Source organism: Hemiscyllium ocellatum, chromosome 25, assembly GCF_020745735.1.
Source record: "Hemiscyllium ocellatum isolate sHemOce1 chromosome 25, sHemOce1.pat.X.cur, whole genome shotgun sequence".
NCBI lineage: Eukaryota > Metazoa > Chordata > Chondrichthyes > Orectolobiformes > Hemiscylliidae > Hemiscyllium > Hemiscyllium ocellatum.
The window spans coordinates 1,716,594-1,838,489 of record NC_083425.1 but is presented as its reverse complement, the minus strand read 5'-3'; the positions used below and the strand labels follow the sequence as shown (position 1 = coordinate 1,838,489).

At 47.1% G+C, this 121,896-nt stretch overlaps 1 protein-coding gene across 3 annotated transcripts; it reads left to right on the top strand.

Moving 5' to 3' along the window:
• The first annotated feature begins 301 nt into the window (after positions 1-301).
• radil2a (Ras association and DIL domains 2a) lies at positions 302-108,929 on the top strand. Of its 3 annotated transcripts, none has more exons than XM_060844658.1 (16): positions 302-706; positions 16,801-17,115; positions 20,874-21,109; positions 24,097-24,419; positions 28,483-29,193; positions 31,385-31,422; positions 34,700-34,863; positions 37,427-37,539; positions 49,276-49,498; positions 50,041-50,213; positions 63,223-63,367; positions 68,467-68,666; positions 87,813-88,344; positions 99,326-99,426; positions 107,179-107,318; positions 108,123-108,929. In XM_060844658.1, the coding sequence occupies exons 1-16, from the start codon at positions 579-581 to the stop codon at positions 108,250-108,252; spliced, it is 3,672 nt and encodes a 1,223-aa protein (XP_060700641.1). In that variant the 5' UTR covers positions 302-578; the 3' UTR covers positions 108,253-108,929. The 3 variants fall into 3 exon arrangements, with proteins under 3 accessions (XP_060700641.1, XP_060700642.1, XP_060700643.1); XM_060844659.1 differs by lacking the exon at positions 302-706 and adding an exon at positions 13,959-14,057; XM_060844660.1 differs by lacking the exon at positions 302-706 and adding an exon at positions 14,080-14,185.
• Positions 108,930-121,896: the final 12,967 nt, after the last annotated feature.

Here is a 121,896-nt window from a genome sequence, read left to right as displayed (position 1 = left end):
CTGAGTTCCGTGTTCAATCTGTGACTTTGTCCCGGGTTCAATCCCTGAGTCTGTCCCGGGTTCAATCTGTGACTCTGTCCCAGGTTAAATCCATGACTCTGTCCTGGGTTCAATCCCTGAGTCTGTTCCATGTTCACTCTGTGACTCTGTCCCGGGTTCAATCCATCACTCCATCCCAGTTCAATCTGTGACTGTGTCCCAGTTTGATCCATCCCTCTTTCCTGGGTCTAATCCCTGTCCCGGGTTAGACCAGTCTCAGGGGCTGAGCACCCTTTTCCCAGGGTGGACCAGGATAGCCACCACATGGTGTCTCTGTTCCCTGTCCTGCTGCTGCCTCCGTCTAACGGGAAAGTTGTGGAGTTGCTGGAGTGTGAGTGAGAGTGGGACAAGCTGTGGGACAGGGCGGAAGGTGTGTCCCAGGCTGGACCGAGAGCGGCAGGAGCTGGGGGAGAGGGAGCGGGGAGGCAGTCAGCCCCAGCCCCAGCCCCAGCTCACGGTCTGCTCCCTGTTGTGCTGCAGGTCCCGGGATGAGAGCGGACGGGCAGCGGCTGCACTGAGCAGCCAGGCTGGGCCGGAGAATGCTGTCCGGGGAAGGAGCCAGCAACCTCTCCCGGCAAAGCCTCCACTTCCCCGCCGGCTTACTCATCAGCTCCCCGAAAAGGCGAGTCCCGAAGCTGGGCAGGAAACACAGCAACGGATCGGTGCTGTAAGTATCAGGAACATTTACTGTTCACATCAGGGATAGGGAGGGAGGGGAATGGGTGCGGACAATCCAGGCTAGGGGGGAGAGGGAGAGAAATACCCACACTCAACTGGCACTCAACTGTTTGGAGAAAGGAGGCAAGGAACCAGAAAGTGTTTGTTTCTAACAAAATGTGAGAGTTGCTGTTTGGAATGGGTGGATTGGGAGCATGGCAGTGGGATTGGGAATGCAGGGAACAGGATCCAGCCCCAAGTCCTGGTGATAGAGATTGATCAGATTGATGCCAGAAGCTTCCCATCAGCCACTCCATGCTCCTGCGGTGTGGATAAGACTTGGGCTATAGCTGTACATGTTTCCAACAAGGAGTAAACCACATTTCACCCATCAGTATGGTCATGGCTGACCGAATTCCTCCACATTCCCACTGACACCTGCTATCCTTCACTCCTTCGTTCATCAAGAACCTGCCCATCTCTGCCTTCAAAATATCCAATGAGTCTGCTTCCACCATCTTGTCAAGAATAGAATTCCAAAGAGTCCCACTCATCTCTGCCTTACCCAGGCAACCGTTTATCCCGAGCCAATGTCCTCCTCGTTCTCGGGGGGGTTGGAGTGGGGAGGGGTGGGGGAGTGAACCTGTTGTGTTGCCAGGTTTTGCTGCTGAAAGTGGAGCTTTGAATTTCCTTCCAGATTGGAGTAAATTGGAGCTGAGAATTTCTGCCAACTCCGATTCCAGCATCACCCTGCCCTCTGTGTTGCAGCAGTCTAGAGGCAGAGTTATGAACCAGACGAGAGGCCAAGACTGCGTCACAGACTGGCGCTCAGATCTCAGCTGGTACACGCTGACCAAAACACTCAGGCTAATGATTAACCAGCAGGCAGGCACAGCTCAGTCTCCCTCTCACTCACGATTGGTTGAGAGATTTGACAAGGGAGAGACTCAGGGGACTTTAAAGGCTACCTGTATGATTTTGTTTCTAAAGTTATTCATCATGATGTTAACTGTTGGGTGGACATTAAACTAGTTTTGTAAGGGGATGGGAACCTAACGGGAGGCTCTGAGCTAGCGAGAGTGGGTGAAGGTTTGAGGAAAAAGAGAATCAAGATAGCAATAAAAGGCAAGAAGGAGCTGAGCAGTGTCGCGCTAAGTTGAGTGGAAACCGGGTAGTGACAGAAAAAAGGGAGAATGTTTAAGAATAAAACTTCTGGTGAAAGTGTTATGAGTAATGTGTTAGCATGGATAGAGGATTGGTTAACTGACAGGAAGCAGAGTGGGGCTAAATGGGAATTTTTCTGGTTGGTAATCAGTAGTTTGTGGTGTGCCTCAGGGATCAGTGTTGGGACTGCAATTGTTTACAATTTAGATAGAGTTGGGAACCAAGTGTAGTGTGTGAAAGTTAGCAGATGTTACTAAAATGAGTGGTTGAGCAAAGTGTGCAGAGGGCACTCTGCAGAGGGATATGGATAGGTTAAGTGAGTGGGCAAGGGTCTGGCACATGGAGTACAATGTTGGCAAATGTGAGGGCATCCATTTTATTGGAATAACAGCAAAATGGGCTATTATTTAAATGGTGAAAAATTGCAGCATGCTGTTGTACAGAGGCACCTGTGTGTTCTTGTGCATGAATCACAGAAGGTCGGTTTGCAGGTGCAGCAGGTAATGAAGAAGGTACATGGAATATTGTCCTTCATTGCTGGAGGATGGAGTTTAAGAAGAGGGAGGATATGCTGCAGCTGTATAGAGGGCTGGTGAGGCTACACATGGAATACAGTGTGTACAGTGTTGGTCTCCTTACTTGAGAAGGATATACTGGCGCCAGTGGGGTGCGAAGGAGGTTCACTAGGTTGATTCTGGAGTTGAGAAAGTTGCCTTATGAGGAGAGACTGAGTAGACTGGGACTGTACTCACTGGAATTTCGAAGAATGAGGGGGGATGTTATAGAAACATATAAAATTGTGAAGGGAAGAGATAAGATGGAAGCAGGGAGGTAGTTTCCACTGGGGGGTGAAACTAGAACAAGTGGGTATAGGCTCAACGTGAGGAGGAGGAGATTTCGGACAGAGTTGTGGAGGAACTTCTTCACCCACAGGGTGGTGAATCTGTGGAATTCCCTGCCCGTGAAGCAGTTGAGGTTTTTAAGGCAAAGGTAGAATTTTGAACATTAAAGGAATTAAGCGATACGGTAAGTGGCGGGTAAGTGGAGCTGAGTCCAATAAAAGATCAACCAAGGTCTTATTGAATGGCAGAGCTGCCTCGATGGGTCAGATCATAGAATCCCTACAGTGTGGAAACAGGCCCTTTGGCCCAACAAGTCCACACTGACTCTCAGAAGAGTAACCCATCCAGACCCACTCCCCTGCCCCATTATCATATATTTACCCCTGAACAAAGCACCTAACCTACATATCCCTGAATACTATGGGCAATTTCGCATGGCCAGTTCACCTAACTTGCACATCTTTGGATCATGGGAGGAAACCGGAGAATCCAGAGGAAACCCACGCAGACGCTGGGAGAATGTGTAAACAGACAGATGGCCTACTCCTGCGCCTGTTTCTTCTGTCCTCAGGAGTGTTTGTGTTTAGGATATAGCCAAATTTAAGCATGTGATTGGATTTTATATCACTGGCTGGGCCCAGTATTTATTGCCCGTCCCTATTTGCCCCCTTGAGAAGGTGGGGGGGTGCTGCTTTCTTGAACAGCTGCAGTCCACCTGCTGTGGGTTGACCCACAACACCTTAGGGAGGGAATTCCAGGATTTTGACCCAGAAGCATTGAAGGAATGGTAATATATTTCCAAGTCAGAATGGTGTGTGGTTCACACGGGATGATGATCCCATGTGTCTGTTGCCCTTTTCCCCAAGGGAGGTAGAGATTATGGGTTTGGAAGGTTTGGTTGGCAGAGCCTTGGTGAGTCGTTGTTGTGCATTCCAGTGATAAGCCCCACAGACAATTGGCCAGAATTGCTGTTAATGTGGTGTCCATGAACCTCTGAAAGACATTTGAGATTGTGCCACACAAAAGACAGGTGAGGAAAACAGTAGCTCATGGAATAGCAGGGACAGCAGCAACATGGATAGAGAATGGGCGGAGTAAGGAGGTCAATGCAGACATTTCAAAAGGACATACCTGAGTTGAAATAGTTGGGCAGGTGGCAGGTGAAGTTCAACTCGGGGAAGCCTGACAGGGAATTCGACGTTTCGGGCATAAGCCCTTCATGATGAAGGGCTTATGCCCGAAACGTCGAATTTCCTATTCCTTGGATGCTGCCTAACCTGCGGTGCTTTAACCAGCAACACATTTTCAACTGTGATCTCCAGCATCTGCAGACCTCATTTTTTACCCGAAGCCTGACAGGGTGCAGGGAGACCTGGGTGAAAGACATCAAAGGTAGCATGAAAGTTTGGCTGAATGGTTAATAATATCCCTGAGTGTTATCAACAGGGGTGCAGAGAGTAGGAAGGTCCTGGTGAACTTGTATAAATCACGAGTTTGGGTTCAGATGGAGTACTTTGCCCCATTTCTGGGCACCACACTTTAGGAGGGATGTGAAGGTATTGGAGAGAGTGCACAAAGGGGTTTGTGAGAATGGGTCCAGGAATGAGGAGCTTCAGGTATGAAGATGGACTGGAGAATTTGGGAGGAGCCTGACAGGAGATTTGATTGAAGTATTCCTTATTGTGAGATGTGGACACAGTAAACTGAGAGTAAAAGTTCCCACTTGTGAAATATTTGAAAGCAAGAGGGTATAGATTTAAAGTAATTAGTATAAGAAGCAGAATGATCTGAGGAAAATATTTTTCCTGTGGCAAGTCATTTGGGTTTGGAATACACACACATGATGAGCACATGGAGATTGCTTCAAACGTGACATTGAGAAAGGAATGAGATGGTTGTATGGAAAGTAACAATGTGAAAGGTGCTGGGAAGAAGACTGGAAGACAGCATAAGGTGAGATACTCACTTTGGAGGATTGGCACAGGCATGATGGGTCGAATGGCCTCCCTTACATACAAAGCGGTTATTTGATCTTCCAGATGGGACACAGTGCTGTTACTGTGCATCAGTGGTGCAGGGCGTGGATATTGAAGGTTGTGGATGTGGTGCCAGTCAAGCAGACTGCATTATCCTGGACGGTGTCAAGCACCTCGAATGTTGTTGGAGCTGCACCCATCCAGGCAAGTGGGTGCCTTGTAGATAGTAGATAGGCTTTAGGGAGTCAGGAGGGGAGTTACTTGCCACAGGATTCCTAACCTCTAATCTGCCCTTCTAGCCATGGCGTTTATATGACAGGCCTTGTTGAGATTCTGGTGAATGATAACCTCCACCAACTGGATTTTTTTGATTATTTCGATTGGAATATAGGAATTATGATGACACCAAAATAGGTGATATAGTGGACAGTGAAGGAAATTATCACGAGTGCAACGGGATCTTGATCAAATGGACAAACGGGCCAAGGAGTGGCAGATGGAGTTTAATTTAGATAGATATAAGGTGCTGCATTTTGGAAAGGCAAATCAGGGCAGGGCTTATACACTTAATGTTAAGGTCCTGAGGAGTGTTACTGAACAAGGAGACCTAGGGGTGCAGGTGTATCGTTCCTTGAAAGTGGAGTCCCAGGCAGACATAGTGCAGAAGGTGTTTCACACACTTGCCTTTATTGGTCAGTGAATTGAATATAGGAGTTGGGAGGTCATGTTGTGGCTAAACAGGACATTGTTTAGGCCACTTTTGGAATGTTGTATGCAATTCTGGTCTCCCTGCTAGAGGAAGGATGTTGTCAAACTTGAAAGGATTCAGAAACAAACTTACAAGGATGTTGCCGGGATTGGAAAGGCTGTAACAGGCTGCGGCTATTTTCCCTGGAGCATCTGAGGCTGAGGGGTGTCCTTATAGAAGTTTATAAAATCATGAAGGGCATTGATAGTGTGAAGAGCCAAGGCCTTTTTTCCAGGGTAGGGATGTCCATAATCATAAGGCATAGGTTTAGGGTGAGAGGGGAAAGATTTAAAAGGGACCTAAAGGGCAACTTTTTTCACAGAGGGTTGTGCATGCATGGAACAGCTGCAAGAGGAGGTGGTGGAGACCTACAGTTGTAACATTTAAAAGGTGTCTGGATGGGTATATGAATAGGAAGGGTTTAAAGGGATATGGGGAAATGCTGGCAAATGGGACTAGATCAGTTCAAAATTAGATTAGGTTCCCTACAGTGTGGAAACAGGCCCTTTGGCCCAACAAGTCCACATCAACCTTCCGAAGAGCAACCCACCCAGATCCATTCCCTTACATTCATCCCTGACTAATACACCTAACACTACAGGCAATTTAGCATGGCCAATTCACCTAACCTGCACATCTTTGGACTGTGGGAGGAAACCCACGCAGACACGGAGAGAATGTGCAAACTCCACACAGATAGTTGCCCGAGGCAGGAATTGAACCCAGGTCCCTGACGCTGTGAGGCAGCAGTGCTAACCACTGAGCCACCCAATTTAAGATATCTGGTCAGCTGGACTGAAGGCTCTGTTTCTGAACTGTATAGTGTTATGAAGGTGTAGATGTGTACTGTACCTTTAAGAGAGTCTGGAAGCTGGTATGGACTTAGAGTTACAAAGTGTATTGAAAGAATTTAAAATGTAACATTTGACTGTGAGACCAACAGTGCACCTGAGTTGCCATGATGCACAACAAATTCAAATTTGGCTAATCAGTTTAAATTATGCCCCAAGATACCAAAATCCAATCGCATTTTAATTTAGTGTTTTGATGACATTAAACCAATGAAATGATCCGATATTTTGGGGTATAAAACCAGACATTTTGAACAATTAGGGGGAGAACAGCAAAGACAGCCAAGCCAGCACCAACAAATATAAACTGCTCACCGAATAGCTGTCTGAAAGGTACCTGCTCGGTATGGAGTCCTGTGAAGCAGAATACTGAAGAGAAGACAACCTAGAGAAAGGTCTTTCTTCAGAGAAAGGGCGACATCTGAAGACATCAACTGTGTTTGAAAGTGATTTACCATAAATTTAAGAGAGAATTTATCAGACCAGTATTGTAGAGTGAGGAGGTAGAAACAGGTTTAAGAGAAAGGAGTTAGAAATAATGGTTATTTAATTTTCTCTTTTGGACTAATTGTTAATTTTGCTAAATAGTGAGATCTGGGATAGTTCTTTGACACTCGAAATTTAACAGATTACGGCACGAGATGAACATCTTTCTGTGTGGCTTCTTTAAATTAGCAGAGGGATTTACCCCTGTGTCGTAACAATAACCCTATGACCCTATGGGGATAATGGGAGATTCAGTGATGTCAAGGGGCTATGGTTAGGTTCTCTTTTGTTGGTGATGGTCATTGCTTGGCATGTGTGTGGCATGAATGTTACTTGCCACTTGTCAGTCCAAGCCTGGATATTGACCAGATCTTGTTGCATTTGTCCCTGGACTGTTTCAGTGTCTGAGGAATTGAGAATGGTGATGAACATTGTGCAATCATCAGCGAACATCCCCACTTCTGACCTTATGGAGGGAAGGTCATTAATGCAGGGTGTTCTAGCTAGATGGATAGAGAACTGGGTGGGCAACAGGAGACAGAGAGTAGTCGTGGAAGGGAGCTTCTCAAAATGGAGACCTGTGACCAGTGATATCCCATAGGGATCCGTGCTGGGACCACTGTTGTTTGAGATTTATACAAATGATTTGGAGAAAGGTGTATGTTGCCTCATTAGAAAGTTTGCAGGTGACACTGAGATTGGGAAGTAGCAAATGGTGAAGGGGACTGTCAGACAATAAAACAGAACATAGATAGGGTAGAAAGTTGGACAGAGAAACGGCAGATAGAGTTCAATCCGGACAAATGTGAGGTGATGCATTTTGGAAGATGCAATTCAAGAGTGAACTGTACATGAAATGGAAAAGCCCTGAGGAAAGCTGATGTACAGAGAGATCTGGGTGTTCAGGTCCATTGTTCCCTGAAGGTGGCAATGCAGGTCAGTAGAGTGGTCAAGAAGGCATACGGCATGCTTTCCTTCATCGGACGGGGTATTGAGTATAAGAGTTGGCAGGTCATGTTACAGTTGTATCAGACTTTGGTTCGGCTACATTTGGAATGCTGCGTACAGTTCTGGTCACCACATTACCAAAAGGATGTGGATGTTTTGGAGAGGGTGCAGAGGCAATTCACCAGAGTGTTGCCTGGTATGGAGGGCGCTAGCTATGAAGAGAGGTTGAGTAGATTAGGATTATTTTCATTAGGAAGGAGGAGGTTGACAGGGGGACCTGATTGAGGTCTCCAAAATCATGAGAGGTATAGACCGGTTGGATAGCGAGAAGCTTTTTCCCAGAGTGGGGAACTCAATTACTAGGGATCATGAATTCAAAGTGAGAGAAGAAAAGTTTAGGGAAGATATATGTGGTAAGCTCTTCACAAAAGGGTGATGGGTTCCTGGAATGCATTGTCAACGGAGGTGGTAGGGTTGGGCATGATAGCTTCATTTAAAATGTATCTAGACATATACATGAACAGACATGGAGCAGAGGGATACAGATCCTTCGGAAATAGACAGCAGATTTAGATCGAGGATCTGGATTGGCGCAGGCTTGGAGGGCCGAGGGGCCTGTTCCTGTCTGTTATGTTCTTTGTTCTTTGATGAAGCAGCTGAAGGTGGTTGGGCCTAGGCCACTATCCTGAGGGACTCCTGCAGAGATGTCCTGCCCTGTCCCCCCAACTCCTGTTTTGTTCGGGCCCCATGAGCCAGACTCTTTCAAATCTTGCCTTGATGTCAAGGACAGTTCCTCTCACCTTATCTTTGGAATTCCTCTCTCCTGTCCATGTTTGAACCCAGGTTGTAAAGAGGTCAGAAGCCCCAAGGACCCCAATGAACTGAGCAACAATGAGCAGGTTATTGCTGAGTTTGTATGACTTACTAGCACTGTCGATGATCCCTTCCACCAGCCGACTGATGATTGCAGGTAAACTGATGGGCTGGTAATTCAGTGAGTTAGACTTTGTGTACAGGACATACCTGGGCAATTTTCCACATTGTCACGTAGATACCAGCTTTGTAACTGTACTGGAACAGCCTGGTACAGATGTGGCAGGTTCTGGAGTGTAAATCTTCAGAGTGTTGTCAGGGGCAATAGCCTTTGCAGTATCCAGCACCTCCAACCGTTTCTTCATATCATGTGAAGTGAATCAAATTGACTGAAGACTGTTATCTGTGATGTTGGGGAGCAATGGGGGAAGCCAAGATGGATCATCTACTCGGCACTTCTGGCGAAAGATTGCTGCGAAAGGTTTCAACCTTAGATATTTTGCTCTGATGAGCTGATTTCCCTCATCATTGAAGATGGGGATATCTGTGAAGCCTCCTCCAACAGTGAGTTATTTAATTGCCCACCACCATTCTTGTCTGGATGTGGCACGACTGCAGAACGTAGATCTGATTCTTTGGTTGTGGGCTCCCTTAGCTCTGTCTATTACTTGCTGCTTCAGCTGTTTGGCAGGTAGTCCTGTCTGCTGGCTTCACCAGATTAACACCTCATCTTCAGGAATCCTGGAGCTGCTCCCAGCATGCCCTCCTGCTCTTCTGTGACTTGATGGTAATGGGAGACAGTGGCATGTGCCACATCATGAGATTATAGGGTTCTAGCCAGATTCTAACAATTCTCTGAGGTTTGTATGGGTGTAAGTTAGCTCGCTGAGCTGGAAGGTTTGTTTTCAGTTGTTTTGTCACCATGACTAGGTAACATCATCAGTGAGAGTCCGCAGTGAAGCGCTGGTGGTATGTCCTGCCTTTCTATTTATAGGTCTCGGTTTCTTAAGGTGGGTGATGTCATTTCCAGTTCTTTTTTTCAAGGGAAGGTAGGTGGGGTCTAAGTTGATGTTTTTATTGATGGAGTTCTGGTTAGAATGCCAGGCCTCTAGGAATTCTCGTGTGCATCTTTGTTTCACCTGTCCTAGATGTGTGTGCTGTCCCAGTCAAAGTGGTGTCCTTCTTTAATCTGTATGGATAGAAGCGAGTGATAGTGGGTCGTGTGTTTTGGTGGCCATAGGGTTCTTATTGAAGGCTTGAACCGTTAAGAGAAATGAAAGATAACCATTTGGAAGGCAAGAAAGAAATATTAAATCAAATTGTCAAGGAACATGCAATAGAATTGTAAAATATATTGCAATTATTTTTAGGAAAAGTAAAAAGCTGAGATAGAACTGGGACTGGTAAAGGACAGACAGGACAACTCAACAGAGAGATGGTAGAAATATTAAAGAATTACCTTGCTTCAGTATTTATTAGACAGTTAGAATATAGAGAGAAATGACACTAAAAGGGATGTATTGAATGAATGGAATGGTTTGTTCTATTCTGAAAGTAATGATTGGGAGTCAAGGGGAGTTATTGGGGAGGCAGAAGGTGGGTGTGACAATTGCCAAGGATCAGTATTGGGACTACTGTTCACAATTTACACTAACAGTTTGGATTTTGGAATCAACAATATGGTTTCCACATATGTGTATATCACAAAGTTAGAAACCGAAAATAGGAGCAGGAGTAGGCCATTTGGCCCTTTTAAGCCTTCTCTGACGTTTGATTGGCTGATCATCCAGCTCAAAAGTCTGTTGCTGCTTTTCCTCCATATTCTTTGATCCCTTTAGCCCAAATACTACGTCCAAATCCTTTTTGAAATTGTACAATGTTTTGGCTTTGACCGCTCAGTAATGGGAGAACCAGTGAACATGATCTATTGGATTTGCAGAAGGCCTTTGACAAGGTGTTGAACAGGAGGCTGCTGAGTAAGATAAGAGCCGATGGTGTTAGGGCTAAGGTACTGGCATGGATAGAGGATTTGCTGACTGGCAGAAGGCAGATAGTGGTGATAAAGGGATCTTTTTCAGAATGGCATCCAGTGCTAGTGGAGTTCCGAAAGGGTCAGTGTTGGAATCATAACTATTCATGTTATAGATTAACGATCTGGATAAAGGAACTGAGGGCGTAGTTGCAAAGTTTGCAGGTGACACAAAGATAGGTGGAGGGACAGGTAGGTGTTGAGGATATGGGGAGGAGGATGAGCAAAGGATTGGCAGATGGAATACAATGGGGCAAGTGTTAGGAAAGTAGATCAGCCCCAGACATTTTGGAGCTCCTGAAAAAAAGCCAAAGACAACCTAACCTTGTTAAAGGAGCAGCATCATCACAACAAAAGTCCTGTGCAACTCAGATAAGTCTTGAAAAAGGAAAGTATCCTATTTGTCGTCTTAACTACCCTACTATGGAATATCTGCAGGGCGGAGTCTAATGATGACCATGAAACCACTGCTGATTGTCAGGAAAAACCCATCCAGTTCACTGACATCTTTCAGGGGAGGAAGCTGCCTGGTCTAGCCGACTGTGACTCCAGACCCATAGCAATGTGGTTGGCTCTTAACTATCCTATGGGAATGTTCCCAAACGTCATCCTAACTTGGAAACACTATTGACTCAAAATCCTGGAACTCCTTCCTGAATGATATTGTGATGGCAGCTCACCATCATTACCACAAGGATAGGTCAGCATGGATAACAAGTGGCAGCCTAGTGAGTGAAGCCCACATCCATGACCACATTTAAAGAAAAAGGCATGATCTCTGCAGCATAGTCCCAGCATTGAGGAGAAACGGTGTTGGTCTGCATCTTATACACCCTCTCTCAGGCCCTTATTTGATTTATCATTATCACGTGTACTGAGATAGAGTGAAAAGTATTGGTTTGTGTGCTATCTAGACAAATCTATTTTACGTAAGTACATCAGGGTGATAGAACAGAATGCCAAATATAGTGTTGAAGGTGCAGGGAAAGATGAACTCTAATCTATGGGAGGTCTGTTCAGCAGTCTGATAACAGTGGGGAAGAAGCTTAAATCTGTTGGTTCGTGTTTTCAAACTTTTGTATATTCTGCCTGATGGAAGAGAGTATAACTGTCTGGAAAGGGTCTTTGATGATGTTTGTATCTTTCCAAAGGCAGGGCACAGTATAGATGGAGTCACTGGAAGGTCTGTGTGATGGCCTGGGCTATCTTCATGACTCTCTACTTGCAGTGAAGGGAACAGTTTTCTTGACCTACATTATCTAAACTTCTACCAAATCTCTCCAAATTCTCCTTTGCTTCATGGAGAATAACTGTTTTCCATCCTAATCATATAGCTCATCCGTGGAATTGTTCTAACAAGACAGAACTGCCACAGTATTCTAGCTGTTGTTCCACATTACGGGAAGGATAACACCCTTGCCAGTCTGAATTCAGGCTTGGATTTGTTTGCAGAATGCAATAGTGCAGGTATCCACCTCCTCACACCACAGTTTCTGTAATTATCTTGTTACATGGATCAAGTGAAACTTGAATCATTTGCCCACTCCTCCACCTATGTAATTAATTACACTTGATATGCCAGTAATGTCACCTAACCAGGGCTTTATCAAGGTTAGAATAGAATGTCTTCAATGCTTCTATTAGTGAATTCCAACATCCCATATACTTTGCTAATTACCTAGTCAATATGTCCTGTCACTTTCAAGGCTCTATGCATATGAACCCTTATATTCCTTTGTCCCTCCATGCCCTATAGAATAGGCCATTACGTCTCTATTACCTCTTCCTATCCTTTCTGCCAAATTGCACCACCTCTCACTGCTCTGTATTAAATTCCATTTGCCATTTGTCTGTTGATTCTGTGGCTGCATCGCGTTCTGTTACAGCTGGTTGTTGTTAGCTTCCTGCATTGCTAAGTTTAGTATCATTGACAAATGTTGAGATTTTGCCGTGGATTCCGTTATCCAAATCACTTATATATATTGAGAGCAGTACTCCAAGCCCTGAGCTTTGGAGAGCACCACCAACTGATCTTCTCCAGTCTGAAAAACAACCCTTTCCCAGGACTCACTACTTTCTGACCTGAAGCTAATCTTTTATCCAGTCAGACAATCCTACACCATGATCCTCAATTTTATTAACCAGACAATCTTGTTAATTTTGTGTGTATCTGGTGATTGAATATTAACCCATGTAGTATTAGTCCAGTGTCATATCTGTGATGGTATAATCCCCTCATCCTATTGTGTCTGTTTCCAACAATATACCTTCCTTTCCTTAATGGATGTGACCATTCTCGTGGTGTGACCAGTGCAGACAAGGCCAGCATTTACTGTGCAGCTTTAATTAACATTACAAAGATGGTGCGAGTCCTCACTGCTGAGGTGTAGCTGCAATCACAGTACTTCTTAACTCTGGTTAGCACTGAGTGAGGCAGATGGGTTTTTATAAGAACACTGTCATTCTCACTATCATTATTATTGACACTGGTATTTTTGTTCAAAAGTTATCAATTTCCCACGGCTGTTATGGTGGGATTGAGCTTGTTTCTCTCAGGTATTAATCCAGCTGTCAGGATAGCTAATTACTTAATGTTAGACCCTGCTGCCATTCACTGTCCTGAAGGTGCTAGCTCTCGCTGGGGTTTGGGTCCAATCTCTCCTGAAGATGCAGAAACATTGGAAGTATAAGCAGGTTATTCCACCATGGAATGCACACTGGTCTACTTGAGATTGTATTGGAGCATTGGGCTCGAGACAAGGGATAAGGACTGGAAATTCTGGCCCAGCGTTTGTGACCCATGTAATGTTTTATTTTCCCTCACTGTCTTACCCCTTCCAGGGTGGCAAGGTTTCACCTGGGCTCTGTCTGTATTGTGGGCTGCCTCTACAGCCAGCAATGCACTTACTTCCTGATCCAGAGTGAAGCTAGTAGTATCACAGGGATTGTGTGTGTGTGTGTGTGTGTGTGTGTGTGTGTGTGTGTGTGTGTGTGTGTATTATGTCTGTGAGTCTGTATATGTGTGTGTATTATGTCAGTGAGTCTGTATATATGTGTGTGTGTGTGTGTGTGTGTGTGTATTATGTCAGTGAGTCTGTATATGTGTGGGAGCATGTGCATGGCTTGGGGTGTGGCCATTGTGGCTGGAGCTGTGTCTCCTGAGGGAACAGGAGAGCAGGATCTGAACATTAATGTCTGCCTTGTATCTGCTGGCCTCACTGTCTTGTTTGTTTGCTAATGTTTAACTTGTTGCATAACAAGTTCAGGTGAATGTTTGTGTTATGGTTTGCCTTGGTACGTCACTCACATGAGCCAAGTTACAGCATATTTGGGCTGTGCCCAGGAACCTGTTAAGCAGTGCTCAGCCATTCACACGCTTTCCTGTAATACTCACTCACTTCCCGATTACCTGCCTCACTGACGGCAACTAACCCAACAGGTGCAGACCTGGAGGAACATGTTTGATCTGGTCACTCACAAAACTAAACTCCACCTGGCGTCTTGGTAAGAATTGAGCTCCTTTCGTTGTACTGCTCACTCAGTGACCACTGGTCTATTGACATTCAGACTAGATCGAGCTGGTTAGTGAAGGGGCCAGAATGAAGCTGAAGAGATCGAATGCTATTACACAGGTACCATTGCTGTACAGCGAAGACGATTGTCTTGAAATGATACCCATTGTTCTTAATGTCTTGTGTCTTTCCTCCTTTTCTCCTGTGCTATTGATCAGATTTATCTGTTTTATTTTGTGCTAAATTCTTTCTCCCATCTTCCCCAACCTCATTCTATCTGTCCCTTTCCTAAACGGGATGGTTCAGTGAGACTTTGTGTGGATTGTGGGAAGGCTGTTACAAAGGCAGACTGAAACCCAATTCTATCGTTAGAAGATTGTATTGATTGGATTGGCAGTGCCTCATTCCTTTCTAAGCCTGGTTTATCGAAGGGGTACTGAAGTGTCATGGGCTAAAGAAATTCTCAGTTTTGGGTTCTGCCAATGTGCAGTGATGTTGTTTGGATGAAAGAATGCCCAGCTCCAATCCCACTGACTGCCCTGTCTCTCTCAGGTTGATTTTAACCTGGTGGCTGGGCGTTGTGTGAAAATAGTGGCTCTGCCCGTCATGGGGCCCAGCAGATTTTCACTCTCAGGCCTGCAGAGTGTCGGCACCCAGCTAGGGTCAGTGGGCATGACAGCAGGAGGTGGTGAGTGGGGCAGAAGGAACGGGCTGGAGGGAGGGGAATCGAGAATGTGTGAGGAAGGGAATCAAAAGAGTGAGTTAAAGGGAGGAAGTGAAATGTTGGGATGGGGTAAGGAGCTGTGGTTCTGGGAAGAATAAGCTGGATGGGGGAAGAAGATGGGGAGGGGAGAGGAGAAAGCCCTTGGATGGGGAAGAGAATCCTGGGCAGGGAGGGGACAGTGATGATCTGAGCTTGGGGAGAGAAGGATGGGGAGAATAGAAGTTGGGAGGTTCGGGGGTGGCGGGGATGTAGTTTGCACTATTGTCTGCACCAGCTGGAAATACATCAATTAACATCTTAACCAGTCTGGTCTCATCTCCTCCTCCTGCTGTTCGTTCGCTCCTTCAGTCGATCTTATTGCAAGTTCTGACAGGTTACACCTAGTGAGTCCCCAGTTAAATAACAGTCACTTCCTCATAATCTCATTGGAGCCCTGTCTCTTAGTAAGGAGCCAATGCTGTCTAGCAGCTACCCCTCTCGTCTACACTCAGGAACCGGTTACAAGCAGAACCTGGGAGAAAGCACCGGCTGCTCCTGGATACACTCGGGCAGAGGTTGAAGTGTCTGACATTGTGGTTTTAAATTGACCATTTCTTTCTGTACCTCACCACCACTGTATCTGTCTCCCATTTTGTCTCAGTCCCTGCCTCAGCACTGTATTACTGTGTTGGAACAATGTTTGAGTGACTAATGCTGCAGCAAGTGGTGAACTGACCGATGACGGAGATTAGAACAGATACTGAGTTCCAGGATGGTAACAGGGTGGAATTCTGATGTAATGAATTGCGAGTGTGGTGTGAGATTAGATGACCCTGTCATTTACAGTGCGTTAAGAAAATGAATGTTTTGTTATTTTTTATATAAACTTCAGAGAGGATGACTGATTTGTCTCTGAAGCCCTGACGTCTTCTGTAAAACACAAAGTGGGAATCAGACATTACAAGATAGTGGGTTAAGTATTCCATTCAGATTAGCTTTCCTGTGTCAGGCACAGAGTGTTTGGGCTGGAGCCGAGGGCACCAGTCGGTCGGACTCTGCATCGCCAGCCATGCTGGTTGGAACTGAGAGGACAAGTTGGCCTGTGCTTCAGCACCTCAGTGGGTAAATACCCTTCTTGTTCTCTCCCTGTCACCCTGTCTCCCTCTCCCATTTGTGTGTAACTGATCACCATGCTTATGATAAAGGTGTTATATCAATGCAAGTTCAGGGCGAATGAATGTACACTGAATGAATTTACCTGTTTGTGGTTATATGCTGAAGAGGAGCTCAGTGTGTGTTGGTCACACACTGGGTTTACCCAGAAGGTTAGCAAGGTGTCAGAAAGCACAAGGTGAGAGCTGGCAACACTGTTGAAGACTCTGCCTAAATACAGCCTGGGTGTAACCGGAGGGATACAGAGTGGTTTAGTTACAAGCTTTTCGGATGCACACATCTGTTCCTAAAGCTCCAGATGTGAAGGAGGTATAGGGGAGAGCTGTGTGATCGAAATGAGTGGTGTAAGTAAAGTGACGCTGACAGTGAAAGGCAGTGAAATCAGATCTGAGAATGATCCAACATTCCAATAACTGAGTGTGTGAACTGATATTTACATTAAACAGAGCCAACAGTTGAAATGGTGACTGGCAGCTCCAGCAAGCCAACTCTTCCAGCATATTGTTTGTACCAGGACAGATTGGAGATAGAAATGAGCAGGGAGTGGCTGTTCGTTGTATATGAATTGAAGGGGTGATAATAGCCGATAGTGAGCTGCAATGGTCTCACAGTTCCACACACCAGCACATGCAGCATTCCCCGTAGGAACCACTGCACAGAGAGCCGAAAGGAAGCCTGGACTCTCGGAGCTCTCCAAACCAAATGTGACACTTCAGTCAGTGCCCCAGGTGAGGATCGGTAAACTGAGCATTGTTCCTGTCTGGGATCCGTCTGTGCCATAGGACAGAGTATTGCAGCAAATGCTTCGTCTGGATCGGAGAAATGCCTGTGATAACAGGGTTTTCTTTTTCATTTCCAGGTCCAGTTCGTCAGACACCACATTTAAATCGAGTGAGAGTTTTGGTGTGAGGCAGCCAGCTCGGAACAAGATCAAGCGACACAACAGAGGCCTGGCCACGGTGTTCAGGGGTCGAAGCTTCAAGGATGAGAAGTCTGGGCTTGAAGATGGAGCTGACCCAGCCACCGATGACCCGACAGAGCTCTCCACCCAGGTCACAGCCCCTGGCATACTCAAGATCTTTGGGGATGAGATCTGTGCAGGTGCCAACTACAAGAGTGTGCTGGCAACACCTTGTTCCAGTGCCCAGGAGCTGCTCAAGGAGGCTCTGGAAAGGTTGGCACATGTTGATCCTCTCAATACTCACCTTTCAGCAAAACCCAGAGGAGAGAGAATCAGCCTGAGCAGGAGAGCAGTGACTGAACAGAAAGTTTCATTCCTAATCCCAACCCCCCCCCACCCACTGCCCTCTCTCCCTCCTCCCTCTCCCATTGACTTGTAAGTCTTTAGCTTCTGTCGTGCTTTTCAAACACAAGATGTGACTGAACCATTGAGCTGCTTTTGCAGTGTAGTCATGGGTGAAATGTCGGGAACATGGCAGCTGATTAGGCACAGCATGATCCCACAGTTAACAACATGATAGTGACTGGCTTTTGTGTTTCTTTGAGCAATGTTGGTCCAGGCACAAACGTTGCCTCAGGAACAGCAGCTTAGAACCCTAGACAATCCTCCAGAGCTCTCTCAAACACAAGTGCAAAGCTCTGGTCTTTGCTGTTTTAATCCTTTAGCGGGACCTTGCACTGACATCACTGTCCTCGCTGCGGCTGCACTGTTTCAGTGCAATTACCGGGAGCTGGAGAAGGAGAGTCCCAGCTTCTGAGTACATCCTTCTGGATTCAACATTGAGTTCATACTGTGTCCAACCAGAACCTCTGCCCCGTTTTGATTTTCATGTCTCTGGTTTCAGACAGCAGCTGTTCCCCCACCGACCATTCCCACCTGCTTGAGAGGTAACTTTTGTTTCTTGTCCCATTCCCAGGTTGACTCTGGCCCAGGTTCTCTTTTAACACTGAATCGTTCCCTTCCTACAGCCAGTCACAGAGCTTCCCATTGCTTTATTTGGCAGATCCCTTGATTTTCCTCCTTTAAACTAATTACATTATACACTTTTTCTAGTCCTATTCAAAATTCACTACAGAAATGTTAGCTTTCTATCGCCTTCAACAGATGCACCAGGCCTGCGGAGATAGATAGGTAGAAACGTACAGCACAGAACACTCCTTTTGGCCATGATATTGTGCCAAAAATTAATCCTAATGTAAAATAAAACAAAGTAACCTCCGCACCCCTCAACCCTCTGCTGTCCCTGTGCATGTCCAGCAGTCACTTAAATGTGTCTAGTTGTCCTGTTTCAGTGCCTGTTACTGCCTCCACATTCTGTGACCCATCCAGTACCCTCTCTCTGCACCCCCCCTCTCTCAGGCAGCATTCTCTCTCTCTCTGCACTCCCTCTCTCAGGCAGCACCCTCTCTCTCTCTGCACCCTCTCTCAGGCAGCACCCTCTCTCTGTGCGTCCCCTCTCTCAGGTAGCACCCTCTCTCTGTGCGTCCCTCTCTCAGGCAGCACACTCTCTCTCTCTCTCTCTGCACCCATTCTCTCAAGCAGCGCACTCTCTCTGCACCCCCTCTCCCAGGCAGCACCCTCTCTCTCTCTCTCTCTGCACCCCTCTCTCAGGCAGCACCCTCTCTCTCTCTCTCTCTCTGCACCCCCTCTGTCAGGCACCTCCGTCTCTCTGCACCTCCTCTCTCTCAGGCAGCACCCTCTCTCTCTCTCTCTCTGCATCCCCTCTGTCTGGCACCTCTGTCTCTCTGCATCTCCTCTCTCTCAGGCAGCACCCTCTCTCTCTCTCTCTGCACCCCCTCTGTCAGGCACCTCCGTCTCTCTGCACCCCATCTCTCAGGCAGCACTCTCTCTCACTCTCCAACCTCTCTCTCAAGCAGCACCATTTTTCTGCACCCCCTCTCTCAGGCAGCACCCTCTCTCTCTGCATCTGCTCTCTCAGGCAGCACCCCCTCTCTCAGGCAGCACCCTCTCTCTCTGCATCTGCTCTCTCAGGCAGCACCCTCTCTCTCTGCACCCCCTCTCTCAGGCAGCACCCCCTCTCTCAGGCAGCACCCCCTCTCTCAGGCAGCACCATCTCTCTCTGCACCCTCTCTCTCAGGCAGCACCATCCCTCCACCTTCTGTGTCTCAGGCAGCAGTATCATCAGCAGTACTAACAAGCAACAATTGCTCAGCAATAAGCTGCTCAGTGACGCCCAGTTTAGGTTCCCCCAGGGCCACTCAGCTCCTGACCTTGTTACAGCCTTGGTTCAAACATGGACAAAAGAGCTGCATTGCAGAGGGGAGGGGAGAGAGAGAGAGACAGCCCTTGACACCAAGGCTGCATTCAACCGAGTGTGGCATCAAGGAGCTCTAGCAAGACTGCAATCAGTCGGGTCCTGATGAAGGGCTTTTGCCTGAAACTTCGATTCTCCTGCTTCTCTGATGCTGTTGGACCTGCTGTGCTTTTCCAGCACCACATTCTTGACTGGTACTAATGGGTATCAGGGGGCGAACTCTCCACTGGTTGGAGTCACACCTGACACATAGGAAGCTGGTTGTGGTTGTTGGAGGTCAGTCATCTCAGCTCCAGGACATTTCTGCAGGAATTCCTCAGGATAGTGTCCGAGGCCCAACCATCTTCAGCTGCTTCATCAATGACCTTCCCTCTGTCATAAGGTCGGAATTAGGGATGTTCACTGATGATTGCACAATGTTCAGCACCGTTCACAACTCCTCAAATAATGAAGCAGTCCATGTTCAAATGTAACAAGATCTGGACAACATTCAGGTTTGGGCTGACAATTGGCAAGTAACATTCACACCACACAAATGCCAGGCTATGACATCTCCAAGAAGAGACAATCTAATCGTTGTCCCATGACATTCAACGGTGTTACCATCACTGAATCTACCACTATCAACATCCTCGGGGTTACCAGTGACCAGAAACTCAACTGGACTCACTACATAAACCCAATGACTACAAGAGCAGGTCAAAGGTCACCTCCTGACTCCCCAGAGTCTGTCCACCATATCCAAGGCACAGCTCAGGAGTGGGATGGAATACTCCCCAATTGCCTGGATGGGGGCAACTCCAACAACACTTAAGAAGGTTGACACCATGGGCGTGCAGAGAGAGTGGGTGCAGAACACTGTCGCCCACTTGATTGGCACCACATCCACAAACATTCCCCCACTGACGCCCAGTAGCAACAGTGTGTACTGTTCAAGGTGCCCTGCAGAAATTCACCAAAGATCCTCAGACAGCACTTTCCAAACCCACAACTACTTCCACCTTGCATAAGGGCAGCAGATACAAGGCAACACCATCACCTGCAAGTTTTCCTCCAAGCCATTCCCCCCATAACTTCAAAATATATCACTGTTCCTGCAGTGTTGCTGGGTAAAAATCTTGGAATTCCCTTTCCAACGGCATCATGGGTCTGCCTATAGCATATGGACTGTAGCAGTTCAAGAAGGAACCTCTCAAGGGCAACTAGGGATGGGCAGTAAATGCAGGCCCAGCAGTGATGCCCACACCCCACAAGTGAATAAAGACCAATACTGACCAGGTGCTGGCCCTCATTGCCTCAGTATGTTTTCTGAGTCTGAGCATCCAAACATTTTCTGGATCTGAAATAGGCTCATTTAGTGGTAACAGTACAGAATGTATCCAAAACCTAGGAATGTGAGATAAATGGAATCAAAAACATTGCAAACTTCCTGTCAAAACCCGACCTGGATTATGATAGTAAATTGGAGGATGCTGAAACAGTACCCGGATTGCCTGGTTAAAAAAAAACCTAAACTCAGTCCCCAAGAGGTCCTGCTGAGGACAGAGTTGTTTCAGAGGTACACCGACAGGACTGTGTAGAGGGAGCTTTCCTCTGTATCTTACCCCATGTTGTACCTGTCTGGGTGTGTTTGATGGGAACAGCGTCGAATGATCATTTTAATTGGTCAGATGGCTTATGTTTGATATTTCTCCAGATATTCCCTGGACAAGAACTCCAGCAGTGACTATGTCCTTTGTGATGTGATTGGACGGTCGGATGAGGAGCACAATTGGCATACTGAGTGTTTTCGGGTTGTGAGTGACAGTGAGAAGCCCCTTATTCTTCAGTCACTCTGGAAACCAAAGGAGGGATTTGCTCGGAGGTTTGAAATGCGCAGAAAGGTTGACGTGGAAGAAATTGCAGCAAAAGAGAAAGACACAGTGACAGCAGGTAACAAGCAGCTGAAAATAATGCCAGGTGGGGAGAGAGTGAGTGACAGAGAGAGAAAGGGAGTGTGATAGAAAGAGAGAGTATGGGAGAGAAAGAGAGTGAGTGAGTGATGGAGAGAGTGAGTGTGAGGAACACCGAGAGACAGCATGTGAGTGAGAGAGAGAGATGGGAAGAGTGATGGAGAGAGGGCATATCCTGTGTCATTGAAAAATAAACCCCTCGCGCTGTGATACACTCCCCGCGGTGTGTCACGCTGTGATACATTCCCCCGCGGTGCGTCACGCTGTGATACATTCCCCCACGGTGTGTCACGCTGTGATACATTCCCCCGCGGTGTGTCACGCTGTGATACATTCCCCCGCGGTGCGTCACGCTGTGATACATTCCCCCGCGGTGCGTCACGCTGTGATACACTCCCCGCGGTGCGTCACGCTGTGATACATTCCCCCGCGGTGCGTCACGCTGTGATACATTCCCCCCGCGGTGCGTCACGCTGTGATACACTCCCCGCGGTGCGTCACGCTGTGATACATCCCCCGCGGTGTGTCACGCTGTGATACATTCCCCCCGCGGTGCGTCACGCTGTGATACATTCCCCCCGCGGTGTGTCACGCTGTGATACATTCCCCCCGCGGTGCGTCACGCTGTGATACACTCCCCGCGGTGCGTCACGCTGTGATACATCCCCCGCGGTGTGTCACGCTGTGATACATTCCCCCCGCGGTGCGTCACGCTGTGATACATCCCCCGCGGTGTGTCACGCTGTGATACATTCCCCCCGCGGTGCGTCACGCTGTGATACATTCCCCGCGGTGTGTCACGCTGTGATACATCCCCCGCGGTGCGTCACGCTGTGATACATTCCCCCGCGGTGCGTCACGCTGTGATACATCCCCCGCGGTGTGTCACGCTGTGATACATTCCCCGCGGTGTGTCACGCTGTGATACATTCCCCCCGCGGTGCGTCACGCTGTGATACATCCCCCGCGGTGTGTCACGCTGTGATACATTCCCCCCGCGGTGCGTCACGCTGTGATACATTCCCCGCGGTGTGTCACGCTGTGATACATTCCCCCCGCGGTGCGTCACGCTGTGATACATCCCCCGCGGTGTGTCACGCTGTGATACATTCCCCCCGCGGTGCGTCACGCTGTGATACATTCCCCGCGGTGTGTCACGCTGTGATACATTCCCCCGCGGTGCGTCACGCTGTGATACATTCCCCGCGGTGTGTCACGCTGTGATACATTCCCCGCGGTGCGTCACGCTGTGATACATTCCCCGCGGTGTGTCACGCTGTGATACATTCCCCCGCGGTGTGTCACGCTGTGATACATTCCCCCGCGGTGTGTCACGCTGTGATACATTCCCCCGCGGTGTGTCACGCTGTGATACATTCCCCCGCGGTGTGTCACGCTGTGATACATTCCCCCACGGTGCGTCACGCTGTGATACATTCCCCCACGGTGCGTCACGCTGTGATACATTCCCCCATGGTGTGTCACGCTGTGATACATTCCCCGCGGTGTGTCACGCTGTGATACATTCCCCCACGGTGCGTCACGCTGTGATACATTCCCCGCGGTGTGTCACGCTGTGATACATTCCCCCGCGGTGCGTCACGCTGTGATACATTCCCCGCGGTGTGTCACGCTGTGATACATTCCCCGCGGTGCGTCACGCTGTGATACATTCCCCGCGGTGCGTCACGCTGTGATACACTCCCCGCGGTGCGTCACGCTGTGATACATTCCCCGCGGTGTGTCACGCTGTGATACATTCCCCGCGGTGTGTCACGCTGTGATACATTCCCCGCGGTGTGTCACGCTGTGATACATTCCCCGTGGTGTGTCACGCTGTGATACATTCCCCGCGGTGTGTCACGCTGTGATACACTCCCCGCGGTGTGTCACGCTGTGATACACTCCCCGCGGTGTGTCACGCTGTGATACACTCCCCGCGGTGTGTCACGCTGTGATACATTCCCCGCGGTGCGTCACGCTGTGATACATTCCCCGCGGTGTGTCACGCTGTGATACATTCCCCCACGGTGTGTCACGCTGTGATACATTCCCCCGCGGTGTGTCACGCTGTGATACATTCCCCCGCGGTGTGTCACGCTGTGATACATTCCCCCACAGTGTGTCACGCTGTGATACATTCCCCGCGGTGTGTCACGCTGTGATACATTCCCCGCGGTGTGTCACACTGTGATACATTCCCCCGTGGTGCGTCACCCTGTGATACACTCCCCGCGGTGTGTCACGCTGTGATACATTCCCCGCGGTGTGTCACGCTGTGATACATTCCCTATGGTGTGTCACACTGTGATACATTCCCCCGTGGTGCGTCACGCTGTGATACATTCCCCGCGGTGCGTCACGCTGTGATATATTCCCCGCGGTGCGTCACGCTGTGATGCATTCCCCCGCGGTGCGTCACGCTGTGATACATTCCCCCACGGTGTGTCACGCTGTGATACATTCCCCCGCGGTGTGTCACGCTGTGATACATTCCCCCACGGTGTGTCACGCTGTGATACATTCCCCGCGGTGTGTCACGCTGTGATACATTCCCCATGGTGTGTCACGCTGTGATACATTCCCCCGCGGTGTGTCACGCTGTGATACATTCCCCCGCGGTGCGTCACGCTGTGATGCATTCCCCCGCGGTGTGTCACGCTGTGATACATTCCCCCACGGTGCGTCACGCTGTGATACATTCCCTGCGGTGCGTCACGCTGTGATACATTCCCCGCGGTGTGTCACGCTGTGATACATTCCCCGCGGTGTGTCACGCTGTGATACATTCCCCCGCGGTGTGTCACGCTGTGATACACTCCCCGCGGTGTGTCACGCTGTGATACATTCCCCCGCGGTGTGTCACGCTGTGATACATTCCCCATGGTGTGTCACGCTGTGATACATTCCCCCGCGGTGCGTCACGCTGTGATACCTCTGAGTTTCCACCTGTTGTTGCCCTGGCAGGTATTAATGCCCAGGCTCGCCGACTCCAAATGAGCCGAGCCCGGGCCTCGTCGGCTCTGACAGATGAGGAGATTGAAAGCAGCTTTGCACTTTGGCGAAGTGCCAGTGAGGTGAATCTATCAGGAAAGAGCAGGGAATCAAGACGGAGAAACAGGAATCCTTGGATGGAAGCTACAGAGACTGAGGTGGACACGGAACAGCTGTGTCTCAATCTCGAGAAGGAAGAGACTGAAAGCAGTGACGACACCTCCACCCAATATTCCATCCACCCACCGTTTGAGTTCCCCTACTTTCTCCTGCTGCAGGGCTACAGTTCCAGGAAGGTAAGAACACATTGACCCACACCAACTAATCATTTTATTTGAAGGGTTTCTGCCTCCAACGCCAATCATTTATTCACAAGAGAAGACAGTCAAGAAATACAAGAAATGAGTTATTCCGTGTATCCCTCAATCCCACTTCCTACTGCTGTGAGAATTCCACATTTCTCTCTCCAGAAGTCCATCCTGTTTTTCCTCTGGTTCCTAGTCTATTCCTTTCTTGTCATTCCTCAGGAATGAAATATTCCCTGTGGCATCCCTTCTTGCTCCTCAATGTTGATGTTTCTCTAGGATTTGTGATCAGGACCAAGATTATAGATCCATTCTGAGGGCCATTCTCCCTCAGGATGCTAAAACCTGTGATAACAAACTAGCCTCCTGGAGTGAAAATGACTGCAGTCTGATTATTCCTGATACAGAGAGCAACACCTCCATTAACAAAATCCTGCTGTTCTTATCACAGCTTCAGGATGTCCCGCTGCCAAAGGCCAGCAGCAAACCTTTGAAATGTAATGGAGGAACTGCAGCAGCTAATTTGTGCACAGCTCAATCCCACAGGCACTACCAGGATAATGAGCAATTTGTTTTGTGATGTTAATTGATGAGTGAGTGAATATGAATACTGCAGCACTCCCTCAGATTGCTTTTCTCCATTAGTTGGAATTGTTAGTAACCAGAGGGCAGAGATTTAACATAGAATAGGAGTAAAACTAGAGAGCTGAAGGGACGTTTACTCACCCAGAGGATGGTGGGCATCTGGAACTATGTGCTTGAAACAGAAACCGCATAATATTTAAGCAGTATTTAGCCAACAATTTGTAATGCTATACCATCCAATGTGTTGGGCCAAGAACTCAAAGATGGGGCTAGAGTACTCAAATGCACCCTCAGCATTGAGCCTCTGACAGTGTGGCACTTCCTCAGCACTGACCCTCCGACAGTGTGGCACTCTCTCAGCATTGACCCTCCGACAGTGCGGCACTCTCTCAGCACTGACCCTCCGACAGTGCGGCACTCCCTCAGCACTGACCCTCCGACAGTGTGGCACTCTCTCAGTACTGACCCTCCGACAGTGCGGCACTCCCTCAGCACTGACCCTCTGATAGTGTGGCACTCCCTCAGCAATGACCCTCTGACAGTGCGGCACTCCCTCAGTACTGATCCTCTGACAGTGCAGCACTCCCTCAGTACTGACCCTCTGACAGTGAGGCACTCTCTCAGTGCAGCATTGGTAACACACAAACAATAATCCCTTGGTTAGGAACCAGTCAAACAATGTTATGAAGCAGTGTTCCTTTTGTTCAGAACCTATTAGCTTAATGCTGTTTGACTCAGAAACATTACCGGTGGATGCAATGTGCTGCAATCAACATGATCTTTAAAATTGCAGCCGCCTCTTTACATAGTCTCCTTTCTTAAAAGCAGCATCTTTCATCCTTTCTAAGCCAAGGGTCAAAAATGAAAGGAATTACAACTTGAAGTATTTTTAAGGGACATAAGTATCTTCACATGGAGAAGCAAAAATTAATTAAGGATGTTGACAGGGCTTTGTCAGGAGAGATCATGGCTGACAGGTCTGAGTGAGTTTGTCAAGGAGATGTCTCGGTGTGTGGGTGGCAGTGTGCAGTGGATGCCATTTACCTGGACTTCAATGAAGCTTTTAACAAAGTCTCACATGGAAGGCTGGTCAAGGCAGTATGAGCCCATTGGTTCCAGGGCAGTTTGGCAAATTATATCAAAAATTATCAGAGCCCGACAGTGATGGTCAAAGGTTGTGAATAGAAGCCTGTTTCCCAGTGCTGTACCACAGCTGCTTGTTGTGTATATTAATCATGTACATGAATATCAAGGGTTTGATAGCTAAGTTTGCAGATGACATGTACGTTGGTGATGTTATCTCAAACAGCAGGATGATATGTACGGGTTGGTCAGAGGGCAAACTGTGACAAGTGGGATTTGATGTTGAAAAGTCCGAGCATCGAGTACAGGAGTTGGGCGGTCATGTTGTGGCTGTACAGGACATTGGTTAGCCCACATTAAGAATACTGCATTCATTTCTGGTCTCCCTGCAAAAGGAAGGATGTTGTGAAACGTGAAAGAGTGCAGAAAGGATTGACAAAGATGTTGCTGGGACTGGAGGGTTTGAGCTATAGAGAGAGGCTGAACAGGCTGAGGGTTTTTCCCTGGAGCATTAGAGGCGGAGGGGTGACCTTATAGAGGTTTATGAAATCATGAAGGGCATAAATCGGATAAATAGACAATGTCTGTCCTGCATACAGTTCCGGTCACCACATTACCAAAAGGATGTGGATGTTTTGGAGAGGGTGCAGAGGAGCTTCACCAGGATGTTGCCTGGTATGGAGTGTGCGAGCTACGAAGAGAGGTTGAGTAGATTAAGATTATTTTCATTCGAAAGATGGAGGTTGAGGGGGGACCTGATTGAGATCTGCAAAATCATGAGAAATATGGACAGGGTGGATAGCAAGAAGCTTTTTCCCAGAGTGTGGGACTCAATTACTCGGGGTCATGAGTTCAGGGTGAGAGGGGTAAAGTATGAGGGAGATATGTGTGGAAAGTTCTTTATGCAGAGGGTGGTTGGTGCCTCGAATGCGTTGCCAGGTGATAGGAGCGGGCATGATAGTGTCATTGAGGATGTATCTAGACGGATACATGAATGGGCAGGGAGCAGAGGGATACAGATCCTTAGGGAATAGGCGACAGGTTTAGATCGAGGATCTGGATCAGTGCAGGCTTGGAGGGCCGAAGGGCCTGTTCCTGTGCTGTAATGTTCTTTGTTCTTTGTCTGTTCCCCGGGGTGGGGGAATCCAAAGCGAGAGGGCATAGGTTTAAGGAAATCGATTTAGAAAGGACCTTTCTAAAAGGGTAACCTTTTCACACAGAGGGTGGTATGTGTATGGAGCAAGCTGCCAGAGGAAGTGGTGGCGGCTGGTACAATTACAACATTTAAAATGTAATCTGAATGATTGTCCTCATGATTTTAGAAATCTCTATAAGGTTTCCAGTGCTCCAGGGATTAAAAATCCTGGCCTATTCAGTCTCTTCCTAAAACTCAAAATCTTCAATCCTGACAACATCCTTGTATACCTTTTCTGCTCCCTCTCAAGTTTAACAACATCCTTCCTATAGAGGGGCAACCAGAATTGTACATACTTTTTAAAAAGTGGCCTCACCAATGTCCTGTACAGCTGTAAAATATTGTCCTAACTCCTATACTCAATGATCTGACTTTTAAAGATGAAATGCCACAGTGTGCCCATTTGAGCAGCTGCTCTGTATATTGTCCGATCGTCGAAGGCTTTCTTTGCTGTTCACTACGTCATCAACTTGCCTGATAGGAAGGGTTTATAAGGATATGGGTCAAATATTGGCAGACGGGACTAGGCTGGATTGGGATGTCTGGTCAGCATGGACTAGTTGGCCCAAAGGGTGTGTTTCCATGCTGTATAACACTGACTATATAAGTATGGGGTGCATTTTGTGAGGACGAATAAGGCAAGGGAGCACGCAACCAATGGTAGGACTCCAGGAAGGCAGCAGGACAAGGGGATAAGGTGGCAAAAGACACATGAGGGATACGTGCCTTCAGTCAAGGCTTTGAATACAAAAGGAGGGTATGATGGAGCAGCATTAGTTAGACCACAGCTGGGGGGTACTGTGTGCAGTTCTTGTCACCACACTGTCGAAAAGATGCGATTCATCTCGAGAGGGAGCAGAAGAGATTCACTGAGATGGCACCTGGCCTGGAGTGAGTCAGCTCTGAAGAGACACGAAATAGGCTGGAGTTGTTATCCTTAACGTGGAGAAGGCTGGGCTGTATAACATTCCAGATTCGTAGACAGGGTTTTCACTTTGTAGCAGGGTCAGTAACAAGGGAACACGGTTTTAAAGGAAGAAGCAGGGGGTGTTGAAGGGAATTGAGGATAGAAGTTTCACCTGAGGGTTGTGACTATCTGGTAGACACAGGAACCATCCTTCCTGATCTTTAGCCTTCTTTCCTGTCTCCTTGTTTGTCTGCCCTCTCTTACGAGCTTGTCTTTAATTCCAGGATTTTGTTATTTATGTGCTGAATGGAAGCAGTCATGTGTTTGGCCGCTACTTGGATGAGCCGAAAGGTGAGGAGGAGCGGCAGAAGGTGGACATCCAGTTGTCAGCCCCAGATATCTGCTTGCAACATTGCCGGGTGCGGCGTCACGAGGCGAGCTCCAACAGAGAGAGTGCTGATGGCCCTGAGCTGGTGACACTGATCAAACCGGGCAAAGGAGCAGTGGTCACTCACAACGGTCTCCGGCTCTGCACAGAGAGCCAGCTGCAGCCAGGTGACCTCCTGGGCATGGGGGCCCACTACCTCTTCATGTACAAAGACCCGACCCTCCGCAAACTTGCTGTCAGCCAAAGCCCTGCGTGGTCCCTGTCGCCAGTGCTGAGCCTAAGCCCAGGTGGGGAGCTGATGTGTAAGATGTGTGGCTGCATCGTTCAGGAGAATCAACAACAGGCCATAACTCCTTCAGCAGAGAAACCTGGTCCCAGGCTGAAAGACTCGAAGGGCAGAGACTATGTCTTCACGTACAATCTCTCGCAGGAAGATGCACTTCTGAACTGGATTATCAACAGCCCAGCCAAAGACAGTGTGCACTCCAAACTGAGGCCAGCCTTCCTGCTCTGCCAGTGTATCCAGCACTCAGCCAGCTCCTTCAGGCCCACGCACTTCCGCAGATTGCTGCTCAGGATAGCAAGCCAGATCCAAACAGTCATGTGGGTCAGTATCGGGGGTTAATATTCTGTTCAGATTCTAAAAGATAGCCCAAACTTCACAGTAGAATTCTCTGATATACCCCACACCCCTCACTGTAACACTATGATATACCCCACACCCCTCACTGTAACACTCTGATATACTCCACACCCCTCACTGTAACACTATGATATACCCAACACACCCCTCACTGTAACACTCTGATATACCCCTCACCCCTCACTGTAACACTCTGATAAACCCCTCACCCCTCACTGTAACACTCTGATATACCCAACACATCCCTCACTGTAACACACTGATATACCCCACACCCCTCACTATAATGCTCAGAAATTACCCCACACCCCTCACTGTAACACTCTGATATACCCCACACCCCTCACTATAACGCTCTGATATACTCCACACCCCTCCCTGTGACACTCTGATATACCCCACACCCCTCACTGTAACACTCTGATATATCCCACACCCCTCACTATAACACTCTGATATACCCAACACACCCCTCACTGTAACACTCTGATATACCCCACACCTCTCACTGTAACACTGTGATATACCCCACACCCCCCACTATGACACACTGATATACCCAACACCCCTCACTGTAACACAGCGATTTATCCTACACCTCTCACTGTAACACACTGATATACCCCACAACTCTCACTATAACACTCTGATATACCCAACACACCCCTCACTGTAACACACTGATATACCCCACACCCCTCACTGTAACACAGCAATTTACCCCACACCTCTCACTGTAACACTCTGATATACCCTACACCTCTCACTGTAACACACTGATATATCCCACACCCCTCACTGTAACACTCTGATATACCCTACACCTCTCACTGTAACACTCTGATATACCCCACAACTCTCACTATAACACTCTGATATACCCTACACCACTCACTGTAACACACTGATGTACCCCACACCCCTCACTATAATACACTGATATACCCCACACCCCTCACTGTAACACTCTGATATACCCTACACCTCTCACTGTAACACACTGATGTATCCCACACCCCTCACTGTAACACTCTGATATACCCTACACCTCTCACTGTAACACACTGATATACCCTACACCTCTCACTGTAACACACTGATATACCCCACAACTCTCACTATAACACTCTGATATACCCAACACACCCCTCACTGTAACACACTGATATACCCCACACCCCTCACTGTAACACAGCAATTTACCCCACACCTCTCACTGTAACACTCTGATATACCCTACACCTCTCACTGTAACACACTGATATATCCCACACCCCTCACTGTAACACTCTGATATACCCTACACCTCTCACTGTAACACTCTGATATACCCCACACCCCTCACTGTAACACTCTGATATACCCTACACCTCTCACTGTAACACTCTGATATACCCCACAACTCTCACTATAACACTCTGATATACCCTACACCACTCACTGTAACACACTGATGTACCCCACACCCCTCACTATAATACACTGATATACCCCACACCCCTCACTGTAACACTCTGATATACCCTACACCTCTCACTGTAACACACTGATGTATCCCACACCCCTCACTGTAACACTCTGATATACCCTACACCTCTCACTGTAACACACTGATATACCCTACACCTCTCACTGTAACACACTGATATACCCCACAACTCTCACTATAACACTCTGATATACCCTACACCACTCACTGTAACACACTGATGTACCCGAAACCCCTCACTGTAACACACTGATATACCCCACACCCCTCACTGTAACACTCTGATATACCCCACACCTCTCACTGTAACACACTGATATACCCAACACCCCTCACTATAACACACTGATGTACCCCACACCCCTCACTGTAACACTCTGATATACCCAACACCCCTCACTATAACACACTGATGTACCCCACACCCCTCACTGTAACACACTGATATACCCCACACCCCTCACTGTAACACACTGATATACCCTACACCTCTCACTATAACACACTGATGTACCCCACACCCCTCACTGTAACACTCTGATATACCCCACACTCCTCATTGTGGACAATGGGTTGATGTACCTCCTCAGAGCGTTGACCATTTAAATTGTTTCTGAGAGTTCTGGCAGAGACCACCTTCTCATTAACTGTTCTTTCCTTATTTAGGAGAAATCGAAAGAGCTCGCAGCAACTCAGAGAGAAAAGTAAGTTCACAGCTGAACCCCATCAGTCTTCAAGATCCGCAGTGGAACGTGTTAGCTCGGGGCAGAAATTAATCTTTCTCAGCACTGACCCTCCGACAGTGCGGCACTCCCTCAGCGCTAACCCTCCAACAGTGCGGCACTCCCTCAGCACCGACCCTCCGACAGTGCGGCACTCCCTCAGCACCGACCCTCCGACAGTGCGGCACTCCCTCAGCACCGACCCTCCGACAGTGCGGCACTCCCTCAGCACCGACCCTCCGATAGTGTAGCACTCCCTCAGCACCGACCCTCCGACAATGCGGCACTCCCTCAGCACTGACCCTCTGACAGTGCGGCACTCCCTCAGCACCGACCCTCCGACAGTGCGGCACTCCCTCAGCACCGACCCTCCGACAATGCGGCACTCCCTCAGCACTGACCCTCTGACAGTGCGGCACTCCCTCAGCACTGACCCTCTGACAGTGCGGCACTCCCTCAGCACTGATCCTCCGACAATGCGGCACTCCCCCAGCACTGACCCTCCGACAGTGCGGCACTCCCTCAGCACTGACCCTCCGACAGTGCGGCACTCCCTCAGCACCGACCCTCCGACAGTGCAGCACCCCCTCAGCACTGACCCTCCAACAGTGCAACACTCCCTCAGTACTGACCCTCTGACAATGCAGCACTCCCTCAGCACTGACCCTCTGACAGTTCAGCACTCCCTCAGTACTGACCCTCCTACAGTGCAGCACTCCCTCAGCACTGACCCTCCGACAGTGCGGCACTCCCTCTGCATTGACCCTCCGACAGTGCGGCACTCCCTCAGTACTGACCCTCCGGCAGTGCAGCACTCCCTCAGCGCTGCTCCTCCGACAATGCAGCACTCCCTCTGCACTGACCCTCTGAAAATGTAGCACTCCCTCAGCACTGACCCTTCCACAGTGCGACACTCCCTCAGCACTGACCCTGCGACAGTGCGGCACTCCCTCAGTACTGACCCTCTGACAGTGCAGCATTCCCTCGATACTGACCCTCTGACAGTGTGGCACTCCCTCAGCACTGACCCTCTGACAGTGGGGCACTCCCTCAGCACTGACCCTCTGACAATTCGGTGTTCCCTCACCACTGACTCTCCGACAATGCGGCACTCCCTCAGCACTGACCCTGTGACAGTGCAGCGCTCCCTCAGCACTGACCCTGTGACAGTGCGGCACTCCCTCAACACTGACCCTCTGACAGTGCAGCACTCCCTCAGCACTGACCCTCCGACAGTGCGGCACTCCCTCAGCACTGACCCTCTGATGGTGGGGCACTCCCTCAGCACTGACCCTACGACAGTGCGGCTCACTCTCCTGTATTAAACTCTTTAATGTCCACTTCTTTGGCAAAGTTTTTAGTCACCTGTGATCATTTGCCGCGCGGTGATTTGCTCTGTCTTTGTGTACTCTAGTGAGACACCTAGACGTTTTGAGAAGTGAACTGTGCTGTGTAAAGTGTAAATTTCCGTTTGGCCTTGTTCTACAATATTGTGTTTCTTGTTTTACAACTGTCATTACACTTTCACAGTTCTTCATTAACTAAAAAGTACTTTGGCATTTCCTGCTGTGCTGAAAGGTGCTATTAAAATGCAGGATCTGCAGGGGCTTGAGAAGCGTGTACCTAAAGGTGAAAAGCATTCTTCAGTTCATTCCCAGGATGTAGACGTCACTGGCTGGGCCCAGCATTTATTGTCCCAGTCCTAGTTGCCCCCTTGAGAAGATGGGGGTGAGCTGCCTCCTTAAACCACTTGCTGTAGGTAGACCCACAATGCCCTTGGGGGGGATTCCAGGATTTTGACCCAGAAACGCTGAAGCAACAGCGATTTATTTCCAAGTCAGGATGGTGAGGGTGGCTGGAAGGGGAACATATAGGGGGTGGTGTTCCCATGGGTCTGCTGCCTTTGCCCTTATAAGATCATGAGGTATAGGAACTGAATTGGGCCATTCAGCCCATCGAATCTGCTCCCCTGTTCGATCATACCTGATGTGTTTCTCAACCCCATTCTCCTGCCTTATCCCGATTACTTTTGATTCCCTTATTCATCAGGAACTTAACTATCTCTTGTTGTAAATACACTCATTGACCTGGCCCCCACAGCCCTCCTGGCAATGAGTTCCATAGATTCACCATCCTCTGGCTGACGAAATCTTTCTTCATCTCAGTTTCAAAGGGTTGACCCATCACCCTGAGGCTGTGCCCTCAGATCCTAGTCTCTCCTACTAGTGGAAACATCTTCTCCATGTCAACTCTATCAAGGTCTGTCAGTATTCTGTAACTTTCAATCATCCAAATAAACTCCACTGAGTACCGACCCAGAGTCCTCAACGACTCCTCATATGACAAACTCTTCATCCCCGGGATCATTCTTGTAAACGTCCCCTGTACCCCCTGCAAGAGACTGATCATGGATGTGGGATCTTGGGCTTGGAAAGATCTTTCTGCATCTCATTTCTCATTAATTGAGAGAATATTTCCAGTTAGTAGAGTGTGGGTATTATGGTGTGGGCCAGCATTTATTGCTCGACCATGGTTTCCCTGACAAGTGGTGTTAAGGTGCTTTCTTGATGTGCTGCTGTTTGCTGTAGGTAGCATCCCCCACCCCCAACCTTCCCGACCACCACCACCACCAGTGCCGCAAGGGCAGGAATTCCAAGATTTTGGAGGATGGTGAGAAAGAACAGAACAGGTTTCCTGGAACATGCGTGGTAGTCCCAGTTTCCAGTGAATGTTGAGACTGGAGAGATTGGGATTATTCTCCTTGAAGCAGTGTGTGTTGTGGGACATCCGATAGTTACTGAACGTGATGATAACTTTGGGTTGAGGAATTAAGGTGAAACTGTTTCCAATGGCAGAACCGTGGATCCAGATTAAAGAGAATCCGGGGGAAAAAAAGGCCATGACTCAAGGGAAATGAAATGACCCAGCAGGATGTGATCTGGAACACATTGTCTGAAAGGGCAGTGGAAACCGATTCAAAGATGATAAAACAAATGAATTAAGTTCTCGATCAGGGAAAAGATGCAGTGTCATGGGCAAAGAGCAGTTGTATGGAACCACTTGGGATGAATTGTGTAGCTCTCCCAAAGAGCGAGCACAGGCATGGTTGGTCGAATGGTCTCTTTATGCTGTATCATGGCACAATTTGAATGGACTTTCCCACTTCTTGCCCCAATCTGCATGTTGGCGTCGTGGCCTTGTTTTGCCTCTGGCTTGTCTGTTGTGACTGACCTCAATCAATTGATGTTTCCCATGACAGTGAGACCGGGGACAGTGAGGAAGTCCTTCCGACCCGAATGCCAGACCTGATTCCAGGACTGCAGCCTCTCATATACTGGATGTCCAATTCCATCGAACTGCTGCACTTCATTCAACAGGAGGTTCCCAAACTCTTAACATGGGATCAGCTCACAGAGCAGTATGGTGAGTGAGTACGTGTTGGTCCTGTCACACACCTCAGTGGTTGTGTACCCACATGGGTGTACTGGCTCGTGGTTATCTACGCACATGGTAATGTTCACTCGCCATTCCGTACACACCCACAGTTACATGCACACATGCTCATGTACATGCACAGTTATGTGTACATGCATGGTTATGTACACAAGGTTAGCTTAAAGTTCATGGTGGCTCAGTGGTTAGCACTGCTGCCTCCCAGCACCAGAGAGCCAGATTCAATTCCCGCCTCAGGCGACTCTCTGTGTGGAGTTTGCACATTCTCCCCGTGTCTGCGGGGGTTTGCTCCGGTTGCTCCGGTTTCCCCTCTCAGTCCAAAGGTGCGCAGGTCAGATGAATTTGCTTTGCTAAATAGTCCATAGTGTTCAGGCATATGTAGGATAGGTGCATTAGGCAGGGGTAAATGAGTCTTTGGAAGGCTGTTTCCATGCTGTAGGGATTCTATAATTCAATGTACGTACACGGTTATTTACACACACACACACACACACACACACACACACACACACACACACACACACAGTGTTGTCTGCACGTAGGGCTGTGGGCACACACAGTTTTGTGTATTGAGTGACTGTGAGTAATGATGCTGGGTGTAGTGAGAAGATGGTAAGTGCCATTGCTGCCCTGTGTTAGCATTTGACCAAAGGAAATTGGCCAAACATTTACCCGATGCATCCAAATATGACCCCTTCTCGTTTTCTTCCTTTCCCGAACACTTCATCCAATTGTCCTCTACTCCCTCCCTATTTCCTTTCTTTAATCTGTCAGGTTTCTAGCAAGGACAGTATTTGTTGCCTGTCTCTAATTGACCCTTGAACAGAATAGTTTGTTAGACCATTTCAGAGGATTGTTGAAAGTCGACCATGTTGCTGGGGGTCTGGAGTCACGTGTGAGCCAGACCAGGTAAAGGCAGTGGATTTCCTTCCCTCGTGGAGAATTGTTGAGAGCTCTGTGGTTACTGTCTCTGAGATTAGCTTTCACTTCCCAATGTAGTAATTGAATTTAAATACCATCAGCTGTGTCATGGGATATGAACTGGTTATGTCGAGTGTTAGCCTGGATTACTCATCCAACAATATCTCCATGACACCATGGTCTCCCAGCTGCCTGCCTCCTGATCTACCTCCCCCTGCCTTTTTCCTTCTCCCCTTTTACACATGCACTCTCTCTCTCTCTCTCTTTCTGTCTCTGTCTTCCCCCATGCCCCACCCTTCCCTGTTTTCTCTCAAAACAGAATGAAGCTCTACCATCAATTGAATGAATCAGTCACTGGGCTGCTCAGACATCCCTGGAGGGAAACAGGTTGTGGGCAGGGAGAATCATTGAGTGGGCATGGGCTCGGGGTCAGGCAGCAAGGCAAGCTATTGTGTGTGACCATATTACCTCAGGGTGACGAGAGACTTTGAGAGTTTTAATTGGAATGCTTCAATGGGCTGATTCTTGGATTAGTCACAGTGTTCAAAGTGAATTGGGTGCACTGTAAATCCTCACACCACTCAGAACTCCAATCCATCTGAAACCTTCTCAAAGGAATCTTCAAACAGGAGGTGTTTAAATCAGCAGCTCTCCAGGGATCTGGGCAGCTCAGAGAGTTAGAGGACAGCTGAGTATTTCCCCATCCCATGAAGCCAGTCGGATTGGTCAGCAGGAGGGAGGGAGACAATCCTGTCACAGTGCAGTCTCTTTCCAGTGTTACACTCAGTTTTTAGAAGTGACATTATCAGGATAGGGCTTCACTTGCGTATACAAAGGAGTGATCTGATTCCAAGGTATATTTCACACAAACAGGCCATTCGGCCCAACCAGTACATGTTAGTGTTCAGTGCCTCCTTCCATCTTTCCCCATTGAAATCGATCACATTTACTCTCCTGGGCACCCTCTGCTGTCTCTCACTCATGGCGATGGGTCAGTAAGACCACCACTGAGCTAACAATCCAGGGCATCAATGACTCCCCTTCGAGTGCCAGAATACCTGGGTATTACCGGCTCTCCTTGAGAGGTTGGAGGAATGGGGCACACATTATCACGTGGCTCTCCAAAACACCTCAGGGGGACTTCACAATGAGAGTTGCTGAAACCTCCCTGTGTTCATGATCTGCTAAGTGAGGATTAATTCATTAAACAGTTGATGTGCCACAGGGTCATTTAGTGACCACAGCAAAGGAAACGTTTCCTCATCTCCCTGTCATGTTTAATGGGTACTCTCTTTCTCAGGAATGTTCAATACACACACATGCTCGTGCACACACACAAACATATACACGCATGCTCACGCTCATGCACACACATATACATACACGCACACACTCACTCACTTAAATCCCACATACTTAAATCATATACACAACATAAACTCATGTAAAATACATACAAAGCACAATACAAATCATGCAGATAGACATTTACATGATCAATTTGATTTGACTTTCCATCTGAGCACGTGATTAGAAGGTTGCCTGCATTGCTATGAAAATGTTTGCTATTTATACTTTGATCCCTAATCTCTTGTTGGTTCTATTTCCATAGATTGTTATAAGGACCAGCTCTCATCCACGAAGGCAGCGAGTGAAGAGGCCATGACAGTACTGGAGGAGGTCATCATGTTCACCTTTCAGCAGTCAGTCTATTACCTCACCAAGGTGAGTGGTCCCTCTACCAGGCCCATCCCTCCTGGGGCAATGACCCACCGGCTTGGGGGGGGGGGGGGAATGGGTTCACAGTGGTACTGTCACTGGGCAGAGGCCCAGGCTCATGTTTTGGGGACATGAGTTCAAATCCCACTGTAGGCAACCAGTGGAATTTAAATTCACTGAATAACTCTGGAATTGAAAACTACTCTCAGTGATGGTGAGCATGAAACTGGCATGGTTGTTAAAAACCCACCTGGTTCACTAATGCACTGCAGCGATGGAGGCCTGCTCTCCCTACTTGGTCTGGTCGAAATGTGACTCTAGACCTTTTACCTCGCCTCTGAAATGGTCTGAGCCACTCAGTCAAGGGCAGTTATTGATAGGCAACAAATGCTGGCCTTGCCAGCCACATTGATGGAGTTCAGTGTAGCTAAGTGTGAAGTGATTCACTTTGGTAGGAGTAACAAGAAGATGGATTACTGGGCTAATGGTAGGCTACTTGGTAGTGTGGATGAGCAGAGGGATCTTGGTGTCCATGTACACAGATCTCTGAAAGTTGCCACCCAGGTAAATAGTGCTGTGAAGAAGGCATATGGTGTACTGGGCTTTATTGGTAGAGGAATTGAGTTCCGGAGTCCTGAGGTCATGTTGCAGTTGTATAAGACTCTGGTGCGGCCTCATCTGGAGTATTGTGTGCAGTTTTGGTCGCCATACTATAGGAAGGATGTGGAGGCATTGGAACGGGTGCAGAGGAGGTTTACCAGGATGTTGCCTAGCATGGTAGGAAGATCGTATGAGGAAAGGCTGAGGCACTTGGGGCTGTTCTCATTGGAGAAAAGAAGGTTTAGGGGAGATTTGATTAGATTACTTACAGTGTGGAAACAGGCCCTTTGGCCCAACAAGTCCACACCAACCCGCCGAAGCGCAACCCACCCATACCCCTAACCTAACACTATGGGCAATTTAGCATGGCCAATTCACCTGACCCGCACATCTTTGGACTGTGGGAGGAAACCGGAGCACCCGGAGGAAACCCACGCAGACAAGGGGAGAACGTGCAAACTCCACACAGTCAGTCGCCTGAGGCAGGAATCGAACCCAGGTCCCTGGCGCTGTGAGGCAGCAGTGCTAACCACTGTGCCACCGTGCCGCCCTAAATTTGATAGAGGTGTACAAGATGATTAGGGGTTTAGATAGGGTTGACAGTGAGAACCTTTTTCCGCTAATGGAGTCAGCTGTTACTAGGGGACACAGCTTTAAATTAAGGGGTGGTAGGTATAGGACAGATGTTAGGGGTAGATTCTTTACTCAGCGGGTTGTGAGTTCATGGAATGCCCTGCCAGTAGCAGTGGTGGCCTCTCCCTCTTTATGGTCATTTAAACGGGCATTGGATAAGCATATGGAGGTTAGTGGGCTAGTGTAGGTTAGGTAGGCTTCGGTCGGCGCAACATCGAGGGCCGAAGGGCCTGTACTGCGCTGTATTTTTCTATGTTCTATGTTCTATCACTGTCCTATGAAAGGATAAATTAAAAGAATGTCTTTGATATGGTGTGCCAGGAGGGACACCTGTTGCAACAGTGTTCACACACAGAAACAAGACCTCTTTTCATGTGAAGTGGGCAGCTTTCTGTTTGAGGCATTCACAATGACATCAGGTTCAGACAAGGTTCACTGTGCCATGGTGAGTAGGTCACTCTCCTCTCAGTGACAAGTTGTGGGTTCAAGGTCCTTCCAGAGACAAGAGCACAGAGCTCTGGGCAGACAGGGGGGCTGCTGTCCCTTCAGAAGTGTCATCTTCGCTTGAGACATGAAAGTTAGGGCCAGTGTGCAGTCTCAGATGGAAGTGAAAGATGCCATGGCCACCAAGAGCAAAGGAATTATTTCAGTGTCCGCGCTCTTTTCGTGATGATATCACATCTACGTTGATGTTGGGAGTGCCAAAGACAAACTAGGGAACATCATCTTTCAATTAAAGCTTTGCTCAAGTGTTTGTATGTGTTAGTGAATATGCAAGTGTGAATGAGACCACGTGCATACGTGATTGTGTAAGTGCAGGTATTTCTGTGGTGGGGTAGTGTGTGTAAGAATAAGAAGTTCAGGTCTCCCTGCCGATGCCACTAGCTCCAGTCATCTCTGAGCAGGAGCCGTGCATTAACTACAGAAGAATGTGGGGGATGCAGTCGTTGGGAGATCACAGGAACAAGAGGCTTACAACAGACACAGTTACACCAGCCTGGAGACTGGCACAGAGAACACGGCCAGTGCTTTTCAGTGAACTGAGGGCAATGGATGTTTCTGTCCCAACATGATAAACACAGAGAGAGAGATCCTATTGACAGAAGAATGCTTTCATTAGCTTACTGCTTATTCTCAGCAGCAGCTGAGAAAGAGATCAACTGGCACCAAACATTTCTTCCCTTCTTCACACTGACACTCATTGGGATACAGTCCCACACACACACTGACTCTCACTGGGGTACACTCCCACACACACTGACTCTCACTGGGGTACACTCCCACACACACTGACTCTCACTGGGGTACACTCCCACACACGCTGACTCTCACTGGGGTACAGTCCCACACACACGGACCCTCACTGGGGTACAGTCCCACACACACGGACCCTCACTGGGGTACAGTCCCACACACACGGACCCTCACTGGGGTACAGTCCCACACACACTGACTCTCACTGGGGTACACTCCCACACACGCTGACTCTCACTGGGGTACAGTCCCACACACACTGACCCTCACTGGGTACACTCCCACACACGCTGACTCTCACTGGGGTACAGCCCCACACACACTGACCCTCACTGGGGTACAGCCCCACACACACTGACTCTCACTGGGGTACAGTCCCACACACGCTAACTCTCACTGGGGTACAGTCCCACACACACTGACCCTCACTGGGGTACAGTCCCACACACACTGACTCTCACTGCGGTACTGTCCTACACACACTGACTCTCACTGGGGTACAGTTCCACATACACTGACACTCACTGGGGTACAGTCCCGCACACACTGACACTCACTGGGGTACAGTCCCACACATACTGACTCTTGGCTGGGCACGGGGTCCCACACACATACTGACTCTAACTCCTGGAATAGGAGTTTCAGACATGAGCTACTGACTGAAGTGATGATGTATTTGTTGCTTCTGGTTTTAAGTGGATTTTCAGTTTAGTTGTGTTGAGATTCACAAACAGGGATCCAGTGCAGGTCTGGTATTACCAGAAAGTCTGGATTCTGAGTGGTGAAATGTGTTTGACAGCTCAGGAAACCAGTCTGTAGCTGAAACGCCAATACCTGACACAACGGAATCCCCCAGAGCTGGATTGATTGAGGATTTGGGACGGTGCTAATATCAGACAGATAGATGAACGGCTTGTGTGCATAAATGTAAAAGTGCTTTCATTATTGAAGCAGCTTCACATTAACTAGCCCAGCCCTGGCGTCTTCCATTCTGTTGCCAACTGGAGAAATCTTTTCCACTGGGACCACAAAGTGTGGACAAAGCCTAACAATGGCTCTATGTTGTTCTAATTGGACTCTCACACAGACTATCACTGGGTACGGGTCCAAGTCCCACACACACTGACTCTCACTCGGGTACCGTCCCCCACACGTTGACTCTCACTGGGGTGCAGTCCCCCACACACTGACTGTCACTGGGGTACAGTCCCACACATGCTGACTCTCACTGGGGTACAGTTCCACACACACTGACTCTTACTGTAGTACAGTCCCACACACAGACTGCCTGTCACTGGGGCATGGCTTCCACTCACACACTGTACACGCATACGCGCGCACATGCACACACACACCCGCACACACATATTGTCTGTTTCATATATACTTCTGTGTTCCCGCACACATACTGTGCATTGTACACGCTCTCTCAAACATGTCTGCGTCTTACATACACACTGACCTCTGCTGTACATGACTCAACATTACCTGAGACAACGAGGGGTTGTGTGTACAGCTAGCTGGTGGGTTGCTGGAGGCTTCTCTTCCTTTCTTGGCATGTTGTAAGAAACCTGAGCAGTTCTGTATGCGGTTAGTCGTAAATGGATTGAGTTTTACTGTCGTAACCACACAACTGTAGAGACAAGACTGGTTCTGTCATTGCTCTGCTGCTTCACTGGCTCCTGGCTTAAAGCTTTCCTTGTGAAGGTTTTCATCCCATTCCATTCAAAATCTCGGTCTGTTGGGGCTTTAAATGGAAAGTAACACACAAACATTTGAACATTTCCTCAATCCTGTTACAGTATGGTGCTAATCAGACAGGGCTGGGTTTGACACTCTCCCTTCTGCGTTGCTGCTGTTGTTGATGTAGATTGATGCTGACTGTTTATTCTGTGTTGTTTCAGCAAGGTTTGTAATATTTCCCAATGAATCAAAACCTGTGGTTATGTTGCAACAATCAGCCAGCCTTTCTGCTGAAAGACTGCATGGATTTCAGTTCAGTTCAAAGTGATCTCTTTGTGAAAGATTTTGCAGGGAGGGTAGAATTGATCTGCCAGAATGCACCTGGACACCAAAAGCTGACCTTCAAGCTTTCGAACGCACCAATGTTGTTTCTATTCCCTGGCATTTATAGATTAAAGGCGATGAGATTGATTTTTTTTTTCCAGCATTGTACAGGGGAACGCATGCAGTGGATAGAAACTGTTCCTTCTGCTGGGGAATCCATGACGAGTGAAAGAGTCTAACATGTGAAGGCAGATCTTTCAGAACCTCAAGTGTAACAGCTCACTGCCTGAAACACGTTTTCTCATATCACCTCTGGCTAAACACCATGTCACCAACCCTCCTTATTTTCATTTATTCACGGGAGGTGGACATTGCTGCCTGGGCCAGCATTCGTTGACTGTGCGAACTGCTCAAAACACAGACTAGGTAAAGATGCCAGATTTCCCTCCTGAAAGGACCTGAGTGAATTGGATGAGTTTTTTATGACACTGGACAATGGTTACATCTCGTGGTGGAGGTTGTGGGTGTGGAAGGTGCTGTTGAAGGAGCCTTTGTGAGTTACTGTCCTGTGTCTTGTAGATGGTACACACTGCTGCCAGTGTGCATGGATACTGGAGAGTGTGCATGTTGAAGATGATTGGCATGCCAAGTTATAGAGTCATAGAGATGTACAGCATGGAAACAAATCCTTCGGTCCAACTTATCCATGCAGACCAGATATCCCAACCCAATCTAGGCCCACCTGCCAGCACCCGGCCCATATCCCTCCAAACCCTTCCTATTCATATACTCCATCCAAATGCCTTTTAAATGTTGCAGTTGTACCAGCCTCCACCACTTCCTCTGGCAGCTCATTCCATATACATACCACCCTCTGCGTGAAAAAGTTGACCCTTAGGTCTCTTTTATATCTTGCCCCTCTCACCCTAAACCTATGCCCTCTAGTTCTTCACCCCAGGGAAAAGACTTTGTCTATTTATCCTATCCATGCCCTTTATAATTTTGTAAACCTCTACAAAGTCACCCCTCAGCCTCCAACACTCCAGGGAAAACAGCCCCAGCCTGTTCAGCCTCTCCCTGTAGCTCAGATCCTCCAACCTTGGCAACATCCTTGTAAATCTTTTCTGAACCCTTTCAAGTTTCACAACATCTTTTCGATAGGAAGGAAACCAGAATTGCACAAAATATTCCAACAGTGGTCTAACCAAAGTCATGTACAGCCGCAACATGACCTCCCAACTCCTGTACGTAATACACCCACCAATAAAGGAAAGCATTCCAAACACCTTATTCACTATCTTATCTACCTGCAACTCCAGTTTCAAGGAGCTATGAACCTGCACTCCAAGGTCTCTTTGTTCTGCAACACACCCCAGGACCTTACCATTAAGTGTATAAGATTTGCATTCCTAAAACGCAGCACCTCGCATTTATCTAAATTAAACTCCATCTGCCACTTCTCAGCCCACAGGCCCATCTGATCAAGATCCTGTTGTAATCTGAGGTAACCCACTTCGTTGTCCACTACACCTCCAATTTTGATCTCATCTGCAAACTCACTAACTGTACCTCTTATGCTCACATCGAAATCATTTATATAAATGATGAAAAGTAGTGGACCCACCACTGATCCTTGTGGCACTCCACTGGTCACAGGCCTTCAGTATGAAAACCATCTCTCCACCACCACCTTCTGTCTTCTACCCTCGAGCCAGTTCTGTATCCAAATGGCTAGTTCTCCCTGTATTCCATGAGATCTAACCTTGCTAACCAGTCTTCTATAGGGAATCTTGTCGAACGCCTTACTGAAGTCCATATAGATCACATCTACTGCTCTGCCCTCATCAATCTTCTTTGTTACTTCTTCATAAAGCTTAATCAAGTTTGTGAGACATGATTTCCCACGCACAAAGCCATGTTGACTATCCCGAATCAGTCCTTGCCTTTCCAAATACATGTACATCCTGTCCCTCAGGATTTCCTCCAACAACTTGCCCAACACCAATGTCAGGCTCACTGGTCTATAGTTCCCTGGCTTGTCCTTACCACCTTTCTTAACCAGTGGCACCACATTAGCTAATCTCCAGTCTTCCAGCTTGTTTAATCCTGTCTGTTGTTGAGCTGCTTGAACATTGATAGAGCTGCACTCATCCAGTAACATGATTCCATCCAGTAACATTGTAGTTGATGGACAGGTTCTGTAGAATCAGCAGCTTAATAATTCACCCCCGAATTCCCAGCCTCTGACATGTTCTTTTAGCCACAGTATTTATATATCTGGCGCAGTGTAGTTTCTGGTCAATGGTAACCCCTGGTTGTTGATCGTGGGGGATTCAGCAATGGTTCTGCCATAAGACCATTACATATAGGAAAAGAATTAGTCCATTCAGTCCATTAAGTCCGCCACACTATTTGATCATGGCTGATATGTTTCTCAAGGAGAAAGTGAGGACTGCAGATGCTGGAGATCAGAACTGAAAATGTGTTGCTGGAAAAGCGCAGCAGGTCAGGCATCATCCAAGGAGTAGGAGAATTGAAGTTTCGGGCATGAGCCCTTCTTCAGGAATGAGAAAAGTGTGTCCAGCAGGCTAAGATAAAAGGTAGGGAGGAGGGACTTGGGGGAGGGGCGTTGGAAATGCGATAGGTGGAAGGAGATTAAGGTGAGGGTGATAGGCCGGAGTGGGGTGGGGGCGGAGAGATCAGGAAGAAGATTGCAGGTTAGGAGGGCGGTGCTGAGTTCGAGGGTTGGGACTGAGACAAGGTGGGGGGAGGGGAAATGAGGAAACTGGAGAAATCTGAGTTCATCCCTTGTGGTTGGAGGGTTCCTAGGCGGAAGATGAGACGCTCTTCCTCCAGCCGTCGTGTTGTTATGGTCTGGCGATGGAGGAGTCCAAGGACCTGCATGTCCTTGGTGGAGTGGGAGGGGGAGTTGAAGTGTTGAGCCACGGGGTGGTTGGGTTGGTTGGTCCGGGCGTCCCTGAGGTGTTCTCTGAAACGTTCCGCAAATAGGCGGCCTATCTCACCAATATAGAGGAGGCCACATCGGGTGCAGCGGATGCAATAGATGATGTGTGTGGAGGTGCAGGTGAACTTGTGGCGGATATGGAAGGATCTCTTGGGGCCTTGGAGGGAAGTGAGGGAGGAGGTGTGGGCACAAGTTTTGCATTTCCTGCGGTTGCAGGGGAAGGTGCCGGGAGTGGAGGTTGGGTTGGTGGGGGTTGTGGACCTGACGAGGGAGTCACTGAGGGAGTGATCTTTTCAGAACGCTGATAGGGGAGGGGAGGGAAATATATCCCTGGTGGTGGGGTCCGTTTGGAGGTGGCGGAAATGACGGCGGATGATACGTTGTATATGGAGGTTGGTGGGGTAGTAGGTGAGGACCAATGGGGTTCTGTCCTGGTGGCGATTAGAGGGGCGGGGCTCAAAGAGATGCGGTGAAGAGCATCATCGACCACGTCTGGGGGGAAATTGCGGTCTTTGAAGAAAGAGGCCATCTGGGTTATTCGGTATTGGAACTGATCCCACCCTGCCCCCTGTAAAAACGCCATCCATATTCCCAATTCTTTCATTTCCACCGCATCTGCTCCCAGGAGGACCATTTCCAATACCGTATGGCCCAGATGGCCTCTTTCTTCAAAGACCTCAATTTCCCTCAGACGTGATCGACAATGCTCTCCACCGCATCTCCCCCACTTCCCACTCCTCCGCCCTTGAGCCCCACCCCTCTAATCGCCACCAGGACAGAACCCCACTGGTCCTCACCTACCACCCCACCAACCTCCGTATACAGCATATCATCCGTCGTCATTTCCGCCACCTCCAAACGGACCCCACCACCAAAGGATATATTTCCCTCCCCTCCCCTATCAGTGTTCCAAAAAGACCACTCCCTCAGTAACTCCCTCGTCAGGTCCCCACCCCCCACCAACCCAACCTCCACTCCCGGCACCTTCCCCTGCAACCGCAGGAAATGCAAAACTTGTGCCCACACCTCCCCCCTCACTTCCCTCCAAGGCCCCAAGGGATCCTTCCATATCCGCCACAAATTCACCTGCACCTCCACACACATCATTTACTGCATCCGCTGCACCCAATGTGGCCTCCTCTATTTTGGGGAGACAGGCCGCCTACTTGCGGAACGTTTCAGAGAACACCTCTGGGACACCCGGACCAACCAATCCAACCACCCCGTGGTTCAACACTTCAACTTCCCCTCCCACTCCACCAAGGACATGCAGGTCCTTGGACTCCTCCATCGCCAGACCATAGCAACACGACGGCTGGAGGAAGAGCGTCTCATCTTCCGCCTAGGAACCCTCCAACCACAAGGGATGAACTCAGATTTCTCCAGTTTCCTCATTTCCCCTCCCCCCACCTTGTCTCAGTCCCAACCCTCAAACTCAGCACCACCTTCCTAACCTGCAATCTTCTTCCTGACATCTCCGCCCTCACCCCCACTCTGGCCTATCACCCTCACCTTACCCTCCTTTCACCTATCGCATTTCCAACGCCCCTCCCCCAAGTCCCTCCTCCCTACCTTTTATCATAGCCTGCTTGGCACACTTTCCTCATTCCTGAAGAAGGGCTCATGCCCGAAACGTCGACTCTCCTGCTCCTTTGATGCTGCCTGACCTGTTGCGCTTTTCTAGCAAAACATTTTCAGCTCTGATATGTTTCTCAATCCCATTTTTCTACCTTCTCCCCGTTTCTCCACTGAACCTTTCATCCCCTCACTAGTCGAAAACCCATCAACCTCTGTCTTAAATGCACTCATTGACTTGGTGTCCACAGCCCTCTGCAGCAATGAGTCACCACCCTCTGGCTGGGGAATTTCCTCCTCATCTCAGTTCTAAAGGGTCATTGCTTTACCCTGAGGCTGTGCCCTTGGCTCCTAGTCTCTGCTTCTGGTGGGAATATCATCTTCATATCCGCTCTGTCCAGGACTCTCAGTATTCTGTACGTTTCAATCAGTCCTCCTTATTCTTCTCAACTCCATTGAGTATTGATCCAGAGACCTCAACCTCATATGACAAGCCCTTCATCCCCAGGATCATTATTGTAAACCTTCTCTGGACCCCCTCCAATGCCAGCACATCCTTCTTTCGATACAGGGCCCAAAACTGCTCACAATGCTCCAAATGCTATCTGACCAGAGCCTTTTACAGCCTCAGCAGTACATGTCTGCTCTTGTATTCCAGCCCTCTTGAAATTAATGCTAATTTGCCTCCCTAACTGTCAATTGAACCTGCATTTTAACATTAGGAGAATCCTGAACTATGTCTCCTAATTCCCTTTGTGCCTCAGATTTCCGATGGCTTTCATCATTTAGAAAATATTCTAGACCTCTGTTCTTCCTGACAAAGTGCATAACTTCACACTTTCCCACATTATATTCCATCTGCCACTTCTTTGCCTATTCTCCCAGCCTGTCCAAGATCTTCTGCAGCCTCCCATTATCCTCAACACTACCTTCACCCACCTTCCTTCATCTGCAAATTAAGCAACAATGCACGCAGTTCTTTTGTCCAGACCATTAATGTATAATGTGAATAGTGATGGTCCCAACAGTAACCCTGTGGATCTCCACTAGTCGCTGGCTGCTATCTTGAAAAGGACCCTTTTACCCCACTCTCTGCCCTCAGCCGGTCAGTCAATCCTCTATCCAAGCCAATACCTTGCCTCTAACACTATGGGCTCTTATTCAGCAGCCTCCTGTGCAGCACCTTGTCAAAGGCCTCCTGGAAATCCAAATAGATCATATCCACTGGCTCTCCTTTGTCTAACTGTTTCACTCTCTCATCAAAGAATTCTAAAATGTCAGGCATGTCTTCCCCCTTGATGAAGCTCTATTTCATTGTGCACTTTCACAATCTCATCTCTAATAATGGCCTCTAAAATCTTACTAACAACTGAGGTTAGTCTAACTGGCCTGTAATTGCCTGTCTTCTACTTATCTCCCTTCTTAAAAAGGGACATTGGCCATTTTCCAGTCCTCTGGAATCTTCCCTGACTCCAGTAATTCCTGAAAGTTCACCACCAATGCCTTTACAATCTCCTCAGCTATTTCCTTCAGAATGCTGGGGTGTAGTCCATCTGGTCCGGGTGCTTCATCCACCTTCAGACCTTTCAGCTTCCCCAGCACTTTCTTAGTGATAGCCACTACACTCACCTCTGCCCCTCACTCTCTTTGTAGTTCTAATCTGCTGTTGGTGTCTTCCACTGTGAAAACTGAAGCATAGTACTGATTCAGTTTCTCTGCTATTCTTCTGTTCCCAATTATTCCTTCTCTAGCCTCATTTTCCAGCGATCCAATGTTCATTCTTGCTCTCTCTTAACTTTTATACTTGTTAAAAACTCTTGCAATTTTCTTTTAAATGACTTGCTAGCTTACTCTCATTTCATTTTTGCTTCCCTAATTGTTACTTTCAGTTGTCCTTTGCTGGTTTTTAAAGGTTTCCCAATCCTCTGCTTCCTACCAATCTTCACTACATTGAATGCTTTTTCTTTAATGCTGTCCCTGCCTTCCCTTGTCAGCCGCAGTTGCCTCACCCTCACCTTAGTGTGTTTCTTCTTCCTTGGGTTGAATTTCTGCTGTGCCTTCCAAATGATCCCAGAAACCCCTGCCACTGCTGCTCCACTGTCTTCCCTGCTCGGCTCCCGTTCATTTGTGCTCTCAGGAAAAGAATTCTACTGTTTCTAATGTCTTTGCATGAACTGAGGCTCTCTATCCTTGGGACCATTCCAGAAAATCTCCTCCACATATTCCCTGTTAACAGTAGAGTGTCCTGACTACATTGGCCTCAATGCCTTCCTTTCCCCCTCTCTTTGAATGGGTGTGTAAAACTGGGTTACCAGATGCTGTCCAAATGGCTAAAAACCAACCAATGACCATCGATGGACTATTCATCGGTGGAATGACCTCGAAGCTGAGCAGATGTTGGTGCTGGCCAGCAAAGCTGCTCTTGGGCAGGACACCAAATGGTTAAAGTCATGGCAGTATCACTCTGATGTCATCAGTGTGGCAATAACTTAGCTTTTGGGCAGGGGAGCATTGGGAGCAACGGTGGAGAGATCTTCATTTTTTATCTGAAAGCCCATGCTGACCTACCCTGGGAATGTTTGATGGGACATTGCATGATAAATTGGGATTGGCCAATTGTCCATAACTGGCATTCTTTACTGTAATGAGCACAGAAAAGATTATAGTAATGTTAACCAGCCTGGTGTGTTTGTTATTGACCCCTGCAGACCCTGTACACTGTCCTGCCTGGGATGTTGGACAGCAATCCCTTTGCAACTGAGACAACACAGCTCAGCATCCCCCAAGGAGTTAAGGACGTCTTGGATATCTTCCAGGGAACATTGAGCCTGTTGAAAGAGTATCGAGTTCATCCTGAGCTTGCCTCTCAGCTCTTTGCTTATCTCCTCTTCTTCACCAATGCATCGCTCTTCAATGCTCTCATGGAACGAGGTGAGTGTAGCTTGTGGACCCACTGCCCAAATTTGTATAATTTTTTATGTCAGTCAGTTTGTCTGTCACTCTCGGGTATGTGTTATTCTGTAGCCCACTCCAAGGTATGAATTACTGTATTTATAATCCACTGTGAACCTCTCGATTAAATTCCAGTCTGTAACTCACACCCAGGAAACCACCCTGAGCCCCTCAATTAGATTCCAGACTGAACTAAAGTGTCAGTGTTGTGAAGATCATGCTGTGTTTGGGCTGGACTATTAGAATGGGATTCCTCACTTTCCTGCAAGGACTCCCTCTGGGTGAGCAAGCTCTCTCACTGTGATGGTGGGAGAATGTGTCTCTGTGGCCAGGATCCACACCTTAGTCTGATTGTGGACCCCCATCCCATCCTTCTGCAGCCTGGAGCCTCACTCCTTTCTGCAGGAGTCCTGGCTGGAATCCTCCATTCTCCTGATCATAACCTGCCCTCCTCAAGTGGCTGGGAATCCCCTCACTTTTCCAGTGGTTTCTTCCTCACTGTGCGTCTCTATGCCTTCCAGGATCAGGAGGAGGTTTCTACCAGTGGACGAAGGGAGTGCAGATCCGTGCCAATCTGGACTTGCTGCTTGACTGGATTCAGGGCATTGGGCTTGGAGAGCAGGCTGCTGAACTCTTCCTCAAGTTATCGACAGCTGTCAACTTGCTCGCCACTCCCAAGGAGACTCTCCTCCAGGTATTCTGCTTCCGTTTATCATGAATTAACCCTTTGTTGTACCGGGAATCCCGGATAGCAGCTGAGGCCAATTTTAGACAAAAGAGAATAGACAATAGCTGCAGGAGTAGGCCATTCTGCCCTTCGAGCCTGCACCACCATTCAATATGATCATGGCTGATCATCCTCAATCAGTATCCTGTTCCTGCCTTATCTTCATAACCCTTGATTCCACTGTCCTTGAGAGCTCTATCCAACTCTTTCTTAAACGAATCCAGAGACTGGGTCTCCACTGTCCTCTAGGGCAGAGCATTCCACACAGCCACCACTCTCTGGGTGAAGAAGTTTCTCCTCATCTCTGTCCTAAATGGCCTACCCTTATTGTCCTCTGGTTCAGCACTCACCCATCAGCAGAAACATGTCCACTCCTTTAATAATCTTGATTTGGAGATGCCGGTGTTGGACTGGGGTGTACAAAGTTAAAAATCACTCAACACCATGTTATAGCCCAACAGGTTCAATTGGAAGCACACTAGCTTTCGGAGCGACGCTCCTTCATCAGGTGATAGTGGAGGGCTCGATCGAGCCCTCCATTATCACCTGATGAAGGAGCGTCGCTCCGAAAGCTAGTATGCTTCCAATTAAACCTGTTGGACTATAACCTGGTGTTGTGTGATTTTTAACTTTAATAATCTTATATGTCTCAATCAGATCCCGTCTCAGTCTTCTAAACTCAAGGGTATACAAGCCCAGTCACTCCAGTCTTTCAGTGTAAGGTAATTCCACCATTCCAGGAATTGACCTCGTGAACCTGTGGGCGGCACGGTGGCACAGTGGTTAGCACTGCTGCCTCACAGCGCCTGAGACCCGGGTTCAATTCCCGACTCAGGCGACAGACTGTGTGGAGTTTGCACATTCTCCCCGTGTCTGCGTGGGTTTCCTCCGGGTGCTCCGGTTTCCTCCCACAGTCCAAAGATGTGCGGGTCAGGTGAATTGGCCATGCTAAATTGCCCGTAGTGTTAGGTAAGGGGTAAATGTAGGGGTATGGGTGGGTTGCGCTTCGGCGGGTCGGTGTGGACTTGTTGGGCCGAAGGGCCTGTTTCCACACTGTAAATCTAATCTAATCTTAAAAAAAACCTACGCTGCACTCCCTCAATAGCCAGAATGTCTTTCCTCAAATTTGGAGACCAGAACTGCACACAGTACTCCAGGTGTGGTCTCACCAGGGTCCTGTACAGCTGCAGAAGAACCTCTTTGCTTCTATACTCAATCTCTCTTGTTATGAAGGCCAGCATGCTATTAGCATTCTTCACTACCTGCTGTACCTGCATGCTTACCTTCATTGACTGGTGTACAAGAACACCCAGATCTCTCTGTACTGCCCCTTTACCTAAATTAATTCCATTGAGGTAGTAATCTGCTTTCCTGTTCTTGCCACCAAAGTGGATAAACATACATTTATCCACATTAAACTGCGTCTGCCATGCATCTGCCCACTCACCTAATTTGTCCAGGTCACCCTGTAATCTCCTAACATCCTCATTACATTTCACCCTGCCACCCAGCTTTGTATCATCAGCAAATTTGCTAATGTTATTACTAATACGATCTTCTATATCATTAATATATATTGTAAAAAGCTGCGGTCCCAGTACTGATTCCTGCAGTACCCCACTGGTCACTGCCTGCCATTCCGAAATGGAGCCGCTTATCACTACTCTTGTTAATTCGATTGTCAAAAGCCTGACAATGATATGAGGATTGAGAAAGCTGAAATCCTGCACAGGTGATGTACACGAGGTTTAGACCAATTGTGACTAATTTGGCTTCCTGTTTGTTTTGTGAAGATGGCCATTTTTCACTTACTCTATCAATTTCTTATTTTCTTTCCTGGATTACATTGAATTTTAATAAGAAAACAATGATGTTTTGATTTTGTGGGATGTGGATATTGCTAGCAAGGCCAGTAATTGTTACCTTTCCCTTGCTCAGCCATTTCATGGGATAGGAGTCACATATAGTCCAGACTGGTTAGGGCAACTGATTTCATTCCCAAAGGACATTAGAGATTTGGTAATCACCATGGGTCACCATAAACTAGCTCTTCATTCCAGGTTTCATTGAATTCAGATTTGTCCCAGAACATTAGCCTGGGTCTCTGCTTTACCAAGCCATTTCCACTGTACCACTGCTTTCTCCCACCACTTAATCTTGGGTCTTATTTAGAACATGAGCAGGACTTTAATCCCTTGTAACCTCTGTGTTCCTCTTCCCTTTTATGAATATATAAACCTGTGGATTAGGAGCAGGAGTGGGTCTTTTGGCCCCCTCCAGTTTGCTTCACCATTTAAAAGATGGTGGTTGATCTGATTGCGGCCTCAACTTCACCTTCCTACCTACAGCTGGAACCTTTGTTAGTCAAGACTCTATCAACCTCTGCCTTCAAAAGTTTCAATTACCCAGTATTAACCACTGTCTGGGAAAAACAACTCCAAAGACTTTCACCCAACTGAGGGAAACAACTTCTCTTCATATCTGTCTTAACTAGGAGAGGTTTATTTTTCAACAGCGTCCTCTAATTCTAGTCTCTCCCACAAGGGGAAAGATTCTTTCAGCATCCACCCTGCCCATTTCTCTCAGCATACTGTACAAACAATATATTTCTTAGCTCTTTGACTAAGACTGAAGGTAGTATCTGTTTGGTCTGTTTTATAAGGCTAATCATTCAAAAAACAATTGGGTGTATCTCAATACCAGCTTTTGTTGTTAGCCACCTATCCAACCAGTTTGTGATTGTTGACAAGAGTTCTGCTTCTTTCACTAACTTTGAGACTGAATTTGACAGCCTCACAATACTCTGTCTGAGTGAGTTGCACCTATGCTTTGTATCAAATCTTTCAGATTTATTCTTAGACAAATGTTTCCTTGTTCTAGACTTCTCAGTAACTGGAAGAATTTGTTACTTCTGGCATTATGTTTAGAGATGCCTGTGACAAATTATCATTTAATCTTGTGACGAAAACAGCTTCAGTTTTTCCAAATCTTTCTTTGTATTGCATTTCCTCATACCAGGCAACTTCCTGATGAGTCTGTGCTGTCTCCTAATGATTACTGTCTCAACATCCTTCCTGGAGTGTGGAGCCCAAACCTCCAGCTGTAGTCTTGTGAACGTATTGCATCTTTTACATCCTGAGTATTAATCCTCCAATACTTGCCATAAAATCTGTGAGCATTTTAATCAGTTTATCCAGTTGAAGTTGTGCTTTTTGTGTATTGTAAATGCTTTTTTAAATCTCTTCCACATCACCTTACTGTTCCCTATTCGCAGTATCATTATTATTTTTTGTTTAGTGAGATGTTCTATTGTGTTCATATTTAATTAAATTTAATCTGCCATTGTTTTGCCCATCCACTGTCGTCTTACCATCCTCCTGTGGCTTCTCTAGGTTACCAGATTTGATCTCTGCATTCCCTATTTCCAAATTGGTGGCAAATTAAAGAATACAATCCAGGCTCTGATATTAAACAGACTGGGATTATCTGGGCTCACTCAGTTTCCCTTTTTGAATGGGGGAGGGGCTTTTTCCAACCTCTCTTGACTTCTCCGACATGTTCTCACTCGCTGTGGGAAGGTAGAAGATAGATGTTAGGATCTCGCAAAGTTGCTGCTTGAAGCTAGGGCTAAGAAAAGCCAGGAGAGGGGACATGACAAGTTGTTGGCGGATAGGATGAAGGGAAATCCCAAGGCCTTCTTTAGGTATACCAGGAATAAAAGAATGACTAGACTAAGATTATGGCCAATCAAAGACAGTAGTGGAATCTGAGGACATGGTGAAATGCTGAATGAATACTTTTTGTCATTTCCTATTCACATTGGAAAAGGGTGATGATAGTGAGAATACGGAGATACAGGCTGCAGGATTAGATGGGATTGCGGTTGATAAAGAGGAGGCTTTAGTAATTTTGGAAGATCTGAAAATAGATAAGACCCCTGGGCCAGATGGGATTTATCCTCAGATTCTCTGGGAAGCCAGGGAGGAGATTATAGAGCCTTTGGCTATGATCTTTATGTCAGCATTGTTGACAGGAGTAGTGCCGATGGCTGGACGGTAGCAAATGTTGTTCCCTTCTTTAAGGAGGGAAGTCGGTAATTTTAGGCCAGTGAGCCTTACTTTGGTTGTGGGTAATGTGTTGGAAAAGGTTATAAGAGATAGGATTTATAACAGTCTGGAAAGGAATAATTTGATTAGGAATAGTCAACACGGTTTTGTGAAGGGTAGGTCCTGGCTCACTAACCTTATTGGGTCCTTTGAAAAGGTGACAAAACAGATGGATGAAGGTAAAGTGATTGACGTGGTGTATTTGGATTTCAGTAAGGCATTTGTAAGGTTCCGCCCGGTAGGCTATTGCACAAAATATGGAGTTAGGGATTGAAGGTGATTTAGCAGTTTGGATCAGAGATTGGCTAGCTGAAAGAAGACGGATGTTGGTGGTTGATGGGAAATGTTCATCCTGGAGCTCAGTTACCGGTGATGTGGCGCAAGGAACTGTTTTGGGGCTGCAGTTGTTTGTTATTTTTGTAAATGATCTGGATATGGGTGTAGAAGGATGTGTCAGTAAATTTGCGGATAACACTAAGGTAGGCAGAATCATGGATAATGCCGAAGGATGTTGTGGGTAACAGAGGGACATGGATAAAATGCACAGCTGAGCTAAGAAGTGGCAAATGGAGCTTATGTGGAAAAGTGTGTGGTAGTTCACTTTGGAAGGAATAACAGAAATGCAGAGTACTGGGCTAATAGTAAAATTCTTGGCAGTGTGGATGAACAGAGAGATCTCTGTCGAAGTGCATAAATCCTTGAAAGTTGCTACCCAGGTTGTTAAAAAACATATTGTGGGTGGGTGCTTATTGGTAGCGGGATTGTGTTTTGGAGCCATGAGATCATGCTTCAGTTGTACAAGACACTGGTAAGGCTGCACCTGGAGTATTGCGTTTAGTTCTGGTCACCACATTATAGGAAGGATGCGGAGTTCAGAGGAGATTTACTGGGATGTTGCCTGGTATGGAAGGAAGGTGTTACAAGGAAAGGCTGAGGGAACTGAGGCTGTTTTCCATTGGAGAGAAGAAGGTTGAGAGGTGACTTAATCGAGACGTATAAGATAATCAGAGGGTTAGATAGGGGACAGTGAGAGCCTTTTTCCTCGGATAGTGATGGCTAACACGAGGGGACATAGCTTTAAATTGAGGAGTGATTGATTTAGGACAGATATTATGGGTAGGTTCTTTACTCAGAGTGTTGCCTGTCTGCAACAGTAGTAGACTCACTGATGTTAAGGGCATTTAAATGGGCATTGGACACACATATGGATAATAATGGAACGGTGTAAGTTAGATGGGCATCAGATTAATTTCAGAGCTCAGCACAACATCGCGAGCTGAAGGGCCTGTATTGTGCTGTAATGTTCCATGTCCTGTGCTCTAAGCTAGAGTGAGTCACAACTGGTGGCCCCAGCCTGTACCAGACTTCCTGTTCCAGTCTTGGTAGGGTCCCTGGTCCCCCTGATCTCTGAGGAATGAGCTAAGGTGGGCTGCTGGGAAATTTCTGAGTTAATTAGGAAGGAGTGAAAGCTGCATAATGCTGCAGTGAGTTTACTTTGGCCAGTGAAAACCTTCCACCTTCCACTCTCATCCTCTGCAATGCCCTTTAACAATTTCTGGCTTTATAGAAGACCATAAGACATAGGAGTGGAAGTAAGGCCATTTGGCCCATCGAGTCCACTCCGCCATTCAATCATGGCTGATGGGCATTTCAACTCCACTTACCTGCATTCTCCCGGTAGCCCTTAATTCCTCGTGACATCAAGAATCTCACTTGCTTCTTGCTTTTCACTGAATTTTCATAATTAGCTCTTTCTCTGAGATAATGAGGCCTACTTGGTGACATCTCGGGTCTCAGTATCCCCTCTTCAAATCAGCATCACTGTAATTGCTTCTCTCTGCATCAAAACCTTCAAGGTCTCCAAAGGTCAGGACAGGCTCACTCGGAGTGGGATGGGGCACGGTCTAAATAGTGACATGCTTTTGTGTGAAAAGTTCAAATTTATGTCATTCCAGTGAGTTACAGTGGTAGACATTTTGATAGTGTAACGACATTTGTTGGCATGGAGTCATGGAACCACAAGGCTTCATTCAGGGATGTCTCTGTGTCTCCATTCTTGCAGTACACGGAGAGTGTCCCAGTTAGGCCTGTTTATTTTAAATATCTGAAGATTCTTTATAAGTTTGTTTATTCATTGTGCAGGAGCTTCTGCTCTGCTTCACTGGGGGTCAAAACCTCACTGAGCATTGGGAATGGGTTGGGCTTTGTGAAGGGCCACTTGGAAATCAGGAGCAGCTGTGATCGGAGGAGTGCCATTCCTATTCCTGCTTTATTCTCCATAGCCCCTTGTCTGTTCTTTATTTTTATTCACTCACAGCCCATCCCTAATTGCCTAGGGGGCAGTCAAAAGTCAGCCACATTGCTGTGGTCTGGAGTCATATGTAGGCCAGACCAGATACAGATGGCACTTTCCTTCCCTAAAGGACATTCGTACATCAGCTGGGTTTTTCCAACAATGGATTCATGGTCATCATTAGACTTTTAATCCCAGCTATTTATTGAATTCAAATTCCACCTTCTGCTGTGGTGTGATTTGAACCTGGGTCCCCAGGACATGACCTTGTTCTCTGGGTTAATACCACTAGACTGTCCCTGTGCTGCCTGTGCTCTGGCTGCTCTCAGCTAATCCATCAGCTTTATGACCAAAATAAGGAGCAGATCCCTGTATCCACTCTACTCAAACAGGTTCTTAGAGGCTTGGGCATTGAGGGGGTTTACATAAGAACCCTAAGAGCAGGAAGAAGCCATTCAGCCCATCTAGCCTGTTCCTGGAATGGCGGGACTATCTTATGTTGAAAGATTGGAGCGACTGAGCTTGTATACCCTTGAGTTTAGAAGACTGAGAGGGGATCTGATTGAGACGTATAAGATTATTAAAGGATTGGACACTCTGGAGGCAGGAAACATGTTTCCGTTTATGGGTGAGTCCCGAACCAGAGGACACAGCTTAAAAATACGGGGTAGGCCATTTAGGATAGAGATGAGGAGAAACTTCTTCACCCAGAGAGTGGTGGCTGTGTGGAATGCTCTGCCCCAGAGGGTAGTGGAGGCCCAGTCCCTGGATTCATTTAAGAAAGAGTTGGATAGAGCTCTCAAGGATTGTGGAAATAGGGGTTAAGGCAAGAACAGGATCATGATTAGCCATGATCATAATGAATGGTGGAGCAGCTCAGAGGGCAGAATGGCGTATTCCTGCACCTATTGTCTATTGTTCCATCATTTAATACAATCATGGCCGATCTCACCTCAGCCTCCATTCCTATTAACAGTTCCATTCAGGGAACTCATACTCTGAGATCCATCTGGCTGGCCTTGTTACAATCACTACAGATTGCAAATTTATCTTTCCAAATGTCCCTTTCCTACTTCCTTAATGATTTCTCAATAATTTCCCAACAACAGATGTTTATCCAAGCGGTCTACAGTTTCCTAACAATCCAAGGTCTAAACATACCTTCTAGGTGAAGCAGCGATTTACCTGCACTTCACTGTATTGACTGCTCACAATGTGGTCTCCTTAACACTGGGGGAGATGAAACACAGACTGAGCAACTACTTTGCAGAACCCCAACATTCTGTCTGCAAACATTACTGTGAGCTGCCAGTTGCCTGCCATTTGAACACACCAGTGTAGCCAATGTTTCTGTCTTGGCTCAGCTGTATTGCTTAGCACATGTTGAAGGAACAGCATCATTTTCTGCTTGAGATCTTGCAGCCTTCAAGACTCTTAAAACCTGAGCCACCACCTTCCATGTCTTTGAACCCACCCCCACAGCCCTTGGCCTGGCATGACATGGGCTGTTTTCAGCACAGCCAACCCAATTTTACCCATTTACACATTATCACTGATCTAGCTTCCCTGGCTTACAATCAACAATCCCTTTATAAGGCTGACTTCTTTCTCGAGCTAACGTTAGTTCTGAAGAAGGGTCTCTGGACTCAAAACGTCAACTCTGCTTTCTCTCTCCAGAGGGGTGGCACGGTGGCACAGTGGTTAGCACTGCTGCCTCACAGCGCCAGAGACCCAGGTTCAATTCCCGACTCAGGCGACTGACTGTGTGGAGTTTGCACATTCTCCCCGTGTCTGCGTGGGTTTCCTCCGGGTGCTCCGGTTTCCTCCCACAGTCCAAAGATGTGCGGGTCAGGTGAATTGGCCATGCTAAATTGCCCGTAGTGTTAGGTGAAGGGGTAAATGTAGGGGAATGGGTGGGTTTTGCTTCGGCGGGTCGGTGTGGACTTGTTGGGCCGAAGGGCCTGTTTCCATACTGTAAGTAATCTAATCTAATCTAAGATATTGCCGACCTGCTGAGTTTCTCTAGCAGTTGCTGTTTTTCTGAATTTCTTCAGATTTCCAGCAACTGCAGTTCTTTGTTTTATTTTACTATAATTTCCGATTTGCTGCCCCCCTTTTTGAGTAAGAATTTACATTAGCATTTCCACTTCACTGGAAACTTTCCAGAATGCAGGGAATTTTGGAATATTATGACCAAAGGGTACAGTAACTCTGCTGTCACTTCCTTTAAGAAGCTAGGATATATGTGATCAGGCCCTGGGGACTTGGCTACCTTTGACCCTAATAGTTTGCTCCGTACTATTTCATTAGCAAAAGTGATTGTCTTAAGTTCCTTTTTTTAGAGTCATAGTCATACAGCACGGAAACAGACTCTTCAGTCCAACCAGTCCACGCCAACCATGTTCCCAACCTAAACTAAACCCACTTGCTTGTGCTTGGCCCATATTCCTCCAAACTCCTCCTATTCAGGTACTTATCCTAATGTCTTTTAAACATTATAATTGTATCCGCATTCTCTACTTCTGGCAGTTCATACTATACATGAACCACTCTCTGTTTTAAAAACATTGCCCCTTCATGTCCTGTTTTAAATCTTTCTCCTCTCATCTTAAAAATATGCCCCTAGTTTTGAATTCTCCCATCCTGGGGAAAAGACCCTTATCATTCACCTCACCTATATCCCTCATGATTTTATAAACCTCGATACAGTCACCCCTCATGCTCCTATGCTCCAGTGGAAAACGTCTCAGCTGCTGCAGTCTGTTTTATAACTCAATCCTTTAATTCCTGGCGACATCCTGAAAAATCTCTTCCGAACCGTCTCTCATTTAATAATATCCTTCCTATAACAGCAATTTCTGTTTTGTTTCTCATTTCCAGCATCTGCAATTCTTTTCATTCCTATACACAAAGGCCTGAGCAATGAAGACAAACGTGCTAAATGTCTTCTTCACCACACTATCTACCATTGATGCAAATTTCAAAGAATTATGATTCTGAACCCCTAGGTAACCCTGTTTGTTTTACCAAACTGCAATACCTCACATTTATCCAAATTAAACTCCATTTGCCACTCTTTAACTCATTGGCCTAATTAATCAAGATGACTTTATAATCTTAGATAACCCCCCTCACTCTCCACTGCATCACCAACTTTGGTGTCATCTACAACTTACTAACCATGCCTCCTATATTTTCATCCAAATCATTTACATTAATGACAAACAAAAGTGGATCCAGTACTGATCCCTGTGGCACACCGCTGGTCAGGGGCCTCTAGTCTGAAAAGCAAGCCTCCACCTCCATCCTCTGTTTGTTACCTCCAAGGCAGTTTTCTATAGTCTCGGTATTACCAGTCACTGTCAGAATAGTTGCACTGTCCTTCACTGTGAAAACTGAGACAAACTATTGATTCAGAACACAATTCTGTGTTCCCCGTTATTAACCCCCCAATCTCATCTTCTAGGGCAGCAACATTCACTTTAGCTCCTCTTTTCTTTTTTATACGCTTAGAGAAGCCATTGCTATCTATTGCTATTTTGTGTTTTCCATTAGTTTGACCATTGCTCTTTTTTTTATTACTGTTTCTAGTAACCTCTTATTGACCTTTTGAATGTTCCCCAATCTTTTAACCTCCAGCTGATCTTTGCAATATGGTATATAGTTTTGGTCTTTATGATATCTTTAATCCCCTTGCTTAGCCATGAATTTTTTTTTTAACCTCTATCTGCAACCTTTCTTTCTCTTTGGAATATATTTTAGTTGGGAAGAATTGAATACCTCCTTAAATGTCTGCCACAGTTCATTAGTTGTTGTGTCTTTCTGCCTTTCATCCACTCCTACTCATACAGCATGGAAACAGGCCCTTTGGTCAAACCAGTCCATGCCGACCAGATTCCCAAACTAAACTGCTCCCCCGCCACCTGACTACGTTTGGCCCATATCCCTCATAATCTTTCCAATTCATGCACCTGTCCAAATATCTTTGAAATGTTGTAACTGTACATGCAGCCAAGTCCAGCAGGGCTCAATCCGTGCTCCTACCCACCCAGTTACCTCTGCTTAACTCCAGGACCTTAGTGTGGGACTCCAGTGTGTTGTCCTCAAGCTGAAATTCCAGCATGCCGTGACCACTTTTCCCCAGAGAATCCTTTACTATGTGATGATTAATTAATCCCACATTACTGCACAATACCAAATCCAGAATAGTCTGCTCCCTGGTAGGTTCTCCAAGCAATAATCTCTAATGTTCCCTTGTCAACTAGATTAATCCAGCCTATATACATGTTAAACTCACCCATGATTGATATTATACCTTTCTCACAAGGCCCCTGTATGTTCTGCTTCACACTGTACCTTATTGTGGGAGCTGCTGCTGGGGCGGGGGGGGGGGGGGGGGGGCGGATGTTCTCCATACAGTGATCAGCGCCAGCATGCTGATCGCAACAATGACTTTCTGTTTCAGAAGCTGATCCTCAGAGGCTCACGCCGCCACTGGGGAAATTAGATGGAATGCTGGCAAGGGGATCTATAGATTACTCCCACAGGAGGCTTCTAAACTTTGTAATTTCTTATCTCGATCTGACAGATTATATGTCTCGATCTGCAGTGCTTCTCATTAGAACACTGATCTATCGTTTACTAACACAGCTCCAGATCTCCTTTTCCCTCCTACACTAACCTTCTGAAACTCTCTGTACCTTTGGATATTCAACTCCCAAGCCTGCTGTCCCTGCAACCACATCTTATTAATTGCCACCAATCATACTTATTTGTCGCTACTTGCACTGTTAACTGATTAATTTTATTCCAACTGATTTCTGCATTGAGATATGAAACATTTAAGTCTGTCCTATTATCAAACTTCCCTGGGGTCTTGTCCAATTCCTTGGTGCAATATAATATTCACACGCTCTGTACCTTCCTTTTTTCTGGTAACAATCAATTTCATCACGAACGTGCACTCTGACTTCGGCGTACACTTTGAATTTTTTAATTTTCCATGCAACTGAACCCCACCCCCTGCTATTTGAAGCCCGTTGCACAGCCCTAGTTATGTGAGTCACCAGGACTCTAATCCCAGCATGACTCAAGTGGAGCCTGTCCCATCGGAACAGCTCCCTCCTTCTCCAGTACTGGTGCCAATATCCCATGAATTATAACCTGTTTCTCCTACACTAATCTATGAGCTACATGTTTACCTCGTTAATCTTATTGACCCTGTGGCAATTAACTCATGGTTTAGGTAGTGATCTGGAGATTATGACCTTTGTGGTTCTGTTTTTAAATTGAGCTGTGAAATGCTCATCACCCTTCAGCAAAGCCTCTTTCCTCTTTCTGCAGATATCTTTGGTATATTACTTTGACTGTGACAATTGGGTCTTTTCTCTCTCATTCCAAGTTCCTCTGCAGCCCAGATGAGAGATCCTGTACCTGAGAACCAAGCAGGCAACACAGCATTCCGGGCTGTTGATCCTGGTTACAGAGAACAGTGTCCATTCCTCTGACTATACTATCCCCAATTACAACTACATTTCTCCTTTCCTTCACGCTGTGAACGGTTCCCAGAACCACAGTGTTAGGGTCAGTTGCCTATCCTCCTTCCAGCCCTTGCCCCCATCCACACAGAGAGCCAGAGTCTCGAGTGTATTGGATTCTGGTGAGTTTGACTCGGAAGGGGAGTGAGAGGCCAGTGAGCAGGAATATGTTGACAATGGAACAACAGATTGAGCAGGAAGCCAGAGAGGCTCTCTGGAAGTGTGAGGCTGTTTGGGGGGATTTGAACGTGTTGAGAACAGAAATGGGATTTGGAGAGGAAAGCTTGTCCCATTGTTTTTGAAAGGAAGGAGAGTGCCACAGTCAGCAGGAAGCTGTCACACTGACCTCAGCACAGAACTATTCTCCCAGGGACAACCCAATCTCTCAATCCAATCAACACTGACCTTTCATCTCATTGCACACAGTGGCGGAAGCATGTTGATGCACTATTACTGAGAGAGACTGAGGCCACACGAATTGCAAACTGCTCTGAACGCACAACATGATGAGCCTGTTATATCTCAGGAAAAATCTCTGCCACTTATTGTGGCATGCCAGCAGCACCCTCCTGTGCCAACCTTACTCCTCATGCCCTCTGCCCACCCACTGCCCCAGCTTTCCCTGACCCCAAATGCCAGCCCTTCATCCACTGCCAGCTTCTCAACAGCATTTACAAAAAGACCCTAATCCCACACCTTCACCTCAGTCCTTTCTTTCCCAAATCCCCGAACTGCCCTCATTGTTCACATGCACTCACACAATTCATCCCCCCTACACTCTCTCTCTCCCTCTTTCTCTCTCTCACACACACACACACACACACACACACACTCTCTCACGCACCACACACACACACACACCCTCACTCACACACACACACGTGCGCACTGTCTCTCTCTCTCCAACACGTGACTGCTCTCGTGCTCTCTCTCTCTCTCTCCCATGCGTGCGCGCATACACACACACACACACACTCACACTCACACACACACTCACACTCAGGTCTGTAACTCTGATAAATGTTTACTTTTCTTTGCAGGCTAACTGGAGGTCTCTGCGAAGCGATTTTTTTAGTTTGAACCCATCGCAGCTCCATCACATGCTGAGGGAATATAACCCAGGCCGGCCGTGCCCGCCGGTGTGGAATCCCCTTCCAGAGGACCAACACATGGCGCTGAGAACAGGTGAGCACCTCATTGAAGGGGATCGCAACCATCAGCGAAACCCCATGCTTCAGCGTTTCCAGTTCAGGCACTTAGTGCCACATCAAACACTCCCAGGGACTGGGACAGCACAGGGTTAGATACAGAGTAAAGCTCCCTCTACACTGTCACCCCATCAAACACTCCCAGGACTGGGACAGCATTGCGTTAGATACAGAGTAAAGCTCCCTCTACACTGTTACCCCATCAAACACTCCCAAGACAGGGACACCATGGGAGGGGGTTATTGAGAGGAGTTACAGGGAGGTAGTTACATCTTGGGTACAAGAAAAATGCAGATAGGTTACTGCCGGGGGCGGAATGGGAACTGGCAGGCAGTGCAGTGTTTTCAGGATCTTTAAGTGGGAAGGGCCGCAGTCCCAAGTCGTCGTCCACATAGTCACCAATGACATAGGTTTGAAAAGGAATAGGGATTTAAGGTAGACATTCAAAGAGCTAAAATGGAAGATTAGAGCTCGAACAGAGAGTTGTTATCTCATTTGTTACCTGTGCCACTTGCTAGCAAGGCGAGGAATAGGGACAGAGAGGAGTTGAACATGTGGCTACAGGGATGGTGCAGGAGGGAGGGAATCAGATACCTGGATAATTGGGGCTTGTTCTGGGGTGTGTGGGACCTGTACAAACAGGATGGGCTTCATCTGAACCAGAGGGGTACCAATATCCTGGGGGACGGGGTAGTGGGGAATTTGCTAATGCTCTTCAGGAGGGTTTAAACTAATTCAGCAAGGGGATGGGAACCTGAATTGTAGCTCCAGTGTCCAGGAGGTTGAGAATATTGAGGTCCTAAATAAGGTTTCAAGGTCACAAGAGTGTTATGGCTGGCAGGAAGGTGGATTGAAGTGTGTGTACTTCAACACCAGGAGCATCCGGAATAAGGGCGGCACGGTGGCACAGTGGTTAGCACTGCTGCCTCACAGCGCCTGAGACCCGGGTTCAATTCCCGACTCAGGCGACTGACTGTGTGGAGTTTGCACGTTCTCCCCGTGTCTGCGTGGGTTTCCTCCGGGTGCTCCGGTTTCCTCCCACAGTCCAAAAGATGTGCGGGTCAGGTGAATTGGCCATGCTAAATTGCCCGTAGTGTTAGGTCAGGGGTAAATGTAGGGGTATGAGTGGGTTGCGCTTCGGCGGGTCGGTGTGGACTTGTTGGGCCGAAGGGTCTGTTTCCACACTGTAAGTCATCTAATCTAAGGTGGGTAAACTGGCAGTATGGTCATTTCAGAGACATGGGTAGAGCAGGGACAGGAATGGTTGTTGCAGGTTCTGGGGTTTAGATGTTTTAGTCACTGTTAGTCAAAGACAGTATTACAGTGGTATTAAGGATGCCACTTAATACCACTGTAATCTACATCCCTAGTTCCAGGGATATAGAGGAAAGGATAGCAAAGATGATTCTGGAGAGGAGCAATAGTAACAGGCTGGTTGTCATGGGAGAGTTTAATATTACAAATGTTGACTGGAAATACTTTAGAGTACTTTAGATGGGTCAGGTTTTGTCCAATGTGTGCAGGAGGGCATCCTGACACAGTATGTAGACAGGTCAACAAGGGGCGATGCCATATTGGATTTGGCACTGGGTAATGAACCCGGCCACGTGTTAAGATTTGGAGGTAGGTGGATAGGTATGTACCGCAGGTCAAGAGCTTTGGTTGGGGGAAAGGCAATTATGATGCCATTAGGAAGGATTTAAGATGCATAGGATGGGGAAGGAAACTTCAGGGGATGGGCACAATTGAAATGTGGAGTTTATTCGAGGAACTGCTACTGTGGGTCCTTGATAAATATGTACCTGTCAGGCAGGGAGTTAGTGGTCGAGCGAGGGAACTGTGATTTACTAAAGAAGTTGAATCTCTTGTCAAGAGGAAGAAGGAGGCTTCTGTAAGGATCAGACGTGAAGGCTCTGTTAGGGTGCTTGAGAGTTACAAGTTAGCCAGGAAGGACCTAACTGGAGAGCTAAGAGGAGCCAGGACATGAGAAGTCGCTGGCAGAAAGGATCAAGGAAAACCCTAAAGCTTTTGATAGGTGTATTAGGAATAAAAGAGTGACTAGAGAAAGATTAGGACCAATCAACGACAGTAGTGGGAAGTTGTGTCTAGCAAGATAAAAGAAGCACTAAATGAATATTTTTCGTCAGTATTCACGCTGGAAAAAGACATTTTTGTTGAGGAGAATACTGCGATACAGGCTACTCGATGGGATTGAGGTTCACAAGGAGGAGGTGTTAGCAATTCTGGAAAGCATGAAAATAGATAAGGCCCCGGGACTAGATGGCATTTATCCTAGGATTCTCTGGGAAGCCAGAGAAAGATTGCAGAGCCTTTGTCTTTATGTCGCTATTGTCTACAGGAAGAGTGCCAGAGACCGGAGGATAGCAAATGTTGACCCCTTGTTCAAGAAGGGGAGTAGGGACAATCCTAGTAATTATAGACCAGTGAGCCTTACTTTAGTCATGAGTAAAGTGTTGGAAAAGATTATATGAGTTAGGATTTATAATCATCTGGAGAGGAATAAGTTGATTAGGGATAGTTAACATGGTTTTATGAAGGGTAGGTCCTGCCTCACCAACCTTATTGAGTTCTTTGAGAAGGTAACCAAACAGGTGGGTGAGGGTAGAGCAGTTGATGTAGTGTATATGGATTTCAGTAAGGCATTTGATAAGGTTCCCCACGGTAGGCTATTGCAGAAAATATGAAAGCATGGGATTGAGGGGGATTTAGTGGATTGGATCAGAAATTGGCTAGCTTAAAGAAGACAGAGGGTGGTGGTTGATGGGAAATGTTCATTCTGGAGTTCAGTTGCTAGTGATGTACAGCAAGGATCTGTTTCGGGCCACTGCTGTTTGACATTTTTATAAATGCCCTGGATGAGGGAATAGAAGGATGGGTTAGTAAATTTGCGGATGATACTAAGGTCAGTGGAGTTGTGGATCGTGCGGAAGGATGTTGCATGTTGCAGAGAGACGTAGATAAGCTGCAGAGCTGCCCTGAGAAGTGGCAAATGGAGGTTAATGTGGGAAAGTGTGAGGTGATTCACTTTAGAAAGAGTAACAGAAAGTCGCCACCCAGGTTGATAGGGCTGTTATGAAGGCATACAGTATATTGTTTTTATTGATTGAGGGATTGGAACCACAAGATCATGTTACAGCTGTACAAAACTCTGGTGCGGCCGTACTTGGGAATATTGTGCGCAGTTCTAGTCACCGCATTATAGGAAGGATGTGGAAGCTTTAATAAGAGTTCAAAGGAGATTTACTATGATGTTGCCTGGTATGGAGGTAAAATCTTATGAGGAAAGATTGAGGGACTTGAGGCTGTTTTTGTTAGAGAGAAGAAGGTTGAAAGGTGACTTAATTGAGACATATAAGATAATCAGATGGTTAGATAGGGTGGACAGGGAGAGCCTTTTTCCTTGGATAGTGATGGCTAGCACGAGGGGACATAGCATTAAATTGAGGGGTGAAAGATAAGGACGGATGTCAAAGGTAGTTTCTTTACTCACAGAGTAGCAGGTGTGTGGAATGCCCTGTCTGCAACAGTAGTTTAAAATCTGATTGATTTGAACTTCCAGCTCGGCGAGCAGAACCACAACAACAGTAGTTTACTCGCCAACTTTTAAGGCATTTAAATGTTCATTGGATAAACATATGGATAAAAATGGAATAGTGTAGCTTAGATAGGCTTCAGATTGGTTCACAAGTCAGTGTAATATTGAGGGCTGAAGGGCCTGTAATGTGCTGTAATGTTCCATGTCTCCCAGTTATTCTGTACTATTAGCTCAGAAGCACCCTTTGTGTTCCCCGTTGTTATAATTTCCGATCCCCGCGCTAGTGCACTGTCTCTGCCTTGAGATTCTCATCTTCCGACTGGATTCGGGAACCACGAGTTTGGCTTCATGGAGAAACTGTATTATGTTTCTCTCCACGCTGCTTACACGTAGTGTTCAGAGACACGAACGTCTAGGCTTTCACCCCATCGAGCTGGACACTGCATTCTGCGCTTGCATCACTTCACAACCAACTTAATTCTTACTCAGTGCTCGACAATCCAGTTGGCTGAACTCTTTGACTGTTCTTCCATGGTCAGAGCAAGTGAGTGGCCATTCACGGAATGTTCTTGAATGCTATCATCCATGTTCCTCTAATGTCACCAACAGAGTACTGTATTGATGTACATCACAAGGCTCACTAATTTACAGCTCCTAAAACTCACTTCAGGTGCTCTGACAAAGGAAGCAGCTTGACGGATGGGAAGGGGCTCATCCTTCATGTCCTCCTGATATTACGCAGCCCACTTCCCCCTGATGGATTTAGTACAGGGTTCATAGAGTAATGACATCCCTACAGTACAGCTAGCGGCTATTCAGCTCATCGAGTCTGCACCAACCCTCGGAAGGGCATCTCACCCAGACACCCTCTCCTCGTAACACTACACTTCCCATGGATAACCCACCTAACCTGCACATCTTTGATTTTTCAGAAACATTTCCCATCAGGCTGAAACATTCCTCTTTGGAAAATGTCCTTTCAACAAAGTTATCAGATTTATCAAAGGCAACTCTTTTACCATGAAACTATACACTGATACTCACAACCAGTGTCAAAGCCCATACACTCCCAGGACAGGGATAGCACGGGGTTAGATACAGAGTAAAGCTGCCTCTACACTGTCCCCCATCAAACACTCTCAGGACAGGGACAGCACGGGGTTAGATACAGAGTAAAGCTCCTATATCTAATGTAGCAGGAAAATAAAATCATGATCTTTAATTGGTTTAGAACTTGGGCATTGTTGAGATTGAAAACTGTCTAATTACTTCCAGTCTCATGTTTCAGTCCTGGCCACTGTTAGAATCCCAAAGAATCCTTTGCATGATGTGCGAGCGAGGTTTACATCATGACCCACAATTGCACCAAGTGGATTATGGAGGGGAATGTGAAAGTGAGTGACTGCTTTTTACATGGAGGAAAGGATCATGCAGTTCCTGCACTGGCTCAGCTGTTATGATCCAGTCAGGAGCAGTTCAGCACACTGCACCCACTGACTGCTCTGTCTCCTTGGTTACAGCTGACATCCTGGAAAGCTTTGACAATCACCCACCCCTGATCCTGCCTTCTAGCACTTTCCACCTCGAACTTGGAAAGCCCATTGCTGAATCCCTGGGCCTCACCTCCGAGCTGGAGCATGTCAAAGAGTTTCTGCAGAGCCTGGAGGAACCAGAGTCACTGGCAACGCCTAAACCAAGCAGTGTTGACCAATCCCCACAGGTAAAAAATCACGGGCGTTCGGAGGATGCAAGCAAGCAAGGACAGTGACTTTGTGTGGAGAGAATCTTACACAGAAATTGGAGGTTCTTCATGAACAACTTATTTTGAATATTATTAAGAAGTCACAATGGGCCAAATGGCCTCACGTACTGTGTATCAGTCTGTGATGGTATCTCCCTGCTGATGATTTTCTAGCCAGAGGAAATAATCTGCCCAATGCACTCTTATCAATGTACCTTATAAAAGCCTCCCCCCACCTAGCATTCTGGCATCCAACGGAAAGTTGCATTGTTTCATGTTTCCCATTACAGGCTTACCCCATCTTGTGGATGATCGAACACTCTGATCAATACAATATCATGTGCCCCTGGCACCACTGATACTGAAGTGAATGCCCTTTCAGAAATGCTCATGGAGATTGGGAATGGGATGGTGGCACATGAGCGGCTCTTGAATTTGAGCACTTGCTGTGCAGCAAAGTGTTAGCCTGGCAAGTGCACAGTGTGTGTAGAGGTGAACAGCACTTGCTGAATTTACATCCTTAATCACAGTCACATCATTGACCCGTGAATCACTGTAGGAGCAGACAGGTTCTGTGCTGTTACAAAGAAGGCTAAAACTCAGAAACATTTGGTATCTGTGTTGATGTCATGATAATTTATATTGGCAAGACAGCAGATATAAAGGAGAACTTAACAGAGGTCATGAATTCATTGTGCAGTGTTACTACACATATGTACATTAAACTCTGCTGGGTTCTGTCACGCTGTGTATAAAGCATTCCGTATTCTTGTTACTCTGTGTATGTCCACCAATATTAAACACAGGGTATTCCTGACATTTATCAATCTTGTACTTCCTGTCTTCAAAATTGTTCAGTGTTTGATTTTCCTCGAGATCAATTTTCCAACCACTGGTGATCACTGTATGACAAATCCAAGCCAATTATCACCATACACACTGGATTTAATAAACATCAGGGAATCTAGGAAATAAGATCAAGAGCAGGCTCACAGATTCAAACAGATAATGACTAGTCATCTGTCTCAATGCCATCTTTCCCATCACCCCCATCTCCCTTCATGTCATTCATTAATCTCTGGAATCCTATTAATTTCTGCTTTGAACATGCTCAGTAATCGAGCAATCCTCTGACTAGAGAATTCCAAAGTGAAGAAATTCCTCCTCACCCCCTGGCTTGTACCTTAGTCTGAGACTGTGCCTGAAAGAATTTTGTGAGTTACAGTGAGATCATCACTTACTCTGTGAAAGACGAAGGAATGCAGATGTAGTTTCCTCTGTCTCCTCACAGGACAATCTCACCATCACAGGGAGTAGTCTGGTGAAACTCCAATGCATTCTCTTAATGGCAGGTATGTCCTTCCTTAGACAGGGGAACCAAAACTGTGCACAGCACTTATGTATGATTGTAAAAAGGTTCTGTACAACTACGCCAGAAATGTGATGAAGGCCACCATACAATTTACCTTCCTATCGCTTGATGCTTCTATATACAAAGCCTTCTTGCATCCTTCTCACAACTTACACCCTCACCTAGTTTTGTGTCAGCATTCGACGTTTCGAGCATAAGCCCTTCAGCAGGAATGAGAGAGAGTAGCCAAGCAGGCTAAGATAAAAGGTAGGGAGGAGGGACTTGGGGGAGGGGCAATGGAGGTGGGATAGGTGGAAGGAGGTCAAGGTGAGGGTGATAGGCCGGAGTGGGGTGGGGGCGGAGAGGTCAGGAAGGAGATTGCAGGTTAGGAGGGCGGTGCTGAGTTGAGGGAACCGACTGAGACAAGGCGGGGGGAGGGGAAATGAGGAAACTGGAGAAATCTGAATTCATTCCTTGTGGTTGGAGGGTTCCCAGGCGGAAGATGAGGCGCTCCTCCTCCAGCCGTCGTGTTGTTATGTTCTGCCGGTGGAGGAGTCCAAGGACCTGCATGTCCTCGGTGGAGTGGGAGGGAGAGTTAAAGTGTTGAGCCACGGGGTGGTTGGGTTGGTTGGTCCGGGCGGCCCGGAGGTGTTCTCTGAAGCGTTCCGCAAGTAAGCGGCCTGTCTCCCCAATATAGAGGAGGCCACATCGGGTTCAGCGGATGCAATAGATGATGTGTGTGGAGGTACAGGTGAACTTGTGGCGGATATGGAAGGATCCCTTGGGGCCTTGGAGGGAAGTGAGTGTGGAGGTGTGGGCGTGGCCTTGGAGTTACTGTCTGCTTTCTATCTATTAACCAATTAGTCACAGCTCAAAAACAGACTCTTCGGTTCAACTCATCTGTGCCAACCAAACATCCCAATCTGACCTAGTTCCATTTATCAGCATTTGCTTCATAATCCTCTGAACCCTTCCTATTCATATATCCATCTGAATACCTTTTAAAAGCTGGACTTATACCCACCTCTATCACTTCCTCTGGTAGCTCATTCCATGCATGTGCCACCCTTTGCATGAAATAGTTGCCCCTTGGGTCCTTTTTAAATCTTTCCCCTCTTCACCTTAAACCTGATTTTGGACTCCCCCCACCTTAGGAAAAAGATCTTGGCCATTTACTCTATTCATGTCCCTCATGATTTTATAAACTGCTATGAGGTCATCCTTCAGTCTGACTCTGTAGGGAAAACAGCCTATTCAGCCTCTTCCTTTAGCTCAAACTCTCCAATCCTGGCAGCGTCCTTGTAAATCCTTTCTGGACCTTCACAAGTTTAACGACATCTTTCTTATAGCAGGGAGACCAGAATTGTGCTCAGTATTCTAAAAGTGGCCTCACCAATATCCTGTACAGCCACAACATGACCTCTCAACCCTATACTCAATGTTATGACCAATAAAGGCAAGCTTACCAAATGCCTTCTTCACTATCCTATCTACCTGCGACTCCACTTTCAAAGAGCTATGAACCTGCACTCCAAGGTCTCTTTGTTCAGCAACACTCCCCAGGATCTTACCATCAAGCGTATAAACCCTGCCCTGGTTTGCCTGACCAAAGTGCACCACCACACATTTATTTGGCTTAAACTCCATCTGATCAAGGTCCCATTGTTGTCTGAAATAATCTTCACACCTCCTATTTTGGTGTCATCTGCAAACTTACCGACTTTACTTCCTATATTCACATCCAAATCATTTATATAAATGACAAAAAAAACAGTGGACCCAGCCCTGATCCTTGCAGCACACTGTTGGTTACAGGCCTCCAGTCCAAAAAGCAATCCTCCACTGCCACCCTCTCCTATATTGAAGCCAATTTTGCATTCACATGGCTAGCTCCCATGTGATCTAACCTTGCTAACCATTCTACCTTGTGGAACTTTGTTGAACACTTTGTTAAAGTCCTTATAGGCAACATCTACTGTTCCGCCTTCATCAATCTTCTTTGTCCATACTTCAAAAAGTTCAATCAGAGTCAGAGGTCACACAACACCGGGTTATAGTGCGACAGCCTTATTTGAAATCACAAGCTTTCAGAGTGCTGCTCCTTTATCAGGTGAAGTGACTTCATCTGACAAAGAAGAATTGTTCTGAAAGCTTGTGATTTCAAATAAACCTGTTGGACTATAACCCGGTGTTGTGTGACTTCTGACATTGTTCACCAACAGCAGCATCTCTAGGTCAAAATTCAATCAGGTTACTGAAATTTCCCCTGCACAAAGACTTATTGATGTCAGATCTAGGAGCAGGGGTAGGCCGTCTAGCCCCCCGAGACTGCTCTGCCATTCTATAAGATCATGGCTGATCGTTTCGGGGCCTTAGCTCCACTTACCTGCCCACTCAGTTTTCCCCTTAATTCCTTTACTGTTCAAACAATTATCTATCTTAACGTTGAATGCATTTACTGAGGAAGCATCAACTACTTCACTGGGCAGGGAATTCCATAGATTCCCAACCCTCTGGGTGAAGAAGTTCCTTCACAATTTAGTCCGAAATCTCCTCCCCCTAATCTTGAAGCTATACCTTCTTGTCCTAGTTTCACCTGCCAGTGGAAACATCCTCTTATTTCTATCTTATCTATTCCCTTCATGATTTTATATATTTCTATAAATTCCCCCTCGTTCTTCTAAATTCCAATGAATATAATGCCAGGCTTTCCTCATAAGCCAACCCCCTCAGCTCTGGAATTAACATAGTGAACCTCCTCTGCACCCCCTCCAGTGCTAGTACATCCCTTCTCAAGTAAGGAGACCCAAAACTGCACACAGTACTCCAGGTGTGGCCTCACCAGCACCCTGTACAGCTGCAACATAACCTCCCTGCTTTTCATCTCAATCCCTTTAGCAATGAAGGACAAAATTCCACTTGCCGCCTTGTAAAGGGATTAAGGGTTATAGTGAGATGGCGGGCAAGTGGAGTAATTACCTGTTGCACCTGCAGACCAACCTTCTGTGATTCATGCACAAGGACACCCAGGTCCCTCTGCACAGCAGCATGCTGTGATTGTTTACCATTCACATTGTAGTCCTTTTTACTGTTATTCCAGCCAAAATGGACAACGTTACAATTACTAACGTTGTACTCCATCTGGCAGACCTTTGCCCACTCACTTAAACTATCTGTGTCCCTTTGCAAAGTTTCATAGTCATCTGCACGCTTTGCTCTACCACTCATCTTAGTGTCATCTGTAAACCTTGACACACCACACATGGTCCCAACTCCAAATCATCAACATGAATTGTGAATAATTGTGGTCCCAGCACTGATCCCTGAGGTAGACGACTGGTCACTGATTGCCAACCAGAAAAGCACTCATTTATCTCCACTCTTTGCTTCCTGTTAGTCAACCAATCTCTATCCATGCTAATACTTTACTAATAACGCCTTGCATCTTTATCTTATGCAGCAGCCTTTTGTGCGGAACCTTGTCGAATGCCTTTTGGAAAACGAGGTACACCACATCTCCTGGTTCCCTGTTGTCCACTGTGTTTGTATTGTCTTCATAGAATTCTGAAAGATTTGTTAAGCGTGACCTACCCTTCATGAGCCCATGCTGCGTCTACCCAACGGGACAATGTCTATCGAGATGCCTTGCTATTTCTTCCTTGATAATTGACTCAAGCATTTTCCCCACTACAGAATTTAAGCTAACTGGTCTATAATTCCCCATCTTTTGTTTACCGCCCTTTTTAAACAGTGCCACCACATTTGCTGTTTCCCAATCAGCCGGAACTGCCCCAGAATTCAATGAATTTTGGAAAATTACCACAAGTGTATTTGCTTTTTCTCCCACCATCTTGTTTAGCATCCTGGGATGCATTCCATCAGGGCCAGGAGACTTGTCAATCCTTAGCTCCATTAGCTTGCCCAACGTTACCTTTTTTGTGATAATGACTATCCTTAATCAGTCCTTGCCTTTCCAAATGCACGTAAATCATGTCACTCAGAATCCCCTCCAACAACTTACCCGTCACTGACGTCAGGCTCATTGGTCTGGTGTTCCCTGGCTTTTCACCATATTAGCCATCCGCCAGTCTTCCGGCACCTCACCAATACACAAATATCTCAGCAAGGGGCCCATCAATCTCCCACTCTCCCTAGCTTCCCACAAACCTCTGGGAAACATCACCAGTATGTTACCTCCAAATCCCATGGGCTCAAAATTTATTTGTTAGCTATCTGGGAACTTTTCAAAAGACTCCTGAAACTCTGAGAACTCTGCATCTGGCTCTCCTTTGTCTATGCTATAAACAAAACTGTGAGAAAGGCCCAATAGGTTTGTCAAAAATGGTTTCCTGTTCATACATCCATGTTGACTCTGTCTAATTTTACCATTCCTTTCTAAATGCCCAGCCATCGTATTCTTTAGAATGGATTCCAACATTCTTCTGGTGACTGATGTTAATCTAACAGGGGTGTTATTCCCTGTTCTCCCTTTTCCGAGAGTGTGAGGTCCTCTTTGTGACCTCTCGCTCAACAGGAATCTTTCCAGAAACACATCCCTTATTATCCACCTTCCTTTTCGCCTGATTATTCTTAAATGACAAAAATCTCTAAATGTATCTTCAAATCATCAATATTGTTACAATGCTGTGTACCCTTAATTTGTCTTTTTAACATTATTCCATATTTTGATTGTATTGAATGCTTGACTTTGCTCTGTTTGCTTTCTAATTTTGCATATTACTATTCTATTTCCTGTTCTCGGTTTTGCTGCCTTCCAACCTGAACTCTGTCTGAGATTGCCACTCCCCTGCCAATCAAATTTATATCCAGCCCAGCAAAACTAGTAAACACCCCATCCATCACCGCAAACATTTCAGATTCCTGGCTATGTATCCGATTGATTCCTATCATCACACCAAAGAGGATCAACAAAGTCAGTGTAGGACAGATGCTTTCCCTTGCAGGACAAGTTACAAGAGCTCATGGTTTTCAGCTCAGGAATGGCAGATTTAAAATGAACATAGGAATGAATAACTTCTCTCAAAGGATTGTGAATCTGTGTAATTCACTAATGCAGAGTGCGGTGGATGCAGGGACTCTGAATAAATTTAAGAAAGTGATAGACAGAGTTTAAATTAGTAGCAGGTTGAAGGGTTATGGAGGGGAGGCAGGAAAGTGGGATTGAGGCTGAGATGCAATCAGTCATGACTGTATTAAATGGTGGAGTAGGCTCAAGGGGCTGAACTGCTCCTCGTTTTGATGTTCTGATGAGGCTTCATGGTCCTGTATCTGTGGATCTTAGGCCATGTACAAATATGGATGAAATGATGGTCTCTGTCTCTCACCAGATCTCAGAGAATCTAATCAATACAATTCACTGTTGAGTGCGTAAAGGTCACATTCAGGTTTCATGAAGTTTTCTCAGATTCCCAAACCCAGCCAATTTCCAGCAATTCTTCATGCTTACATCAATTTCTTGGTTTCATGGTGACCAGGAATTGAGAGGACAAAAAGCTAGTCGTAGGACACCATTAACAGCATTCTGACAGAAGGAGCAACGAATACAGAAGTTGTGCTAATAGTTTATGTAAGCCTGCAGAATGCAGGAGGGAGGCTGAGGGAAGGGGAGAGTTGCTCTGGTTTGTGGTTTTCAGGCAGACGCTGTTCCAAATGGGAAATAAGCAATGATTCTGCAATCCTGCACAGACAGAAGTGAGACAGAATTCCTTTGAGTTTACTTGTGTGTCTGGTGCTCATTTCACCCTATATTAGAGATAGGTCTGTGTGTATTCTTTGTCATAAATACAGATTTCATCCACTGACCTCTTTTGCTAACATCCTGGTTTCCATTATTCATTCCATTTCCATTACAAGATCAGCTTGAAGCATTCACTGTCATCTTCAGCCACAAGTGCTGAGGGGATGATCCATCTCAGCCTCCTCCAGTGGTCCCCAGCATCACAGATACTGGTCTCCAGCAATTTGACATGACATCAAGAAACGATTGGAAACGGTTGGAGACCCTGGATGCTGCAAAGACTATGGGTCCTGGCCTCATTCTGGCAATTATATTGAAGGCGTGTGCTCCAGAACTTGCAGCTCCCCTAGTCAAGCTCTTCCAGTACTGTTACAACGATGGCATCTACCCGACAATGTGGAAAATTGCCCAGATATGTCCTGTACACAAAAAGCAGGACAAATCCAACCCAGCCAATTCCCGTTCCATCACAATACTCTCCATCATCAGTAAAGTGATGGAGGGGGTCATCAACAGGGCTATCAAGGCACACCTGCTCAGCAATAACCTGCTCAGTGACACCCAGTTTTGCGTTTCTCCAGGGCCACTCAGCTCCTGACCTCATTACGGCCTAGGGTCAATATGGACAAAGGAGCTGAAGTCCAGAGGGGAGGGGAGTGTGACAGCCCTAGAAATCAAAGCTGCATTCGACCGAGTGTCGCATCAAGAAGCCCGGGCAAAACTGGAATGAATGGGGATTAGGGGAAAACTGTCTGATGGTTAGAATCATACCTGACACACAGGAAGCTGGTTGTGGTTGTTGGAGGTCAGTCGTCTCAGCTCCAGGACATCTCTGCAGGAGTCCCTCAGGATAATGTCCTAGGCCCAACCATCTTCAGCTGCTTCACCAACGACCTTCCCTCCATCATAAGGTCAGAAGTGGGGATGTTCACTGATGATTACACAGTGTTCACACCATACAAGATGTACTGCGTAAATTCCCCAGAGATTGTTAAAGAACACCTTCCGAACCCACAACCACTTCTATGTTGAAGGACAATGGCAGCAGGTACATGGGAACACCATGTTTTCTATGAAGCCACTCAACATCCTGACTTGAAGTATATTGTCGTTCCTTCACTGCCGCTGGGTCAGAACCCTGAATTCCCTCCTTAGGAACATTGTGGGTCAACCTATGGCCGGTGGACTGCAGTGGTTCAAGAAAGCAGCTCACCCCCACCTTCTCAAGGACCACTAGGGACGGGCAATAAATATCACCACAGCCAGCAATATCCATGTCCCAGGAGTGAATATATGATGTTATGGTGAAACAGGCTGGGCGTGTCTTTCATTTCAGTAACAACAGCAAGAAATCATTTCTTACCAGATGCTCTGCTTATTCCAAAAAAAAAAGAACCTGTATTTTCCGCAGCAGTATTTGTAACATCCCAATTAGTCCAATAATGTATTTTACTGAGGTGTAGCCACTTTGTAATGCAGCAGCTACACAGCAAGCTGGCACGGGGAAACTGGCATTGAGGGAAGATCACTGACTGGATTAGTATTCCAGAAACTTAGATGACTGAACTGGGTACAAAACCCATCGAGGCGGCTGGTGGGATTGAAATTGAAATAATGCATCTGAAATCAGAAGGTAGTCTCAGAAATAATAAGTTAATAAACAGCAAATGCTGACCTTGCCAGTGATAACATCAATGCAAAAGAATAAAGAAATACTGAGATGAGATATTGACCAGTGAATCTATTTCAGTGATGTTGGTTCACAAATAAACATCGAGTCCAGGAGAACGTAATGGAGAGTGGCGGGCGGGGGTGCTCTTCATCAGAAGAGGTTTATGTGATCTCCTACATCCACCTGATAGGGCAAGAATGGCTTTGATTTAAATACCCAGAAGGCTGACCCTCCGACAGTGCAACACTCCCTCAGCACTGACCCTCCGACAGTGCCCACTCCCTCAGCACCGACCCTCCGACAGTGCGGCACTCCCTCAGCACTGACCCTCCGACAGTGCGGCACTCTCTCAGTGCTGACCCTCCGACAGTGCGGCACTCCCTCAGTGCTGACCCTCCGACAGTGCGGCACTCTCTCAGTGCTGACCCTCCGACAGTGCGGCACTCCCTCAGTGCTGACCCTCCGACAGTGCGGCACTCCCTCAGCACTGACCCTCCGACAGTGCGGCACTCCCTCAGTGCTGACCCTCCGACAGTGCAGCACTCCCTCAGTGCTGACCCTCCGACAGTGCAGCACTCCCTCAGTGCTGACCCTCCGACACTGCGGCACTCCCTCAGCACTGACCCTCCAACAATGCAGGACTCCCTCAGCACTGACCTTCCGACAGTGCGGCACTCCCTCAGCACTGACCCTCCGACAGTGCGGCACTCCCTCAGCACTGACCCTCCGACAGTGCGGCACTCCCTCAGCACTGACCCTCTGACAGTGCGGCACTCCCTCAGCACTGACCCTCCGACAGTGCAGCACTCCATCAGCACTGACCCTCCGATAGTGTGGCGCTCCCTCAGCACTGACCCTTCGACAGTGTGGCGCTCCCTCAGCACTGACCCTTCGACAGTGTGGCACTCCCTCAGCACTGACCCTCCGACAGTGTAACACTTGCTGTTCACTGTTTTAATAATAAAGATGTAGGTTTGTGACTGAAATCAGTTGCTGCTGGGATGTATGTGAGTAGATGAGGTGAGGTTAGGTCCAATAATCCAGAATGAGAAAACCTTACAGCTCGAGGAGTCTGTTTGGTGCATTGGGTCTGCCCTGGCTGTTTGAAAGATCTCTCCAATTAGTCCCACTCTCTTCTCTTTTCCCATAGTCCTGCAAGTTTCTGTGTTGTGTATTTGCCAGTGTGCAATTTCCTTATGAATGTTGCTATTGAATCTGCTTCCTCTGCCCTCTCTTGCACACGTTCCAGCTAACAGAAGTGCGGTTTTCTCCATGTGTCACATGTCTCTCCACCTCCTTATGCTCATGATTTAATTCCATATCTGCATGTTCTCTGTCTTCATAATGATAACAATGAAATGACAATGGCTTTGTGCACTGAGATTTCCGTTCACTGCTTTGTCTTCTCTGAAATTCCATTAACATTGCATCATTTTCTCTGTCACTGGTTGGATGTGTTTGTGGCAGTGAAGTCGGTGTTTCCTCTCTCAGACTCCGTGGATCTTTGTTGAGTCATCCACAGCAGCTGCATTTAGCCTGAGATCTTACTTCAGATATGGCATTTTTGCATTTTCTTCCTCAGGATTTTGGCAACTGGATGTTGTATAAACATCCAGCAAGGTATTGGCATAGCACTTCCTGTGGCGTAACACCCTAACAAGTGGTGATTAACCCTTTAGCTGCCATAAATAAAGCTCAGTGCAACAGGACAGTCATTAACCCTTGAAGATTGAATCACAGCAAGGTTAACCTACTCAGCAATTTCTCCTCATACCCCCACTACATTGTGTCCCCCAGAGTTCCCAAAGGTACGGTGCGTAAATAAAGTTCCCACTATTTGCTCTCGCTGGGTAGATTCGTGTTTACTTAGCAAGGTCAGGGTAAGTCGCTATTATTCAAGGAAGGAGTTAACTGCAGTGAGTCACTGGGGAAGGGATGACACACCAGGCCTGATTTAGAGTAAGGGTCCTACTGTGGAGCTGAGTGTTTTTTTGATAGTGTGGGTTAGCATTAGCAGATTGGTACAAGTGTAGACAGTTGCTAGTTACTGAGTAAGATGTGTTGAACTGAATTGAGCAGGAGGTGGTGATGGGCAATGGCTCAGCAGACCTTTCTAATTGAGGAGTTTTTGAGGCCTGTTTAACTGACTGTAACAATTCAAAACACACCAAACTGTAACACAAGAGCTGTATTCAGCTTCAGTCTTCTCTTATGGTTGGCTTTCCGTCGCAGGTGAGCATGTTCGTTTCTACTACTCAAAAGTAGCTGATGATATTGACTTGTGATTTACAGATTTTCTGGCTCATGTGGGATATCTGGTTGTTTATCATCAGTGCAGCTCATGACTTGTTCTTTTCATTGCTCTTGCTTTTCCTCTTCATTTTGCAAATATTGGGTCTCAAAATGCTGCAGTCCATCCCATAGATTCTGCCTCTGTTTGGTTCAGTCCAGGGTGATAGTCTCCCAGGAGCTGATGTTAATGTAGAATTTTATCAGGTTGGTTTTCAGCACATCCTTGAAGTGCTTCTTCTGTCCTCCCCCAATGAATGTGTCCTGACTAAACCCAGCAAAGACGATTGTGGGTCATTGTCAGCTTGGAGCTTGTGTGAGCACGCTGGTGTGTCTATCTGCCCACACACAGGCTCTCCCAGTGGTGGTGTTGATGGTATGGCTGCAGTGTCTTGAGGTACATCTTGTCCTGGCAACTTTCTCCATGTTTCAGCCTCATACTGCCAATAGAGACCCTGATGTCATGGATTTGATGTCACAACCTTCAAACACACGCTTCCTCGGGTTCCAAGAAGTTGTATGTGCTGCAGAATTTCTGTCAAAGCCAACCTCCTGTGAAAAAGAACTTCCGAGCTACTGAGGATGTTCTGCATTTTCCTGGCCCTCAATGTGAATCCAAATCGATGGGCCTAGCCCGGCTGTATTTTGAGTTTGCTGGTAGGGAACTATGATCTTCCAACCATTGAGTGTGAGTCCCACCTTCTCATCTGCCTGAATAAATACATCAGCGATTCCCTGAAGATCCATTTCTAACAAAGCACTGACTGCAGCACTGTCTGTTAAAACTCAATGACTGAAACCAGGCTATCCTTAGTTTTTGATTGAAGTCGTCCAACATTAATTACTTTACTGTCCACTCAATAAATAAGCTGAATTCCAGCAGGGAACGTGTTTACTCAGACAGAGCCTGATAGCTAGGAAGCTCAGAAGAAAAGTTGATGTGTTGACACCTATTTTAACCTCAGGGCTGTGGAATGGATCCATTGTTCAAGATATCCGAGTAAAAAGTGAGGTCTGCAGATGCTGGAGATCAGAGCTGAAAATGTGTTGCTGGTTACAGCACAGCAGGTTAGGCAGCATCCAAGGAACAGGAAATTCGACGTTTCCTGATGAAGGGCTCTGGCCCGAAACGTCGAATTTCCTGTTCCTTGGATGCTGCCTAACCTGCTGTGCTTTAACCAGCAACACATTTTCAGCCATTGTTCAAGATCACCACTCACATATCATTATAGAGCAGGTACAGAATGGTGGTGAATTTTGAAGGCCATCCATACTTTAGAATTTCCTAGAGTTGACATAATCTTTGTCAAGTTAAGAAAGATGTCATGCAGAGAGCTGATGTTGTTTGTGACCTTGTTGAGCTGTGAAAAAAATCCACATTGAGATGTATGGGAACGGGAGTAGGCTATTCAACCCATCGGACCTGTCTGCTGTTCATACTGATCAAGGGCTGATCATCTCCTTCAATAATCTCTCACTTGTCTCTATGTCTGTTCATGTCATTAGTCTCTGGATTCTTGCCGATTACTGTCTTGAACATGCTCAATAACTGAGCTTCAATTAAACTTTGGGGCAGAGACTTCCAAAAAATCACTACCCTTTTCAAAACCCTGTTCATCTCAGTCCTAAATGACCTGCCCCTTATTTTGAGATTAGGCCATCTAGTTCTAAGTTTACCATCCAGGAGAAACATTCTGATCTATATCCACCCTGTCATACAGTGTAAGAATTTTGTAAGTTTTAATGAGGTCACCCCTCCGTAGAATCATTGAATAATAGAATTTTACAGGAGGCGGCCATTCGGCCCATTATGTCTATCGGCTCCAAATAGAGTGACCCAGGTAGTCCCATTCCCCAGTCCTGTCTCTGTAGCCTTCTAAATTAACCCCTTTCAAATATATATCCAGCTCTCTTTTCAAACCTCCATGGAATCCACCTCCACCACTCTCCCAATCCGTGCATTCCAAATCTGAATGACTCTCTGAGTGAAGAAGTTTCTCCTCATCTCACTCCTAGCTCCCTTGCTGCCAGTCTTGAAATAGTGACCTTTAGTTACTGACATACCATTGCTGGAACCAGAATATCCTCCTTTACCTGGTCAAAGTTGTACATTATTTAAAACACCTCAGTAAAGTCACCTCTTAATCTTCTTTGCTCCAAGGAGAATGAATCCAATCTCTCTCATCTTTCCTTGTATGCAAAATCCCTCATGCTTGGGATTATTCTTGTAAATCTCCTTTGCACTTTCTCCAGGGTTTTAACACCCTTCCTTAAATAAAGTGTCTAGAATGCAACACAATACTCCAAACGAATTGTAGAGGTGTAGCATCACTACCTTGCTTTTATACTCTGTGCCTCTAATTATAAACCCAAGAACTGTATAAGCTTCTCAAGAAATGTTTCAATTTGCCTGGCCACCTTCAGAGAATTGTGTACATGAACCCCATAGTCCCTGTGCTCCTGTTCTCCCCAGAAAGAGCATCTACCAACATTGGCTGAGTCGGCATAGACTGAGCAAATGCAATATAATGTGGATAAATGTCAGGTTATACACTTTGGTGGAAAAAACAGGAAGGCAGATGATTATCTGAATGGTGGCAGTTTAGGAAAAAGGTGAGGTGCAATGAGACCTGGGTGTCATGGTGGAACAGTTGCTGAAGGTTGGCATGCAGGTGCGGCAGGTAGTGAGGGAAGCGAATGACATGCTGGCCTTTATAGTGAGAGGATTGGACAGTCAGAATAAGGGTGTCTTGCTGCAATTATACGGGGCCTTGGTGAGACTACACCTTGAATATCGGTTTCCTAGTCTGAGGAGGAACATTCTTGCCACTGAGGGACTCCAGCGTAAGTTCACCAGACTGATCCGTGGGATGGCGGGACTGACCTGAGGAAAGACTGGATCGACTGGGTTTATACTCGCTGGAATTTAAAAGAATAAGGGGCGATCTCATAGAAAGATATGAAACCCTGATGGGACTGGACAGGCTAGATGCAGGGAGAATGTTCCTGATACTGTGGTGGTCCAGAACTAGGGATCACAGTCCAAAATTAAGGGGTAAGCCATTCAGGACTGAGATGAGGAAGAATTTCTTCACTCAGAGAGTTGTGAACCTGTGGAATTCTCTCCCGCAGGAAGCTGTTGGGGCCAGTTCGTTACATAGATTCAAGAGGGAGCTAGACGTGGCCCTAACGGATAAAGGGGTATGAAGAGAATGTGGGAATGGGATATAGAGATTGCATGATCATATTGAATGGTGATGCAGGCTTGAAGGGCAGAATGGCCTACTCCTGCACCTATTTTATATGTTTCTATATATTACCTCACATTGCTTTAAATTGAATTTCATCTGGCAGCTGTCTGCCCATTTGGCAAACTTGTTAATGTCTCTCTATGGCCATTCAACGTCATCCTCACAATTCACTATTCTTCCCTAACTTAGCGTCATCTGGACATTTAGAGATACTGCCCTCAAAACCCATCTCCAAATTTTAGAAATAATCTAAAAAGCAGGGGCCTGAATACTGATTCCTGGGGAATCCATTTTCAACTCAATAATTACAATCTGAGAAGTGCCCACCCATATCCACTCTCTGTTCCCATGTATTTTCCAACATATAATCCATGTTGCCAAGGACCCATCAATCCTAAACATTCCTAGTTTTCTGATGAAGGGCTTATGCCCGAAACATCGATTCTCTTTCTCCTCGGATGCTGACCTCCTGTGCTTTTCCAGCACCACACTCTCAACACTAATTTTCTAACCAAACTGCTGTGTGGCACCGTATCAAATGCTTTCTGAAAATCCAACTATACGACATGCACAGCTCTACTCTAGTTTCCTGGATTATCCTTTGCCCTTTTCTTAAACAACAGTGTCACCCTTGCAGTCCTCCAGTGCCCAGGGACTAATCCTGTGTTCAGAGAGACCTGGAAAATTTCTGTCAGCGGCTCCACAGTTTGCTCCATTACCTCGATCAGCAATCTCGGATTGATCCATCCATGCCTGGTGACTTCTCTACCTGGACTGCTACCAGCCTCTTCTTTATCTGACACTATAATGCTCAGTTGCTCAATATCCACATTTTCAACTCTGCTCTTGTCACCATTTTTTTAATTTGGTGAAAACAGAAGCAAGGTATTCATTTAATACCTCTACCGAATCTTTTACTTCATGGCGTAGACAGTCAGCTGAGAATGGAATCGAACCCTGGTTTTTGGCACTGTAAGGCAACAATCCTAATACTGAGCCAACGGTGCTGCCTTTGTCCTGCAGATTTCCATAACGTATCTCCTACTTCCTGCCTACTGTCCTTCAAAGCTCTGGAGAAGACAGATAAGGGAGGAATGGTCAGCACGGGTTCTGAGTCAGTTCAGACGGTTAAAGTTACACAAAATAGGAGCAGGTATAGGCCATTTGGCCCATCAAGCTTGCTGCACCATTCAACATGATCATTGATAATCCTCCATTACAAAACCATACATCTCTTTCCCGATGCACCTTGACAGCTTTCATGTCTAGAAATGTATCTTCTTTTTCTTGAATGTACTCAGTGACTTAATCTCTAAAGCCTTCCGTGGAATTCCACACTTTCTGAGTGAAGAGATTTCTCTTCAATTTGAAATGGCCTACTCTGTAATTAAACTATACGCCAGGGTTCTAGCCTGCCCCAGAGAGGGAAGCAGCATCCCTGCGCCCAGTCTGTCCAGTCCTGTCAGAATTTTCGACATTTCAGTCAGATACTCTCTCATTCTTTGAAACTCCAATGAGTACAGGCACAGTCATCCTCGCCTCTCCTCATTCAGGATTCAGTCTGGTGAATCTTCAGTCAACAATATCCTGAGCTGTCTGTGATTTCAGTGAAAGACAAAGAAGTCTTTGTCCAAACCACAGCATGTCCCAAAGTACTTGGTAGTTAATGATATGTTGTCATTGTTAATAAGGGAAGATCCACTAGCAGGAGAGACAAAAAAAAGAGAGCGAGACAGACACGGAGAAGCAAGGAAGAAAAAGAGAATGAGCTAAAGAGGCCTGGCATGGTGGCTTGGTGGTTAGCACTGCTGCCTCAAAGCACCAAGGATCCAGATTCGATTCCAGCCTTGGGAAACTGTCTGTGTGGGTTTCCTCCCACAGGAGTTGGTCAGGTGAGTTGGCCATGCTAAATTGCCCATAGTGTTAGGTGCATTAGTCAGGGGTAAATGTAGGGTAGGGTAGGGGAATGGGTCTGGGTGGGTTACTCCTCTTCGGAGGTTCAGTGTGGACGTCTTCGGCCAAAGGGCTGTAGGGAATCTAATCTAAAGGGAAGCGGCAGATGGAATACATTTGGATTTTCAGAGGCATTTGATTAGGTGCCTCTCATTAGGCTACTTAATAAGACTAGAGCCTATGGTGTAGGAGGCAGTATATAAACATGCATAGAGGATTGGCTAACTTATAGACAACAGAGAATTAGGTTAAGGGGGATATTTTCAGGATGGCAACCTGTAACTAATGGAGTGCCACAGGTATCAGTGCTGGGATACATTACATTAATGACTTGGATGAAGAAAAGTGGGTGGCAAGGTGGCTCAATGGTTAGCAGTGCTGCCTCACAGCGCCAGGGACTAGATCAGATTAGATTACTTACAGTGTAGAAACAGGCCCTTCGGCCCAACAAGTCCACACTGACTTGCCGAAGCGCAACCCACCCAGAACCCTACATTTACCCCTTACGTAACACTATGGGCAATTTAGCCTGGCCAATTCACCTGACCCGCACATCTTTGGACTGTGGGAGGAAACCGAAGCACCCGGAGGAAACCCACGCAGACACAGAGAGAATATGCAAACTCCACACAGTCAGTCGCCTGAGTCGGGAATTGAACCCGGGTCTCTGGTGCTGTGAGGCAGCAGTGCTAACCACTGTGCCACTGTGCCGCCCACCAATCGGACCCTGGTTCGATTCCCACCTTGGGCGATTGTCTGTGTGGGTTACTCTTCGGAGGGTCATTGTGGACTTGTTGGGCCGAAGGTCCTGTTTCCACACTGTAGGGAGTCTAATCTAATCAAAGAAAGTGCTATTGTCAGGTTTGCAGATGATACAAAAGCAAGACTGTGCAGAGGATGTAGACAGGATAAGTGAGTAACTGGGAACTTGGCAGATAGAACAATGTGAAACAATGTGAGGGTTTTGCATTTTGGCAGGAAGAATAGAGGAGCTGAATATTTGTCAAATGGAGAAAAATGGCAGAAAGCTACAGAACAGGGGGATTTTGGAATGGCCAAGCCTGGTTGACAAAAGGCTAGCATCCAAATTCAGTGTGTAATAGGGAAAGCAAACAGAATGATAGCTTTTATTTCTGAGAGAATGGAGTGTAAAAGTAGGGAAGTCTTTCTAAAATTACACAAGGCATCAGTCAGACCACAGCTGGAATACTGAGAATAGTTTTGTACTCCTTAGCGAAGGAACAATAAACTGGCATCGGAGGCAGCTGAGAGAAGGTTCACTCGGCTGCTCCCGGGGATGGAGGGACTGTTTAATGGGGAGAGGGTGAGTAAGTGAGTAAAACAGACAAAATTCTGAGAGGACTTGGAGGGTAGTAACAGAAAGGTTGTTTCCCCTTGTGAGAGAGACTAGGACCAGAGGACATCGTTCAGAGGTGAGAAGGAGTTTCTTCTCTGAGGGTAGTGAATTTGTTTACTGCTGGGGACTGCTGAGGCTGGGTCCCGCTGATGCTGGGTCATTTAGATTATTTAAAACTGAGAAAGAGAGATTTTAAACCAATGTGAGAATCAAGAGTTATGGGGAAAAGACAGGAATATGGAGTTGAGGGTTTTCCGATCAACCATGATCTCATTGACTGGCAGAGCAGGCTCGATGGGCTGAATGGCCTACTCTGCTCTTATGTCTTATGAAGGACAGAGAGAGGGGAGAGACAGAGACAGATAGGATGAGAGATCAGAGATCGGGCACTGATTAAAAGACAGCCAAGCTTTGAATTTAACAGAGATTTACATTCCAAATCTTTCAAAAATCTCATCAAAACATTTGAAAATGTCATCACTTTGGATTGGGATAGTCAGAGGCATAATGTTGAAGCTGATGCCATACATTCTGTGAGTTTATTTGATTTCCATTTCTGATTGTGTCAGTCACTCAGCACCAGCGAGTGTTGGTGGCTGATGTTGAGGGACTCCTTTCTTCCTCATCAATCAAATTCCTCAGCGACACCTTGGAGCAATCAGTCAATGGGTTAGTAGCAAGGGGCTGACCCACAGGCTGCCTGGGGTCCGAGAGATTCCACATGTGGCTGACCCACAGGCTGCCTGGGGTCCGAGAGATTCCACATGTGGCTGACCCACAGGCTGCCTGGGGTCCGAGAGATTCCACATGTGGCTGACCCACAGGCTGCCTGGGGTCCGAGAGATTCCACATGTGGCTGACCCACAGGCTGCCTGGGGTCCGAGAGATTCCACATGTGGCTGGTCTTCGTCACAAAAACTGACTTCAGTTAAAGCGCTGGTCTGAGCAGGGAGAAAATCCACACTGTCTTCCCCGATCTGCAGGGTGAAATCAATTAATTAATTAATGAGAAGAAATTACTTCTCTCAAAGTGTCGTGAATCTACAGAGTTCACTTGCCAGAGTGCAGTGAATGCTGAGACAGTGAATAAATGTAAGGAGGAGAGAGACAGATGTTTAATGGGAGGAAGGGTTGTGGAGAGTGGGCAGGAAAGTGGAGTTGAGGCTGAGCTGAGATCAGCCGGGATGGTATTGAATGGTTAAGCAGGCACGAGGAACTGAATGGGCTGCTCTTGTTCTTAATTCTTATGTTTTTCTGAATGAGGTGAATTCTTGGTCATAGGATCCCTCGGCAGATCTCCCACCACCCAGCTGAGCCTGACATTTCTTGCAGGGTCCCTTTTTGAGGGTTAGGTATACATTGGCGGAGCTTGTGCTGTACAGACCGTCCAACGGAGCAGTCAGACCAGTCATCCTGAAGGTGTGACATTATGAGGACTGGATCCACGAAGTGAGGTTTAACTAATGAATTTGTAATGTCTTCCCTCTGTTTCAGAATGCAGGAGCTGGAATGGGAGCAGGAGCTGGAATGGGAGCAGGAGCTGGAGAAGGAGCAGGAGCTGGAATGGGAGCAGGAGCTGGAATGGGAGCAGGAGCTGGAATGGGAGCAGTTCCCAAAGTTGGAGTGGCAATGGGAGCAGGAGCAGAGGTGAAGATGCCCAGCTCTGCAGATGTTTCTGGGCATTGTGCCAATCAGGACAGCAGCCATCATTCCAGCTCCATGTGTGGAGGGAAATCCCTCCGAATGGACCATTCCCTGTTCCATGGCCATGGCCCAGGGAGCCTTCGATCCTGCCAGGCCGAGCTGGCACACAAACTGAAGAGCCTCGAGCTCCAGAACAGTCTCCCTGGGCAACAGGACATTGGCCAGAAGAAGTTGGCACTGGATCCTTCCTGCCTCCTGACTCCACCAAACACGCCACAGATACTGGAGCTGGCAGAGGCTGAGAATGATCCCATGGAGCTGGTCTGTAGGAGGATGGTAAATGGTGACCGGCTGGAACCATGTAACGAGAGCAGTCTGGAAGGTAAGACCGCTGACCAGGCCCGGTTACTGATGCCAGAACCAATGAAAAAAAAATGTTCCTGTTAGACCGTAAGACCATTAGATACAGGAGCCGAATTAGACCATTGGCTCATCAAGTCTGCTCCATCATGGCAGATATCTTTCTCAACCCCATTGTCCTGCATAATCCCTGTAACCTTTGATCCTTTTACTAATCAAGAACCTACCTGTCTCTGTAGTGAATGCAGTCAATGGCTTGGTCTCCACAGCCTAGTGCAGCAATGACTTCCACAGATTAGGCTGAAGAAATTCCTCCTCATCTCAACTCTTAACGAGTCATCCCTTCACTATGCGGCTGTGCCCTTGGGTCCAAGTCTCTCCCACTAGTGAAAACACATTCTCCTCGTCCACTCTATCCAGGTCTCAGGATCCTGTAAGTTTCGATCACAAGCCCTCTCATCCTTCTCGACTCCATCGAATACAAACCCTTAGTCATCATATGAAAGCCCTCCATTCCTGAGACACGAAGCTGCTCACAATATTCCCAATGTGGTCTGATCAGAGCCTTATACAGCCTCAGCAGTATATCCCTGCTCTTGTATTCTAACCCACTCAAAATTAGTGCTAACATTGTATTTGCCTTCCTAACTGCCCACTGAAATTGCACATTAACCTTCAGAGAATCTTGAACTAGGACCCCCAAGTCCCTTTGTGCTTCAGATTTCCAAATCCTTTCCCTGTTAGAAAATATTTTACACCTCTATTTTTCCTACCAAAGTGAATGCCCTCTCACTTTCCCACATTGTATTCCTTCTACCAGTTCTTTGCTCACTCTTCTAGCCTGTATAAGTCCTTCTACAGCCTCCCCATATCCTCAACACCTACCTGTCCCTCCACCTATCTTTGTGTCATTTGCAAACTTAGCAACAACGCCCTCAGTTCCATTGTCCAGATCGTTAATGTATAATATGAGTAGATATAGTTCCAACACTGACCCCTGTGTAACTCTACTGGTCACTGGCTGCCAACCTGAAAATGACCCCTTTACCCCCACTCTCTGCCCTCGGAGAGTCAGCCAATCCTCTGTCCATACCAGTACCTTGCCTCTAACACCATGGGCTCTTATTCAGCAGCTTCTTGTGCAGCACCTTGTTTGTCAAAGGCCTCCTGGAAATCCAAATAGATCCCACCCACTGGCTCTCCTTTGTCTAATTTTCTCATTACCACTTCAAAGAATTCTAACAGATGTATCAGGCATAAAACTGTGTTGATTCAGCCCTATTGTACCAAGCACTTCCAAGTACTCTGCAATCTTCTCCTGAATAATGGACTCTAAAATCTTATCAATGACTATGATCAGTCTAGCCAGCCTATAGATTTCCTGTCTTCTGCCTTCCTTCCTTCTTTAACACAGGTGTATTATTGGCCATTTTCCAGTCCTCTAGTTCTTTCCATGACTCCAGTGATTCCTGAAAGATCACCATCAATGCCTCTACAATTTCCTCAGCTATCTCCTTCAGAACTCTGGGTTGTAGTCCATCTGGGTCGCGAGTGTGTTGCTGGAAAAGCACAGCAGGAGGCTTCTACCCGAAATATCGATTCTCCTTCTCGGATGCTGCCTGACCTGCTGTGCTTTTCCAGCACCACACTCTCGACTCTGATCTCCAGCACCTGCAGAATCACTTTCTGTAGTCCGTCTGCCCCTGGTGGTTTATCCACCTTCAGAACTTTCAGATTCCACAGCACTTTCTCCTTCGTGATGGCCATTACACCTCTACCCTGACTCTCTTGGAGTTCTGGTCTGCTGCTGGTGTATTCCAATGTGAAGACTGATGCAAAGTATCTTTTCAGTTCCTCTGTCATTCATTTGTTCCCCACTCCTTCTCCAGCCTCATTTTGCAATAACCCAATCACCATTCTTGCCTCTCTCTTGCCTGTTATATATCTAAAAAAGACTCTTGCAATCCTCTTTTATATTATTAGCTAATTTATCCTCATATTTTATCTTCTATTCATCTATTGATCTTTTAGTTATCCTCGGCTGGTTTTCCCAATCCTCTGACTCCTCACTAATCTTCACCACAGTATATGCTTTTTCTTTGCTTTTACGCTCTCCCTGACATCCCTTGTCAGCTTTAGTTGCCTCACCTCCCCTTCATATGTTTCTTCTTCCTTGGGATGAATTACTGCCAGAAACCTCTGCAACTACGACTCCGCTGTCTTCCCTGCCAGACTCCCTTCAATTCAACTTTGGCCAGCTCCTCCCTCCTGTATTTGTAGTGACCTTTTACTCAGATGACATCTGATTCCAGTTACTCCCCCTCAAACTGCAGGGTGAGTTCTATCATATTATGATCACTGATCTCTAGGGATTCCTTCACCTTAGCTCCCAACCAGGTCTGCCTCATTACACATCACCACATCTAGAATTGCCTGCTCCCTAGTGCTCCACCACAAGCTGCTCACAAAACAAATCTCGTAGACATTCCGTAAATTCCTTTTATAGGGATCCACTACCAACCTGATTTTCCCAGTCCACCTACATATTGAAGCCCCCCCCCGCCCCTATGATTATTGTAATAGTGCCTTTCTTACCTGACTTTTCTATTGCCTGATTTATTTTCTTCCCCACATTCTGACTGCTGCTAGGAGGCCTGCACATAATCCCCACCTGGGTCTTCTCCTCTTGTGGTTCCCCACACAGATTCTACACCTGCCATTTGATCTCACTTCTGGCTATTGATTTGATTTCATTTCTTACCAACAAGGAAACCCTGCTCCCTCTGCCCATCTGCCTGTCCTTTTGACAGGACCTGTATTCTCGGATTTAAAAAAAAGAAAGATCTGAGGATGTGGGAAATCTGAAACAAGAACAAAAGTTGCTGGAAAAGTTCAGGTCTGGCAGCACCTGTGGAGAGAAATCAGAGTTAATGTTTCGAGTCAAGTGACCCTTCAGATATTTAGTTCCCAGCCCTGATCCTCTTGTCGCTATGTCTCTGTGATACCCACACCATGGAACCTGCCAATTTCAATCTATGCTACAAGCTCCTTTACCTCGTTTTGTATACTGCAGAGATTTAAGTGCAGTATCTGCAGTTCTGCGTTGACTGTCCCAGTCTCATAGTTGTCTTTACCTGCTGTATCTGAAGTTAGATTCCTGACTCTTTCATACACTCTGTCTGATTACTTGTCCTGGAAACTTCAATCTTTCCTGAGCCTCCCCAGTCCCTTAACTTTTTCCATAATTTTCCATGTAACTGGAACCTATCCCCTCACTATGTTGTTTAAACCCCTATCCACAGCCTTAGTTCTGTTATTTGCTACCACCCTGGTCCCAGTATGATTCAGGTGGAATCTGTGCCATCAGAACAGCTCTCTCCTTCCCCAGTACTGGTACCAATGTCCCATGGTTTCTGCCACACCAATCTTTGCCACACGTTTACCTCTTTAATATGTTGACCTTGATTAAAGAGCAAGAGAAATGTACAGAAAATGCATGAGAGCTAACTGCAATACATTGTCAGCTTTCTGAACCCTTTTAGGTTTCACCACATCCTTCCAATAGGAAGGAGACCAGAATTGCATGCAGTATTCCAAAAGTGGCATAACCAATGTCCTGTACAGCCGCAACATGACCTCCCAACTCCTGTACTCCATACTCTGACCAATAAAGGAAAGCATACCAAATGCCTTCTTCACTATCCTATCTACCTGTGACTCTACTTTCAAGGAACTATGAACCTGTACTCCCTATAGACCTTACAATGAAGTGTATAAGTCCTGCCCTAATTTTCCTTTCCAAAATGCAGCACCTCACATTTATCTAAATTAAACTCAATCTGCTACTCCTCTGCCCATTGACCCATCCAATCAACATTCTGTTGTACTCTGCTGGCCACTACACCTCCAATTCTGGTGTCATCTGCAAACTTACTAACTCTATCTCTTATACTCACATCCACATCATTTAAATAAAGGATGAAAAGTAGAGGACCCAGCACTGATCCTTGTGGCACTCCACTGGTCACAGGCCTCCAGTCTGAAAAACAACCCTCCACCACCATCCTCTGTCTTCTACCTTTGAGCCAGTTCCGTATCCAAATGGCTAGTTCCCCCTGTATTCCGTGAGATCTAACCTTGCTAATCAATCTCCCATGGGGAACCTTGTTGAACACCTTACTGAAGTCCACATAGATCACATCCACCGCTCTGCCCTCATCAATCCCTTTTGTTACTTCTTCAAAAAACTCAATCAAGTTTGTGAGATGCACAAAGCCATGTTGACTATCCCTAATCAGTCCTTGCCTTTCCAAATACATGTACATCCTGTCCCTCTGGTTTCTCTCCAACAACTTGCCCACCACCGAGGTCAGGCTCATTGGTCTATAGTTCCCTGGCTTGTCCTTACCACCCTTCTTAAACAGTGGCACCATGTTAGCCAACCTCCAGTCTTCCAGCACCTTACCTGTGACTATCAATGATACAAATATCTCAGTAAGAGGCCCAGCAATCACTTTCCTAGCTCCACACAGAGATCTAATGTACAGCTGATCAGGTCCTGGGGATTTATCCACCTTTACTCATTTCCCATTCCTGTCATTTCAGTGGATTTTAAAAGATATCGTCATGGCTACAGAAACACGCTCAGTATTCAGCCCCAGAATTTTGAGGAGCTTTATAAGGTGATCCCTCAACCTTTTCTTTGGGCCCAGCCTGAAGGATATAACGTCACAACTCTGCAATCTCTTTTGTTATTTAATGCATTTTCTGTGCATCGGTATGTGGGACTGAAGTCCTGTCTGTTTGGTGGAGGCAAATGTAATTGATATCGCAAAGAGAATCAGATAATTAATGGAAGTGAAAAAGTTTTCAGAACTATAGGGAAAATGGTGAGTTTCTCTTGCAGAGAGTTAGCATGGACACAGCAGGCAGAATGGCCCCTTCTCCATGATTTCATGCATTAGAACTGAATGCTTCCAAGAAAGTACAGTACAGGGTTAGTTACAGAGTAAAATTATCACTGAGTTGGATCCCAGGTTCCATTTTAACTGATTAATGATCAAAGTATTCTCAATCTCTCTCTTTCTCTTTGTCGTGTCACTCTCTCTACCACCATCCTCTTTTCTCTTGTCTGATTTTTAGATTCTTCTTCCAGGTGCTGCGTTTGTCTCTTGATTGTGTCTCTACCACTCATTCTCTGTCTTCCCAATCTCCTGCTTGTTTCTTTCTCTCCCTCCCATTCTGTGTCTTGCTCCCTTCTTTCAGTTCACAGCACACAGTTAACAGGTCACCACTCCCTGGCATGGAACAGTGCCCTCATTAATGCCAGTGGCAGGAACAATAGCCTTGGCCATCTGGATTGCAGTCACTTCTGGAGAAATCTGCTCAGCTCAGACTGTGTTGCAGTCACTCTGTTCAGCTGAGCTGGGCTACGTGCCCCCGTGCTGGCTCTGTGCTGAGTGGCAGCAACCTGTCATTGTGCTTTAACCCAGAGAACAGGCCAGTGAAGCCGAACAGAGACCACGTGGAGAGGGAGTGCGGAGGGAACATGAGGAGCAAATTTCAGAGCAAAATTGGTTAATATGAGCAAAAGTACACTGAACAGCAGTGGAAAGGGAAGTGAGTCACTGCAGCCCAGTGGAGAATTATTATTGCTTTAAAACTGAAAACAGGAAAGGAATGTGAAAATACTTTGGGAGGAGAATGCAGGCTGTTTGAGAGTGGGTTTGTAGAGATAAAACTGATGAAAGATTCCCACCAGCAGCAGGGAGGGGACACGGACTTCAGGGAAAATAATGTGATTTGGAATTGTGCAGCCAGAAAGGGCAATAGTAATTTTGAGCAGGGTATATGCTTGATGGGGTGACAAATAAGAGTTGTGGAAAAAGGACAGGAAGAGCGAGGGTAAGAGAACCCCTGCTTCAGGGCAGAATGTGCTGCAAAACTCAAATCCCCACGCGCAGTGTCAACAGGGATTAGAGTTTTATGAACTGGGCCGGTATCCAAGGAAGAAAGGACTGGTCTGGGAGGAAGTCCAGAGGAGGGTTATAAGAATGATCCAGGTTGAAGGGCTGGTCCTATGAGGAGCGTTTGAGGACCTCAGTCTGTACTTGGAGTTTAGAAGGATGAGAGGGGAATCTAATTGAAACTTAGAGATTACGGAGAGGCCTGGATAAAGTGGTGGTGGAAAACTTTCCACTAGTAGGAGAGACTAGGACCTGAGGGCATAGTGTCAGGGTGAAAGGATGACTCTTTCGAACTGAGATGAGGAGGAATTTCTTCAGCCAGAGGGTGGGGAATCTGTGGGACTCACTGATGCAGAGGGCGATGGAGACCAAATCACAGCGTATTTGAGACAGAGGTAGATAGCTTCTTGATTAGTGAGGGGATCAATAGTTACAGGGAGAAGGCAGGAGAATGGAGCTGAGAAACATATCAGATCAAATGGTGGCGCAGACTCGATGGGCTGAGTAGTCTGTTTCTTTTCCTGTATGTTCTGGTGTTATGGTTGATAGCGTTTTGGACTTCTACATGTGATCTGCTTTAATGCTGCAGAATCCATGAAGCTAGAGGGAGCTGAGTGTGAGTGTTAACAGTGACCCTGATTGATTGATTGATACTTGGGTTCAAATACATAACACATGTTTCAGCTTGAGCTGAAAAGTGACATGTAACATGCACAACACACAAGTGCCAGGCAAGATCCATCTCCAATACGAGAGAATCTAACTACTGAGATAGCCCTTGATCTTCATAGGCATTACCATTGCTGAATCCCCCCACTAGCAACATCCTGGGGGTTACCATTGACCAGAAATTAAACTGGACTAGCCATATAAATACAGTGACTTCAAGAGCAGGTCAGAGGCTGGAAATGTAGTAATAAGTAACTCACCCTATGGCTTCCAAACATCTGTCCACCATCTCCAAGGCAAAAGTCAGGAGTGTGATGGAATACTCCCTACTTGTTTGGATGGGGGCAACTCCAATAACACTAAAGAAGCTCAACACCATCCAGGACAAAGCAGCCCCCACTTAATTAGCACCACACCCACAAACATGCACTCCCTCCATCACCAGCGCTCAGTAGCAGCAGTGTGTACTATCTACAAGATGCACAGCAGAAATTCACCAAGGCTCCTTAGACAGCACCTTCTAACTTGGAAGGACAATGCCAGCAGATAGGTGAGAACACTCCTCTATCCCCTGCACGTTCCCCTCCAAGTCACTCACCATCTGGACTTAGAAATATATCACCGTTCCTTCAGTGTTGCTGGGTCAGAATCCTGAAATTCCCTCCCCAAGGGCATTGTGGGTCAACCTACAGTGGGTGGACTGCAGCGATTCAAGAGGCAGCTTCCACCAACTTGTCAAGAGTTGAGCAATAAAGTGGATAAATGAAAAACAAGAACAAACCGAGTCACTTCAAGAACAATGAGGGCCCTCCATCCTGTGTAGCCAGTCAGTGGAGGGGGTGGGGGGAGGGGTGTGGGTGGGGTGGAGGCTTGAGAATGTGGACCTCTGGGGAGGAATTCTGAGCTTTCCCTCAACACTGGCACATACTGGCCACTCTCTGCAAGAAGGAACTGTAATAATAACAATGATAGGTGTGACTCACCACCTCAGCTGGAGTAGGATCTGCCTGGACACTGTGTGCTCTCCCAATGCCTCTCCCACATGCCATGCTTCTCTACCAGTTGCTTGTGATTGTTCGAGGGATATTCCACTTGGGCAGGCTTCACAGACAGGCTCAAGGCAGTAGGTGATCAGGAATGTTCCGGCTAATGGGCTGTGCCCTAAACTCAGCTGTCAGTTTGCTGCCTCTCTTTGTACTGTCAGCAATCCACCAACTCAACACCCAATCCAACTGTGAGGCTGAACTCCATCTTCCTCACTTGCAAATGAACCAAAACATGACATCAGAAAGTATCTTAACAGTGGATTCAGAATCTGGCTCACACAAGCCGTTTGTCAACAAAATCACCTGATACTTGGTCTCACATTAACCTTAAAACAAGTCAACTGAGACTCTGGAGTCAATGCTAAGGTCTGTTCAGCTGCTGTGCTGCTGAATAGTTGGTGTTTGACTTTGCAATTTCACTAGTGTGACCTGGCACATGGTAATTCCTAACCTTCCAAAAACCTAACTAGTCGGAATGGATGCAGGAGGAGGCCATTCAGCCCCTCGAGCCTGCTCCACCATTCTAGTCATAGCTTCTCCTCTGTCTCCTGCACCATCCCCTTTTTGCTGGATGTATGACTCTATTACTCATCAGGAATGGAAATGTATCAGTCTCTCTGCTAGTTTCTCGGACCTCTAGGGCAGAGAGTTCCAAACATACCCCATCCCCTGAGTGAGGACATTCCTCCTTATCTCGATCCTAAATACTTGGGCAAGGTAGAAAAGGATCTTTCCCTAGCTCTGTACTCTGAAGCGACCTACCCTCCTAGTGATATACAGCAGGTGCATCCCCTAATGCTGTATCCAAGAGGTACCTTCCTATTACTGTACTCCAGGGTGATCTCCTTCACTGGATCTTAGGAGATCCCCTAGTGCCCCTGTTACTGGACCTCCAGGGATATCCCCCAGTACTGTACCCAGCAATGAATGGGAGAAAGGCTAAGAAACCCAAAGTGAAGGACATCTGCCGATAAAGAGAAAGAATGTTTTCGACTGAAGCAGCTCAAGCTCCTGTCAGGAGAATGTGGAGCAGCTGAATACACAGTGTACAGCCAGAATCAGGCTCCCCTCCGAACTTCTCTTTAATCTCTACAATGCTGAGAATGTGCTCTCTTCCCAAGAACTATCACTATCAGGAATTTGACCACTTGAAACTTTTCCAAACTGGGACTTGGAGCTTTTTAACCTGGGAAAGAAGCCAACAGGAACAGGGATGAGAAGCTCTGAAACAGTGGGGTGTACATTATTGCCCCAATATCATGAGGATTATCTATTCAGAACATTCCAAAAACAAACACTAAGCGAACATCTCTATTTTTCCATTGCCAGGAATTTGGGCTGAGTGTTAGTGAATGTGAGGTTGGGGCTGGGCTGGGTTTGTGAGAGAGGTTATTGAAATCTTATTGAAGTTGTAAAATCTGAGGTTATATGGACCTTGGTTCATGCTATTGCTTAAACTGAACTAACTTAAACCGCTAGCTGCAGGGTCACAGATAGATCAAGAAGGCAAAAGTGCAGATACCTTGGTCCTCTCATTCTTTTCTGCTCACCTCTCTGATTTACTCTGCGTTTCGGTCTGTGCACATTTTTCATCTTTCACTCTGTATCTCTTTTCCTTTCTTTATCTAACTGTTCACTTGGTAACACTGATACAGTCAATGCACAAAGTTTGGTACCATTCACAACTCTTCAGATACTAAAGCAGTCCATGACCAAATGTAGCAAGTTCTGGACAATATCCAGGTTGGGCTGTCAAGTGATAAATAACATTCATATCACACACAAGTGCCAAGCAATGACCATTTCTAACACGAGACAGTCTAACCAGCTCCCCCTGACATTCAATAGTGTTTTCATCACTGAATCCCCCATTCCCAACATCCTGGAGGTTACCAATAACCAAAAACTAAATTGGACGAATCACATAAACACAGTGTCTATAAGAGAAGGTCAGAAGCTAGAATACTGCAGTGACTAATTCATCTCCAATTCCCCAAAGTCTGTCCACCACCTACAAGGCACAAGTCAGGAGTGGGATGGAATACTCCCCACTGCCTGGATGGGGGCAGCTCCAACAACACTCAAGAAGCTCAACACTATCCAGCAGCCCACTTGATTCCCATCACATCTACCACCTTTGATATTCACTCCTTCTGCCACTGATACTCAGGCATAATCGTGGGTAATGTTACACAGAAAGTCACTGTGTCTTCTTTAGACAGTACCTTCAAAACATGCAATCACTTCCAGCTGGAAGGGCAAGGCCAGCAGATACATGGCAACACCACCATCTGCAAATTCCCCTGACAGCCACTCTCCATTCAGACTTGGAAATACATCACCATTCCTTCATTATCACTGGGTCAAACTCCTGGAATTCCCTCACGAAGGGCATTGTGGGTCTACTTATAGCAGCAGTTCAAGAAAGCAGCTCCCCACCACGGTCTCAATGGGTAATAAATGCTGGCTGATTCAGGGACAGTTGTTCCCTCTCAGTCAGAAGGTTCACGTTCCACTTTGGAGATTCAAGCACAATCATCTAAGTTGAAACAACAACAGAGAGTACGACATAACTCACCGTTCTGGTAGCATCTGTGGAGAGAGGGATGGGGTTAATGTTTCGGGTCCAGTGATCCCTCTTCATTATCTAAGCTATGCTCCTCATGGACCAAAGAACCCCTTTCACACGGTATCGTGACCATAAAGGAATTCTCACTGGTATCCTGACCAATATTCATCTCTCAACCAAAAGCATAAAGCTGATTATGTTAGTGTGGCTACATTGCTGTTTAAGGAATCTCTGTATGTACAGATTAGCTGCTGCATTCCCGCGTGACCACTCTCTCTGTCCATCCCTCTCTGTGTGTGTGTGTCTGTCTCTCCCTCTCTGTGTGTGTTTCTCTCTGTCTCCCTCTGTGTGTGTGTTTCTCTCTGTCTCTCCCTCTGTGTGTGTGTTTCTGTCTCTCCATCTCTGTGTGTGTGTTTCTCTCAGTCTCTCCCTCTGTGTGTGTGTTTCTCTCTGTCTCCCTCTCTATGTGTGTGTGTCTCTCTGTCTCCCTCTCTGTGTGTTTCTCTGTGTGTGTGTTTCTCTCTACCTCTCCCTCTCTGTCTCTTTGTCTCCCTCCCTCCCTCCCCAAGTATGTTTCTAGAAGTATCTAGCCTTTTCTGCCCTGCATGTCTGTTTCTGTGTATTTTTGTTTCTTTGATCTTTCTCCTTGTGGGTATCTCTAATCCTGCTCCATAGCAAGTGCTCAGAGGCAGTGCAGTGACTTGCAGCATGAGCTGTGGTTAGATTGACTTGCATTCTGCTTTTTCTCTCTAGATAGCTGCAGTCAGCAGAAGAGCGAGCCAGGTGATGAGGTCTTCACTGTCAACTTAGAAAGAGGGCCCCATGGCCTAGGTCTGGCATTAGTGGATGGACTGGTGAGAAAAACACTTTACTGCAAACCTTATTTTTCCTAATTGACTAACCCACTTCTGTAACCTGGAAACAAACACCCTAATTACAGTATATGTCTTAAACTCAAGCAGGGTAATTGTTACTCACTGTGTCAAGGTTACAGTGTTCCTGTTAATTCAGGTTAGGGTAACCTTTTGACCTGTAGTCACTGTTGTAATCATAGAATCACAGAATTGTAACAGCAAAAGAAGGCCATTCTTCCCATGTTGGTTCCCTGCAGGAACAGCTCAGTGATTCCCCCTCACTGCCCTTACCCTGCAGTTGTGCAGCTTCCTTCTATTCAGCTCATTATCCAGTTTCTTCTTGAAAGCCATAATGCAAACTGCTTCCACCGTCCTCTCCATGTTCTCCTGATCCTAACCATTCGCTCTGTGAAAGGTTTCTGCGCACATTTCTCTTGCTACTTTTATTGGTCACCTAAATCTGGGTCTCAATCCTTTCACCAATGGGTACAGTTTCTCTCCCCAGTTCCTCATAGAGTCATTGAGATGTACAGCATGGAAACAGACCCTTCGGTCCAACCCGTCCATGCTGATCAGATACCCCAACCCAATCTAGTCCCACCTGCCAGCACCCGGCCCATATCCCTCCAAACCCTTCCTATTCATATACCCATCCAAATACCTCTTAAATGTTGTAATTGTACCAGCCTCCACCACACCCTCTGGCCAAGATTAGTTGTGAATTTCACTATTTGTAAGTTTCCCCAGATGCACTCTGATGTCCAGTGATACACAAATTCAAACACCAAGCTAGTAACTGTGCAGTCTCTCTCTCTCTCTCTCTCTCTCTCTCTCTCTCTCTCTCTCTCTCTCCCCCGCACTGTCCTCACCATGTCCTTTCTTTGTCTGTTCTTCTCCCTTTTAAAACTGCTGTTGTTTTGACTTTTTTTCCCAAAGTTCCATGACAATGCAGCAGCTTATAGAACAGGAAATGCTGCTCCTGGAATTTGAGGAAATCACCTCCAACACCTAAAATACCTCAAAAAAAGGAGCAGTTCTTACAGCCAGACATTTTTCCCGTCCTCCATCTTGGATTACCCACTTTCATGATTTTGACTATTTCTGTCTAATGTCCTCACAGCCTGCTCTTGTCGAAGGGAAACAATGTCTCCATCTTCAGTCTTTCCCTAAAACTGAAGTCCATCATCCCGGAGCAATTCTCACCAATCTCTCTAACATCCTTCCTCAAGTCAGTGCCCAGGGCTGGTCACAATACTTCAGTTGAGGCTGAAACAGTGTTGCACATATTTTGACCATACTATGCTGGGCCTTGTTTCCTCCCTCCCATTGCACTCTGTGCCGTGGAGCTAAACAGATCAAAGGATCTGGGGGGAAAGTGGGAGCAGGTTTTTGAGTTGGATTGACAGCCATGATCATAATAAATGACACTGATCCAGAACTGATAGGATTTTGAAAGACAGTCATTAATGCATTTTTTTCTCTATAGCAACCTCTTTCAACAATTTGGGATGTAGATAATTCCAAAGTTTTTTCAACTTTCACTCCAGAAGACAATAAGATCATATCCATTAATACCTCCAGTATTTTTTTAAACGGATTTAATTTTTTTTCAGTTCCTCATTTATACTAGTTCCTTGAATCTATGATTTCTTGCAGATTCCTTTCTCCATGAGAACAGAGACAAAGCAACTATTTACTGCTATTCCTATTAAAAATGATTTCACTGTTGCCTATAATGGACTCATATTTGTCTTTGCAAATCTGTTTATACAACTTTAGAAGCTTTGGCATCACTTTATATGTCTCTTTAGAGTTTACACTCACTCTATTCTCTGTTCTTTAGTTTCATGATCTTCCTCTGCTGAATTCTGAATTGTTCCTGATCCTCAGGGCTTACTACTGTTTTGGTAACATTATAAATCTCCTCCTTCGATCTAATATAATCCTAGTGTCCTTTGTTAGTTCTGGCTGACTCCCTTTTCCAGTTGGGTTTTTGAATCCTAAAGGAATGTATCTTTGTTGTAAACTGAATCTTTGTTTTAAACACTACCTATTGCCTGAACAGTGTCAAACCCTTTAATGTCTTTTCCCAAACGCCCACAGCCAGCTTGTCCATCGTACCTTCGCAGTTTTCTTTGCTCAGAATTAGGAGCCTGGTTTTGGAATGATCTACATCATTTACAAATTTAAATGGTAACTTCTTCACTACTAATGTCAATTTTCCCATTTCACAAAAGCACACTTATTCCGTGTTTAAACTTTGTTTGATGTTGGCATTTGTTTCAGCTGCCTTCCATTTTGTTTACAACTTCTCAACTTCCCAGAAGCAGCTTTGTTTTGCTCGTGTCTGAATTGTCTCTCATGCTGCCACTTCCCAAACAGGAGGCGAGCGGAAACCCTCTGAAGTAGCTGGAAATTGGCCTGCGTGAATATTTCTCTGGGTCCTCCCTACTGGCCTGGTAGTCAGGATTCAGTGCTCTCACTGCTGAGACCCAGTTTGATTCCCGGTCACAGAATGACAACTTAGCACTTTGATCATAGAGTCCTAGAGATGGACAGCACAGAAACTGACCCTTTTTGGTGTGAAATAATTCCTTCTGGTCTTGTTAAAGGTGTAACTGTTTACCTCATACAGGTCCTACTTGCCTCTGAATTAGTCCCAAAGCCCCAGAAACCTAAAGCCCTTCTTTCTTCAGCAGTTCTCCATTTTCAGCCTAGTTCACTCTCGCTGATCATGGTCTGATGAACACGTGGTGCTGGGAGTGATCCCAGGATTACTGCTTCTGAACTCCTGCTTTCCAGCTCTTTCCTAGACCCTTAAACTTAGCTTTCGAATCTCATCCCATTTGTGATATCCCTCTGTATATCTCTCATCGGCCCCACTTCTCTTGTTCCTATCTACAGTGTATATGCAAATTGAAGAATTTTACATTCCTGTTTATCTTAACAATGTGGGAAATGCAACAACCTTCCAGCAATAGTGGTATGACAGTATCGGAAAGTCAGCTGTTGCAGTTTGAGTTGAGGGATAGTCAGGGCTCAGGGACATTGCCTTATTCTTCCCTCAGGTCAGTGCTGTGGCATCTTTTCATCGAGAGGCAGTGGGCACAGTGTGTCTTGCCCTCGGTATTAGCTGACAACTGAGCCCTTTTCCCATTTCCTGGAGACTCCATTCCCAACTGGGACAGAAGGTGATGGGGGTGGGAGGAGGCAGAGCTCACACTGAGCACCACAGTCAACCTGTCACTCGGGACGGCTGGAACAGAGATTCAGCTGGAGAGGGTCCAGGAGCATGTGGGACCTGAGTGTACACGGATCTGGTTGTGTCTGGGGCCTGGGTGTACAGGGATCTGGGTGTATATGGGGCCTGGGTGTACAGGGATCTGGTTGTATATGGGGCCTGGGTGTACAGGGATCTGGGTGTATATGGGATCCGGATGTATATGGGATCTGGGTGTATACGGGATCTGGATGTACAGGGATATGGGTGTATAGGGGATCCGGGTGTATGGGGATTTGGGTGTATATGGGGCCGGTGTGTACAGGGATCTGGGTGTATATGGGACTTGGGTGTATATGAGACCTGGGTGTACAGTGATCTGGGTGTACGTGGGGCCTAGGTGTACAGGGATCTGGGTGTATATGGAATCTGGGTGTACAGGGATCTGGGTGTATATGGAATCTGGGTGTATATGGGATCTAGGTGTATATAGGATCTGGATGTACAGGGATCTAGGTGTATATGGGATCTAGGTGTATATGGGATCTGGGTGTACAGTGATCTGATTGTACAGGGATCCGGGTGTATGGGGATCTGGGTGTATATGGGATCTCGGTGTGCAGAGATCTGGGTGTATAGGGATCTAGGTGTATATGGGATCTGTGTGTACAGGGATCTGGGTGTGTATGGGATTCGGGTGTACATGGGATCTGGGTGTATAAAGTATCTGGGTGTACAGGGGTCTGGGTGTATATGGTATCTGGGTGTGCAGGGGTCTGGGTGTATATGGGATCCGGGTGTATAGGAGATCCGGGTGTATGGGGATCTGGGTGTACAGGGATCTGGGTGTATATGGGTCCTGGGTGTATATGGGATCTCAGCGTGTAGGGATCTGGGTGTATATGGGATCTAGGTGTACAGGGATCTGGGTGTATATGGTATCTGGGTGTACAGGGGTCTGGGTGTATATGGTGTACAGGGTCAGCTGTACAAGGAAGGACATGTGTGTATCTGTCAGATATTGCTGTAACCTCCTTGGAGACCAGTAATGGGTTAAATATCTTCACTCTCATTTGGTTTGATCAAACAGCAACTGGCAGTGGGGTCAGAGCAGGAATGGTGGACTGCACTAAATGAATCGCTCCTTTGACAGACTCAGTGGGCCAAATGGCCTCTTTCTGCACTGGGACAATTTGCTGTTTCAGAGTGAGAACCTGGTTAGGATCCAAGCTCAGGCTCAGGCCTGTGCTGGTAAAAAGGCAAGTGCATTTACATAGCACCTTCAATAACCTTAGCATGTCCCAAAGTACTTCTCATCCAATAAAGTACTTTTGGAGTGTCGTCACTACGTAAGCTAAAGTTAAAAAGTGGCAGCCGGTGTGTGCAGTAAGATCCCACGAAGAGCAGTGTGATGATGACCGGAGAATCTCTGTTTATCAGAGTGGTTCAGTGTCTAATGTTGGCCCGGACTTTGGGAACAGCCTCCTGCATCTGTTCCAGTGTAGGCTGTGGGATCCTCACACCTGCAGCAGGCTCCGTACCCTCTCAGCACAGCTCCATGAAGTTTCTGGGAATAAGTGCAGAGGATACCAGCATCCGGGATGTGTTGGGAGTGAATGATCAGATAGGACAGTCTATTCCTGTTTCAGACATTGGCTGGTGAGCAGACTTTCCATTGTGAATTGGAGGAAGTTGTTACCTTGACAACGCTCTGATTTGGAGCTTGGTTCTGGAATCTAACGGAATTCCGTCCTCCTGATGATTTATAAACTGCATCATAACTAAAAGGGGGCAGGGTGGAGCCTGGCCCCATTGCTGGGGTAAAGGGAAGCTTCTGCTGTGGAGAGCCAGGCTCCTGGCTGGAGTTAATGATTCCACATCGACCTTACAGATTCTACACAGCCAGAGCCCTTCAGGAGAACAAAACCAGCCGGAGCAAACTCAGCGGCTTCACCCTGACAGAAAAACCCCTTCACCAACTCAACCCCTTCACCAACTCAACCCCTTCACCAACTCCAACATCGGAGTGCGTTTGTTTACTCAATGACAGTGGGATTTTTAAAAATGTGAGATCTCCAGCCTCAACAAGGAGCAAGATCACGGCCTAGACGTCACTGATTGAATGGTGCTGACCGCGGCATTGCCATCACCCCCGCACCCTCGCCACCCTCACCCCCTTACCCCCCTGACCCTCACACCCTCACCCCCTCACTCTCACCCCCTCAACCCTGCACCCCCTCACCCCCCTCACCCTCACCCTCACCCCCTCACCTCCTCACACCCTCACCCTCACCCCCTCACCCCCTTACCACCCTCACCCTCACCCTCTTACCCCCCTCACCCTCACACCATCACCCCTGCACCCCCTCACCCCCTCACCCCCTCACCCTCACCCCCTCAGCCTCATCCCCGCACCCCCTCACCCCCTCACCCTCACACCCTCACCTCCTCACCCCCCCCCCCTCACCCTCACGCCCTTACCCCCTCACCCTCACCCTCACCCCCCTCACCCTCACCCTCCCACCCTCTTCATCTTCACCCCCTCACCCTCACCCTCACCCCCTCACCCTCATCCCCCTCATCCTCACCCACCCTCACCCTCCCACCCTCCACTCCCAGTCATCCCAGCTCTGTTTCAATCCCTCCTTATTATCCCTGCTCCCCTTACTCCAGGATGTCAAGACTGAGAATAATCTTGGGGACGTTGGATTAGGTGGAGGGGGGTGTCACCTGTTTCTCTGAAGGAGTGTCAGAGCCAAGGATCTGGCTCCTAATGAATAAGGAGATAATCAGCTGACAGACAAACGGATCCTGGATCCTGAGGGTGGAGCTGGGTAAAGTAGCTGATACAGGAGCTGTGGCTGTTACCCAAAGGAGGGGGAGCTGATTTCCAGAGCTTGGAGCAAGATGTCTGGAGGAAGATTCTGGAAGAGGAAAGGAGAGAATGTGCAACTGTTCAATATCATCAAAACCCTGTTGAGTCAATTGGGAAAGCAAGTCTTAGCAGGACTTATACACTTAATGGTAAGGTCCTAGGGAGTGTTGCTGAACAAAGGGACCTTGGAGTGCAGGTTCATAGCTCTCTGAAAGTGGAGTCACAGGTAGATAGGATAGTGAAGAAGGCGTTTGGTATGCTTTCTTTTATTGGTCAGAGTATTGAGTACAGGAGTTGGGAGGTCATGTTGCGGCTGTACAGGACATTGGTTAGGCCACTGTTGGAATATTGTGTGCAATTCTGGTCTCCTTCCTATTGGAAAGATGTTGTGAAACTTGAAAGGGTTCAGAAAAGATTTACAAGGATGTTGCCAGAGTTGGAGGATTTGAGCTATAGGGAGAGGCTGAACAGGCTGGGGTTGTTTTCCCTGGAGCGTCGGAGGCTGAGGGGTGACCTTATAGAGGTTTATAAAATCATGAGGGGCATGGATAGGGTAAATAGACAAAGTCTTTTCCCTGGGGTGGGGGAGAACGAGAAGGCATGGATAAATTGGACCGAAGGATCTGTTTCCTGCTGTATATCTCTATGACTCTATAAATGCAAATTTGGAATTACAGCCCAGTAACTCCGTGTCAAGCCATTTCAGACTGTAGTGTCTGACTGTACCACCACCCTACAGGGTGGCCTGTACTAATCTCCTGCAGAATGCACGTCTCAGTTGGACTGTACATCTTGCAAAGTGTCCACCTGAACATTACCCTAAGATTTAGGGGTGGAGGGGTGGTTGGGGTGTCGTGGAAGGGGTTGTCTGCAAAATATATGATAATCCTGAAGACTGTAAGGTGCCGAGAAAGAAAATGAGTTTTTAAAAAAATTCAGATCACCATTTCCTTATTTTGCTTTTATTTATATATTAGACTGTAATGCTCCAGTATCTGATTGTATCCGGCTGTATTGACCTTCAGTATCTGACTGTATCAGGCTATACTGTGTCCTCAGTGTCTGACTCTATCAGGCTGCACTGTTCCTCAGTGTCTGACTGTATCAGGTTGCCCTGTTCCTCAGTGTCTGACTGTATCAGGCTGCACTGTTCCTCAGTGTTTGACTGTATCAGGCTGCCCTGTGCCCTCAGTGTCTGACTGTATCTGGCTGCACTGTCCCTCAGTGTCTGACTGTATCAGGCTGCACTGTTCCTCAGTGTCTGACTGTATCAGGCTGCACTGTGTCCTTAGTCTCCTGCACAGTGTCTGACTGTATCAGGCTGCACTGTCCCTCAGTGTCTGACTGTATCAGCCTGCACTGTGTCTTCAGTCTCCTGCAGTGTCTGACTGTATCAGGCGGCACTGTCCCTCAGTGTCTGACTGTATCTGGCTGCACTGTCTCTCAGTGTCTGGCTGTATCTGGCTGCACTGTCCCTCAGTGTCTGGCTGTATCAGGCTGCACTGTGCCCTCAGTGTCTGACTGTATCAGGCTGCACTGTGTCTTCAGTCTCCTGTACAGTGTCTGACTGTATCAACAATGAGCATATTTATGCAGCTGAGTCATTTGAGAATTGTGACACTTTAAGGGCTGACTGTTGTGTGTCTTCTCCTCACAGAAAACCCCGTTGAATCAGAGTGGGATTTACATCAAGTCACTGGTCCCTGACTCACCAGCTGCAGGATGTCCGAGGTTGAGGCCGGGGGATCGGATCCTGGCTGTGAATGGCACCACCCTGGTGGGCCTGGATTACCAGCGGTTAGTGTTTTGGGAAATGGGGTGAGGGCCAAAGGCTGGTTAATCAGCAGCACTCTGTCTCCAGGGCCTTTGGGTAAAGTATTCACTGTGGTTTCCACAAGTATCCCATCATGACAAAATGGAAGGTTCCTGACATCCCCCGTGTTGTCAGGGTTTCCATAGAGACAGCCACTGCCTTTCTTAGTGGAATCAGAATATTGGGTAGTTGGCATGAACAGTAAGTGATTTGGTTCCATGCAGTAGGCCATCTGTTCCGACATGGTACTGTGATTCTGGAAATATCACGAGCATCCCCACTCCCTCCCAGCTTCCCCTTCCCATCATCCCTGAGCTCCAGGCCACTGCAGGGGGCTAGCAGCAATGCCATTCACATTTCACCAGGCTCACTATATCTGTAAACTCAACAAATCACAAACTATGCACAGCCATGTAGAGGGAGCTTTACTCGGTATCTAACCCCATACTGTCCCTGTCCTGGGATGGGGGGACAGTGTAGAGGGAGCTTTACTCTGTATCTAACCCCGTGCTGTCCCTGTCCTGGGAGTGTTTGATGTGGAAAGTGTAGAGGGAGCTTTACTCTGTATCTAATCCCACACTGTCCCTGTCCTGGGAGTGTTTGATGTGGACAGTGTAGAGGGAGCTTTACTCTGTATCTAACCCCGTGCTGTCCCTGTCCTGGGAGTGTAGAGAGAGCTTTACTCAGAGGGTCCTGGTAACTGGGAAGCTGTTGATTGAGTGACGGCAGCTGCTGATTCTGATGTTAGTTGCCTCCAATTCACTCTCCGTCTCTGTTTGCGAACCTAGAGCGCAGGAACTGCTCCGATCGTCTGGAAACAAACTGGGTCTTCTGGTGGCAAAGTCTGATTCGGAGATGGCAATGAAAGTGTTAACATCGAGCAGCTATTCTGACTGGAGCAGAGATGGGAAACGCTAAAGCCAGGGAGGGACAGTGCGGACCCTGCGGCTGCCTGGAGGTGTTTGCAGAAAGCAAAGATATATTTCAATATTTCAGTCCAGTTGCCATGTTGTACTGGGGACATGACCATCGAGTGGGTTAGTGTTGGTGCCCACTCACCATCACTGCCACAGCATTAACCCTTTGACCAACGTACTGAGCTCGGGAACTCCTGGGGAATATGGAGCAGGGGTCCCCAGGATGATGGGTATGGCGAGGGGGGGCGGGGGGGCAATCCCTGGGATTGAGGGGCATTTTCCCGGATTGCCGATCAGTACAGCAGAGGAATCTTTGTAACCCCACCCCATGATAATGTCACAGGCTCCTGTTTACCCCACTCCCCCCTCTGCACCCCCCCTCCCACCCCAAGACTCCTGTGTAAACCCCCCTCCCACATTACTCTGGGGTTGGAGTGTGATGCTCTGCGTGGAATGACGTTGAAACACGGAGCGAGAGGAGATGATGTTGAGAGTGGGCTGGAGCTCAGAGTGGTTTTGGTGCCAGGCGTTTGGGAAGAACAGTTTTTAAAGTTACAGTTTACCTTGTTCCGGGTGTTTGTTACTGCCTGTTGTTGTTATTGATGTTTAACAAAGATTCTGATCATCCCCAGTTCCCCTGCACCCCCACATATCTAATAAAATGTTATTGGCGTGTTACTTGATGTCGGAGACTTGCTGGTCACAGAGCCTGGTGTAGAGCACACTGCAGTCGAACTGCCCCGTATCAGTCTGTCATCCAGACCCACTAGAAGCCAAATCCAGACACATTATTGTTAATGCCATGATCAGGCTCTGAATCCAGAGTGGTTTGTATAGCAACACATGGAATTGGCTATAATCACACTTGGTTTTCCAACATATTTGACTTTGATTCCTGCTCAGCCTGATTTAACCCCACCAGTCAGTTCCACTGCTGACTTCCTCCTGTTTCCCACGAGGACATGGTGACGCAAGCCAGCAGGTCACACAAAATATTTCGTTTCTGTGTTTGTAACAGATTTTTCTGACTAACTAGATGAGCCGAGATTCCCTACAGCGTGGAAACAGGCCCTTCGGCCCAACAAGTCCACACCCACCCTCCAAAGAGTAACCTACCCAGACCCATTTCCATATGACTAATGCACCTAACACTACGGCCAATTCACCTGACCTGCACAACTTTGGACTGTGGGAGGAAACCAGAGCACCCGGAGGGAACCCACGCAGACACGGGGAGAATGTGCAAACTCCACACAGACAGTTGCCTGAGGCTGGAATCGAACCTGGGTCGCTGGCACTGTGAGGCTGCAGATCTAACGACTGAGTCACATCACTGGAATGTTGGTAGCAGTGCCAGTCAAACCCACAACCTTCTGCACTCCAAGAAAACAGCCATAACTTGCTGCCCTCTGCTGTCTACAGTGCTGACTGACGCAATTTCACATAACAGTGCGGACTGGCACTGTTTCCTATTACAGTGTGGACTGGCACTGTTTTCTATTACATGATGTGTTGCTCAATGTATTATGGGTGCAATGTGCCCTTAGTTCCTTTTTAGAGACAGCTGTTGCTGTGCAGCTGTGCCCAGACCCAACACAATGTGATGTACCAGCTGGGAGAAACTGGCCAATAGAACCGTCCACAGTAGGGTTTAATTTGGTTTGATTAGTGACTCAATTTGATCTTAACTGGAAACTGCTGGCTTCAGTGTGTTTGTAAAAGGGGCTCCTTGTTGTAGTTTCAGCTCATGCTGGGGCTTGGGAAACAGAGGCTGGGATACTGGTCAGCTCCAGGAAAACCCAGCCTCTCCCCGGTACACCCGGCTTGCAGAAACATGCAGAATGGATCCCTGATTGGCGGATGGAGTGGGGACAGGGAGATCAGACTGAGAAACTGTATTTCCCTGTGTGCCTGACTCATGCCCAGCTCATCTCAACTCTCCCTCGCTGTAACATTCACCTTCCTCCCAGGACTGGCTCCATTCAGACCATTCAGATATCCCCCCACTGTAACACACACAGGCTTCCAGGCAGCTAAAGGTCACTGGGGTCAGATTGAGTGTCACAGCAGGGTCAGAGTGAGGGCCACTGCGAGGTCAGACTGAGGGTCATTATGGGGTCAGACTCAGGGTCACTGCAGGGTCAGACTCAGGGTCATTGTGGGGTGAGACTGAGGGTCACTGCAGGGTCAGACTGAGGGTCACTGTGGGGTCAGACTGAGGGTCAGTGTAGGGTCAGACTGAGGGTCATTGTGGGGTCAGACTCAGGGTCACTGCGGGGTCAGACTGAGGGTCTTTGTGGGGTCAGACTGAGGGTCACTGTGGGGTCAGACTGAGGGTCATTGTGGGGTCAGACTGAAGGTCACTGCAGGGTCAGACTGAGGGTCACTGTGGGGTCAGACTGAGGGTCAATGTGGGGTCAGATTGAGGGTAACTGCAGGGTCACCCAGGTCAGACTGAGGGTCATTGCAGGGTTAGACTGAGGGTCACTGCAGGGTCAGACTGTGTGTCACTTTGTTGTCAGATTGAGAGTCACTGCGGGGTCAGTCTGAGAGTCATTGCAAGATCACTGTGGGGTCAGACTGAGGGTCACTGCAGGGTCACCTGCGTCAGACTGAGGGTTGCTCTAGGGTCAGACTGAGAGTAATTGTGGGGTCAGTCTGAAGGTCACTCCGAGGTCACATTCAGGGTCATTCAATGGGGAAGTGTGATAATCTAAAAGCTTGAGGGTGAAAAGGCATGATCAAGCCTCAGTCAAGTCCATTACCCGAATGTTGAATTGAGCTCCCGTTACAGCCGGTTCCTCAGTTATCCCAACCTCTTTCCCCGATACACTCACACCTAAGTCCTATGTATACCACGTTCCTCTTCCAAACTGTGTGTTTGCAGTCTCCATCTTCCCCATCCCTGGAAACTCACCTGATCCAGAGAAACAGGCCTTATTAGAGCAGAGTGATGCTGATTACTGACTGATACATGAAGGACAGCAGCTCCTCACAATCTCTGTACAAACACACAGCAGCTGCCCAGCACCTTCTCCACCCCCTTTAGCAATGGGCACGAAATACTGACTTAGCCAGCAACACTCAAATCTCACTAAGCATTAAATCAGAGTTCCTGCAATCAGCAATAAAAACAGAAATGCTGGAATTTGGAATGAAGAATCCTGCCTTAGGCTCAGCAATCTCCTCCCTGGCTTCCCAGAGAATCCGAGGATAAATGCCTTCTGGCCCCGGGGACTTATCTATTTTCACACTTTCCAGAATTACTAACACCTCCTCCTTGTGAACCTTAGATACAGCCTAGCCTAGTAGCCTGTATCTCAGTATTCTCCTCGACAACATTGTCTTTTTCCAGTGTGAATACTGATGAAAAATATTCATTTAGCGTCTCTCCTATCTCATCGGACTCCACACACAACTTCCCACTACTGCCCTTGATTGGCCCTAATCTTACTCTAGTCATTCTTTTATTCCTGACATACCTATAGAAGGCTTTAGGGGTTTCCTTGGTCCTATCCACCAATAACTTCACATGGCCCTCCTGGCTCTTAGCTCTCTCTTTAGGTCCTTCCTGGCTAACTTGTAACTCTCAAGGATCCCAACGGAGCCTTCACATCTTATCCTAACATAAGTCTTCTTCTTCCTCTTGACAAGAGATTCAACTTCTTTAGTAAATCACAGTTCTCTCGCTTGACTACTTCCTCCCGACCTGACAGGTACACACTTATCAAGGACACACAGGAGCTATCTCTTGAACAAGCTCCACATTTCAATTGTGCCTATCCCCTGCAGTTTCCTTCCCCATCCTATGCATCCTAAATCTTGCCTAATTGCATCATAATTACCTTTCCCCCCAGCTATAACTCTTGCCCTGCAGTATCCCTTTCCATTACCGAAGTAAACATAACCAATTTGTGGTTACTATCGCCAAAGTGCTCACCTCCCTCCAAATCTAACACCTGGCTGGGTTTATTCCCCAGTACCAAATCCAATATGGCATTGCCCCTTGTTGACCTGTCTACATACTGTGTCAGGAAGCCCTCCTGCACACATTGGACAAAAACTGACCCATCTAAAGTACTTGAACTGTAGTATTCCCAGTCAATATTTGGAAAGTTATATTTCCCCATAACAACTACCCTGTTATTTTCGCTCCATCCCTGGAACTATTCAGAGGCCTATAGAAAACTCCCAACAGGGTGACCTCTCCTTTCCTGTTTCTGACCTCAGCCCATATTACCTCAGTGGGTGAGTCCTCAAATGTCCTTTGTGATGCCTGCTGGTGCACTCCTGTGACCTTGAAACCTTACTCGTGACCTCACTACTCTCAACCTCCTGGACACTGGAGCTACAATTCAGGTTCCCATCCCCTTGCTGAATTAGTTTAATTCCTCCTGAAGAGCATTAGCAAATTCCCCACCACCCCCCCCACCCTCTCCCCAGGATATTGGTACCCCTCTGGTTCAGGTGTAGACTATCCTGTTTGTACAGGTCCCACCCACCCCAGAACAAGCCCCAATTATCCAGGTATCTGAAACCCTTCCTCCTGCACCTTCCCTGTAGCCATGTGTTCAACTCCTCTCTCTCCCTATTCCTCGCCTCGCAAGCACATGGCACGGGTAACAAACCAGAGATAACAACCCTGTTTGTCCTAGCTCTGAACCTCCATCCTAGCTCCCTGAATTTCTGCCTTAGATCCCCACTGTTTTTCCTACCTATGTCGTTGGTGCCTATGTGGACCATGACTTGGGGCTGCTCCCCCATCTCCCTTAAGGATCCCAAAAACACGATCAGAGACATCACAAACCCTGGCACCTGGGAGGCAACACATCAACCATGAGTCTCTCTCGTCCCCACAGAACCTCCTGTCTGTCCCCCTAACTATGGAGTCCCCAATGACTACTGCTCTGCTCCTCTTCCCCCTTCCCTCCTGAGCAGCAGGGACAGACTCTGTGCCAGAGACGTGTTTCCCCATTGCTTACCCCTGGTAGGTTCCTCCCCACCCCCAACAGTATCCAAAATGGTAGACTTGTTATTGAGGGGAATGGCCACAGGGGATCCCTGCACTGCCTGCCGGTTCCCTTTCAGTCCCCTGACTGTAACCCATTTGCCTTTTTCTTGTACCTGAGGAGTGACGACCTCCCTGTAATTCCTCTCAATAACCCCCTCTGCCTCCCGAATGATCCGAAGTTCATCCAGCTCCAGCTCCAGTTCCCTAACGCAGTTTTCGAGGAGCTGGAGGTGGGTGCACTTCCCGCAGATGTAGTCAGCGGGGACACTCGTGGTGACCCTTACCCCCCACATTCTGCAGGAGGAACATTCAACTGCCCTCACCTCCATTCCCACGTTTCTAACACTTACCTTACTTAACACTTAACACAGAACCTTTTTCTGGGGAGGAGGATGGGTGGGAGACACTACCCAAGTAGTGGTTCAGGTTAACCACCTGCCCAAATATATGACCTCACTCACTCAGCACTCCCGGGTCTGCTCCTGCTCAGTGTGGGCTCTGTCTATTCACGAGGTAAGTTTTTATAACTTTAAAGGTACCTCCTCGACTGGTCCCTGCTACTCTTCCCACTGCTGCTGCTACTGGGAAAATAGAGACTGCTGAACACCAGAGATATGGTTCTGTAATTTTAGTGAGTAAGCAAAAACCTGGGAAAAGGAATAAGTTATGCACTTTGGCAGGAATACCGGAGGAGCTTAAATGGGGACAGACTGCAGAAAGCTGCAGAACAGAGGGATCGAAAATCCTCTTCCATAAATCACAAAAAAGCCTGGAATCCCAGTTCAGTGAGTAATTGAGAATGAAATATAAAAATGGAGAAGTCTTGTTAAAACTGTGTAAGGCACTAGTCAGACCACAGCTGGAATACTCTGAAAAGGTTTGGGTCCCTTATCTAAGGAAGTATATACTGGCAGAGAGCTGTTCTTTTGGATCACAAAGTATCTTCAAAGCTAAGACAGAGCTTTAATCAGTGAGCGACAGAACTGCTATCGGGAAAGGCAGGAAGGTTGAAGATGATCAGATTAGCCATGAATTGAGACATTGAATAGTAGAGCAGATTCAATGGGCTGAATGGCCTACTTCCGTTTATAGGTGTTATGGCCATTTAGAATCTTCGAGAGTCTCCTGGCATCTTCCAGAATTTCCCAGTTCACTGCTGACCCCCTGACAGATTACAGATGAAATAATGTTCGAGTGAGTGAGGCTGGAGCCCTCAATCTTTGAGCAATAAGGGCCTAATGGGGATGGATCTGCTGCCTGTTCACTTTGCTGGATATTTAACCGAGGGGCACTGCAGGCACCGTGCACTTCAGGAGGAGGAGAACACAACGTTACCATTGGCTGCTTCTCCAGGTCCATCACTGTGTGTGCGTCAGGGTGAGAAACTTTCCTCTCTTCCTCTACAGACCATCCCAGAGACAATAGGAGAACTCTCTCAGGTTTTATGGGAGTTTCTGATAACAGCTGCCATTTCATTAAGGCAGGAAACATTTCTTTGGGAATTATTTTATTTCAAAGGCAGGTCTGAGGAATATTAGAATGGTCCACATTGGTCAAATACTGAATTCTGAAGCCTACAATTCCCAAAACACTGCAGTCCCTGTAACCAGTATCATTGCTGACTGCTCCGTTGATGTGAATAAAGACTAACTGCTGCCACCTGCTGGCAAATTAGAAAGCATCCAAGCAGCACGATGAGGAGGCCATTCAGCCCTCCGTTCAACAAAGTAATGCCAAATCCATCTCCAATATCCACGCAAGTGCTGCCACTCCATATCTCACAATCTCAGACAGAAAATGGTGATTTAACAGAATTATCTACTTAAAATGGGGAGAGAATTTCAAAAGTTGCTCAGTTCTGAGGGAGTGCCACACTGTCAGAGGGTCAGTGCTGAGGAAGTACTGCACTGTCGGATGGCAGTACTGAGGTAATGTCGCACTGTCCGAGAGTCAGTACTGAGGGGGTGCCGCACTATCGAAGGGTCACCGCTGAGGGAGTGCTGCACTGTCGGAGGGTCAGTGCTGAGGGAGTGCCGCATTGTCAGAGGGTCAGTGCTGAGGGAGTGCCACATTGTCAGAGGGTCAGTGCTGAGGGAGTCCGCCCTGTTAGAGGGTCAGTTCTGAGGGAGTACCGCACTGCCAGAGGATCAGTACTGAGGGAGTCTGCCCTGTTAGATGGTCAGTTCTGAGGGAGTACCGCACTGTCAGAGGGTCAGTGCTGAGGAAGTGCCGCACTGTCAGAGGATCAGTGCTGAGGGAGTGCCGCACTGTCAGAGGGTCAATGCTGAGGGAATGCCGCACTGTCAGAGGGTCAGTGCTGAGGGAATGCCGCACTGTCAGAGGGTCAGTGCTGAGGGAGTGCCATGTTACATAAAACCATGGGATCCTACAGTATCGTACAGAGATAGCCCTTTGCCCCTTGATTCTGTGCTGCCAAAAATACTGTGCGACCTGCATCAGTCCCACTTTGAAGCGTGTCCCCCCTCACCTTAAATGCTTGGCCAGGTATTTCTAAAAGGTTGTGAGGTTGCCTGCCTGAACTACCCTGCCAGGCAGTCCAGACCTATACCACTCTCTGGGTGCAGGTGGTTTCCTCAAAACCTCTCTAAACCTCCTGCCTTACTCCTTAAAGTGATGCCCCCTCATTATTGAGCTTTCAGCTAAAGGAAACAGCTGCTGTCCATTCTCTCTATCCTTGTCCTTCATAATCTGATGCACCTCTACTCGGTTCACCCTCAACCATCTCTGCTCCAAAGAAAACATCCTGAATTTATCCAGCCTCTGAAATATTCCTTCCCAGTTAACATCCTGGGAAATCTCCTCTGTCCTCCCACCAGTGCAATCCCATCCTTCCTACTGGACAGAGTACTCCAGCTGTGACCTAACCAAACTCCTGTCCGGCTCCCACATGACCTCCCTGCTCTTATAGTCTACACCACAACCGATAAAGGTCCCTTAACTACCCTATTACCCTGTCCTGCCACTCTCAGGGATCTGTGGACAAACACATCAAGATCCCTCTGTTCCTCTGAGCTTCCTAGTGTCCTGTCTCTTACCTGATGTTGTTTTGAATTTGAGTTTAAATGCAGTCCCTGTCCTGTCAGGTTGACATTAACGTGGGGAGAGAGATGGTTTTTCTCCCCCAGTGTCAAGGTGAACAAAGTGATAGTTATCTGTAGTTGCTGCTTATGGTTCTGTTTGGGGAATTCAATCCCCCTCTCTACCTTGAGCACAGATTCACATTTACAGCAGATTGAGGTCCCATCTCTCCAGGGGTACTGATCACACAACCCCATTCCAACACCCCAGTGTGACCCCAGTGTGACCCCAGGTTGTGGCACCAGGAGACTGAGAGATGAGACACACAACAACAGGCCATTCAGTCCCTTGAGTCAGTTGCACCATTCTGATAGATCACAGTCAATTTGTACTTCAGACACATTTACTCCACTTTGCCCCACATCTAATCGCCTCTCCCAGGGGAGATTATTGACCCACTGTCTACCAAACTGTGGCTATGTCCCAGCTTTGCAGCTTCATGGTGAACCTCAGAGTTAGTCCACTACCCTTCATGTCAGGAATCAGTCCAGTAAATCTCCACTGTATTCTCTTGAAAGCCAGAATCACCTTTCAGGTGATAATGCCCGAGAGGTAATCGCAAGCTGCCCAGTGAGGAGTGCTGGCCGAGATGGACAGGGAAGGTAATTAAACTGGTGGTTGTGAAATGTCACATTCTGAACATTGTCACTGAACAGAAACCCCTACCCCTCCTCCACCGCACCAAGTTCCTGCGATTATACAAATTGCGATATGATTGTTCCATTATCACCCTGAGAGCTGTTATATTGCGATAAACAATTAGCAGTTGCTGTGATTTTGAACAAAGGTCCTTTCAAAGCAATCAGAACATTCCTGAGAAACAGGAAGTGAAACAAAAACTTTAAAATCAGGAACAAAAACAGTGAATGCTAAAATTACAGAGTGACTTGGTCAGGGAGGCAAGGTCACATTCCACAGGGAGGACTAAGCAGCACCAGACTCACTGAATTTAAACACTGACTCTCCACTCTCCCATTCCTCAAACACCTCAGTCTTCCCAAATTTTGCATTCAGTACTTGAACCTTTCCTTCATCTCCTAACAACCAGGGACAGCACAGGGTTAGATACAGAGTAAAGCTCCCTCTACACTGTCCCCATCAAACACTCCCAGGGCAGGGACAGCACGGGGTTAGATACAGAGTAAAGCTCCCTCTACACTGTCCCCATCAAACACTCCCAGGACAGGGACAGCACAGGGTTAGAGACAGAGTAAAGCTCCCTCTACACTGTCCCCATCAAACACTCCCAGGGCAGGGACAGCACGGGGTTAGATACAGAGTAAAGCTCCCTCTACACTGTCCCCATCAAACACTCCCAGGACAGGGACAGCACAGGGTTAGAGACAGAGTAAAGCTCCCTCTACACTGTCCCCATCAAACACTCCCAGGGCAGGGACAGCACGGGGTTAGATACAGAGTAAAGCTCCCTCTACACTGTCCCCATCAAACACTCCCAGGACAGGGACAGCATGAGGGTAGATACAGAGTAAAGCTCCCTCTGCACTGTCTCCCATCAAACACTCCCAGGACTGGGACAGCATGAGCTTAGAGACAGAGTAAAGCTCCCTCTACACTGACCCCCATCAAACAATCCCAGGACAGGGACAGCACGGAGTTAGATACAGAGTAAAGCTCTCTCTACACTGTCTTCCATCAAACACTCCCAGGAGAGGAACAACATGGGATTAGACTCAGAGTGAGGTTCCCTCTACAGGAACTTTCAACATTGATTGGAATAGACTGCGGGTAAAGGGACCTCTGATGAATGGGAGGCTTTCAAATGTGTGGCCATGAGAGTTCAGAGTCATTATGTTGCTGTTTGAGTGAAAGGTAAGGCTGGTAGGATTAGGGAACAATGGGTGAATAAAGATACGGAGGTTCAAGGAGAAAGTGAGGTCTGCAGATAAGACCATAAGACATAGGAGTGGAAATAAGGCCATTCAGCCCATCGAGTCCACTCTGCCATTCACTCATGGCTGATGGGCATTTCAATGCCATGTACCCACACTTTCCCTGTAGCCCTTAATTCCTTGTGAGATTAAGAATTTATCAACCTCTGCCTTGAAGACTCCCAACGACCCAGCCCCCACTGCGCTCCGTGGCAATGAATTCCACAGGCCCACCGCTCTCTGGCTGAAGAAATGTCTCCTTATTTCTGTTCTAAATTGCCCCCCTCTAATTCTAAGGCTGTTACCATGAGTCATAGTATCTCCACCTGACAGAAACAATTTCCCAGCGTCCACCCTTTCTAAGCCATGCATCATCTTGTAAGTTTCTATTAGAGCTCCCCTCAACCTTCTGAACTCTAACGAATACAATCCCAGGATCCTCAGCTATTCATCGTATGTCATAGAGTCATGGAAACAGACCCTTCGGTCTAACCAGTCCATGCTGACCAGTTATCCCATCCCAATCTAGTCCCACCTGCCAGCACCCAGCCCATATCCCTCCAAACCCTTCCTAATCATATACCCATCCAAATGCCTCTTAAATGTTGCAATTGTACCAGCCTCCACCACATCTTTTGGCAGCTCATTCCACACACGTACCACCCTCTGCATGAAAAAGTTGCCTCTTAGGTCTCTTTTATATCTTTCCCCTCTCACCCTAAACCTATGCCCTCTAGTTCTGGACTCCCCAATCCCAGGAAAAAAGACTTTGACTATTTATTCCATCCATGCCCTTCATGATTTTATAAACCTCTATAAGGTCACCCCTCAGCTTCCAACATTCCAGGGAAAACAGCCCCAGCCTGTTCAGTCTCTCCCTGTAGCTCAAATCCTCCAACCCTGGCAACATCCTTGTCAATCTTCTTTGAACCCTTTCATGTTTCACAACATCTTTCCGATAGGAAGGAGACCAGAATTGCATCTAATATTCCAAAAGTGGCCTAACCAATGTCCTGTACAGCTGCAACATGACCTCCCAACTCCTGTACTCAATACTCTGACCAATAAAAGAAAGCATACCAAATGCCGCCTTCACCATCCTATCTACCTGCAACTCCACTTTCTCTGGTATGTTAGGCCTACCATTTCAGGAATCATCCGTGTGAATCTCCACTGGACACGCTCCAGTGCCAGTATGTCCTTCCTGAGATGTAGGGCCCAACACTGGACACAGTACTCCAAATGGGGCCTAACCTGAGCTTTATATAGTCTCAGTAGCACCTCAGTGCTTTTACATTCCAACCCTCTTTAATTAAATGACAACATTACATTTGCTTTCTTAACCATGGACTCAACCTGCAAGTCAACCTTGAGAGAATCCTGCACGGGTACTCCCAGATCCTTTTGAACTTTGGCTTTATGAATTTTCTCACTGTCCTTGTCTGTGTTCTTTTTTACCAAAGTGTAAGACCTTGCACTTGCTCACATAGAATTTCATCAGCCATTTCCTGGACCATTCCCCTAAACTGTCTAAATCTTTCTGTCACCTCCCCACCTCCTCAGTCGATTTTCCTGCTCCTCGGATGCTGCCTGAGTTGCTGTGCTTTTCCAGCACCATACTGATCTAAACTCTGGTTTCCAGCATCTGCAGTCCTCACTTTTGCCTAGAATTACCTGCCAGAAGACTGGAGGATAGCGAATGTGGTCCCCTTGTTCAAGAAGGGGAGTAGGGACAGCCCTAGTAACTATAGGCCAGTGAGTCTCACTTCTGTTGTGGGCAAAGTCTTAGAGAGAATTGTAAGGGATAGGATTTATGAACATCTGGATAGGAATAATGTGATCAAGGATAGTCAGCATGGTTTTGTGAAGGGCAGGTCGTGCCTCACAAACCTTATTGAGTTCTTTGAGAAGGTGACCAAGGAAGTGGATGAGGGTAAAGCAGTAGATGTGGTGTATATGGATTTTAGCAAACCGTTCGATAAGCTTTCCCATGGTAGGCTACTGCAAAAATTACAGAGATATGGCATTGAGGGTGCATTAGAGGTTTGGATTAGGAATTGGCTGGCTGGAAGGAGACAGAGGGTAGTAGTTGATGGTAAAGGTTCATCTTGGAGTGCAGTTACTAGCGGGGTTCCACAAGGATCTGTTTTGGGACCATTGCTGTTTGTCATTTTTATAAATGACATGGAGGAGGGGCTTGAAAGCTGGGTGAGCAAGTTTGCGGATGACATGAAAGTCGGTGGAGTTGTGGACAGTGAAGAAGGATGTGGCAGATTACAGCGGGATATAGATAAGCTGCAGAGCTGTGCAGAAAGGTGGCAAATGGAGTTCAATGTAGATTAGACTTACAATGTGGAAACAGGCCCTTCAGCCCAACAAGTCCACACCGACTCGCCGAAGCGAAACCCACCCATACCCCTACATTTACCCCTTACCTAACACTACGGGCAATTTAGCATGGCCAATTCACCTGACCCGCACATCTTTGGACTGTGGGAGGAAACCGGAGCACCCGGAGGAAACCCACGCAGACACGGGGAGAACGTGCAAACTCCACACAGTCAGTCACCTGAGTCGGGAATTGAACCCAGGTCTCAGGTGCTGTGAGGCAGCAGTGCTAACCACTGTGCCACCGTGCCGCCCAAATGTAGCTAAGTGTGAAGTCATTCGCTTTGGTAGGAGTAACAAGAAGATGGATTACTGGGCTAATGGTAGGCTACTTGGTAGTGTGGATGAGCAGAGGGATCTTGGTGTCCATGTACACAGATCTCTGAAAGTTGCCACCCAGGTAAATAGTGCTGTGAAGAAGGCATTTGGCGTACTGGCTTTTATTGGTAGAGGAATTGAGTTCCGGAGTCCTGAGGTCATGTTGCAGTTGTATAAGACTCTGGTGCGGCCTCATCTGGAGTATTGTGTGCAGCTTTGGTCGCCATACTATAGGAAGGACGTGGAGGCACTGGAACGGGTGCAGAGGAGGTTTACCAGGATGTTGCCTGGCATGGTAGGAAGATCGTATGAGGAAAGGCTGAGGCACTTGGGGCTGTTCTCATTGGAGAAAAGAAGGTTTAGGGGAGATTTGATAGAGGTGTACAAGATGATTAGGGGTTTAGATAGGGTTGACAGTGAGAACCTTTTTCCGCTAATGGAGTCAGCTGTTACTAGGGGACACAGCTTTAAATTAAGGGGGGGGTTGGTATAGGACAGATGTTAGGAGTAGATTCTTTACTCAGCGGGTTGTCAGTTCATGGAATGCCCTGCCAGTATCAGTGGTGGACTCTCCCTCTTTATGGTCATTTAAGCGGGCATTGGATAAGCATATGGAGGTTATTGGGCTAGTGTAGGTTAGGTAGGTTTCGGTCGGCGCAACATCGAGGGCCGAAGGGCCTGTACTGCACTGTATTTTTCTATGTTCTATGTTCTAACTTTGTATCATTGGCGAACTTTGCCAGAATGCCCCAGTCCCTTCATCCAGATCATTAATATATAAAGTGAACAGCTGCGGCCCCAACACTGAACCCTGTGGGACACCGCTTGTCACCAGCTGCCATTCCGAAAAATAACCTTTTATCCCAACTCTCTGCCTTCTGTCAGACAGCCAATCCTCAATCCATGCCAGTAGCTCACCTCAAACACCATGGGCCCTCAC

Bases quoted from the DNA above. Each gene is read 5' to 3' on its own strand.
- radil2a (XM_060844658.1), top strand. From the start codon at position 579: ATGCTGTCCGGGGAAGGAGCCAGCAACCTCTCCCGGCAAAGCCTCCAC. The intron at 21,110-24,096 runs GTAACAAGCAGC...TTGCCCTGGCAG, and splicing joins GAAAGACACAGTGACAGCAG to GTATTAATGCCCAGGCTCGC. The intron at 88,345-99,325 runs GTAAGACCGCTG...TTTTCTCTCTAG, and splicing joins TAACGAGAGCAGTCTGGAAG to ATAGCTGCAGTCAGCAGAAG.